The sequence below is a fragment of the Rutidosis leptorrhynchoides genome, chromosome 3, assembly GCF_046630445.1.
Source record: "Rutidosis leptorrhynchoides isolate AG116_Rl617_1_P2 chromosome 3, CSIRO_AGI_Rlap_v1, whole genome shotgun sequence".
NCBI classification, from domain to species: Eukaryota; Viridiplantae; Streptophyta; class Magnoliopsida; order Asterales; family Asteraceae; genus Rutidosis; species Rutidosis leptorrhynchoides.
In genome coordinates, this window is record NC_092335.1 from 90,521,938 (window position 1) to 90,666,116 (window position 144,179).

The 144,179-nt window shown below is 35.0% G+C and overlaps 2 protein-coding genes across 3 annotated transcripts; one reads left to right on the top strand and one right to left on the bottom strand.

Moving 5' to 3' along the window:
* Positions 1-7,592: 7,592 nt before the first annotated feature.
* Positions 7,593-31,295, bottom strand: LOC139900189 (uncharacterized). Its single transcript, XM_071882982.1, has 5 exons — positions 30,986-31,295; positions 30,113-30,478; positions 27,251-27,798; positions 8,301-8,606; positions 7,593-7,601 (listed from the first exon to the last, which is right to left on the bottom strand). Exons 1-5 carry the CDS (start codon positions 31,293-31,295, stop codon positions 7,593-7,595), a joined length of 1,539 nt encoding a protein of 512 aa, XP_071739083.1.
* Positions 31,296-51,642: 20,347 nt separating this feature from the next.
* On the top strand, positions 51,643-57,284 carry LOC139896464 (uncharacterized). 2 transcript variants are annotated; one of them, XM_071879107.1, is made up of 6 exons: positions 51,643-51,810; positions 54,560-54,813; positions 55,106-55,710; positions 55,806-55,951; positions 56,040-56,223; positions 56,569-57,284. In XM_071879107.1, exons 2-6 carry the CDS (start codon positions 54,589-54,591, stop codon positions 57,212-57,214), a joined length of 1,806 nt encoding a protein of 601 aa, XP_071735208.1. In that variant the 5' UTR covers positions 51,643-51,810; positions 54,560-54,588; the 3' UTR covers positions 57,215-57,284. The 2 variants fall into 2 exon arrangements, with proteins under 2 accessions (XP_071735208.1, XP_071735209.1); XM_071879108.1 differs by having other exon boundaries at positions 54,572-54,813.
* The last annotated feature ends 86,895 nt before the right edge of the window (positions 57,285-144,179 follow it).

Below are 144,179 nucleotides of genomic sequence, written 5' to 3' on the forward strand. Positions count from 1 at the left end.
GTTTGTACAAATGTTAATATCGTATTTAAATAATATAATGCTTCCGCCACGTATATATATATAAAAAAAATAATAGCGGTGTCACAACACTTTTATAATTGGGTACGAAATATATCAGAAATAAAATAGCTGATGGGTGGTTGAGCGTGTGTTCATTAAACGAGAGGTCTAGGGTTCGAGTCTCGTCATTGGCAATTCTTTTTAGAAAAGCTTTCAAAAGGGTATACGCTTTTATATTTTCATTTTTATTATTATTATTATTATTATTATTATTATTATTATTATTATTATTATTATTATTATTATTATTATTATTATTATTATGATTAGGATTATTATTATTATTATTATTATTATTATTATGATTAGGATTATTATATTGTTATTATAAAAATAATACAAGTTATTATTATTTTCACTAATATTAGTATTAATATCATTTTTGTAATTATTAGTATTACTATTATTATTATTAACATAAGTACCAATTTTAACAATATCATTATTATCATTATTATTATTGATATTAAGAAAGTTATTATTATTAGTAATTCATTATTATCAAAACTATCATTTTTGTTACAAATAAATATTTTGTACCTAAAATATACTTAATACATATACTACAATTATATTAGTAGTTTATATACCTATATATCAAACATAATAACATTATTTATATAAATACTTATATATAACAAACTAATGATTTTTTTATAATACTAACCATATATATATATATATATATATATATATATATATATATATATATATATATATATATATATATATATATATTAACATAACTAAATATATAGATATTAAACATTTTGAATATATACACAAACCAAATAAGTATAATATATAATTTAAGATATAATATATAAACTTGTTCGATTGCGATTATACATTTTAATATATATACAAATGATATAAGTTCGTGAATCCGAGGCCAACCTTGCATTTGTTCAATGTCGTCATATGTATTTTTACTACAAAATACAGTATAGTGAGTTCATTTGATTCCCTTTGACTCTTTTACAATATATTTTTGGGACTAAGAATACATGCGCAACTTTTATAAATGTTTGACGAAATAGACACAAGTACTTAAAAACATTCTACAAATGAGTTATTATGAGTACACCGGATATCACCCCTTTATAGTCTGGTAATCTAAGAATTAGGAAACCGAGCTTCTAATTGACGCGTATCCTAAAGATAGATCTATGGGCACTAACAAGCCCAGTCAAAGAATTTGAACTGCTTTAGTACTTCAAAATAGGTATACAACTGCCAGCTTTAAAAGATATGATCTGTTTGTAAGGTGTACACAACCATCATATTTAAAAGAGTGGCCTGATTGTATGTCTTTGCATGTCCGTGCGAAATGCCAGTATGCGGGGATATTCTATATGCATCTTGTTAAGGTCGATTACCCGGTGTTTGTAGTTCATATGAATGACTTTTATCTCTATGCCGTGCGAAATGCCTGATATGAGATTATGTTTATGAAAGATATTAAAAAAATCGCGAGGCAACCTACGGGGGAGAAAAGGATACAGACCTACTCTACTAACCATTATGAAATATGGTTTTGTACACGAGATATGTGTACTGTATTTAAATGTTGTGGTCTATTAAAATGATGAATTTTATTGTTTACGATAAACTAATGAACTCACCAACCTTTTGGTTGACACTTTAAAGCATGTTTATTCTCAGGTATTAAAGAAATCGTTCGCTGTGCATTAGCTCATTTTAAGGATATTATTTGGAGTCATTCATGGCATATTTCAAAAGACGTTGCATTCGAGTCGTTGAGTTCATTAAGATTATTATTAAGTCAATTATAGTTGGATGTATTACGAAATGGTATGCATACTGTCAACTTTCGATGAAAAGAAAGTTTGTCTTTTGAAAACGAATGCAATGTTAGTAAAATGTATCATATAGAGGTCAAATACCTCGCGATGTAATCAACTATTGTGAATCGTTTATAATCGATATGGACTTCGTCCGGATGGATTAGGACGGGTCATGAAAAAACCATCCCGAGGGGCAGGCGGACCGGATTTGAATCCTGAATGGATCCGGGAGAAAACCCCCTGGAGTCAATCTAGAAATCCATATTTCATGCAGATTAATTAATAGGAAGGATAGAGCGAGGCTCGAACCCATAACCTAACCCCCAGCCCCAACACTCAAGGTGAAGTAACTAAACTTTTATTGTAAAAAAACTCAAAATCGTTAAATCGAACCGCCACAAATCGGACCAAACCGTCTATCAGGACATTTTACTCGGTGTGGTATGATTTGATATATGTTGAAACCGTGAATTCCGGTTTGATTTGAGATTTAGTCAAAACCAGACCAAACCGGACGTTGAACACCCCTAAATATATTTTATATCTATACCATAGATGATACTTCCAACATCAAGTTTACTGGTTCCACCATGATTTTAAGTTTTTTTTTTCAAAATTTCCCTTGATAAATTATTATAAAAAGTTTTAAAAAATTTGTGTAAACTTTTTATTAAGGGTGATTTAGACTATTTAAGTGGAAAAAGTAAAAATCACTCCGCATAAGATAAAATTAGTTGAAAACTTGATTTTGCGAATTTAATAAGTTTAGGGACTGTTTTGTGATTACGATTACGCTTTAATTCATATGATTTTTAATCTATTTCGTTTGATTGGAAAAGGTACAAATCGGTTATACAATGATCTGTATACTCAATTTTTTTTATTACGATTCAGATGCAGCCAACTTATTCAATTAAATGTTTGATTCAATGTACTTTATTATATGTATATATACGATGATTTCTACTATTTCATTTGAATTTTGTATTTCAGATTAAATTTTTTGATGTTAATTGATGTAATGATGTTCCAGGCTTAGTTAAATTGATAAAAAAAGAAAAATTGAATGTCAATGCTTATGTACTCTATGAATGTTGTTTTTCGTATTATTCTGTGAATCTACAGTTCGAACTGGTGATAGGGGTCATGTTTTGCATATGAATTTAGGATATAGTATGTCCACTTATATTGTTTATCATATATTAGGGTTTTAATAATGGCTTTGATCAATAACTTATTACTGCATATTATCTTTCCTACGTTAGGGTAAATATGTGTGTTATGTTTACCATCTCTTTAGAATGGTTTTGTTTTTTCATAGTTTGTAAAGCATATACATTTGGGGAAAGTTTTGGAGAACGTTAAGATATTATCATAATTTGGAGTGCACGATGGTGCATTTGCAGGAGGTGTAATCATAATGCACGTTATTATTCAGCTCGTTTTAGCTAAAAAGAAGACAGGTCAGTTTTGTAACCCCTCTTTCGTGGTAGTATTTGTACCTGTAAATTAGAAAATACAACGTGCACCTTAATTTGTTGAATCCAATGTTCTTTGAGGTTTATCTATGATGCTTAGAAGCTGCCAACAATGTCAATCCATTTTATGTAAGCTTGGATGAAAGGTATAATTAGGTGATGTTGGGTCACCAAATCCATACCCATTTGATCCATTAACAACTCCCTGACCCATGTTTGTACCACTAAATTAATTTTTTAACTCTATTTTTGTTCGAATCTTAGTGAATAACAAAGTACTAACTTCCCTATGTATTCGTTTATTATGTAACGATTTAGAGTTTCTCATGTGGCCTACGTGTTGATATGGCATGATGATGTTTTTGCTGCACATGGATCGCATCCAAATCACAAGTTCAGTCTCATAATCTTTGCTATTAGTAGAATCAGGTGTTGCTTAGTTTGATTTTTAACTTTTATTACTCCATTCTAGGTTATATAATTATGTTTTTTTCAATTCAGCTTTTTTATTTCAAATGTATGATGCGTTTATTATTCCTCTTTTGCATTGTTTGATGGATTCAAATGGGTTGATCTTATTTGCATGTACTTGGTAGAGGTTTAAAATTAGGCCCAACAGTTAAGTGAATCAAGAAGATGGGATTAGTGATCGAACCTAAATCTAATTGAGGGGTTAAGGTTTAGGATCGAGTGCTTGATTGGGGGAAAAAGTGGACGATGAATTGTTTTAACTCCAATAACTGTGCAAACCCCGTTCGAAATTTGGATTCCGAGGGCGTAAGACAATAAATCTTATTAACCCGTTCGATTGGATTGAAGCAAGTTAATGTTGTGAGCGATTGAACTCCGGTGACATCCGGAATTCAATTTGATCGGAATATTGCAGAGTGATTTTAAAAGAGTAACGTTAAGGGTGATAACGTTATATGTAATGAATGAGTTAGAGGTGTATTTATAGGTGCTAAGAGAGAGAAAGGGAATGATGACGTGGCACATGTCCCTTTCATGGTCATAAGTTTGTTAAAGGAAATAATGACGTGTCACCTGTCCCTTTCATGATCGTAAAGATCGGATCTTAACAAACTTGTGTGCTGACATGGCTTGCATGCTCTAATTGTGTTATCTCGTGTGATTTTCCGTAAGCAGGCCACTGTGCATCTGTGATTTAGCCGAGGAAAACTTGTATAAAGTGTTAGTTTATTTCAACTGTTTTTTCTCGGCACGCCGTGTCCAAAAAATCTTCCGACGGTTTGATAATCCGGGAGAAGATTGTCGGTCCCTTTGATGTGTTTGTCAGACAGAATGGTCCGTGCAGCGATTATCCGGCGGGCTCCAATGTTTCTGTGTGGTTCGGATAGTCTTTGGTCGGTTCTCGGGTCCGATGCTCGTATCCGGATAGAAAGTCTTATAAAAATCTTCAAGGTTTTCTCCTGGTGAGTTATACCCGGACAATTTTTCCGTCTATGTATCTGGAGGTTGATTGTTGGGTAGGGAATGTGTTCAGCGGGTGGAGTTGAGTGCACATGTGATCCGAGACTTGGTTCCTTATTCTACTTTACTCCCGGATATCCCTTTGGTAGGTTTGTGTTATCCGGGAGTATTATTGTTGGATAAATATTGTTTTCTTCGGCCGGAGGTATACCCGGGTAACTTACCCTTTTAGCCTGTAACCCGGGGAGGGATTGCCGGTTGGTCGATAGATCGTTGGTCATTCCTCCTGCGTTTCTTCCGGGTTATAGTGCCGGCTCCGGCTGATTTATTTTTTCGTGAATAAATCATTTTGATAAATAGGATTTATTTGATACGGATTTATATGCGTATCATCAAGTCCCCCCAGTTTGGTGACGCCGATCGGTAAAGGTGCGTTGCCAAACTAAATGATATGATGTGCATTAAATGTCTGACATTTAATTTGACATCTTACTCTTCTTCCCATTCTGATGCCTGCCTTTGTTACTTTTTGGGATTTTGAATCATTGTTTCAAAATAGAGGTTTTTATCTCTCTTTATTCAGATTATGACACGTGTACATGATCTAGACCGTATATCTTGAATTCTTTTGACTATAAATACCCATCTTCTCTTCGAAAGGAAACTTTTTACGAACATTGCCAATCTTCCGTCAACCGCTACAAAATCTCTTCTTCTTCTTTTTTCAAAAGGTAATATTTTTTCCTTCATCTCTTCCTAATCAATTATGTCTACTGAAGTTCAATCATCACTGTCTGTTAGTGGTCGTGAACCTATTGTGGACCGTAGTTCTAGGTCTAGGGTAAATGTGGATAGGGTGCGTACCATAGTAGATAAACGATACTTGTTAGATTTGATAGATGAATTTCCTTTTGTTTCGGAGTACGGGCCTAAGATTCCGCTGCCTACCCATTCAGCCAATAATCCACCCCCCAATATGGTGGCCATTTATGGTTCTGCCATTTGTATTGGCAATTTCTGATTGCCAATGACTGACTTTCAATTTGAGTTCTTTGAGCATTATGGCATTGCGCCTGCTCAAGTCCACCCACATGGTTACCAAAAATTGGTCATGTGGGAGATGTATTTTAATTCCCAAAACATTCGACCCTCGCTTTGTTTGTTTCGCTATTCCCATTCTGTTGCTATTTCTGAAAATGGTTAGTTTACGATAAACCGGAGGAGATGGTTCCATTTTTCTGGCCACATGGAGACTTCGCTGAAGAAGTGGCGCGAATCTTTTTTCTTCATTGAAACTAAAAAGTTGCCTCCCAACTTTGTTGCTCTCTGTGAATGGGCCCCAAAGATAAAACGTGGGGACGGGACTGTTCCGTATTTGAACGACTGCGAAAAGCGTGTAATGGAGTTCATAAAGGATTTTGGGATCCCTCAACACCCATATTCAGAGCACATGCTGGTGATAGGTGGAATAAGTCATTCCTGGCTCTATCTGGATCGTAAACCAATCATTTTCTACAAAGGCAAAGGTGGGGATTACTCCTATCATGTCTTCTTTTCCTTGCGTTTACGCTTATATTTACCTTGTTTCTTTGTTTATGTTACAGCTATGGAATTCACCAACACCTTGGTTTTGACGATCTCTAAGACTTATATGTAAAGACTACCCCTGTTGTTGAGGGGCAAGAGGTGGTCGAACAAGTCGACCTGGAGAAGGAGGAGGGCGATGGGGGTGATTTGCACTTGAAGGCACCCGGAATCGAGACAGAAACCGAGCCCTCTGCCGGGAAGAAGAGGAGTAAGGGAGTTGTTTCCCTTAGAAACAAAAAATTGAAGTGTATATGCTGGTCTTAACTTTTATTGCAGTCGTATGTAGGTTTATGTTGATTGTATGTTAAATGTTTGTTTTCTGTTGACAACTGTGGCTGGCCAGAATCCAGAGCCAAGGTGATGATGATGATGATGTACAGGAGGTTATCCCGGAGCATGACATGGAGAAGCTCTTTGACTTCCCAACTGATAATCTGCTTAAAGCTTTTGCCCAGTTGGACATTGATTACGACGGCTGCAGGATCAAGCTGCAAAAGGGGAGCTCAAAAGTAGTTTATCAGTCCGTTGCATCCATGTCCCGGAAGGAGGCTAGGGCTGTCCGCCTTCGGGCCCGGATCGCTGAGAATTCAGCTTTCCTGGACGGCCTTATCCGGGAGGATGAGCAGGAGAAGGCACAAGAGGCTGCCCGACTCGAGCATGAGAACAAGCTGAGGGCTACGGAGGATGAGATGGTGGAGCTACGCCGGCAGCTGGATGCTGCCACTCAGGGCAGGGATGCTGCTGTGGCCGATCTTGGCCTGCTAAGAGCTGGACTACCTTCTATTGCCATGAAGGTGTTAAAGTCCGAATTGGTGATGAATCCTTTCGATGCTTATCTTCAGAGCTTTGGCTCCGTCAGTGCTCTGCAGGTCGTCCATCTGTACCGGAAGCACCACATTGGTGTCGAAACTCCCCTCCATCCGGATGTAGCTGGGAAAGTGAAGCCGGATGCCCCTCAGTAGATGAAGCTTGCCGAGCAGGCGTTAAAAGATATCAAATTTGCTGCTTTTGAAGAGGCTTGCTGGTTACTCGGTCGATGGTCTCTCACAGACACACTCGGCTGTGGGTTATACACACTCGGTCGATGGTCGAGTAGGTCGGTCGAGTGTCAGGAGACACTCAGCTGACTGTGTTTATCTGCAGAAGCTGAAGAACAAAGTGACGGGTTTCACCCAAAATCGACCAATTCTTGCTCTAGAGCTCGATTATGACCTCAAAACTGACCAAATCAAAGACGCTAAACATATAGAAACATAAACCCACAAGACTTAGACTCAAACAACATCCAATTTAACCATTTTGACCCAAAATACACACTTTATAAAAACTAACACAAAAACTCAATTTTCTCAAAGATTAAAGCATGAAATGTTATGATTCTTACCTTGTTAGAATCAGTAAACCGCAAGGAACAAGATAATGTAAAAGATTTGAGCTCAAGAACAAGGATTAGAATTTAGGGTTTGTTAGGTGAAGAAGATGAAGAACGAGTGGGTTTGGGAATAATCTGGAAAAATGAAGAAATGAGCAGCACTAGTCACTTAATTGTGGATAATTCCCACACTATGTAACACACGGGTATTTATCAGTTATTATCTGATATCTTTCGTATGTCATTTGGCAATCCAAACGAAGTCCAAATTAAATAAACAAACATGTTCTGTGACCTTGTCACAAACTGGTCCTAACCACATCATTATTTAATAGTAAATATTAAATAAAAATAAAAGCATATAATAACACAATACTAACTTAAGGGCAATTTAGTAATCTTACAACTAGGCCCGATTGAGGATGTTACAAATCTACCCCCTTAAGAAGATTCCGTCCTCAGAATCTGGTCAAGGTCAAACAACTGGGGATAGCGCGCCCTCATTAACTCCTCGGTTTACCACGTCAAGTTAGAACCTAAACTGTGTCGCCACTCCACTAATACCATAGGAATCTGTTTCTTTCTTAACTTTGTGACTTTCTCGTCTACTATTCTAATCGGTTCTTCAACTAACTTCTTGGTTAAATCAACTTTTAAATCTTTCAACGGAAGAATTTGACTTTCATCATCTACTTTACACTTTCTCAGATAACATACATTGAATGTGTTGTGAATTCCTCCTAACTCTGAAGGAAGATCTAAAATTACCGTCTGATCATTCAGAATTTCTTTGATTGAAAATGGCCCAATAAACCTCGGAGCTAGTTTACCACGTTTGCCAAATCTAATAACTCCTTTCCACGGTGACACCTTCAGGTATACACGATCACCTACATTAAAAATTATCGGACGTCTACGCGGATCAGCATACATCTTTTGTCGATCTCTGGCTGCTTTTAACTTCTCACGTGCAATTTCAACCTTTTCTGCGATTATCTGAACAATTTCGGGACCTGCAAATTGTTTCTCACCTGCTTCTAACCAACACGTAGGATTTCTGCATTTTCGACCATACAACATCTCATACGGCGGCATTCCGATACTTGAATGATACGAATTGTTGTAAGCAAACTCTATCAATGGAAGATGCGAATCCCAAGAACCACCATATTCTAAGACACACGCTCTCAACATGTCTTCTAACGTTTGAATCGTTCGTTCACTCCGACCGTCTATTTGTGGATGATATGCTGTACTTAAATTCACACGTGTACCCAGATTCTGTTGTAAACTGTTCCAAAAGTTAAATACAAACCTAGTATCCCTGTCGAAAACTATTGACAACGGTACACCATGTCGACTAACGATCTCTTTCAAGTACAAATCTGCCAAATCACTCAACGAAGTGGTTTCACGAGTAGGTACGAAGTGAGCACTCTTAGTCAGATGATCCACTATTACCCAAATCATGGGTGGTATGTCTGACATCTGAACAAGGAAAAATAACTTTTTCCATGTCAGTAATACATATAGCAAGCACGTAATAGGCAAAATAACTACAGCAGCTTAGATCATCTACAGCAGTACATAGCATGACATTAATAACAATATCATACGGAAGTAATATGAAATCAAAAGCAGATAGTAGCATGCAGTAGCGAGAATAAACAGTAGCATACATCATGTCCATATAGCAGTAAAAGTAAGCAGTAGTATGCAGCAAGTTCAGCAAAAGCAAGTAAACAAGCAAGCTGTAGATTAGTCCTATTAGCGAATCCTACTCGGATTGGTCAAGACTCACTAATGCAACCTAATTCCCTACAACCAATGCTCTGATACCAAATGTGATGCCCCGTACAAAATTAACTTGTACGGATCATCAACAACAAGTCCATTACACGGTTACAATACTATATGCTATTTTAAAACGAGTTTGCATTCATGAAAAGATAACGTTTTACAAAAGATAGCGTGCTTCTACAAATAAAAAGTATTAACATAAGTACGTGACACAAAGGTCATTACAAAGCCATTGTTCAAATATAACATAATTTATGAATGCAAAGTAAAAGTTTCGTAATTGAGACATCTCTAAGCAATGCAGCGAAAGTCTAACACCGAGAGTCTAATACAGCGGAAGCAACATACGGCTAAGCATCTGAGAAATAACATGCTTAAAAATTCAACACGAATGTTGGTGAGCTATAGTTTAATTGTAACAGTAATGTAATGTAGGCCACGAGATTTCGTATTCAAAACAGTATGAAAAGTATATGCTTAACCGTGGGCACTTGGTAACTAACTTAACGTAAATATCACCCCCTAAAAGTACACTTGGTGTAACATCCCGCCTTTTTCCTTTTACTTTCCATTTAACTATTTTAAAGTCCGTTATATATTTATAACATCTCTCGTTAATACGCGTTTTAAATTATCTCGATTAGGTAATTCACGCACCCGATTCAAACTTGAGGGACTAAAATTGACACGGGGCAAACTAGTTGACTAGGTCAACTAGTCCACCCCAATCACCACCATTCAATCATCTCCATCTCTCTCTCTTTCTCTCTAGCAAGAACACACACACAATTACCAAATCCATTCAATCATCATCTAAATTCGATCTAGGAGGCTTACAACAAAATAAATTACATAATCGTGATCCTCTCTTCATCCTCTTCATTTTGGTACCAACTTCATCTCATTTGGGTAACATTTCTAAAACTCTAGATTTCTCTAAATTCGTGTTTTTGACTTGAATTGGTGTTAGTTAGTGTCTATGGCTCATTGTGATGTCGTGTATGTAAATTGTATGCTCGATCTTGTTATTCGGTGTAACTAGCATGAACACTTGAAATGGGTTAGTTTAATCTTTGATTTTGATTGATTAAATGTTGTTAGATGTTAAACTCATTGTGTTAAAAGTGTTACTAGCATCGTTAGTTTCGTTTTGGTATGTTGGATGATATGAAAACCTTGCGTTAACATGATTATTGATTTTGTGGTTCTTAATTAGGGTTTGATGAACCTTAAAATGAACTTTTGATGAGCATTAAATGCGGTTTTGGTTGTTGTAAGTGTTGAATTGATAGACGAAATGTGTTTAGTCGTTTTCCTCGTCAAAATACCTTCCCAACGGTGTATGATACATGTTCTAGGTGTTTTCGGTTAGCAAATTGTATTTGTTTGAGTTTTGGTTCGTGCATTTCTTTGTTGCAGCAAAACAGGGCCTGGATACAGATCTGGACGCCGTCCAGATTCTTGGACGCCGTCCAGCCCTTCAGACTAGGACGCCGTCCAGTATTTTGGACGCCGTCCAGGCCTTCAAAGCTGGACGCCGTCCAGACAATCTGCACGCCGTCCAGATACCCTGGCAGGCTACTGTCTTCGTTGGTCATTTTAAGGAAAATGTTTGCTATGCTATGGACCTCCGATTCACATGTAACTTGTTCTAACATGCTCATATATGATTAAAAACTTCAGAGAAATAGTTCGGGACCCGACCCGAACGTGTTGACTTTTTCGTTGACTTTGACCCGACCAAGTTGACTTTTAATCAAACTTAACCAAATGTTTGTGCAAATCGTTCTAACATGCTTTTATACTCGTATCTTGCATGAAACATGACAATTTGACTCACATGTTGTAGTATTCGAGTCGTAACGAGCCATAGGACTAATTGAACATCTTTGACCTATCATGTTTACCGTTATTGATACAACCTATTGTTTAGGTCAAGACTAGCATTGTTCTTTGCACACGTTTACTTGTTGAAGTACTTTACTACTCGTGCACTCAAGGTGAGATCATAGTCCCACTTTTACTCTTTTGCACTTACATTTGGGATGAGAAAACATAAACGTTTCTTTTTACTAAGTGAACACAAGTACAGGAAAACAAACATTCTACATACGAGTTTGAACAAAAATCCTCAATTCGATTATCATTAGTTACACTTGCCGGGTGTAAGCGAGAACTTATGTTATATGGCCATATGGGTTTGACAAACCCTCATTCAAACGGTTCGCTACCGTTTACGAATGAAATGTATTTTCGAGAAACAGTGTATGTTCTAACACTATTGTGATGGGGTTCTATGGAAGGAATGTTAAGCATTGATAATTGGGTGCTCGTGAAACAAACTTTTGGAATGTATTACTATTATCTCATTGTTGCAAATCTTGTGGTTCACTTGTACTTACTTACTTAAACCTATGATTTCACCAACGTTTTCGTTGACAGATTTCTATGTTTTTCTCAGGTCCTTGAACGATATATGATACATGCTTCCGCTCTTTATTTTGATACTTGCATTGGATGTCGAGTATATATGCATACAAGGAGCGTCTTTTGGCTACTTTTAAATTGTGTCGCATAAGTTTCATTTGTACTTATAACTTTGTAACGTAACTTGTGGTGGAACTATTCTTGTAAACTTTGAACAATCTTTACATTTGAAATGAATGCGACATATTTTTGGTCAAACGTTGTTTTAAAGACTTATGACCACGTAACGGGACCTAGGTAGACGGCGCCGTCAAACATGATTTGGTCGGGTCGCTACAGATGGTATCAGAGCGTTGGTTGTAGGGATTTAGAGTTCATTGGTGTCAACCTCGAGTCATAGGGTACATTGGTGAGTCTAGACTACAACCGGCATATAGACTTGAAGTATGAATTACTTGACTACTTGTGCATTTATACTCGAACGCTTCTACTCATATCTACTCTTAGTTCATCTTAATCTCACGTTGTATAATTTGATTGACACGCCACCTTGACTATATGAAATGATGTTGAATGCACATATGAATCAGGGTAATATAATTTCTGGGATTATATTACGGTGACTCATATAAACGTTCCGACATTGTGGCATAAAGAATTTAAGGCGAGTCAAGGAAAATTTTCTCTCTATCTTTATTCTATATCACGGTTAGTATTATTGAGAATACTAATCAATGATATTCTTGTGTCTTGAAGGAACAATGGCTCCTCGTCGTGTACGCCGCAATGAAACTCCCGAACAAGCTCTCGAACGGATGATAGCTACCGCCATAGATGCGGCCATGGCCGGTCACTCATCCAACAACAACAACAATAATAACAACAACCACAACAACAACAACAATGGAGCCGGTAACTCAAACGAAGGGTGCTCCTACAAATCCTTCATGGGGTGCAAACCTCACACTTTTGATGGAACCGGGGGACCGGTCGTGCTCACCCGATGGTTTGAGCAAACAGAAGCCGTCTTTAGCATAAGCGGTTGTCGGGACCAAGACAAGGTCAAATACTCCACTCACACCTTCGCCGGTGTCGCTCTTACATGGTGGAATACTTATGTACAATCGGTGGGTATCGATGAAGCTCACGCCCTCTCTTGGGCCGACTTGAGGGAAAAGATGATTTTCGAATATTTCTCTCGTGAAGAAACCCGAAGGCTCGAACAAGAGCTAAGAACTTTAAAGGCGATCGGAAATGATCTCAAGGCTTATAATCAACGATTTTCTGAACTAGCCTTGATGTGCCCAAATCTTGTGAACCCCGAAGCTTTAAGGGTTGAACTTTACATGGATGGTCTTCCAAAGAGTATCAAACACGGAGTAATGTCATCCAAACCCACTAATCATCAAGAAGCTTTGAACATGGCCCGCAAATTGATAGAAACGGTTGACGAAATCGTAGTTCCGGCACCTAAAGTCGAGGACAAGTCGGGTAACAACAAAATAAAATGGGAAGCTCCCCAATCAAGCAACAACAACTTTGCCAAGAAATCTTTCACCTCCGACGGAAAGAAAGGTTATGTCGGAAATCTACCTCTTTGCAACAAATGCAACAAACATCACTTTGGCGAATGTAGTAAGCTAATTTGCCATCGGTGCAAAGGAATTGGTTATAAGGCCAACGATTGTAAAAGTGCCACTCCCGTCGCTCGAAAGTGGCCCAATTCACCAAAGACGGGCACTTGTTACGAATGTGGCCAAATGGGTCATTATAGAAATGCATGCCCAAAGAAGAAAGATAACCCCAACACGCGCGGCCGAGCTTTCAACATCAACACCGAGGAAGCCCGGGATGACACTGAACTAGTCACGGGTACGTTTCTTCTCAACAATTCTTATGTCTCTTGCTTATTCGATTCGGGTGCCGATAAATGCTTTGTATCCAAGACTTTGACTCATTCTTTTAGCACTCCACCTCTTCCATTAGATACCACTTATACCATTGAAGTGGCTAACGGGAAACTATTAAGTGCCGACACATATTACCAGGGGTGTACGTTAAACATTTTAGGTAAGGAATTTGAAATTGACTTGATACCCATGGAACTAGGAAGCTTTGATGTAATAATCGGTATGAATTGGTTAGTCAAAATGAAATCTAACATCCTTTGTGATCTTAACGCAATCCGAATTCCTATCGAGAATGGTGAACCTTTGATTGTTTATGGCGATAAGAGTTGCACCAGACTCAACCTCGTTTCGTGCCTTAAAGTTAGAAAACTACTCCGTAAGGGTTGTTTTGCGATCCTTGCCCACGTTAAGAAAGTCGAGTCCGATGAGAAGCATATCGATGATGTGCCAATTGTTAGTGAATTTTCCGATGTATTTCCCGACGAATTGCCGGGTCTTCCACCTCATCGACAGGTAGAATTCCAAATCGATCTTATTCCGAGAGCCGCACCTGTAGCACGTGCACCGTATAGACTTTCTCTATCCGAAATGCAAGAATTGCAAAGTCAAATTCAAGAACTACTTGATCGTGGTTTTATCCAACCTAGCCATTCACCTTGGGGCGCTCCGATTTTGTTTGTTAAAAAGAAAGACGGATCCCTACGAATGTGCATTGACTATCGTGAACTAAACAAATTGACGGTTAAGAACCGATATCCTCTTCCTCGCATCGATGACCTCTTTGATCAATTACAAGGGTCTTGTGTATATTCAAAAATCGATCTCCGCTCGGGTTATCATCAATTAAGGGTTAAGGGGGAAGATGTCTCCAAAACCGCCTTCCGAACTCGTTATGGTAGTTATGAATTCCTTGTCATGCCATTTGGTCTCACTAACGCACCGGCGGTGTTCATGGATCTTATGAACCGCGTGTGCAAACCGTATCTTGACAAATTCGTTATCGTGTTCATCGATGATATTTTAGTCTATTCAAAAAGCGAAGAAGAACACGAGGAACACCTCCGACTTGTGCTTGAACTTTTAAGACAAGAACAACTCTATGCCAAATTCTCCAAGTGTGAATTTTGGTTAAAGGAAGTTCAATTTCTTGGTCATGTTGTAAGTGACCAAAGTATTAAAGTCGATCCAACGAAAATCGAAGCCATTAGTAAATGGGAGACTCCTACTACTTCTACTCACATTCGTCAATTCTTGGGTCTCGCCGGATACTACCGTAGATTCATCAAGGATTTTTCTTTGGTTGCTCGTCCTCTAACCGCTTTAACTCACAAGGGAAAGAAATTCATTTGGGCTACCGAGCAAGAATCCGCGTTTCAAATCTTGAAGACAAAGCTAACCACCGCTCCTATCTTGTCACTTCTCGAAGGCAATGATGATTTTGTTGTATATTGCGATGCCTTGAAACATGGTTTTGGGTGTGTATTGATGCAACGGAAGAAAGTCATTGCTTATGCCTCTCGACAACTAAAAATTCATGAACGGAATTACACGACTCATGATCTCGAACTCGGAGCCGTTGTCTTTGCACTTAAAATGTGGAGACACTATCTTTATGGAACCAAGAGTACTATCTTTATCGACCATAAAAGTCTCCAACACATTTTCGATCAAAATCAACTAAACATGAGACAACGAAGGTGGATTGAAACCTTAAACGATTACGATTGCGAGCTTCGTTACCATCCCGGGAAGGCAAATGTAGTAGCCGATGCCTTAAGTTGAAAAGAAAGAGCGGTGCCTCTTCGTGTCCGAGCCTTAAACATCACCATCCACACAAACCTTAATAGCCAAATTCGAGTAGCCCAAAATGAGGCTCTCAAGGATGAAAACCTTTCACACGAGCTCTTGAACATTCTCGTCTCTCGATTCGAAATTAGGGAGACCGGACTCCGATATTACGCCGGAAGGATTTGGGTGCGTAGTTATGGGGACCTACGAAGCCTTATTTTAGATGAAGCCCATAAGTCACGATACTCGATTCACCCCGGTGCCAATAAGATGTACCACGACCTTAAACAACTATATTGGTGGCCGAACATCAAAAGGGACATAGCTATTTATGTTTCCAAGTGTTTGACATGTTCCAAAGTCAAAGCCGAACACCAAAGACCGTCCGGACTACTTCAACAACCCGAGATCCTGCAATGGAAGTGGGAAAGGATAACGATGGATTTTATCACCAAGCTACCAAAAACGACGGGCGGTTATGATACCATTTGGGTTATTGTTGACCGTCTCACCAAATCCGCACACTTCCTTGCCATGAAAGAAACGGACAAAATGGAGAAACTTGCACAACTTTACATTAAGGAGATCGTAGCCCGACACGGTGTACCTTTATCGATTATCTCCGACCGAGATGGCCATTTCGTTTCTAGATTTTGGCGTACATTGCAAGAAGCGTTGGGAAAGCGTTTAGACATGAGCACCGCATATCATCCTCAAACCGATGGACAAAGCGAACGTACAATTCAAACCTTAGAGGACATGTTACGAGCTTGCGTGGTTGATTTCGGAAAAGCTTGGGACAAGCACTTACCTCTCGCCGAGTTCTCTTACAACAATAGTTATCACGCGAGTATTAAAGTCGCACCTTTTGAAGCGCTATATGGCCGAAAATGTCGTTCACCTCTTTGTTGGGCCGAAGTAGGCGACGTACAAATCACCGGACCCGAACTCATTCACGAAACCACCGAGAAGATCGTTCAAATCCGAGATAGGCTTCGGACGGCCCGGAGTCGTCAAAAGTGCTATACCGACAAAAGACGCAACGACCTTGAATTTCAAGTCGGTGATCGCGTCATGTTAAAAGTCGCACCTTGGAAGGGTGTAATCCGTTTTGGGAAACGCGGGAAGCTAAATCCGCGGTATATTGGTCCTTTCGAAATCTTGGAGCGTATTGGAACCGTTGCTTATCGTTTAGATCTTCCGCCTCAATTGAACTCCGTTCATCCTACCTTCCATGTATCTAACTTGAAAAAGTGTCTTGCCGAACCCGATATCGTCATTCCTCTCGAGGAACTCACTATTGATGACAAACTTCATTTTGTGGAGGAACCGGTTGAAATTGTGGACACCTCCGTCAAGACATTGAAACAAAGCCGAATTCCGATTGTTAAAGTCCGTTGGAATGCCAAAAGGGGACCCGAGTTTACTTGGGAAAGGCAAGATCAAATGCAAAAGAAATACCCTCACTTATTCCCGATTCCGGAAACGCAAGATTTCGAGGAAGAAACAACGACTACTACGCCTACTTAAATTTCGGGACTAAATTTCTTTTAAGGAGTAGGTAATGTAACATCCCACCTTTTTCCTTTTACTTTCCATTTAACTATTTTAAATTCCGTTATATATTTATAACATCTCTCGTTAATACGCGTTTTAAATTATCTCGATTAGGTAATTCACGCACCCGATTCAAACTTGAGGGACTAAAATTGACACGGGGCAAACTAGTTGACTAGGTCAACTAGTCCACCCCAATCACCACCATTCAATCATCTCCATCTCTCTCTCTTTCTCTCTAGCAAGAACACACACATAATTACCAAATCCATTCAATCATCGTCTAAATTCAATCTAGGAGGCTTACAACAAAATAAATTACATAATCGTGATCCTCTCTTCATCCTCTTCATTTTGGTACCAACTTCATCTCGTTTGGGTAACATTTGTAAAACTCTAGATTTCTCTATATTCGTGTTTTTGACTTGAATTGGTGTTAGTTAGTGTCTATGGCTCATTGTGATGTCGTGTATGTAAATTGTATGCTCGATCTTGTTATTCGGTGTAACTAGCATGAACACTTGAAATGGGTTAGTTTAATCTTTGATTTTGATTGATTAAATGTTGTTAGATGTTAAACTCATTGTGTTAAAAGTGTTACTAGCATCGTTAGTTTCGTTTTGGTATGTTGGATGATATGAAAACCTTGCGTTAACATGATTATTGATTTTGTGATTCTTAATTAGGGTTTGATGAACCTTAAAATGAACTTTTGATGAGCATTAAATGCGGTTTTGGTTATTGTAAGTGTTGAATTGATAGACGAAATGTGTTTAGTCGTTTTCCTCGTCAAAATACCTTCCCAACGGTGTATGATACATGTTCTAGGTGTTTTCGGTTAGCAAATTGTATTTGTTTGAGTTTTGGTTCGTGCATTTCTTTGTTGCAGCAAAACAGGGCCTGGATACAGATCTGGACGCCGTCCAGATTCTTGGACGCCGTCCAGCCCTTCAGACTTGGACGCCGTCCAGTATTTTGGACACCGTCCAGGCCTTCAAAGCTGGAAGCCATCCAGACAATCTGCACGCCGTCCAGATACCCTGGCAGGCTACTGTCTTCGTTGGTCATTTTACGGAAAATGTTTGCTATGCTATGGACCTCCGATTCACATGTAACTTGTTCTAACATGCTCATATATGATTAAAAACCTCAGAGAAATAGTTCGGGACCCGACCCGAACGTGTTGACTTTTTCGTTGACTTTGACCCGACCAAGTTGACTTTTAATCAAACTTAACCAAATGTTTGTGCAAATCGTTCTAACATGCTTTTATACTCGTATCTTGCATGAAACATGACAATTTGACTCACATGTTGTAGTATTCGAGTCGTAACGAGCCATAGGACTAATTGAACATCTTTGACCTATCGTGTTTACCGTTATTGATACAACCTATTGTTTAGGTCAAGACTAGCATTGTTCTTTGCACACGTTTACTTGTTGAAGTACTTTACTACTCGTGCACTCAAGGTGAGATCATAGTCCCACTTTTACTCTTTTGCACTTACATTTGGGATGAGAAAACATAAACGTTTCTTTTTACTAAGTGAACACAAGTACAGGAAAACAAACATTCTACATACGAGTTTGAACAAAAATCCTCAATTCGATTATCATTAGTTACACTTGCCGGGTGTAAGCGAGAACTTATGTTATATGGCCATATGGGTTTGACAAACCCTCATTCAAATGGTTCGCTACCGTTTACGAATGAAATGTATTTTCGAGAAACAGTGTATGTTCTAACACTATTGTGATGGGGTTCTATGGAAGGAATGTTAAGCATTGATAATTGGGTGCTCGTGAAACAAACTTTTGGAATGTATTACTATTATCTCATTGTTGCAAATCTTGTGGTTCACTTGTACTTACTTACTTAAACCTATGATTTCACCAACGTTTTCGTTGACAGATTTCTATGTTTTTCTCAGGTCCTTGAACGATATATGATACATGCTTCCGCTCTTTATTTTGATACTTGCATTGGATGTCGAGTATATATGCATACAAGGAGCGTCTTTTGGCTACTTTTAAATTGTGTCGCATAAGTTTCATTTGTACTTATAACTTTGTAACGTAACTTGTGGTGGAACTATTCTTGTAAACTTTGAACAATCTTTACATTTGAAATGAATGCGACATATTTTTGGTCAAACGTTGTTTTAAAGAATTATGACCACGTAACGGGACCTAGGTAGACGGCGCCGTCAAACATGATTTGGTCGGGTCGCTACACTTGGAGAGTGCGTCGAGTGCGTAAGTTTATAAAGTATTAAACACCCGTTAAATGCTAGCGTGACTAGCCCGAGTGGGGATGTCAAACCCTATAGATCCATATCTAAGATTCGTGTTCACCGGTTCAAAAACCAATGACTAAACGTTACCAAGCTAAGGGGAAAGTTTATGCCGTTATATCACCCACACATATATAAAGTTTAAGTACTCGTGCCTAGTAAGTAAAACATAAAAATCGTATGTATTCCCAGTCCCAAAAATAGTTGAAGTAAAAAGGGAGCTATAACTCACAGTGAAAGTACGGTAAAAGTCGATACGAGATAAGTAAGCAAGTAAATCTGTCCGAAAAGTCCTCAACCTAGGTCAAAAGTTACTAAGTCAGTAAATCATCCCAAAAGGGTTTAAAAGTACGTAAGTTAAATCTTATGTGTCATCATCATCAACATCATAAGTAAAAAGTAAAGTGAGTTTTCAATCAAGAATAGAGATCGAAATAAAGGCTGACTTCGTTCAGCTGCTACGAGCTCTACACAAATCGAAAAGACGCGTAGTCAGTGGTCATGGCTCCGTATGTGATTCCTCTAACTGCTAACCAATTTTCAGAACCTAACTCATCTTCGTTTGATTGTAGCGGTGGTTTAAGTGCGAGTAGGTCAGAAATTTCAGCACAACATTACAAGGGTGTAGTGACTTTCGGAAGGCTATAAATCCTATACCGTATATCGGAGTTAGGTGAGACCTGAACGAAAAGTCATCTAATCGAAATGAAATAACTGAAAATCAACTTTACAGAAGCCCAGAGAGTCTGATCAGACCCTGAAAAACAGAAAGAAAGTGCTCTGGTGGGTTTCTTGGTGTTTGATGCTCATCACGGTTCTCATCCTTGATGCGTATAAGCCTCAAGTATACAACTCTTGATGTTTTAGCACCACTTTAACCAAGGTTTAACCATCAACACACAAAGTTAAGACTAATAAATAAAACACAACTCATGTGAGAGTTTGAGCAAGGTGATGAACCAAAGTTACATCAATTTCTTAGTTTCAACACAATTACAAGTTCTATTAAGCTATAAACTTAGAATCAAACTAAATAAGCAAGATCTTAAGTCATGGAACTTAGATCAACACAAAAATGAAACCCTAAGCTAAAGAGCTTGGATTCCTAATAATACTTATGAGATCTCAAGCTAGTAAGCTTGTATCTTTTGTTTCAAGAAAACACAAGTCACAAATCTAAAGTACAACAAACTAAAGAAGATCATAAGTTAGTAAACTTTGATCTTAACTAACTTTTTGTAGAAACATCAAGCTAGTAAGCTTGTATTTCAAAATTTCTTGAAGATCCATAAAGTAAAGTGTTGGATCTATAAGTTACGTGAAGATCATAAACATATGTTTTGATCTTTAAACATAAATAAAGAGATCTTGAGTTAGTAACTTAGATCTAACAAGATTATGAAGATTCAAAGCTAAAAAGCTTGAATCCTTCATGTTCTTGAAGATTCTTCAAAATAAGGTTGAATCTTACAGGAGTTATGAAGATTCAAGTTACAAAACTTGAAACTTTGTTCATGATGATGATGATGATTCATGATTTAAAGTAAAAAAAAAAAAATAAACCAAGAACTTACAAGTTCTTCAAAGTTGAGAGAAAAACTTTATAGTGAGAAAGTAGAGAGATGTGTGTGTGTTTGAAATGAAATGAAAATGAGAGAAATAAGCCATAAAAAAAATAAAGTGGTGGTGAGGGTGGGGTGGGGTGGCCGACGGTTTGGGCAAGGGGGACCATTTTGGCCTCATGTGGTGTGGCATGGTGTGGTCCATGGTAGTGGTACTAGGTGATGGTGACATGTTGGGTGGTTTGAGACATGATGCAAGCCTTGGTACATAAGCATGCATGATACTTGTCTCATTATTTACATGGACTTAATTAAGATTACATGGGCTAATTAACCCATTAAGTGGTCCACTAAGTTGAGTAGGTTGGGCCATGGAAGTCCATTAAGGTGTTAAGTCCATTAAGGTAACTAGTAAGCATTAGTAAATACTAAATACTAAGCATAATTAAGGAACCATAAAGCCATGTAATTGTCATAAATAAGTAAAAATTATGTTTACGTAGTCATAATATTCCAATTATGACAAAAGTTTAACATGCACCAAGTACGTAGCTCGTTTTAAACGATAAGTGACACTAACGGTCGTAAATGCATTCAAGGATCATGTTAGGTAACTAAGTACTTAAAAACACGTTGTAAGGCATTAACGAAAGTAATTAACATAATTAATGATCCCAGAATAAAATCTAAATTAGTACGCACAAATACACAGTTTTGTGAAAGTATTAAATATAATTAAAAGTCGAAAAAGTCGGGTCGTTACATTACCCACCTGTTAAAGAAAATTTCGCCCCGAAATGTAAGCTGAGGTAGATGGTGGAGTCGGGAAAAGGTGAGGATACTTCTGCATCATTTGATCCTCTCGTTCCCAAGTAAACTCAGGTCCTCATTTTGCATTCCATCAGACTCGGACGATCGGAATCTTGTTGCATTTCAAAGTCTTGACCTCACGGTCCATAATTTCGACAGGTTCTTCCATGAAGTGGAGTTTGTCATCAATCGTAAGCTCATCGAGAGGGATGATAAGTTTTGGTTCAGTAAGACATTTCTTCAGATTCGACACGTGAAAAGTAGGATGAACGGAGCTCAATTGCGTCGGGAGATCCAAACGGTAAGCAACAGGCCCAATACGCTCCAAGATTTCAAAAGGACCAATGTATCGCGGATTTAGCTTTCCATGCTTTCTGAAAATGCGACTTTCAACATCACGCAGTCACCCACTTGAAATTCGAAATCTTTATGTTTAAGGTCGGCATAGCTCTTTTGGCGGTCCCGGGCCGTCTTGAGTCTCGCTTGAATTTGGACAATCTTCTCGGTTGTTTCATGAATGAGTTCGAGTCCAGTTATTTGCTTTTCACCCACTTCGGCCCAACAAATAGGAGAACGGCACTTGCGGCCATACAACGCTTCGAAAGGTGCGGCATTAATACTCGCATAATAGCTGTTGTTGTAAGAAAATTCGGCTAGCGGTAAATGCTTCTCCCAAGCCTTTCCAAAATTAATAACACAAGCACGCAGCATGTCCTCTAATGTTTGAATCGTGCATTCGATTTGTCCGTCGGTCTGCGGGTGATATGCGGTACTCATGTCGAGACGTGTTCCCAAAGCTTCTTGCAAGGAACGCCAAAATCTAGAGGCAAAACGGGCATCTCGGTCTGAAATAATCGAAAAGGGCACACCATGACGAGATACAATTTCTTTTATGTATAGTTGAGCGAGCTTGTCCATCGTATCAGTTTCTTTCATGGCTAGGAAGTGAGCAGATTTGGTAAGACGGTCAATGATAACCCAGATGGTATCGTATCCGCCCACCGCCTTTGGTAGTTTCGTGATGAAGTCCATTGTTATCCTTTCCCACTTCCATTGCGGGATTTCTGGTTGCTGAAGACTAACCCAGATGGCCTTTGATGTTCGGCCTTAACCTTTGAACAAGTCAAATACTTCCCAACGTAAGTAGCAACATCCTTCTTAAGATTTTGCCACCAATACTGATCCTTGAGATCGTGGTACATCTTACCGGCTCCTGGATGAATTGAATATCTTGACTTGTGGGTTTCGTCTAGAATGAGGCTTCGTAAATCCCCATAGCTAGGCACCCAAATTCTTCCAGCGAAATATCGGAGTCCAGTCTCCTTGACTTCGAATTAAGAGACGAGAATGTTCAAGTGTTCATGAGAAATATTCTCCTCTTTGAGAGCCTCATCTTGGGCTACTCGGATTTGGCTATTGAGACTCGAATGGATGGTGATGTTTAAGGCTCGGACACGATGGGGTATCATTCTTTCCTTTCGGCTCAAAGCATCAGCTACAACATTCGCTTTGCCAGGATGGTAGCGAAGTTCGTAATCGTAATCGTTCAGTGTCTCGATCCACCGTCGCTGTCTCATGTTCAGTTGCTTCTGATCGAAAAAGTGTTGGAGGCTTTTTTGGTCGGTGAATATAGTACTTTTAATTCCATAAAGATAGTGTCTCCACAATTTAAGCGCAAAGACAACGGCTCCAAGTTCGAGATCATGTGTCATGTAATTTTACTCGTGAATCTTCAGTTGACGAGAGGCATAAGCAATAACCTTTGTTCGTTGCATCAATACACAACCAAAACCATGTTTCGAGGCGTTGCAGTACACAACGAAGTCGTCACTGCCTTCGGGAAGTGATAAGATAGGTGCAGAGGTTAACTTCCGCTTCAGGGTTTGGAATGCCGACTCTTGTTCGGCCGCCCAAATGAACTTCTTCCCTTTGTGAGTTAACGCGGTTAATGGTAGTGCAATCAGAGAGAAAACTTCAATGAATCTTTGGTAATAACCAGTGAGGCCTAAAAATTGGCGGATATGAGTAGGAGTAGTGGGGGTTTCCCACTTGCTGATGGCTTCGATCTTTGCGGGGTCGACTTTGATACCTTGATCGCTTACAACATGACCCAGAAATTGAACTTCCTTCAACCAAAATTCACACTTGGGGAATTTGGCGTAGAGTTGCTCTTTTCTCAAGAGCTCAATCACGAGTCGAAGATGTTGCTCATGTTCTTCTTTGCTCTTTGAATAGATTAGGATATCATCTATGAAGACGATAACGAACTTGTCTAGGTACGGCTTGCATACGCAATTCATGAGATCCATAAACATGGAAGGTGCGTTGGTTAAACCGAATGGCATCACCAGGAACTCATAGTGACCATAATGAGTTCGGAATGCAGTCTTAAGTATATCGCTCTCCTTCACCCTCAACTGGTGATAACCTGATGGCAAATCGATCTTAGAGTAAACGCTTGATCCTTGCAGCTGATCGAAAAGGTCGTCAATCCTGGGAAGGGGGTACCAGTTCTTGATTGTCAACTTGTTGAGTTCGCGGTAATCAATACACATGCGGAAAGATCCATCCTTCTTCTTTACAAATAAAACAGGTGCGCCCCAAGGCGAAGAGCTTGGTTGGATGAATCCACGGTCTAGCAGTTCTTGTAGTTGACTCTGCAACTCTTGCATTTTGGAAGGTGCGAGTCGATAAGGTGCGCGAGCTACAGGTGCAGCTCCTGGTACTAGATCGATCTGAAACTCTACTGATCTCGGTGGGGGTAATCCTGGCAATTCTTCTGGAAAGACGTCGGGAAATTCATTCACAATTCGTACATCATCTACGCTTTTCTCCTCGGTTTCTAGTTTCTTTACATGAGCTAAAATGGCAAAATGCCCTTTTCCCATGATTTTATGTGCCTTCATGCAACTAATATGGTTCATCTTTGGGCTACATCTTTCTCCGTAAATAATCAATGGCACACCGTCTTCGCGACGTATACGAATAATCTTCTCTCCACAGATAACTTCTGCTTTCACCTTGGACAACCAGTCCATACCGACAATTACATCAAAGCTTCCCAACTTAATGGGTATCAAATCAATCTTAAAATCTACGCCAGCTAAGTTTATAATACCTCCTCGGCCAATTTGGTCAACTTTCTAAAGTTTTTCATTGGATACCTCAACAAGGATACCCTCGTCTAACAGAACTAATGACCAGTCTATCTTAGAGCAAAAGTGTCTACATATGTAACTCCTATCGGCACCGGTATCAAATAAGACAGAAGCTAATAGTTTATTGATAGTGAATGTACCTGTGATCAAGTTAGGATCCTCACGGGCATCCCTGGCGTTCATGTTGAAGACTCTTCCACGTGTTGGCCCGCCATCCTTCTTATTGTTCGGGCATTCATTCTTAAAGTGACCCTGCTGGCCGCATTCAAAGCACTTCTTCAGCCCATTCAGAATTGTCCTCACAGCTGGGGTGGTGATCTTACAATCCTTGCCGATGTGTTCAGTCCTCTTACACTTTTCACAAACCACGTTGCAGTACCCAGTATGATGCTAATAGCATCTCTTGCACTGCGGAAGGCTACCTTTGTAGTTAGGGTTCGAGCTAGGGTTTGGGTTAGGGTTCTTCCAGTCGTCGTTTCCCTTGAAATTCTCATACCTCTTAGCTGGGTTCTGATCAAAACCTTTTCCCTTGTTTTCGTCCCACTTACATTTCCCATTACTAGCTCCCAATTCCGATTTCACCTTTTTTGGCTCTTCTTGGGTAATTTAGTTCATCAGAGTATGCGCCATACGCATAGCTTCTGGGACATCTGCTAGTTTCGAAGAGGTGACATTTCCCTGAATGGTCTTGGGAAGTCCCCACAAATACCGTTCCATTCGCTTAAATTCAGGAGTAACCATCGTGGGGCACATCAAAGCTAACTCCAAGTACCTTCGGTTATAGCCATCAAGATCAGTCCCTACAACTTTCAGTTCCCAAAACTCCGCTTCCATCTTCTGAATTTCGATTCTGGAGCAGTACTCCTCGATCATGGCACTCTTAAACTCTTCCCATGGTGTAGCATAAGCCTCGTCAATTCCTTTAGCCTGGGCGAGTGTGTTCCACCAGGTTAAAGAGCCATTCGACAACGTGCAGGACGCGTACTTAGTTTTGTTCACTTCGGAGCAATTACTCACATGGAATATAGATTCCAACTTCTCGAACCATCTCGTCAGCCCAACTGGCCCTTCAGTACCACAGAAATTGTGGGGCTTGCAGCTCTGGAATTCCTTATAAGTGCACCCGTTATGAATGTTTTGGTTAGCCGGTGGAGCATGGGGGTTGATATCTGCCATAGTTGCGGTTACTCGAGCAGCTATCATCTCCTCAATCGTGCCGCTGTGGGCGTTTCCCTTGGAACTCTTCCATTTGCCATTGATTTTCTAAACAAAATTTCGACTTAAGTCAAAATCTAGCATTCAATAATATTATAGATAAAGTAATCAATAGGGAAACAACACAATACATGTTAACTAAGCATGGCAAACAAGTCGCAGATAGCATAAAAACCATCATGTAATAGCTTAAATAGAACATCGTATAATAATTAAACAACAATAAGTTCCATTCGTTAATAAGAAAGTTGCATACATTTTCATAAGGTTCGTACAATACTTGAATAGAACATAAAACTACTAACGGGATTACATAATGAAATCTAATACAATAGCCCTATGGTGATGGTGGATAAATGATGTCCATTATGTGGGACATCTGGTCCTCGAGCTCAGTCACCCGAGCACGGAGGGTATGCACTTCCCTCGTCAGCTCCTCGACGGTGGGAAATGCTGGTGGGGCATGTGGTGCAGGTGGTGCAGGTGGCGCCGGTGGTGCAGACGGTCCAGCACCAGAAGTAGACAGTGCATAACGGCCGACCTTACGCACGAATGGGTCAGCAGGAAACAGCACGACCCGCTTGCGGGCGGTGACCCTAACCAACAGTCCATGTACGTTCACAAATGGCTTACCTCCATTAACCATGGAATAACAGTACCATCGTAGCGGTACCGCTTCTTCGGTGGGGTAGAGGGTGGCTGCACGGGCTCCTCCTCGGAGTCCTCCTCAGAATCCTCCTCGGGATCCTCCTCGATGGTGTCATCGGATGATGAATCGTCTGAATCATCTAAGGGTGGATGTGCCTGACCGGTAGTCATGAGTCGATATCTGAATGATGGAATCGGCACGACTCGTCCGTCAGCTGTGCGTCGAACCCAATGTCCACGCTCATTACGGAAAGGACCGTCCCCATTTCCCCCAGGGATCACAGTACCACCGGAATGGTGCTGTGGCCCCGGGAGTCTAGGGCTGGGTGGAGCTAGAATCTTCGCAGGATCCTCATCTCTGTCTGGGATGATCGTCAGGTCAGGTGCGTGGCTACTGTCCCCAGAGGACGAACCGCCAGAGTCCTCGGTCTCCCATGTCAGATTGGTGCCTAAACTATGTTTCCATTCCACACGCACCATGGGAATCTGCTTTTTACGTAACTTGGTCACTTTTCTGTCGACGATCCTCACTGGTTCTTCCACCAATTTCTTACTTGAATCTACTTTCAGATCTTGGAGTGGAAGAATTTGATTTTCATCGTCCACCTTACACTTACGAATATAGCAGATGTTGAACGTGTCATGAATACCAGCTAACTCTGGAGGAAGATCTAACACTACGATTTGATCATTTAGCACTTGACGGATTCTAAAAGGACCAATGTACCTTGGAGCTAGTTTTCCTCGTTTACTGAACCGAATTACACCCTTCCATAGTGAAACTTTTAAATACACATGTTCACCCCCGATAAATGTCACTGGTCGTCGAAGAGGATCTGCATACATCTTTTGTCGATCTCTAGCAGCTTTCAGCTTTTCATGTGCGATAGCCACTTTTTACGCAGTCTACTGCACAATTTCAGGACCTGCAAACTGTTTCTAACCTGCTTCCAACCAATACGATGGAGTTCGACACTTTCTACCATACAACATTTCATAAGGCGGCATGCCAATACTTGAATGATAGGAATTGTTGTAAGCAAATTCGATCAATGGTAGATGATAATCCCACGGTCCACCATACTCTAACACACAAGCCCTTAACATATCCTCTAAAGTCTGAATAGTTCGTTCACTTTGACCGTCAGTCTGAGGATGATAAGCCATACTAAGGTTGACACGAGTACCCAAATTCTCTTGTAGACTATTCCGGAAACTAGACACAAATCTCGAATCTCTATCTGACACAATAGACAACGGTATCCCATGTCGTGATACTATTTCATTTAGGTACAACTGAGCTAATTTGGTTAACGATGTTGTTTCACTGGTAGCTAAAAAATACGCACTTTTGGTTAAACGGTCCACTATTACCCAAATCATGTCATTTCCTTTCTGGGTTCTGGGTAGCTTTGTCACAAAATCCATGGTGATATGTTCCCATTTCCACTCTGGAATCTCTAATTGACGCAAAGACCCATACGGTTTCTGGTGTTCCGCTTTCACTTGGGCACAAATATGACACTTTCCAACGTATTGTGCGACGTCAACTTTCATAGTTGGCCACCAATATAACACTTTCACATCAAGGTACATTTTGTACTACCAGGATGCACAGATAATCTCGATTTATGTGCTTCATTTAAGATTAAATCTCGCAATCCACCAAGCAACGGCACCTAAACTCGTTCACGATAAGTCTTCAATCCTCGAGTGTCCGTAATCATGATGTTCGGCGTGTTGATTTTATTTTATTACCATGGGTTAATTGTCCTTTTGTCCTGGTTTATTCGATACGTCCATCTGGTTTTTGTCCATAATAGTCCATCAGTCATAAATATAAAGTGCGAGTGTCCTCGTCAATTTATCCTTATATCCGAAGTCAAATATTCCAACTAATTGGGGATTTAAACCGTAACAAGGTCTTAATACTTTGTTTAATGAATACACCAGGTTATCGACTGCGTGTAATCCAAAGTTTTAATACTTGGTTAACAATTACACCAATTACCCTTGTATGTAATCCATCCCTGTTTCAATGAGTCCAGTGACTATTAATCCATCCCCGTGTCCGGTCAAATGAATAATTATTAGTACTTATAAATATCCCGCCCATCGTGTCCGATCGAGTGTATGTGGTTATTTATAGGTACGTCCAATTGTAAATCTTTATATTAAATTAACGAACTATCATTCAGTTAAACAAATATAAAGCCCATTAATAGCCCATAGTCTAATTTCCACAAGTGTCGTTCTTTTGTCCAAACCCCAATTATGGTTCAAAGCCCAATTACCCAATCTTAATATTTAGCTCAACATCACGATTACTTCGGCTTAAATAAGCATAATAATAACTTAGCTACAAGACATTAATAAAAATAATTTAAACATAACTTACAATGATTTATTAATAGCGTAGCGTTACACGGACAGAGTTTTGATTTACAAAATCTTAAAACATTCGACTAACATAACCTTATTATTATCATTAACTTAATATTAGAATTATAAATTTAAAATATAAATATAAATATATATTGAGAGATAGAGAGTAGGATTAGAAAAAGGTGTTTTTATTTTGCAGAATTCGTCGCCTTTTATAGCACCTGACCCAACTTTTGGGGCCATGCGATTGCATGGACCGGGAGTGTTATTCCCATGCGATCGCATGGTGACTGGTACCAGCTCACATTGTGTTTTAAACGTGGGCGGCTCTCTTTAAAATAATATATAATATAATATATATAATTTTATATAATTATATATATATTATATTATATTCTTGTGCCTAGCTGACTCGTAATTTTATGTTCGTTGTCTCGCGCGTTGATGCTCTGTTTATGTCTCGGTCCCAGATTTTCGAACGTCTTTTCATACACTTTAATATCTTGTACTTTATGTTTCGCAATTTGTAATTTGCACAAAAAATTATTTTCCTTAACTCCCAAAATCCGCGCAAGTCTTTAACTCACTTTTAGTGGCACTTTTGAGTGCACTATGACTTTAGTGGCACTTTTCAAGCTTTAGTGGCACTTTTTCTTCAATTCTTTAATCTTCGTGCTTCGTCTTCATATTTATTTATTTAAACGATTACAACTTAAAAATAGAATAATTACAACTAAAAACTTTACATATTGGGATGATATTGCGACTAAATATATGTTCATTTGGAGCACTATCAGTCATGTGCTGGATAATTCTTCTCACTTGGTTTTAACTGTCGAGATGCATACGCAATTACAAAATCTCTTTGCATTAATACACAACCCAAACGGGATAAGGATGCATCGCAGTACGAAACGAAGTCGTCGAATCCCTTAGGTAATGCTAACACTGGTGCTTGATACAATAAAATTTTCAAAGTATGAAACGCAGTTTCCTGTTCATTACCCCACTGAAAAAACACATCCTTTCTAGTTAAATTTGTCAAAGAACTTTCAATCTTTGAAAAATCTTTAATAAATCGTCGGTAGTAACCGGACAATCCTAGAAAACTCTTGATTTCTGTCGGATTCTTTGGTGAATTCCAATTCATCACAGCATCAATTTTAGACGAATCCACTTTTATACCTTCTGCAGAGATAATATGACCCAAAAATTGAACTTCACGTAACCAGAACTCACACTTGGAAAATTTTGCATATAGTTGTTCACATTTCAAGAGTTCCAACACTTGTCTTAAATGCTCAGCATGCTCGAATTCGGTTTTGGAGTACACTAAGATGTCATCAATGAATACGATAACAAACTTATCCAAAAACGGTTTACACACTCTATTCATAAGATCCATAAAAATTGCTGGTGCGTTGGTTAACCCAGACGGCATCACTAAGAACTCATAATGACCATAACGAGTATGAAATGCAGTCTTCGGAATGTCAGATTCAGTAACACGAACCTGGTGATATCCCGAACGTAGATCTATTTTTGAAAAGAACGAAGCTCCTTGAAGCTGATCGAATAAGTCATCTATTATAGGAAGCGGATACTTATTCTTCACTGTTCTTTTATTTAGTTCACGATAATCTATACACATTCTGAGCATGCCATCTTTCTTTTTCACGAATAACACTGGTGCACCCCACGGCGAAGAACTCGGACGAATGAACCAACGGTCCAACAGTTCTTGAATTTGGGACATCATTTCTCGAATTTGTGAAGGAGCTAATCTATATGGAGCTTTGGCAACCGGTGTAGCCCCTGACACTAACTCGATCTTATATTCAACTTCCCTGATCGGCGGTAAACCTAGCAGTTCATCTGGGAACACTTCTGGATAATCAGACACCACAGGAATATCGGACACTACTTTCGTTTCCTTCTTTACATCGATCACATAAGCTAAGAAAGAATCACATCCCTTGGCCAAAGATTTATGAGCTTTCACCATCGACAAAAATGGACAACGGAACCCACCATGATCACCATGAGCCACTACCCGTTTTCCACCATCCACCGAAAAATAAATAACTTTCCTATCTCACTTAATACTGGCCTTGTGATCACTAAGCCAATTCGTGCCTAACACTACATCAAAGCTTGGTATAGGCATCACTAAACAAGTCAGAGGGAAAAGACTACCCTCTATGTCAATAGTAATTCCAGACACAAACTTTGTGACTGGAACAGTCCTACCGTCACCCACTTTTACACTTAAGGGTTCATTTATTACACTAACAGGCACATTTAACTTAACACAAAATGGAGTTGACACAAACGAGCAATTTGCTCCACAGTCAAATAGTACACGAGCCGGCACAATATTTACTAAGAACATACCGATGATTGCATCATCAGTAACAGTGACAGCGTCTACTGACATCTGAAAGGCTCTAGCTTCAGGTTGTGGAGGATTCTTGCGTTTCTACCCCACAAAGGAAGCAGATGATCCCCCAGCAGACACATCACGTACCCTGACCCGGACCCCACCCCGAAATAACTCTTTCTTGAAGATGGACACTCTGCAGATCTGTGACCCTCTTTATGACAGTTCCAACACATATTATTCTTAAATGAACAATCCCGAGGCTCATGTCCCACTATTCCACAACGCAAACACCGTTTCGTTAATGTTGAACATTGCCCACTATGTGAAGACTTACACATTATACACCATGTCTTCTGACCACTTGACACTGATCCCCCTGGCTAGATTGCCCTTTTGGCTTAAACCGACTTGATTTCTTTGATTGCTGGCTAGACTGACTTGACGCTGGTTTCACTTGAGACACACTTTCAGTTTTCACACTTTTGGCCGCCTTAATGTCACTTTCAGTTACCTTTGCTAACATATGCGCTTGTGACAAAGTAGTAGCAAGTCTTGCAACCGTGCGATACTCAGGTTGCAAAATTTCTACAAACCGTTGAACTCTAGATTGTTCGTCAGGTATCCATTGATGCACAAACCTTAACTTGTCCATAAACTACTCAAACGCTTCATCGACTGTCATTTCTTCAGTCATCGTCATTTGCATGAACTCTTGCTTCAATAGATTGATATCAAATGCGGTACAGTACTGCTCTTGGACCTTTGCAAAAAATTGTTCCCATGTGACCTGATTGAGTTACACTTCGGATAACGGAGCTGTAATTGTATCCCACCAAACCATAGCTTGATTCTTTAACAGTTGGCTAGCATAAGTTACCCATAATTCTGGTTCACATTGACAAGCTTTCAATGCCCGTTCCACTTCCCTTAACTAATTTATTGTCACAATCGGATCGCGATGACCCGAATACTCAGAGGGCTTGCAGTACATAAACTGCTTCAACGTACACTTCTTCTTCTCCTTCACCAATTGCTGAAACATAGGAGTTTGAAATGGATTCGTTGTCGCGTACTGATATTGAAGAGGGTACTGGTATTGTTGGGAAGTTTGATATGGCATTTGAGGTAGAACTTGAGGTTGAAACTGAGGTGGTTGGGAAGCACTACCCGACGGGCCGGATGTATACTGAGTACCAGTAAACCCTGGGGGTATCGGTGGATCACTTGCGTCAGACACCACAGTTGAATGCCTGATTTGGGCCTCTAGTTCCTTCACTTTTTCTCGAGTTTCATGTAGTTGGCTTTCTAACTGTAAAACATACTCATCTGGATCACGTTCCGGACTATGATCCACTGACGGTGCTCTAAATATTCCGGGTCCGGGGGTCAAAGGGGCATCGTTATTTCTGGTCTGGTCAGTCATACCTGTCTGCAAACACATCATCTCACAAAAGCTTAGTTGATAACCTGTTAGCACCTATCACTAAGCACAATCACCTAGGCACATATCTCTACATTCACTTATTCCCCACTCGGATGTTTGACACGACACATTCATAAGTTTGGGAGTAAGTCACGTACACAGTGCACATACTGCCAAACCTATGCTCTGATACCAACTTGTAACACCGTACTTTCTACATACATTTTTTTAAGACACTCACAGCGGAAGACTAATTAATTTACATATCATATATTATTTACATAAACATATGATTACGCAAAACACTGGTGTTACGTTATTACTACAAGCCATTTAACCATATAGTTTATTACAAAACACATCAGAGTGGCACTGTGTCAAACATCTTCAGTTGTCCTGCAAAACCCACCAAAAGCTGCTAATCTATACCTGCAAGGCAAAACACTGTGGGGGAATTAGCCTAACGCTAAGTGAATGACAATATCTAGGTATACATCACTACAAGCATTAAGCACAGCTTAAAGGCACTAGTCACTAATCATTTAAAGCCATACACAAGAGGACCGGTAACCCATAGCTGATCAAGCTGGAATATACCGATAGTCCACACTACTGAGTCACTGGTATAGTCTTCCAGACGTGACGCACTAGTCATTCACACTATACCACTAATCAGTAACACTTGGACCCAATACTATTACCCTAAATACACAAGGTAAATAGCATTGACCTCTTACGTCACACAAAACACCTCGACGTTCACTGGGTGCCCACCATAATCACATATAGTCACTGCACTGGTCACAGACTCATTACAAAGTCTAATTATAAGCATGGTACTAATCACTACACTCATCACTGTATAATCATGCCCATAAAGATAGTCCCATTCACCGATTACCAGCAAAACTCAGTGGTCTTATATTACTGAGTCTTCACATCCACTTTATCACCTGAGAATAAACACTGAACAAGTTAGTAAATCATATCATTTACTAACAATATCACAATATGTATATTCAATATACATACTTACACATATATGCATATATACACAATATTACCATCTAACAATATGCATATCACAGTAGATATATAAAACATCACATACATATACAATACAAGTATATATATATATATATATATATATATATATATATATATATATATATATATATATATATATACACTAACATCTCAATACATACATGTTTACATCAATCAAGTAAATATGCACACTTGAATAATCACTATGCATATATACATGTACCACTATGTATCTAATACATCATCATATATCTATACACATATATATAAGATTTAGGAACAAAGTACCAAAATCCCCAATTTATATAAATATGAACCCTAAAACTTTAATCACCATTTATACAAATTTAACACAAATCAAGCATACTCGAATCATGTAAATATCATAACCAAGTTATAATCACTATCAATTTAAGCATATAAACAACACATAACTAAATTTGATCACAACCCTATTAGTTATCATAACTAATAAAAACTTACAATTATATATATCAATCATATATATGCAAATACCTTGCTTCTACTGTTGGTGGCAAGAAACAAATAACTTTTCCTTCACTAATTAGGGTCACGAATCGGAGAGCATGGAAGACTAGGATGCGTTTGTATATGAATATTTTGTTCTATGTGTATGCGAGAAACAAAACCCAGGAACCATCATTTTCTTGTTTATAATCAATTAATTAGAAATATATAAAATAGATGAGTGATGTTTGGCATATGTGTGTGATTGAAATTAAATAAAGAAATGAAAGAAGATGTAAACACGTGTACACACGTGTACATTCACACAAAAAGGCATCACTTTATATTTCAATCATATTTAACTGATATTTTATCCGTAATCGGAAACACAATGTATTCATTAGGCAGTCCTAACGAAGTACAAATCACAAAAACATATATTTTTTGTGACCATCGTCACAAGCACATTCACAAGTTCACATAATAAATTATCAACACATAATTTATTATTTCACTCCTCATAATTAATTCATATTAATTACTCATAATTTAAATAACACATTTAAATTATAACAATAAAATAACACAATATACCTATTTCTTCTAGGCCCATAACTAGGCTGTCACAGAAAGTGTTAATTGGTGTGTATGAGTCTAAATTGATTAGTTAATTACTAGCACATCTGGTTATTAAGCAAATGGGTGTTAATGGGGTTAGTGGATGACCCGAAATGGGTGTGTTGACTTTAAAATGGTCAAATGGGTAATGATTGGCCTAGTTGGGAAAGATGGGTATGAAATAACCTAATTTTGTATTAGTTAGTGTTATTGGGCCTTAATCACTAGCTTTTAGTGATTAATGAGGGTCTTGACCTTAAATGGACGGTTTTGGTGTAAAGGGGTGATTTAATGCATTAAGTCACTAAATGCACATGAGTAGGTTGTTGGTGTTTAGTCCAACTAGTTTGTGTGTTAATCGAGTACTTATTGTGTTAGGTACATTGCTTTGAAGCTTGCGGAAGTATAAAACCGTCACCGAATCATTGAGGTGGGTGGAATAATTATACATGTGTGTATGTAATGTATTTACTTGTGCGAAGTGCGATGTTGGTTTTAAGTTCGAGTATGCGATACCACATCGTGTTGGCATGGGATGAGGGTTTAAAGTTCGGGTATGCGATACCTCATCATCATGTGTGTGTGCGGGCGTGAAGTGTGAGTTTTAAGTTCGGGTATGCGATACCACCCAAGGGACTAGTGATACATACTAGTGGCGTCTGCGTGGCTAACGGTTCATTCGCGAGAATCATTCCCTGTGTACGATTGGTTAACCATGGTTATGTGATGTAGTGTAGCATATTACATTGTTCGCGTTATATGTTATTGTTGTGCTAGCTTATGTTATCGGAGGTTTAGCCTGATACTTTGTGATGGTATGCTAATTTAAATGCTAGCGTGTATAAGGTAATTGTGTAAGTGATTGCAAGTAAGTAGGTAATATATATATATATATATATATATATATATATATATATATATATATATATATATATATATATATATATATATATATATATGTGTATAATTATTGCATTCACTAAGCATTTTGCTTACTCTCTCATTGTTTACCTTTTTATAGGCTCCGGCGTGGACAAGGGTAGAGCGTTCGTTTGGATTAGGGATCCCGCTTTGTTTTGATAGGGGACGCTTTTTGGACATATAGCTTTTGGAGTTGACCGAGATTTGGGTAGTTTAACCCCCAAACACCATGCTCATAGTGTCGTTTGGAATTTAAACTAATGTGGTCGATACTCATGTTTTGTATGAAACTCGTAATTCGGATCGATGTGGGCCCCGTTTCGTAAAAACTTATTTTATTATTGAATCGTGTGAGTTGTTCATATTATAACATGTTGTGAAAAGCGTTTTGCCTAAATATGTCGAGAAGTGGGAGATCTTTATTTGAAAATTGGCAAAACTGGACAGAAGCTGAAACAGCTTGTGCGCGCCGCGTACAAGGGGTGTTGCACGCCGCGCACCCCTTTGTAAAAAAAAAAATTTGTTTACTGTTTCGGTTGGATATTTGGGTTGGGTTGTTACAACTGGTATCAGAGCATGGTCTAAGGGATTTAGGCGACTTGAGATAGGTGCCTAGACTTAGACTTTATTATGTATGCGCTTTATGCGGGACTTGTAGGAGACGGGTCGAACCGGGGATTGGTTAGTTCCAAGATTTAGGTGAACTAACTATGCGCTAATTATTTTATGTTGTGTTGCAATCATCAAGCGAGATAGACGTTGTGCTAGCGAGTTAATACGACGTGCTCGCGTAACAATGATTAGCTACCGTTGTTAAGGGTTCAAATCGTATTAAACAAGCGATGTACGACAATTGTTAAGCAAGATGGGGCAGTGATTTGTATATGAATATGATGTTTTGCCCTTTCGTTTCATTGTTTAACCTATTCTCGTTTTATAGTATGAAGACGAGAAACGGACCTGAAAACCATGAAGGAGGTACGAGCGAGGACCTCGAGTTCACAGCCAAGGTTGAGGCCATCTTTAAAAAGCTAAAAGTGGAATTTCTCGACGATGTCCGAAAGGTTTTCCAAGAATCGGTTGATGGGCAAGTAACCGAGTTAATAAATGAGCGAATGAATGCCTCGATCGAAGAGGCATTAGAAGCTAGAAATATTTATCCTCGGGGTGAAGGGGGTGATGGTAACGGTGGACATGGAAGGCGAGACTTTCATTACAAAAACTTCAAGGATGCTCAACCTCCTATGTTTAATGGAGTAAAGGATCCGTTGAAAAGCACATGTTGGATTTCCGACATCGAGAGGGCTTTCCGTACCTCGGAGTGTCCTCCCGAGAAGAAGACGAGGTACGGTTCTAGTATGTTGCATGAAGAGGCCAAGTTGTAGTGGGACGATAAAATCCAATTATATGGGGAAGAGCAATACATGAGCTTGACGTTGGAAGAGTTTAAAAAGGAATTTTTCAAAGAATACCGAACTTCTTCCGACCTTGATAGAATTCTAGACGAGTTGCACAATTTGCGACAAGGTTCAGTGGACTTGGTTACTCTCAAGTCTTCTTGGTAAAGACTCGTTTTTGTCCGGAGTATGTTGGTGATGACCACAAGTTGATGCTAGATTTTTATCGTACACTAAGCGATGAGTTGAAGTGTAAGATTAGTCGGGGAATGGCTAAGTCTTTTAATGAATTGTTTAAGTTAGCCCGGGGTTTTGAGCCGGAGGTTCCGAAAAGAAGTGATTTCTCTTTTTCTAAGAGAAAATTCGAAGGTTCGAGTCAATCGAACTTTTCAAACAAGAAGAGCAAGAAGGGCTCCGAAAGTGTTAATAGTGTTAAGAAGAGTGGTTTCAGAAGTTTTCTCCCTAATTGCTATAATTGTGGGCAAAAGGGTCATATCTCGCGTGAATGCCCAAAGCCGGTTACGAACACGCTCACATGCTTTAATTGCCAAAAGCAAGGACATCGAAAGTCGGAGTGTCCCGATTTGTATGGTGACCAAGTGAAAAAGTTAGAGAAAGCGGCGGGTACGGCTAGGGGTCGCAACTACTTGATGACCAATGATGAGGCTAAACAATCCAATGAAGTTGTCTCAGGTACTTTCATGGTTAACTCTAATCCGGCAAGGATACTTTTTGATACTGGTGCTAATTTGTCGTTTGTGTCTCCGAGATTTATGCCTAAACTTGATAAACCGCTAGCTAAGTTAAGTCATCCGGTAGAAGTCGAGATAGCGTATGGCAAGACGGTGCTAGGGGTTGATGTTTGTAAAGATTGTAATGTTGTGTTTGGTGCCAAAATGTTTAAAATCGATCTTATCCCGATGACTTTGGGTGAGTTTGATATTGTCATTGGTATGGATTGGCTCGATCGTTATAGAGCCGATATTGTATGCCATGAAAATTCTATTCGTGTGAAGACCCCAAGTGAGGGAGAGTTAATTATTCATGGCGAGAAACGAAGAAGACTTGTGCCATTATGCACTTATGCACAGGCACGTCATTTTCTTGTTAGTGGTGGCATGGCTTTTCTTGCCCATGTGGTTAATACTCGTGAAGAGCCACCATCCATTTGTGAAATTCTGGTGGTTAGTGAATTCGAAGACATTTTTCCGGATGAATTACCGGGTGTTCCGGCGGAAAGACAAGTTGAGTTTCGCATTGAATTGGTTCCAGGGGCTACTCCCATTGCTAAAACTCCCTATCGTTTAGCACCAATGAAAATGCAAGAGTTGTTGAATCAAACCCAAGAGTTGCTTGAAAAGGGTTTTATCCGACCGAGTGCTTCGCCATGGGGCGCACCGGTTTTATTCGTGAAGAAGAAGGATGGTAGTATGTGGATGTGCATCGATTATCGGGAGTTGAACAAAGTGACGATTAAGAATCGTTATCCATTGCCTCGGATTGACGGTTTGTTTGACCAACTCCAAGGTGCGACGTATTTTTCTAAAATTGACTTACGGTCCGGCTATCACCAAATGCGGGTCCGGGAGGAAGATATTGAGAAAACGTCTTTTTGAACGCGTTACGGGCATTATGAGTTTGTAGTTATGCCTTTTAGTCTTACGAATGCACCAGCGGCATTCATCGACCTTATGAACCGAGTGTGCCAACCTATGTTGGACAAGTCGGTAATTATGTTCATTGACGACATACTTGTCTACTCGAAGAGTATGAAAGAACACGAACGTCATTTGCGTGAAGTATTGAAGACGTTACGAAAGGAGAAGTTGTTTGCTGAATTCTCCAAATGTGAATTTTAGCTAAGGGAGGTTCAATTCCTTGGTCATATTGTTAATAAAGAGGGGATTCAAGTAGATCCGGGAAATATTGAGACGGTGAAGAATTGGGGACGACCGACTACGCCTACGGAAATCCGAAGTTTCCTCGGATTGGCCGGTTATTATCGTCAGTTTATCCAAGACTTTTCCAAAATCGCTTCTCCATTGAAGAAGTTGACGAGGAAGAACGCTAAGTTTAATTGGGAAAACGAGCAAGAAATTGCTTTTCAATTGTTAAAAGAGAAGTTGTGTCAAGCTCTGGTGTTAGTGTTGCCAGAAGGGGTAGAAGACATGACGGTTTATTGTGATGCGTCCCTAAATGGGCTCGGGTGTGTTCTAATGCAAAGAGGTAAAGTCATCGCTTACGCCTCTCGACAATTAAAGGAACATGAAACGAGATATCCGACTCATGATCTTGAGTTGGCGGCGGTTGTTCATGCGTTGAAAATTTGGCGCCATTATTTGTACGGTGTCAAGTGTACGATATATTCGGATCACAAGAGCTTAAAACATATTTTTGATCAACGAGATTTGAATTATCGTCAACGTAGATGGATGGATGTGGTAAAAGATTATGATTGTGAGATACTTTACCATCCGGGAAAGGCGAACGTGGTCGCGGATGTGCTAAGTCGAAAGAGTCAACATCCGGTGATACGAGTAGGATCGTTATGCATGATTATTACTAACAATTTTCTTGTAAAGCTCGGTGAGATTCAAATTGAAGCTTTTTGTGATGATCCTTCCAAATCCCTTTGGACGAATACATCATTCATCGATTCCACAGTGAGGTACTGACCTCTACATGATACGTTTTGTAAACATTGCATTCTTTTGAAAAGGTACACCATAATTGAATATCAAATTCCAAGGTTTTTGACGTTTGATGATTTCTACATATAGACAATCACTGTAATTAGTTTACAATACTACATCCATTGATAATGTAGTCAAAATAAGATACATGGTGATGATTTTGTGAATGCAACGTTTTCTCAAATAAAGCATGTATGACTCCATGCACATAGCTTGTATCACATATAAGCAAACAGCTTGTATCACATATAAGTAAACAGCGGAAGACTTCTAGGAACCTGAGAATAAACATGCTTAAAAGTGTCAACACAAAGGTTGGTGAGTTCATAGTTTTAATGTTGCGCATAATCTGTATATAAAGGTGGATCATAAGATTTCAGTTGTTTTATCTAGAAACGTTTATCAAATTATTCTACAAGATTGAACACCCTGGTAACTAAACTTTAACGTTATAATAAGTACCCCTGTTTTAACATACATGCAACCAACATGTACAATACACGCCCAACGTGTACTAACTTCAAATAGCATACGTCTGTTTTATAGTTTAGGCTAGGGTTTCTATACCTGGAACAGACGGGGATGTCAAGCCCTATGGATCCATATACAACTACTCACGCCCACCAGTTCTTATAACCGGCAGTTACTAGTTACCAAAGCTAAGGGATTTTCGGTTCAAACTCAGTGTAGAATTAAGTGTGTACTTGTGTCAATTGTGTTTAAAATAAAGTACATGTATTCTCAGCCCGAAAATATAGATTGCAAAAGCAATGAAAAAGGGATCTATAAACTCACCTTAGCAGCACATAAGGTCATTCACCGAAATGTGACCGAAACTCGGAATGCAAAATAACCGTAGATCTCAACCTAGAGAACATATGTTGGTCAATACATGTCTAACAAGCTAGGTCAGGTCATAGTGTATCACAATCCTAATGCTCGAGACCGACATTCAGAAGTTAACAAAAGTCATCTCAAAAGTCACCCTGACCTAATTTGATCTTTAACTCTATACATGTTTGTTAACATAATATAAGTCTTGATAATTGAACGAATTTATAGTTTATCAAACTCAAAATATTATTTATTTCAGGAGCTATATTATATTTGAATTATCATGGCAATCGAACAAGATTTTCATATAGTTTTCCAATACTTGAAAAATCAAATTATAGTGTTTATAAAGCTTTAAAACATGATAAGACAGTCAACTTTGACAACTGTTCAACATGACGAGACGTGCCTTATATAGAAATTCATTTACTCGATTAGTAATATTTGAAAATCCAATTTATCAATCTTATAAACAAGTTGTTTAAATATTGCAGGTTCAAAAACAATTTCAATTAATGTTAATTATAATTCAGTTGACCATAACTTTTAATCCGTTCCTCGAAAACACACGATTTCTAAATGAAAAGTTATTAAATTTTCGACAGCTTTCCATCGACATGCATATCATATACCTTATATCAATAACATATGTATCAAATTCGTGATTTATCATAAACTATCTAACGACAAAATTAAAGCATACAAGCATGCATAAACATATATACTCAAGCATTAGACATGGATACACTATTAATATATAAAAGATAAGATATGAATGCTCACGTATCAATATTGTGATTTAATATTGTAGGAAAGTACGTAGACGCAACAGAGATGATAAACACTAGGTTTGACTTGCGAACAATACCCATGAACATTACCCATAACCTCCATAGCTACAATCCATAGTTTCCTTAGCTTTGACTCACTCGAAAACCATTTTTGAAATTGTTTGGACATAACCTCGTCGTAGTATAGTATGTATAATACTAATAATAATACAAATACTACTAATAATAATACGATTAATACTAATATTAATCTTTAATAATAATAATAATAATAATAATAATAATAATAATAATAATAATAATAATAATAATAATAATAATAATAATAATAATAATAATAATAATAATATAATTATATATATACAGAGGGAGATAGATAGATGATATATGTGTGAGACGAAACCAGAAATGATCGAGCTTTTATAGATGTGGCCTGTCCTTGGTGGCCATGCGATCGCATGGCTTTCCAGGCCATTTCCCATGCGATCGCATGGGATGGTCTGCCAGCTCACACATGTTTTGTTATTTTCCTTGTCGACATATTATTATAATTATATTTATATTATATATAATTTATATTAATTATATATATATTATATTATATTCTCGTGTATAGGTGACTTGTAATTTTAGTTCCGATAACTTGTATGTTGACGCTCGACTTATGTCCCGGTTCCGGTTTTTCGAACGTCCTTTCGTACGCTAAGAAAACTTGTATTTTACTTTTCGTGATTCGTACCTTTGTCAAAATATATTCTTAAAATATCAATAAACTATATTACTCAAAGTGTATCTTGAACTTTCGAGTGTTTTGGTCATTTGCTTCTTTAAATCATTTTCTCGTTATTTATCAAAGTATATTTAATAATATTGTTTTAAATCAAAACGTTTTATGAACAAGTTAATATTATATTTTATCACTTTGTAAAATATATATTCAAATTACGTTATTTAAACAAAAACATTTTAACAATTAATTTCTATTATATCTAAAAATGTTTTCGCACATTTGAAATTAAATCAATCAAATATTATAAAATTTGGTTCTCCATTAACTTTTGTCTAACTTCCATTAATTGACACTTTGTTCTTAATGGTAGATTACTTTACCAATTATTCTGAATACTGTTAAAAAGGAAAGGTTTCCTAATTCAAAGTGGTCCTCTCAACAGAGACACGTAAATCATATCATAAAGAATTTTGATAACTCAATCATTTGATATTATCTTATAATCCATCGATAAACATATTGAAACAAATACGTTTATGTAAAGTATTATACCTTTAATACTTTATTAGCGTTTTCAAGTTAATATATATATATATATATATATATATATATATATATATATATATATATATATATATATATATATACATATGTATATACATCTATATTCATATCCATTTATATATTGGTTCATGAATCGTTGGAATTTGGTCGAGGTTAAATGATTACATGAACACAGTTTAAAATGTTGGAGATTTAACTTAACAGACTTTGCTTTATCGTGTCGGAATAATATAAAGATAAAGTTTAAATTTGGTCTAAAATTTCCGGATTGTCACACTTTTGTTAACAATAAGCATGAGAAACGAATTGTGGGCCAAACGGAGTTTATTACCTTAGGCCCGCATGATTTGTTGTCTTTTCAAGGAAGAGTGTGGGTGCCGAGAATGGGAGATTATCGACAAGTGCTACTTGACGAAGCACATAAGTCAAAGTATTCCATTCATCCGGGCATGACGAAAATGTATCTTGATTTGAAGAAAGAGTATTGGTGGCCAGACATGAAGCGTGATGTTGTAAAGTATGTTGAACAATGTGTCACGTGTTTGCAAGTTAAGGCCGAACACCAAAAGCCGTATGGTAAGTTACAACCGTTGGAAGTTCTGAAATGGAAATGAGAGCACATTACCATGGATTTCATTACAGAGTTACCAAAGACAGCGAGAACCCAATTCGATTCAATTTGGGTGATAGTTGATCGGTTGACGAAAAGTGCTTTGTTTCTTCCCATTCGAGAAACAATATCGTCGGAGGCTTTATCAAAGTTGTTTATCAAGGAGGTGATATCGAGACATGGGGTTCCTATATCAATTATTTCGGATCGGGATACTCGTTTCACATTTCGATTTTGGAATAAGTTTCATGAAGATATGGGTACACAATTGAGAATGAGCACGGCGTACCATCCTCAAACGGACGGTCAAACCGAACGTACAAACCAAACATTGGAGGATATGTTACGGACGTGTATTATCAATTTCGGTGGTAGTTGGGATGAGCACTTACCATTGGTGGAATTCTCATACAATAATAGTTATCATACTAGTATCGGGATGCCACCTTATGAGATGCTTTATGGGCGGAAGTGTCGAACTCCGATTTGTTGGGGTGAAGTGGGTCAAAGAGAAATCGGGAATACCGATTTGGTGTTAGAGACGAATAGTAAGATTGAGATGATTCGGACTCATTTGAAAGCGGCTCAAGATAGAAAAAAGTCGTATGCCGACAAACATAGGCGATTGATTGAGTTCCAAGAAGGTGACATGGTGATGCTTAAGGTTTCGCCATGGAAGGGTATTATTCGGTTTCAAAAACGGGGAAAGTTAGCTCCTCAGTTTATTGGGCCATTTAAAATTTTAGCTCGTGTTGGTGAAGTTGAGTATCGTTTGGAATTACCCGAAGAGCTTGCGGGGATCCATAATACATTACATGTTTCCCATCTCCGTAAGTGTCTTGCGGATGATTCCTCATGGATGCCACTAGACGAAATTGAATTAAACAACAAGTTAGAGTATGTTGAGGAGCCGATTGCGATACTCGACGAAAAGGTGAAAAGGTTGAGGAATAAAGAAGTGAGAACTTATAAAGTTCAATGGCGTCGTAGTAAAGGTTTCGAGTTTACATGGGAACCCGAAGAATTTGTGTTGGTTTATCTTGCCTCTTGTCATGCGGCTTGGATCACGAGGACGCGCTCCGATTCAAGTGGGGGAGAGTTGTAACACCCAAATATTTATTGTACAAAGTGTAAATAAGGTGCATGAAGGGTGGGAAGCTGTGTATAATTAAAATGTGATCAGAGACAATTCTGAGCATCGTGTGCGCCACACACATGCATGGGAGCGCGCCGCACACCCTTTTCAGCTGGCAGTTCCTATTTCTTTTAAGTGGATATTTTAGAAGGGCTTTTTAGTCAATTCACTTGGGGATGAGTTTAAGGCCACTAGATCAGATCTTGGGGTGTCATTACTCCCCTTCCAACTACTTCATCTCTTCCACATCAATTTTAGAGAGAGAGGGATTTCTAGTGTGAGAAAGCTCAAGAAAAGGAAGAAGAAGCTAGTTTTGGGTCTTAGCTCGAGTTATAAAGTTGTTCATCTCATCACTAGCTACGTTGTGGTTGTGGTGGTAAGCTCTAATCTTGATTTCCTTGTTTTAATTTGTTTAATGGTTAGGGTTTGGGTTAATGATGAACATAAAACCCATATTTGGTGATTCTAGGTGTTCTTGGGTAAGATTGAGTCATGAGGGCTCAATAATAACTAACCTAGCTCGCTCTTATGCATGTGTAGGGAAAACCTACACATGAACAACAATGTGAAAGGGTTTTTTTAGGCGTCAACGTCGTTGAACTCCGGTCCGATTACCGTGATAACCCGTACCCGAGATGATGATCTCGGGAGGGTGGCCAACGAATTGCTCGTCGGTCGATAGTCGGAACCTATCGACGGCAAAGGGAGAAAAAACCCTACAAGACCCGTAGGAAAAAAACCTAGTGTTGCGATCGTGGAGAAGATCCGGCGATGACTGTCGCGTGCGTTGCGAACTTGAGGTGGAGGAGGAGTTGACGCGAGATTAAATGACCGTATGAGGTGTCTTTGATGTAGGGAGATAACCCTATATTTATAGGGGAAAGACTAGGGTTAAGGGATAATTAGGGTTTATAGCTTATGGGCCAAGCGTAAATACAACCCTAATGGACCACACCCGATCAAGTCCCCCCAGTTCGGTATGATATCTTTTGTTAAGTACCGTATCGAATTCTCCATTGCAATATAGTAAAACCAAAACAAGTGTGCGCAATAGTTATGCGGTAGATACGCGGACAGCCTGCGGAAAACCAATTCCGCGTGAAGCTACGCAAAAGTTGTGCGGGTAGTTGCGCGGATAGCTGTGCGGAAAACCAATTCCTTTTGAAGCTACGCGAGGTCGCTGCACGAAAGCTACGCGGAAAACCAATTCTGCATATGTGTGCGTGAAAGATCGTAATGATAGCTGCGCATATTGTTTTCTTAAAACCGCATACAAATAAACAATTCAACAAAATAAAAAACAAACTTTCTCAAACCGAATGCGTAAGTAGGAGTACGAGATATTATCTAGAGACCCGTTCTCAAAGTTATGTCGTTGAGATGTACCCAAAAGTTGAGATCTATTTGGAAATTCATTCCCACAAAACTTTTGAGGTTTGTGAAATAACTTGACGATACCATAGCCACAATATAACAATATATGGAGGTCAATAGATTTTATGTGAAAATCAATCAACTGTAATTGTAAATATTAATTAAATAGTGATCAACAAATCACGTATTCATGGTATTGTATCATGCATCCAAGTGGTGTATTCCCATCTAATATCAGATCAAGATAATTGATAAAAACATTAACAGAAACTTACTAGCAGATCGGTAGGATAAAAACTTTGAGATTTTTTGCTTCGGGCGCCATGGTGGGCGCCACTTGTTTATGCATATTTTTTCCAAGGGAAAACCTATACACGAATAACAATGCGAAAGGGTTTTTTTAGGCGTCAACGTCGTTGAACTTCGGTCCGGTTACCGTGATAACCCGTACCCGAGATGATGATCTCGGGAGGGTGGCCAACGAATTGCCCGCCGGTCGATAGTCGGAACCTATCGACGGCAAAGGGAGAAAAAACCCTACAAGGCCCATAGGTAAAAACCCTAGTGTTGCGATCGTGAAGACGATCGTGGAGAAGATCTGGCGAGAACTACCGTATGCGTTGCGGACTTGCGGTGGAGGAGGAGTTGAGGCGAGATTGAATGACCGTATGAGGTGTCTTTGATGTAGGGAGAGAACCCTATATTTATAGGGGAAAGACTAGGTTTAAGGGATAATTAGGGTTTATAGCTTATGGGCCAAGCGTAAATACAACCCTAATGGACCACACCCGATCAGGTTTCAAAGTATTAATTGGTGTTTATGAGTCTAAATTGGTTAGTTAATTACTAGCACATCTAGTTATTAAGCAAATGGGTGTTAATGGGGTTAGTGGATGACTCGAAATGGGTGTGTTGACTTTAAAATGGTTAAATGGGTAATGATTGGCCTAGTTGGGAAAGATGGGTATGAAATACCCTAATTGTGTATTAGTTAGTGTTGTTGGGCCTTAATCACTAGCTTTTAGTGATTAATGAGGGTCTTGACCTTAATTGGACGGTTTTGGTGTAAATGGGTGATTTAATGCATTAAGTCACTAAATGCACATGAGTAGGTTGTTGGTGTTTAGTCCAACTAGTTTGTGTGTTGATCGAGTACTTATTATGTTAGGTACTTTGCTTTGAAGCTTGCGGAAGTATAAAACCGTCACCGAATCGTTGAGGTGAGTGGAATAATTATACATGTGTGTATGTAATGTATTTACTTGTGCGAAGTGCGATGTTGGTTTTAAGTTCGGGTATGCGATACTACATTGTGTTGGCATGGGATGAGGGTTTAAAGTTCGGGTATGCGATACCTCATCATCATGTGTGTGTGTGTGTGTGCGGGCGTGAAGTGTGGGTTTTAAGTTCGGGTATGTGATACCACATTTCACGTGACGGGTGGGTTTTAAGTTCGGGTATGCGATACCACCCAAGGGACTAGTGATGCATACTAGTGGCGTCTGCATGGCTAGCAGTTCATTCGCGAGAATCGTTCCCTTTGTACGCTTGGTTAACCGTGGTTATGTGATGTAGTGTAGCATATTACATTGTTCGCGTTATATGTTATTGTTGTGCTAGCTTGTGTTATCGGAGGTTTAGCGTTATACTTTGTGATGGTATGCTAATTTAAATGCTAGCGTGTATGAGGTAATTGTGTAAGTGATTGCAAGTAAGTAGATTATATATGTATGTGTATAATTATTGCATTCACTAAGCGTTTTGCTTACTATCTCGTTGTTTACCTTTTTATAGGCTCCAGCGTGGACAAGGGTAAGGGCGTTCGTTTGGATTAGAGATCCTGCTTTGTTTTGATAGGGGACGCTTTTTGGACATATAGCTTTTGGAGTTGACCGAGATTTGGGTAGTTTAACCCCCAAACACCATGCTCATAGTGTCTTTTGAAATTTAAACTAATGTGGTCGAAACTCATGTTTTGTATGAAACTCGTAATTCGGGTCGATGTGGGCCTCGTTTCGTAAAAACTTATTTTATTATTGAATCGTGTGAGTTTTTCATATTATAACATGTTGTGAAAAGCGTTTCGCCTAAATATGTCGGAAAATGGGAGATCTTTATTTGAAAATTGGCAAAACCGGGCAGAAGCTGAAACAGCTTGTGCGCGCCGCGCACAAGGGGTGTTGCGCTACGCGCACCCCTTTGTAAATTTTTTTTTTTACTGTTTCGGTTGGATATTTGGGTTGGGTTGTTACAAATTTATTATCCAATAACTTGCATTTGCCAAACTTATTCTTATATTTAAATCCTGATTGCCAACTATCTACTTGTGCCAGGGTTTTGCTTTGGTTGGTGATCAACTTGATTACAATGATAATATATGTGGCATTGTGTTAAGCATTCACTTTTATGAAGATATATTGAGCGTATGGAACCGCAATGCATCTGATAATCAGGTAAGTTTATCGAATATCCCATGCTATCTGGTAAGATCAAATTTGTAATATGATGCAAAAAAAATTATTTTTTAGCTAATATGATACAGGTCTTAGTCGATAGCTACAACAAACCACTTCCAGCTATTTTAGAGATTCTTTCAAAGGACCATGAGAGGTATGTGTTTGGTGTACGTTCAATAATATTCACGATCATAATCATACTTAACTGGGTACTAACTAATAAGATTAAAGGTTTCTTGGTTCGTTAACTTGAATATGGAGACTTATCCGCAAATGTAGAGTATGTGCTTAACCTACCCGAGGTATCTTATATATACTTCATTCATATTTTTTAAAACTACATTAGTAAATCTTAGTTAGTAGTATTTTTAAATTTATGTTTATTTGTTACCGTTTCACGAGGAGATTTTTGATTTCTAAGTTGATACAAAGGGTCTCACCAAATAGTTATCATCATGCTGTTTAGAAGTGTTTGTTAAGTGTGTAGATAAATCTGTAGGAACAAAGAGGTACATCAAAGTTAGCAAAAATATGTAATGTTAGTTGTGGGCCACATGGCAAGATTTTAGAACAACTTAGTGATGCCATACAATGGGTTAGATGGGGCAAAATTTTATTCACAAATACTTTTTTATTCAGTTCCAAATGCTTGACACGTAGGAGATAAAACATGAGCCAAATAAACTCAGCGACATATCTTATGGGTCGGAATTGCCACCTCTACGTAGTACTTATTTGCCATTTGATCTTATAGTGGATTCGTGAAATCTACTACCAACTTTCATTCATTTGAGCAAGGAATAATAGTTACATATTAAATTTCTGAATAGTAGTTTAACAACCTGAAGATTGCTTCCGTTTATGCTGGAGATGGCAATATGGTCATATTGGGTAAAGGGTCAGAGAATGGTTTTGTGTTAGGCCACACGAACTTTTTGCCTTCAATTTTTAGGATGTAGTTACATGAATGTTAGTAATCGATCATAATATTTTTTGAATTCTTTTTGTTTCAACTGTTTGATATAACCTTAATTATTTTCCGATCATCACCATCACACATCTGGGCATCTAAAATTCGTCAATAACCGCGTACATATTTGTTACTTTTTTCTGTAAGACATAAGACTAACATTTTGTTTTTATTGTAGTTACATGGAGAAATGTGCAAGACGCTCGCTCTGATTTATGTCAAAGTCTTGAGCGTTTTTTCGGATCTAGAAAATGCTCGTCCACGTAGCACTTCAGGGATTCAAGCATTATGTTCGTTGCATATAGCGTTAGAGAAAGCAAAGATGGTTCCTCAACATTGTGCTGAATGTAGCAAAATTTACTTGGTACCGTAAGATTTAACATTTTGATGCTCAAGTTTTAACGAGGGACTCGGTTGTATTGAAATTTGAGAAGGCGAGATCAGCTCTTGAAGATGGTCTTGGAAGGGTTGAAGATATAGTTCCACAAACTATAGGATGTTAGGTACATGTAAGCAAGTTTTCTGCATAAGGTTATTATTGGAGGTTGCAAATTGGGAGGCTCGCACGGGCTGGTTTGTGTATGGAATGTGTTTTTTTACACACGGGTCCAGACAGGCTAGTCATGCTGGTTGAAACACTTCCGTCAAAAATGATACCGGTAAGAAACAATGAATATCAACTTTTTCAATCACTTTAAATTCGTTATACATTCAAATAGTTGATATATGTTTTGACTAAAGATGTAATTTGTCATTGCCATTCGATACGTTATTCAATTTGTTTGTTACTTCCTACGATCTCTCAGCTAATCGTATATTTGACTTTCGATTTTAATGTTATTACAGCTGTTTTTTAAAGAGTGTCATTATGGCATTTGATATTATTCTTGAAGTGATCTAATATTTTATGCAGGCAAGCCAAGGCTCATCGGATCTGCAGCAACCCACTGCTACCTAAACCCAGTCCGAATTTCATGCCTCAATCAACACGTAAGTATATATTACCAACGATAAAAAAAACCTCTATTATTAATGTGGGTGATATGGAGATTTAAAAAAGATTACTTTGAGTATGGAGCGAATCTACTTGATACAGATAAGTAGATCTTTATCTTAGAAATGGTTACTTTATAGTTTGCTACTACTCATTCATAATTTGAACATGTCAAATGATGATGCTCTTTTTTAACCCAAAAAAAAAAAAAAAAAGAAGTGATTTATCAGGGTACATTCAATTCTTTTCTTATTACTAATTTTCTATATTTTTTTGATGAGGTCAGCAAACTTAGTAGCGAGCTATGCAACAATTTTACTAACTTACATTTGATGTCAATTTATATTATTTACTTTCTTACAGGAACGATACAACTTATTAAAAGCTTATAAGGCTGCTCTGTTTTAATGATGTGTAATCAATATATGCATGAACAAAATTAATCAAAGTATTAATGATGTGTGTTGTGTACAAATACATAATTTACTAATTCATATGATATCATTATTGCATATATAAGTTTAAAAATCAATAATATTTGCGTATGAGTCCACGTGCAACGTACGACTCATAAATAAATTTAATTAAAATCATATCTTAAAAAATATAATGGGACACCTGTCAATAAAATAGGACCACTTAATGACATCATCCATAATTTATTTTAATTAATTAATCTTAATTAATATATTAAATAAAAGGATTTTTCTATTTGTTAACCCTTAGACTATACTTAAGAAAAAATTTCAAGCTTTAATGATTGTTCATTATAAGTAGTGGGGTAATTATTTGAGGTGATTTTAAGTTATGTACAAAACAATTATGCATGTATTAGTTTCTTAAGCATAGCCATAAGTGGTATCTTTAGAAAAATCCTATCCTACATATAAAATAAAACAATACTGAGTTCAATTAATTTATAAAAAAAAAAAAAAAAACCGTCCCTCTCTCTTCACCCATCCGTCACTCACTTTCAACTCTTTCAAAGAAAAACCCTAAATCCAATCAACCCTAAAGTAATTGACAGAGAAATCAAACAATCGCTTGTACACGAGCGCCATTACGAAGCTTTCCTTCATCCAATCGGCCGTTGCCCTAATTTTTTCCTTCAGGTTCGTCTTGACCTCACTCTTCAATTATATTTGTTAATTGTTAGATTTTTTTAATTCTATTTTATTATCTGTTGAAAAATCATGATTTTAGATCATAGAAAGCATTAAGGTAGGAGTTAACTGATGTACAATTTATGTGGAGATTTAGAAGTTGCGATCTTTATGTGATTGTGATTTTGCTCTTTTTCATTTTTTTGGTAATTCGTTTGATTTTAGTTTCTCCTCAAACACAATTGTAGATGAAATAAGGAATTAGGAAGTTATATCTTGTGAAGCATTATCATGAAGTTAATTTGTATCGAGTTAGTTGATGGATATTGATGGGCATTGGGTTATGTATATATTATTATCTGCAATGAGTTGTGTAACTTTATCTATGTAAGGATATTGTTATGCGTTTCTATGTTAATATACATGTCTGATTGATGATTTTTACATCTTTTAATTTTTGGGTTGCTCTTAGGAACTCGATGAATGAAAACCGCAGTAGTAAAATTACTGATTTTTGAAAGCGTATAAAAAATTTGTTATTCTACTTTTTATTTGGATTATATGCTGGAACGAAAAAGATAGGGTTAAATGGTGAACACCTGAGTGCAGTAATGGTGTTTGATGAAATATTCAAATATCCGAGACAAAAAGAGTAATATGGTATAGTTTTTGATGTACCTATTTCAGTTCGAGATTATGGATATGGTCTTTAAATTAAGTTTGATCGTTTAGGTGCATGTGAAAGATGCTACAATTGTTTCTTATGTATATATACTTAACAAGACTTATTTTGTGCATGGCGTATAGTTATTATAGTGATATTGATTGATGTTGCCTATAATTCAGTAAATAAGTTTTACTCTTTTTTTGCTTACTATTAATTTTTTTTTTTTTTTTTTTTTTTTTTTTTTTTTGGAGAAAGATAGCTACTTAATGGGTTAAAAAGTGACATTTGAGCATCCTATCTTGCTGTGCAATTCCTGCTGACTACTAAAAAAAATTGGAATTAAGCTGTTATATATCAGACAGTGTGTGGTTTAAGAAGTTTCCAATTGTTATGCTTCCCGATGGCAGTCTTATTATTTTTCTTTTATGGTTGTTTTGCTTAAACATAAAGGAGGATGTTGAGAAGTAATTGTCTCAAAGTTGTTACCTTTCATGTGTTCAAGCAATTTTGTTCATGTTATTTAGTTATTAAGCAACAACAACAACAACAACAACAATACCCAATCCCGCGCCTGCGAGGTTATTTAGTTATTAAGCTTGATCGTAATAAATAGTGACCTTAATAAAAGTTGTTAGGTTGAGACCATAAGTACACGTCTATTGTATTCATTCAATAAGTATATTCAACTGACTCTTTCTCTAGGTCGTGACAAATTTCGTATATACTTTCTGTTGAAACTATATTGGTATGATGTACTGTGATAATCATGACCCATTTACTATGGTCACCTTTATACGTTTTGATTTAAATGCTATTATTATTGACTTTTGTTTTTTAATTTAGTCTTTTGTCAATCATGTCACACATTGTAAGTAGATTGCCAAAATTATAGTTCTTAAACGGGGAAACAATGTATGTTGTTAGTTGGCCAACTACAGGTTGCACACACTTTGAAGTGTATATACTTTCTGTTGAAACTATATTGGTATGATGTACTGTGATAATCATGACCCATTTACTATGGTCACCTTTATATGTTTTGATTTAAATGCTATTATTGACTTTTGTTTTTTAATTTAGTCTTTTGTCAATCATGTCACACATTGCAAGTAGATTGCCAAAATTATAGTTCTTTAACGGGGAAACAATGTATGTTGTTAGTTGGCCAACTACAGGTTGCACACACTTTGAAGTGTATATACTTTCTGTTGAAACTATATTGGTATGATGTACTGTGATAATCATGACCCATTTACTATGGTCACCTTTATATGTTTTGATTTAAATGCTATTATTGACTTTTGTTTTTTAATTTAGTCTTTTGTCAATCATGTCACACATTGTAAGTAGATTGCCAAAATTATAGTTCTTAAACGGGGAAACAATGTATGTTGTTAGTTGGTCAACTACAGGTTGCACACACTTTGAAGTGGTCAAGCCGACCTTCTAAAAAGGGAGGACTTTACCTGGTTTGAGTCTGGATTTGAGTCTGTGTGATGTTTTGATATTGGATGCTGGATTTTCTTTTGACGCATGTTAAATGATATATGTTATATTTTTTCATGGGAGAATAGAAAGATATGAATTCATCTATAGCAGTACATTAGGTATCTATAAATAAACATTTTATTATTACTATATGTAACTTCATTTAAGATTTAAGATTAATAATAACCACCAAGTCCGATCTATACCTATGTAATATGTGTGTGTGTCTGTTTAATAATATTTGTCAATTATGACATATCATTCAACAATTTTTCTGTAACAATCATGTGATTTCACGGGTCCTTCAACTAGTTATATGATATTTGTTTAGGGTTTAGTGTACCAGAATAATTTTTTTGGAATAAAACGCAAAGAAGAGTGCTACAGCATTGTTTCAGTGAATTTTGATTGAATAAAATTAAAGTGAAGTCATCGAATTTGCAAACCTTAGTTTAGATATGTGAGCATGTGAGGCGTGTAACTCATTGGAAGCAATGCATTTGTCTATTTGTTATTTTACGGTTATGTTATGTTGCAAAGTTTTTTAGTTTTATTTATTTATTATATTTTTTTTTATTTTTTTTTTGCACTGTGTCATCTCAGATTCCATTTCAGATTCCCACTGATCGACAATGGTCTCCCCTACCCCATCTGAAAAAATTTTACTTGTTGATCATTGGGGAAATTGTTCACTTGTGAATCCCAAAAATGGCATTGTGGATTGGACATTTGAGAGCTCGAAAAGTCAAGGAATTGAAATTTACACCAACAGAAAGGGAGGAGTGGAAGATATCTTAGAGTTAAAATATGGACGTCGATATGGTAGAAGCATCTATCTTTATGTTAAAGGCTCCAAGGTATATCAGCTTTACTATTGTTTTATTAAATTTATTCATACTTATATCATAATGTATAAGTCATGTGAAATTCGTTTGCTTAGTAACACAATGTTTAATTAATAGACTTTTTGAAATAACAGGATTAAGAAAAATAACACAATTCATCAAGATATTAGAAGTAGTAATTACTTTAGGTGGCCAATGTGGGTGACAGGCTTTAATATCACCCCCTTTTCCTTAACTCTGTTAGCACATCATATTTATTTGTATCTAGCTGCAATAGTATTATTAACAACCATTTATCCATCAGTGTCAGGTTAAAAAGATCAATGAAGCTTCTATCAATAAATTTCTGAAAGGAAAACTTAGTCACACTCAGGTTGACATTCATGTTCCGGGAAAGGATTTCACCATCATAAAGGATGTGTATGAGTTTCGAAAACGTGGCTGGATTTATATATTCCCCATCTACACAGGTGTTTACAATAATGGAGATGATTGTATAGTTGCACAAGCTCTTGACTTGAAGTCCTTAAGAAGGATATGTGCCATGTATAATGTTGTTGAGTTTGAAAATCAAACTCTCAAAGACATTGCCTTACACGAAGATATTGTGTACCACAACCGTCTCAACATAGATCCATCACCTGCTGTGGGTTCAGGCACGCTTAATGGCCAAGAGGTGGCTGTGGGCTTGATCAAAAAACGGAAATATTTTTATTTACAAAACGAAAAGTTGATGAAAATTACTAGATTATGTGAGAATGTGGTTCCCTTTCTCGGGGCCTCTTTCATTGAAGATGAAGAAGGTTCCAAATGTTACATTCTAGGATTTCCAGCATATAATGTGGATTTGGAGGACTTTATAGCAGTGAATGAACCAGGATGGGATAAAAAATGGCGAGTGTATGTAAAGTAAGTCGTACATTTAACAATTCAACAAGAATTATTGTTTTTTTCTTAATAAGAATACAAGTCCTTAAATATTGTTTTCTTTAATTAATTTGTAGAAACATGATAGTTGGATTGAGAAGCTTAGAGAAAATAGATCTAGCTCATTGCAATTTGCATTCAACATACATAAAGGTGCTCCGAAATCAGAGAGTTGCAATTGGTGAACTTATTGGCACACGAAAACTTACCTCACGGTCTAGAGGTAACTAGTACTGCCCTTGTTATTAATAGTTGTAAGAAATCATAATAATTCTAATGTACTTTTTTTCTTTCTTTCTTTCTTTATTAAGGCTTGCAGGCGTACCTATTTGGGAGAGTCTTGCTACGTTGTATGTCCAAACTAAAACATCAGTTTGCTACAGGGGATAATACGGTTAATTCTGCTCATCTCACTGATGTTTCAATGATAGATGATTCATTAGTAGAAGCTAAGTCTATAATTACACGTTTGTTAGATCCAGTAGCAGGTAACAGGTATGTATCTGATGTGACGTTACTTATATCCTATGATATGTATCTATATATAGGGAAAAGGATGCATAGGGAAATGGGGGAGAACAAATAAAAAGTAAAATTTTATGAATGTTAAATCTAAACTATAATTAACATGCAACCCCTTCCTTTGAGTAATCCTTTTTTGGGTTATAACACTAATATTACATTTGAATCCAAAATCACTGCTTTTGATTTTTCGGATTCTTGAATGTTATATTGCTGCAAATGTATTTTTTAAAATGATGTTTTAATTGATTAATTCTTTTATGGGGTTATTACACTCATTTGTTGGTTATAACACCAATTAATCATATATAAATGTAGGCCAAGTCTTTCAACGCTTGAGAAGCACATTTTTATATGGCCGGATAAAGATATCATGATTTACCTTCAGAAGATTAGCGACATTTTTGAAGCGAAAGCAAAGGCTGTTCGAAAACAATATAAAACGCTAATTGAGAATGCTGAAACGCAACATACCATGAAGGTTGCTGCTGCTGCTAATTCACAGTATAAAGTTATTGGTCTTACGAATGCACATAAAGCCCATGTTGCTTCTCTTCGTAACACACGTGCCGTTCTTGTTAGAAATGAACAGGTTGCACTTGATAACTGCTATGATTTTCTCACAAAAAGTAAGGCAAAGCGTAAAAGGTGGGATAATGGCATCTGGGGAGCTCTACGGTCAGCCATGTCGAATCCAACATGGTACACTGCACATTTACTGAGTGGTTTATTGCGACTATTGCGAAATTTTTTACATCACAAGGAGAAAACCCTTGCCAATCTAAAACCTACCAACCTAATCAGCCAAGCCGATATAAAGTTTTACTGTTCATTGAGTGATGAGGAGTGGGTTAAACAACTCCAGGTCGACTTTCCAGGTCTTCCATTTGATGTTTATGAAGGTATAGAGGTGGAGGTGATGGCCAAACGTATACAAGATCCATACTTGATAATGTGCTACTAAATTTTTAATTGTCTGTGTTACTGATATACTACTCTACTTTTGTAATCGTAACTTTGGTTGACATGTTTCACTACTATGTTAATTGAATTTGAATGGGTATGGGAGTGAGTTTTATGATGCACAAAATTGAATATTAGTCATTCAACACAGAATGATATATGACCATAGAAAAATAAATAAATAAAAAAGCATTCATATGAAACGACAATATGAAAAACAACTCTATGATTCTATGATGAATCATGTACTATTCATTTGTTATACTATTCATTCGTTTATTGCCAATCGATTGAATGTATTTTTGTCAATCAATTGGTATATGAGATAATTATGAACTCAATCAATTGAATGTATTTTTGTAAATTTTATGTAAAGTGATGGTTAGTTATGTAAGTATACACAACATGAATGAGGTATAAGAGTGCTCTCAACGGAGACACTCCTCCATCTTAGTCCTCAGTGTCATATCAGCACTTCCTTCCTACTTCCTTCTCAGGACTAAATCCATGACTAAACATTCCCAACCATGACACTCCTTCCCTTTTTTTTTTAATTTTTAATTTTTAATTTTTTTTTATTTTTTCAAAAATAATATTAACTAGTTGTGGAGCCATCGCTTAGCGCTGGAGGCTCCGTTTTGAATGCGAGTTTATAAAAAAGTCTTGATCTATTTTGTAAAAAAGAATTTTTTTCGACCTCTAACATTGAAGGGTTGTTCCTTTTGTGAAAGTTGCTTCTTTTAACCTTTTTTTTTTTAAGTTAGTTGATTTATTTTGTAAAATAGAATATTTTTTGACATCTTTTGGTAGCATTGAAGGGTTGTTCATTTTATGAAAGTTGACTCTTTTATAGTTGAGGAAGAAAAGAGAGAGAAACAAAAAAGTTAGTTGATTTTTTTGTAAAAAATATTTTTTTTGGTAACATTGAAGGATTGCTTCTTTTACGAAAGTTGCTTATTTTATCGTTGGGGACAAAAAAAAGTCAAATGACGAAAATATCCCTGGTAACATATTACGGAGTATAACTAGTATGGTTCAGACCATATTATGGAGTATAACAAGTAATTTTTAACGTAATAATATTTATAAAAATAAAAATTATAAAAATGATGCGAGGCTATATGCTTAAAAAATACCGAGCATTATTGAAGAAATATTGGGTATGTTTGGCGAAACTAGCTAATAGCTGTTAGTTTTTTAGATATATTTTTTCATTTGGCAGAGGAGCTGAATCTATTAAATAATGAGTAAAATTACAAAAAGTTAGAAGTTAAACGCTACTTCAAATACTTTTTAGCTTTTTCTCTATGTCTAAAGCTTTAAGCTCCTTTAACCAAACAGAGCTTTTTACTAAATATGAGTTTTTTTCATAAAAGCTAAAAGCTCCTAAAAACATCTAAAAGCTCCGTGCCAAACATGCCCATTGAGTTATAAATAAACGTTCTTATGATAAACTCCATCCTTTATAATTGAAATATTTCTAACAATTTTTTGTCCCCGTCGAAAAATAGTTCCGCCACTACATAACAATGATGACTTTGAAGGGAAATAAGCGAAAGTTATGTATTCTTTATTAGTAGTTGGGCAATGAATCATTTTTCAAATATTGTCCCTTTACCAAACTTTCTCCTTACACAAGTTACCTTCTTATTTATTGATTTATTTATAATGCATGATAACTTCATTTTGGTATATCATTTTTAATGTCAGTTCAATAACAAGTCTTTCTAGTAAAATCAATAATTAAAACATTTATTAATAATTATGAAACCTTTACTTATGATATAAGGTTATAAATCGACATTAATTAAATATTGTTGTTTTTATATGAATCTATTCTATAGTTTCTATTATAATGCTAAAATTATGATATCATCTTTTAAGTTAATTCTCCCTTAATTTTCTCTTAATAAAGACACGTGTTGGGTTAACAAATTTTAAGTGATGTCAGCATCTATATTAAACGATTTAAAAAAAAAAAAATACAAAACAATAGTAAACAAAGGCTATACGGGAAAATATATCAATTCCCAAATTTATAGGAAATTTATACGGATAATAACAATTCCCATATTTAGATGCAAGGCTTGACTTTATCTATTAATTAAACAATTTTTAAAAAAATAAATAACTAAATAGACGATATTTAACAAAGGATATACGGGAAAATAAAAAATTACCAAATTTATAGTTATGCTTAAGGTGTCATTATTGACCCTTCAACTATTTAGTTGCGAGTGTCTAATCTTCGTTGTGCCTTCTGGTAACTTATGGTGATGGTAATGAATCTATCGATTACCATAAACGTTTTCTTTGAGGCCAACCTAGACTTTAGTTACATTTTTATTAAGATTATTCAACAAAATCGTGGTTCCACGGATCACGGGTCATTAAATTAAATGACATTAACATTACATTCACTTAATACCTAAAACATATAATACTTTAAACAAACTCGTGATCTCACGGGTCATTTCACTAGTTATAAAGATTTTTTTAATGATAACTCTAAAAAATAATACTCCGTATGTTTTACAAGGCGGTAAATATTAACTTTTAAGTTACAATTATTAACATGTATAAGTGTGTTTGCAATTTTAACGAAAGTTTTTTTTTTTTTTTTTTTTGAAAAATAAATAACGATAGTTTTAAAGAATTGCGTTGAAAAAAATGTTAATATAATGTAGGAGGCAGACAAGTTAAAATAAAAACACGACTTCGAGAAACCAAACATGACCACTTTGACCATAATCTTAAACATGATTGAATTGAACAAGGGTTTGGCTAACAGCGTGCTGCCGCGGTTTTTTTTATTGCTATAGATAGGGTTGTAGTTTACAAAAGATTACAGTGGCTACAGCTACGATCATTTACATTGATTATTAGGAAAGTAGATTAGTACGAAAGTTGTCGCATATCTTGTTACAAAAGGTTGCAGCGGCTATAGTTGTGATTATTTACATTGATTAGTAGGTAGGTAGGTAGGTAGGTAGGTAGATAAGTACATAAGTTGTTACATATTTTGCTACAAAAGATGGTTAACTTTGTTTCTTGCATCATTCCTTTTTTTTCTTCTGTTATAGACGGTGATTTTCTTCTTCTGTTAAATTGAACCGAAAGAGATGCTGGTATAATATGGGGTCGCCCCCTCCAGCGGGATCAGAAAAGGTTGTATTAAAGTTTCGATCGGTTAATAACATGGTAATTGCCCCTGCAAATACCGGAAGTGATAATAAAAGTGAGAATGCTGTCACTAGAACGGACCACACAAATAGGGGTGTTAAATGTAAAACTAAAAAAGTTAACTAAAGGGTTTTCTCGCTTTCAAAGGGGAAAAAGGAAAATATAAAACTAAAAACCTCATATGACAAATATTAACACACAATAAATGTAAGCTTGATAAGTCGTAGAAACACCAATAAAACTTTAGAAAAAAAAAAAGAACCATACCTGAGAAGCAAAGAAACGTTGACTTCAAAATAAAAAAAGCGATACGAAGAGACCAAAAGACGTTAACTACGGACCGGAAAAAATTACATTGGTAGAACAAAAAAAGGAAAATCACATGATAACCAAAGCAGATAGCTTACTTGAAGGATACGAAATAGCGAAGTAATAGGATAACCTGCATCACCAAAAAAAGCAAAAGGTTAACCTAATGGTGGAAACCCCAACGTCAAAAGGGTTTATGCGTGAAAAAAGCTACGAACAATGAAAATCAAAATCAGATTTAAACATGCAAATGAGCGCGGATAAATTAAAAAAGAGAAGTGAGATCAGGGGCGGAGCCAGGATTGGTGGTCAGTGGTGTCACTGGTTAAAAGTCAAAAAAAATTCTACTAGATGTCTTATTTCAGTGTTGTCACTCAAAAAAATTTACACTATCCGCTAGTGTCACTAGCTAAAAATCTAAAAAAAGTTCCACTACATCGCGTATTTCAGTGATGTTCAGTGCCCACACTGACTTCTACATAGCTCCGCCTCTGAGTGAGATAGCGCGGATAAATTAAAAAAGAGAAGTTAAAAGAACCTGAAAAAAGCTGCGATGAACTTTTAAAAGGGGAAGAAAGGAAAATAGGAAGGGAATTAGTGACAACTTTAGGTGAAGACACGCGGGGTCCCGTGACACCACTAGTTTCTCGAAATTTATCACAAAATTTTTATTTTTGACATATAGGACACCACTAAATATAATAATGGGATCCCATAAATTTTTAGAGATTATAGTTTAATAGTTTGGACTACTAAAGCGTTTGAAATTAACCCACTTATGATATGATTTTTATCGTATGAGTCATTGAATATATTAGATATAAAAATAAAGGTTAAAGTCAAAAATAGGCTACAAACTTACACAAATGTACCGATGTCGCCTACAAACTCATTTTCGTCCTACTGTCGCCTACAAACTTATAAAGAATGTGCCAATATAAACAAAATACTTTTTTTAACCTTCAACCAAAATGGTTGATTAAGTGACTTCTAAGTAGTCATGACACATCGGTGATACATTGAAAAAGAACTGAAAGTATATGGGCGACATCGGGACACAACTGAAAGTATATGAGCGACATCGGGACATATAAAATGAATAAAAAAAGTTAAATAATTAACTTTACCTGTTCAGCAGGTAACCGGTAACGAAATGTTAATATCAGCACATTTTTTATAAGTTTGTAGGCAACAGTAGGACGAAAAGGGGTTTGTGGGCGACATCGGTACATTTGTGTAAGTTTATAGTCTATTTTTTGCTTTAACCCTAAAAATAAACAAACCCTTGTCCAATTCCAATTCTAATTCTAATTCTTTTGACTTCCTTCAACATCACATTTTTTACGGTTCTATCTTAAATCCTTCATCCTAGAGATGTCAATGGGTCGGATATGGATCGGGTGAGGGCGTAAAGCCATATCCATATCCATTTAAATTTAGTTCATCAATCTATATCCATATCTAGTGGATTAAGCGAGTTAATGGATATCAATTGGATATTTAAGAAATCTTACAATATTTTCAAATCTATAATGAAAATAAAAGCGTAATATAACGTGACATAATTTACAAGTCTTCCACCAGATTGTGTAATGTTTGTCTAACAATGAACAAAAGTTATTAAATTTACTATCAAACATATATTATGACAAGTTACGTGTAATTTTTATATTGAGATTGATATTGCTCAATAACATTATATATATCTATCGCAATATCGTATAAAATACTCTCGAATCAAGGTTAATGAAAGCATTTCTGCAAGTGATACGCCAAGATATGCAAATTTGTATCGGAGAGTGATTTATAAAGAGTTTTGATGATTTATGACCATAGTTGATCCCGATATAAGTTAAGGTCTAATTAGTGCTCTAAAATGGTAAAACAAAGCTCCAAATGTGTTAGGCTTCGTCCAAATGAAAGGAAATCACAAAGAAAAAGAGACAGTAACTTTCAGTACAATGGGACGCCGTCCTGATCTTTGGGACGCCGTCCCGTATTTTAAACTGGGACGCCGTCCGGATTAATGGGACGCCGTCCAACCCTTTATAATGGGACGCCGTCCAGCCTTTTAGGACGCCGTCCAGAAGTAGGTTTCAGCGAACTTTTGACTTTCTGACCTACATTCTCCACTTTATAACTCATGATTGAAGGCCAGTTTTAGAGAGTACGAACCAGAGAATACAGAGACGAATTTTGGGAGCAATATTGGAGAACTCCAAGCTCTTGGAAGAGGCTCAACATCAAGGCATCAAAGATCAAAACCTTCTTCATCCAAGAACTCATTGTTCTTGTAGGTTATTTCTTGTTCTAAAGCAATGATTTCCATTGATAATCTGATTTGTATGTTGTCTATTACAATGATTGTTGGCTAGTTTCTATAATGTTTGTCTAGATTAATAACCGAGGTATTGGATGTAATCCTATTGATTGTATGTATTATGTGTGAAAGATTGAAGCTTGAATTAAAGAACCATGCTTATTGATGTTTAATCATTTGTATCTAGTTAATTGATATGTTGTTGATAAACAGAACTCTTGTTGAAGTATCATATTGATTTACAATCAACTTGTCTTAGATTGATTGTTTACTAAACCGGACCAAGGGGTAAATTAGATCAATACGATTAAACGATATAGGAGTGAATTGTGTAGAGCGAGCACAAAGACAATTGTTATTTAAGTCTTTGATCTTGCTAATCAACTACTCACAAACGAAAAGGTCTAGGTAATAGGGAACCCTCACTTAGTACTTCTAGTTTGAGTACTCACTAAAGAGAACTCTTGGCGGGTCGATTTAGGTGATTAGAATATTTCATAGTTATTTGATTACAAACACGAGAACTATAGAGAAAAGGGAACCCTTGATCTTGTAATTGTGTTTGCGTGTTTATTTAAGAGAACTCTTAGTAAACCTATTAGATAACTTACACACATAATCATTCAATCAGGACTTAATAGCAAAACTTGAAATGTCCCGTTCTTATTGATTAAAAACGTTCCATATTAATTGATTTCGTTGCGAGGTTTTGACCTCTATATGAGACGTTTTTCAAAGACTGCATTCATTTTTAAAACAAACCATAACCTTTATTTCATAAATAAAGGTTTAAAAAGCTTTACGTAGATTATCAAATAATGATAATCTAAAATATCCTGTTTACACACGACCATTACATAATAGTTTACAATACAAATATGTTACATCGAAATCAGTTTCTTGAATGCAGTTTTTACACAATATCATACAAACATGGACTCCAAATCTTGTCCTTATTTTAGTATGCAACAGCGAAAGCTCTTAGTATTCACCTGAGAATAAACATGCTTTAAACGTTAACAAAAATGTTGGTGAGTTATAGGTTTAACCTATATATATATCAAATCGTAACAATAGACCATAAGATTTCATATTTCAATATACATCCCATACATAGAGATAAAAATCATTCATATGGTGAACACCTGGTAACCGACATTAACAAGATGCATATATAAGAATATCCCCATCATTCCGGGACACCCTTCGGATATGATATAAATTTCGAAGTACTAAAGCATCCAGTACTTTGGATGGGGTTTGTTAGGCCCAATAGATCTATCTTTAGGATTCGCGTCAATTAGGGTGTCTGTTCCCTAATTCTTAGATTACCAGACTTAATAAAAAGGGGCATATTCGATTTCGATAATTCAACCATAGAATGTAGTTTCACGTACTTGTGTCTATTTTGTAAATCATTTATAAAACCTGCATGTATTCTCATCCCAAAAATATTAGATTTTAAAAGTGGGACTATAACTCACTTTCACAGATTTTTACTTCGTCGGGAAGTAAGACTTAGCCACTGGTCGATTCACGAACCTATAACAAATATGTACATATATATCAAAGTATGTTCAAAATATATTTACAACACTTTTAATACATTTTGATGTTTTAAGTTTATTAAGTCAGCTGTCCTCGTTAGTAACCTACAACTAGTTGTCCACAGTTAGATGTAAAGAAATAAATCGATAAATATTATCTTGAATCAATCCACGACCCAGTGTATACGTATCTCAGTATTGATCACAACTCAAACTATATATATATTTTGGAATCAACCTCAACCATGTATAGCTAACTCCAACATTTACATATAAAGTGTCTATGGTTGTTCCGCAATATATATATAGATGGGTCGACATGATAGGTTGAAACATTGTATACGTGTCTATGGTATCTCAAGATTACATAATATACAATATAAGTTGATTAGGTTATGGTTGGAATAGATTTATTACTAAATTTCACGTAGGTAAAATGAGTAGTTTTTATCAATCTTGTTTTACTCGCCATTTCTTCGTTTCTAATCCGTTTTGAGTGATTCCAGTGGCCAAGGTTTTGTATTGAACTTAACTTTATGAATCTAAACAGAAAAAGTATAAATTTATAGTCAAAACTACAAGTTACAAGTCGTTTTTGAAAGAGGTAGTCATTTCCGTCGAAAGAACGACATCTTGATGACTATTTTGAAAAACATACTTTCACTTTGAGTTTAACCATGATTTTTGGATATAGTTTCATGTTCATAATAAAAATCATTTTTCCAGAAGTATAGCTTTTAAATCAAAGTTCTTCTTAGCTTTTAATTATCCCAACCAAAACAGCCCCCGGTTTTACTACGACGGCGTATATCCAGTTTTGTGGTGTTTATCGTGTTTCCGGGTTTTAAATCATTAAGTTAGCATATCATATAGATATAGAGCATGTTTTTAGTTTATTTTAAAAGTCTAGTTAGAAGTATTAACTTTATTTGCGAACAAGTTTAGAATTAACTAAACTATGTTCTAGTAATTACAAGTTTATAACGTTGAATAAGACAGCTTTTTATGTATGAATCGAATGATGTTATGAACATCATTACTACCTCAAGTTCCTTGGATAAACCTACTGGAAATGAGAAAAATAGATCTAGCTTCAAAGGATCCTTGGATGGCTTGAAAGTTCTTGAAGCAGAATCATGACACGAAAACAATTTCAAGTAAGATTTTCACTCGAAATAAGATTGTTATAGTTATAGAAATTGAATTAAAGTTTGAATATGATTATTACCTTGTATTAGAAAGATAACCTACTGTAAGTAACAAAAGTTTCTTGATCTTGGATGATTACTTGGAATGGATTTAGAAAACTTGGAAGTAAACTTGCAATCTTGGAAGTATTCTTGATTTTATGAAACTAGAACTTTTGGAATTTATGAAGAATACTTAGAACTTGAAGATAGAGCTTGAGAGAGATCAATTAGATGAAGAAAATTGAAGAATGAAAGTGTTTGTAGGTGTTTTTGGTCGTTGGTGTATGGATTAGATATAAAGGATATGTAATTTTGTTTTCATGTAAATAAGTCATGAATGATTACTCATATTTTTGTAATTTTATGAGATATTTTATTCTAGTTGCCAAATGATGGTTCTCACATGTATTAGGTGACTCACATGGGCTGCTAAGAGCTGATCATTGGAGTGTATATACCAATAGTACATACATCTAAAAGCTGTGTATTGTACGAGTACGAATACGGGTGCATACGAGTAGAATTGTTGATGAAACTGAACGAGGATGTAATTGTAAGCATTTTTGTTAAGTAGAAGTATTTTGATAAGTGTCTTGAAGTCTTTCAAAAGTGTATGAATACATATTAAAACACTACATGTATATACATTTTAACTGAGTCGTTAAGTCATCGTTAGTCGTTACATGTAAGTGTTGTTTTGAAACCTTTAGGTTAACGATCTTGTTAAATGTTGTTAACCCAATGTTTATAATATCAAATGAGATTTTAAATTATTATATTATCATGATATTATGATGTATTAATATATCTTAATATGATATATATACAGTTAAATGTCGTTACAACGATAATCGTTACATATATGTCTCGTTTCGAAATCATTAAGTTAGTAGTCTTATTTTTACATATGTAGTTCATTGTTAATATACTTAATGATATGTTTACTTATCATAATATCATGTTAACTATATATATATATATATCCATATATATGTCATCATATAGTTTTTACAAGTTTTAACGTTCGTGAATCACCGGTCAACTTGGGTGGTCAATTGTCTATATGAAACCTATTTTAATTAATCAAGTCTTAAAAAGTTTGATTGCTTAACATGTTGGAAACACTTAATCATGTAAATAAAAATTTCATTTAATATATATATAAACATGGAAAAGTTCGGGTCACTACAGTATCTACCCGTTAAATAAATTTCGTCCCGAAATTTTAAGCAGTTGGAGGTGTTGATGTATCTTCTGGAAATAAATGCGGGTATTTCTTCTTCATCTGATCTTCTCGTTCCCAGGTGAACTCGGGTCCTCTACGAGCATTCCATCGAACCTTAACAATTGGTATCTTGTTTTGCTTAAGTCTTTTAACCTCACGATCCATTATTTCGACGGGTTCTTCGATGAATTGAAGTTTTTCGTTGATTTGGATTTCATCTAAAGGAATAGTGAGATCTTCTTTAGCAAAACATTTCTTCAAATTTGAGACGTGGAAAGTGTTATGTATAGCCGCGAGTTGTTGAGGTAACTCAAGTCGGTAAGCTACTGGTCCGACACGATCAATAATCTTGAATGGTCCAATATACCTTGGATTTAATTTCCCTCGTTTACCAAATCGAACAACGCCTTTCCAAGGTGCAACTTTAAGCATGACCATCTCTCCAATTTCAAATTCTATATCTTTTCTTTTAATGTCAGCGTAGCTCTTTTGTCAACTTTGGGCGGTTTTCAACCGTTGTTGAATTTGGATGATCTTCTCGGTAGTTTCTTGTATTATCTCCGGACCCGTAATCTGTCTATCCCCCACTTCACTCCAACAAATCGGAGACCTGCACTTTCTACCATAAAGTGCTTCAAACGGCGCCATCTCAATGCTTGAATGGTAGCTGTTGTTGTAGGAAAATTCTGCTAACGGTAGATGTCAATCCCAACTGTTTCTGAAATCAATAACACATGCTCGTAGCATGTCTTCAAGCGTTTGTATCGTCCTTTCGCTCTGCCCATCAGTTTGTGGATGATAGGCAGTACTCATGTCTAGACGAGTTCCTAATGCTTACTGCAATGTCTGCCAGAATCTTGAAATAAATCTGCCATCCCTATCAGAGATAATAGAGATTGGTATTCCATGTCTGGAGACGACTTCCTTCAAATACAGTCGTGCTAACTTCTCCATCTTGTCATCTTCTCTTATTGGTAGAAAGTGTGCTGATTTGGTGAGACGATCAACTATTACCCAAATAGTATCAAAACCACTTGCAGTCCTTGGCAATTTAGTGATGAAATCCATGGTAATATTTTCCCATTTCCATTCTGGGATTTCGGGTTGTTGAAGTAGACCTGATGGTTTCTGATGCTCAGCTTTGATCTTAGAACACGTCAAACATTCTCCTACATATTTAGCAACATCGGCTTTCATACCCGGCCACCAAAAATGTTTCTTGAGATCCTTGTACATCTTCCCCGTTCCAGGATGTATTGAGTATTTGGTTTTATGAGCTTCTCTAAGTACCATTTCTCTCATATCTCCAAATTTTGGTACCCAAATCCTTTCAGCCCTATGGGTTCCGTCTTCTTGAATATTAAGATGCTTCTTCGATCCTTTGGGTATTTCATCCTTTAAATTTCTCTCTTTTAAAACTCCTTGTTGTGCCTCCTTTATTTGAGTAGTAAGGTTATTGTGAATCATTATATTCATAGATTTTACTCGAATGGTAACGAATTTCAAAGTCGTAATCATTCAACAATTCAATCCACCTACGCTGCCTCATATTCAGTTGTTTCTGATTAAATATGTGTTGAAGACTTTTGTGGTCGGTATATATAATACTTTTGACCCCATATAAGTAGTGCCTCCAAGTCTTTAATGCAAAAACAACCGCGCCTAACAAATCATGCGTCGTGTAATTTTGTTCGTGAATCTTCAATTGTCTAGACGCATAAGCAATCACCTTCGTTCGTTGCATTAATACACAACCGAGACCTTGCTTTGATGCGTCACAATAAATCACAAAATCATCATTCCCTTCAGGCAATGACAATATAGGTGCCGTAGTTAGCTTTTTCTTCAATAACTGAAACGCTTTCTCTTGTTCATCCTTCCATTCAAATTTCTTCCCTTTATGCGTTAATGCAGTCAAGGGTTTTGCTATTCTGGAAAAGTCTTGGATGAACCTTCTGTAGTAACCAGCTAGTCCTAAAAACTGGCGTATGTGTTTCGGAGTTTTCGGGGTTTTCCACTTTTCAACAGTTTCTATCTTTGCCGGATCCACCTTAATACCTTCTTTGTTCACTATGTGACCGAGGAATTGAACTTCTTCCAACCAAAATGCACACTTTGAAAACTTAGCGTACAATTCTTCCTTCCTCAATACTTCTAACACCTTTCTCAAATGTTCACCATGTTCTTGGTCATTCTTTGAGTAAATAAGTATGTCATCAATGAAAACAATGACAAACTTGTCAAGGTATGGTCCACACACTCGGTTCATAAGGTCCATGAACACAGCTGGTGCATTAGTTAAACCAAACGGCATGACCATAAACTCGTAATGACCGTAACGTGTTCTGAAAGCAGTCTTTGAAATATCATCTTCTTTCACCCGCATTTGATGATACCCGGAACGTAAGTCAATCTTTGAATAAATAGATGAGCCTTGTAGTTGATCAAATAAGTCGTCGATTCTCGGTAGTGGGTAGCGGTTCTTGATGGTAAGTTTGTTCAACTCTCGATAGTCGATACACAACCTGAATGTCCCATATTTCTTCTTGACAAACAAAACAGGAGCTCCCCACGGTGATGTGCTTGGTCGAATGAAACCATGCTCTAAAAGTTCTTGTAATTGGCTTTGCAGTTCTTTCATCTCGTTGGGTGCGAGTCTGTAAGGAGCACGAGCTATTGGTGTAGCTCCTGGTACAAGATCTATTTGAAATTCAACGGATCGATGTGGGGGTAATCCCGGTAATTCTTTCGGAAATACATCGGAAAATTCTTTTGCGACGGGAACATCATTAATGCTCTTTTCTTCAGTTTGTACTTTCTCGACATGTGCTAGAACAGCATAGCAACCTTTTCTTATTAGTTTTTGTGCCTTCAAATTACTAATAAGATGTAGCTTCGTGTTGCCCTTTTCTCCGTACACCATTAAGGGTTTTCCTTTTTCTCGTATAATGCGAATTGCATTTTTGTAACAAACGATCTCTGCTTTCACTTCTTTCAACCAGTCCATACCGATTATCACATCAAAACTCCCTAACTCTACTGGTATCAAGTCAATCTTAAATGTTTCGCTAAACAGTTTAATTTCTCGATTCCGACATATATTATCTGCTGAAATTAATTTACCATTTGCTAATTCGAGTAAAAAATTACTATCCAAAGGCGTCAATGGACAACTTAATTTAGCACAAAAATCTCTACTCATATAGCTTCTATCCGCACCCGAATCAAATAAAACGTAAGCAGATTTATTGTCAATAAGAAATGTACCCGTAACAAGCTCTGGGTCTTCCTGTGCCTCTGCCGCATTAATATTGAAAACTCTTTCACGGCCTTGTCCATTTGTGTTCTCCTGGTTCGGGTAATTTCTAATAATGTGGCCCGGTTTTCCACATTTATAACAAACTACACTGGCATAACTTGCTCCGACACTACTTGCTCCGCCATTACTCGTTCCGACACCATTTGTTCCTTTCGTTCTATTAACCCCTGGTCCGTAGACCTCACACTTCACCGCGCTATGATCATTTCTTTTACACTTGTTGCAAAATTTGGTGCAGAACCCCGAGTGATACTTTTCACACCTTTGGCATAGCTGCTTCTGATTGTTATTGTTGTTGCGGTTATTATTGTTGTTGGGATGATTGTTGTAGTTGCTGTTGTTGTTGTTGTTGTTGTTGTTGTTGTTGTTGTTGTTGTTGTTGTTGTTGTTGTTGTTGTTGTTGTTGTTGTTGTTGTTGTTGTTGTTGTTATTGGGCCGTTTGTTGTAGTTGCGATTGATGTTGCGATTGTTGGGATAGTTGTTGCGATTATTGTTGTAATTGCTGTTGTTGTTGTATTGGTGATTCTTATCACCGTTTTCCTCCCACTTTCTTTTGACTTGCTTCACATTGGCCTCTTCAGCAGTCTATTCTTTAATTCTTTCTTCAATCTGGTTCACTAGTTTGTGAGCCATTCTACATGCCTGTTGTATGGAGGCGGGCTCGTGTGAACTTATATCTTCTTGGATTCTTTCCGGTAATCCTTTCACAAACGCGTCGATCTTCTCTTCCTCATCTTCGAACGCTCCTGGACACAATAGGCATAATTCTGTGAATAGTCTTTCGTACGTGGTAATATCAAATCCTTGGGTTCGTAACCCTCTAAGTTCTGTCTTGAGCTTATTGACCTCGGTTCTGGGACGGTATTTCTCGTTCATCAAGTGCTTGAATGCTGACCACGGTAGTGTGTAAGCATCATCTTGTCCCACTTGCTCTAGATAGGTATTCCACCATGTTAACGCAGAACCTTTGAAGGTATGCGTAGCGTACTTCACTTTGTCCTCTTCAGTACACTTACTTATGGCAAACATCGATTCGACCTTCTCGGTCCACCGTTTCAATCCGATCGGTCCTTCGGTTCCATCAAATTCCAAAGGTTTGCAGGCAGTGAATTCTTTGTAGGTGCATCCTACACGATTTCCTGTACTGCTAGATCCAAGGTTATTGTTGGTATGTAGCGCAGCCTGTACTGCGGCTATGTTTGAAGCAAAAAATGCACGAAATTCCTCTTCGCTCATATTCAAGGTGTGTCGAGTAGTCGGTGCCATTTCCTTCAAAATAGTCAAATGAAACGAGTTAATCATATAGAATATCAAGAGTAGTCAATAGTATTTCGTAGCGTAATATGAACTTATTTATAAAAGCTCTTTCTTCATATTAGCGTTTTATACTCTTTAATTCGGGTAGTACCTACCCGTTAAGTTCATACTTAGTAGCTAACATACCATTTCAACTACTACAATTCTATATGAAAAACTAATCAAAAAAACAAAACAAAAAAAAATATCATATTCAAGCCTTTATACAATAACTTGCAAACTTACAATACCGCTATTTTACATATAGCATGAAATATAGCACATAAAACTTTGATACAAAGTAGTTGCGAAGATAATTCTAGTTAATAAATAAGGCGTTCAGCAAAGGCAACAAAGACACGTAATTCATACGTCCAGAAACAAGTCATGCATTCTGGTTTTACTAATACCACTTCCCATCCTTGGTTTTGTGAAACATAACCATTGTGACCGATAGTAAGACAATGTGTTGTAACGTCGTCAAAAGGATGAAGGTTACGTAATGTCCAACAGTCTCGTAATAACCTAAAAACCTCATTTCTTACCCCAATTACCGACTCCGTCACTTGTGGGAACGTTTTGTTTAATAGTTGTAGCCCGATGTTCTTTTTCTCACTTTGGTGAGAAGCGAACATTACTAACCCGTAAGCATAACATGCTTCTTTATGTTGCATGTTAGCCGCTTTTTCTAAATCATGAAGTCCTATATTCGGATACATCGAGTCAAAATAATTTCTTAACCCGTTGCGTAAAATAACATTTGGGTTCTCCGCAATATATGCGTCAAAGTAAACACATCGTAACTTATGGGTTTCCCAATGTGATATCCCCCATCTTTCAAACGAAAGCCTTTTATAAACCAAGGCATTCTTGGAACGTTCTTCGAATGTCTTACAAACTGATCTCGCCTTAAATAGTTGTGCCGAGGAATTCTGACCGACTCTAGACAAGATTTCATCAATCATGTCTCCGGGTAGGTCTCTTAAAATATTGGGTTGTCTATCCATTTTGTGTTTTTATACTGTAAAATAGACAAGAGTTAGATTCATAAAAAAAATACTTATTAATACAAGCAATTTTTACATATATCATAAAGCATAAGCACACTATATTACATATATTACACCACACGAATACAACTATCTTATTCCGACTCGCTCGTTTCTTCTTCTTCTTCGGTTTTGGTTCGTTTTGCCAAGTTTCTAGGGATATATGATGTTCCCCTAATACGAGCTGTCGTTTTCCACATTGGTTTAGAAAAACCTGGTGGTTTAGAGGTTCCCGGGTTATTGTCACAACTTAAGAAATACGGGTGTTGACGATACATATAAAGTTCATCGGGTTTGGAATCAAATTTCTCTATTTTTATGCCCTTTCCCTTATTATTTTCTTTTGCCTTTTTAAATTCAGTTGGGGTAATTTCTATAACATCATCGGAATTCTCGTCGGAATCCGATTCATCGGAGAATTGGTAATCCTCCCAATATTTTGCTTCCTTGGTGGAAACACCATTGACCATAATTAACCTTGGTCGGTTGGTTGAGGATTTTCTTTTACTTAACCGTTTTATTATTTCCCCCACCGGTTCTATTTCCTCCTCCGGTTCCTCCTCTTCCGGTTCTGATTCTTCTTCCGGTTCCTCTTCGGGAACTTGTGAATCAGTTCAATATATATTCGACTGTTCGTTATTATTAGGTGAGTCAATGGGATTTATGCTAGAGGTAGACATCTATCACACAATATCAAACATGTTAAGAGATTAATATATCACATAATATATACATGTTAATAATATATAGTTTCCAACAAAAATGTTAAGCAATCATTTTTAAAGAAAACACGGTCGAAGTCCAGACTCACTAATGCATCCTAACAAACTCGATAAGACACACTAATGAAAATTTTCTGGTTCTCTAAGACCAACGCTCGGATACCAACTGAAATGTCCCGTTCTTATTGATTAAAAATGTTCCATATTAATTGATTTCGTTGCGAGGTTTTGACCTCTATATGAGACGTTTTTCAAAGACTGCATTCATTTTTAAAACAAACCATAACCTTTATTTTATAAATAACGGTTTAAAAAGCTTTACGTAGATTATCAAATAATGATAATCTAAAATATCCTGTTTACACACGACCATTACATAATGGTTTACAATACAAATATGTTACATCGAAATCAGTTTCTTGAATGCAGTTTTTACACAATATCATACAAACATGGACTCCAAATCTTATCCTTATTTTAGTATGCAACAACAGAAGCTCTTAGTATTCACCTGAGAATAAACATGCTTTAAACGTTAACAAAAATGTTGGTGAGTTATAGGTTTAACCTATATATATATATATATATATTAAATTGTAACAATAGACCACAAGATTTTATATTTCAATATACATCGCATACATAGAGATAAAAATCATTCATATGGTGAACACTTGGTAACCGACATTAACAAGATGCATATATAAGAATATCCCCATCATTCCGGGACACCCTTCGGACATGATATAAATTTCGAAGTACTAAAGCATCCGGTACTTTGGATGGGGTTTGTTAGGCCCAATAGATCTATCTTTAGGATTCGCGTCAATTAGGGTGTCTGTTCCCTAATTCTTAGATTACCAAACTTAATAAAAAGGGGCATATTCGATTTCGATAATTCAACCATAGAATGTAGTTTCACGTACTTGTGTCTATTTTGTAAATCATTTATAAAACCTGCATGTATTCTCATCCCAAAAATATTAGATTTTAAAAGTGGGATTATAACTCACTTTCACAGATTTTTACTTCGTCGGGAAGTAAGACTTGGCCACTGGTCGATTCACGAACCTATAACAAATATGTACATATATATCAAACTATGTTCAAAATATATTTACAACACTTTTAATACATTTTGATGTTTTAAGTTTATTAAGTCAGCTGTCCTCGTTAGTAACCTACAACTAGTTGTCCACAGTTAGATGTACAGAAATAAATCGATAAATATTATCTTGAATCAATCCATGACCCAGTGTATACGTATCTCAGTATTGATCACAACTCAAACTATATATATATTTTGGAATCAACCTCAACCCTGTATAGCTAACTCCAACATTCACATATAGAGTGTCTATGGTTGTTCCGCAATATATATATAGATGGGTCGACATGATAGGTCGAAACATTGTATACATGTCTATGGTATCTCAAGATTACATAATATACAATATAAGTTGATTAGGTTATGGTTGGAATAGATTTATTACTAAATTTCACGTAGGTAAAATGAGTAGTTTTTATCAATCTTGTTTTACTCGCCATTTCTTCGTTTCTAATCCGTTTTGAGTGATTCCAGTGGCCACGGTTTTGTATTGAACTTAAATTTATGAATATAAACAGAAAAAGTATAATTTTATAGTAAGAAATACAAGTTACAAGTCATTTTTGAAAGAGGTAGTCATTTCCGTCGAAAGAACGACATCTTGGTGACCATTTTGAAAAACATACTTTCACTTTGAGTTTAACCATGATTTTTGGATATAGTTTCATGTTCATAATAATAATAATTTTTCCAGAAGTATAGCTTTTAAATCAAAGTTCTTCTTAGCTTTTAATTATCCCAACCAAAACAGCCCCCGGTTTTACTACGACGGCGTATATCCAGTTTTATGGTGTTTATCGTGTTTTCGGGTTTTAAATCATTAAGTTAGCATATCATATAGATATAGAGTATGTGTTTAGTTGATTTTAAAAGTCTAGTTAGAAGGATTAACTTTATTTGCGAACAAGTTTAGAATTAACTAAACTATGTTCTAGTAATTACAAGTTTATAACGTTGAATAAGACAGCTTTTTATGTATGAATCGAATGATGTTATGAACATCATTACTACCTCAAGTTCCTTGGATAAACCTACTGGAAATGAGAAAAATGGATCTAGCTTCAAAGGATCCTTGGATGGCTTGAAAGTTCTTGAAGCAGAATCATGACACGAAAACAATTTCAAGTAAGATTTCCACTCGAAATAAGATTGTTATAGTTATAGAAATTGAATTAAAGTTTTAATATGATTATTACCTTGTATTAGAAAGATAACCTACTGTAAGTAACAAAGGTTTCTTGATCTTGGATGATTACTTGGAATGGATTTAGAAAACTTGGAAGTAAACTTGCAATCTTGGAAGTATTCTTGATTTTATGAAACTAGAACTTTTGGAATTTATGAAGAACACTTAGAACTTGAAGATAGAAATTGAGAGAGATCAATTAGATGAAGAAAATTGAAGAATAAAAGTGTTTTTAGGTGTTTTTGGTCGTTGGTGTATGGATTAGATATAAAGGATATGTAATTTTGTTTTCATGTAAAAAAGTCATGAATGATTACTCATATTTTTGTAATTTTATGATATATTTCATGCTAGTTTCCAAATGATGGTTCCCAAATGTATTAGGTGACTCATATGGGCTGCTAAGAGCTGATCATTGGAGTGTATATACCAATAGTACATACATCTAAAAGCTGTGTATTGTACGAGTACGAATACGGGTGCATACGAGTAGAATTGTTGATGAAACTGAACGAGGATGTAATTGTAAGCATTTTTGTTAAGTATAAGTATTTTGATAAGTGTCTTGAAGTCTTTCAAAAGTGTATGAATACATATTAAAACACTACATGTATATACATTTTAACTGAGTCGTTAAGTCATCGTTAGTCGTTACATGTAAGTGTTGTTTTGAAACCTTTAGGTTAACGATCTTGTTAAATGTTGTTAACCCAATGTTTATAATATCAAATGAGATTTTAAATTATTATATTATCATGATATTATGATGTATTAATATATCTTAATATGATATATATACAGTTAAATGTCGTTACAACGATAATCGCTACATATATGTCTCGTTTCGAAATCATTAAGTTAGTAGTCTTATTTTTACATATGTAGTTCATTGTTAATATACTTAATGATATGTTTACTTATCATAATATCATGTTAACTATATATATATATATATATATATATATATATATATATATATATATATATATATATGTCATCATATAGTTTTTACAAGTTTTAACGTTCATGAATCACTGGTCAACTTGGGTGGTCAATTGTCTATATGAAACCTATTTTAATTAATCAAGTCTTAACAAGTTTGATTGCTTAACATGTTGAAAACACTTAATCATGTAAATAACAATTTTATTTAATATATATATATATATAAACATGGAAAAGTTCGGGTCACTACAAAACTTACATCCAATACCGAGGGTAAAATATCTAGATGAACATTTCATCTCTTTGATTCAAATCAAACTATCTTACTTGTTTTCTTTGCACTTGTTTTCATTATAAACTTAAAAGACCAAAAATATTGTTTTTACTTTTTAACCTTCTCTGATTTGGCTAAATCGTTAAATAGCTACAAAAACATAATATCTTGTACTTTTAAGTTTCACTTACTTAGTTAATCATAATATAGTTTCTAATTCTAGTTTGGCTAATATAACTGTCCTTGGAACGACACACGGAACTAAACCATTATTTATACTACTACACGACCGGGTACACTGACCGTTAGTGTGTAACAGTCTTTTTAACCGGTATTTTTCCATACAATAATTTATATACCTAATTTCGCACATCAAGTTTTTGGCGCCGCTGCCGGGGACAGTTTTGTGTCAAAATAGAATTATTGACTAATTTGTGATTAAGTAGTTTCTTAATTATTTTAAATTATTAATAATCTTTGAATTTTAGACTTATAGAATCGATGCATTTAATAGTTTTATTAGTTGTGTGATTGACAGATTTTAGGTTGCATATGCCACATACCCGAAGTTCAGATTCTTCATTACTTACACCGCTTACGGAACCTGATAGAAAGCTTGGTAGGATCCCGAAAGAAGTACTTGAACTTTTTGAATCTTCATCAAAACAGGAAACTTTTGATACAGAATCAAGTACAACCAAGCCGAGATATTCTGAATTTGGTGAGCCCGTTCCTCCTCTAAAATTTGAAATGGAAGGAGAAAGACCGTTGATACCAAGACAATCAATGGCAGCAAAGATGAAAGCAACCCGAACCGGACAAGGTAGTGCCATTACTCCGCCCACTGGTGAGGTAAATTTTGAAATAAAAGGACCTATTCTTCAAATGATGAATAACAGGTGTCAATTTGGTGGTGGTCCGAATGAAGATGTAAACGAACATATTCGTCTCTTTCAAGAGATATTTCTTCTTTTTAAACTTAAACCAGAAACTGACCAGGCCATATTTTTAAGACTTTTGCCATGGACACTCCACGGGGAAGCACGAAGTTGGTTGGATTCATTGGCCGAGGCTACGATAGAAACATGGGATGGTATGTTGGAAAAATTTCTTAAGAAATATTTTCCAGCTTCTAAGTCCGCGAGACTCCAACACGAAATTACCCAATTCTGTCAAAAGCCGATGGAAACCTTGTACGAAGTATGGAATCGATTTTCCAAAATGCTAAGAGGTTATCCAAACCATGGTTTGGATACCTTTCAAAAAGTCCAAATCTTTTACAAGGGTTGTGATGTTGCAACCCGAATTTCCATTGATCAAGCATCCGGAGGTTCACTCATGGACAAAACCGAGCAAGAGGCTTATGAGATAATCAAGAAGCTAGCCGATTATTCTCATGAGTGGCATCAAGAACGACCAATTACTCGTAATGCTCAAGTTCAAAGCGCCGGTGCTTATGATGACCTTAGTTCCCTAAGTGTAAAAATAGACGGTGTTGCTCGAAACATGGACAAAATCACCAAGGAAATTCATGGTATGAAAGTAGGTTGTGAATACTGTGGTGGACTCCACTTAGGAAAAGATTGTGATGCCGGTTTAACTATGGCTCAAAAAGAAGAAGTGGCTTTCGTAAGCCAAAGAAATAATAATCAATTTCAAGGGAGAGTCCAGTTTAACCGGAACTTCAACAACCCCTACAACCCTCAAGGTCAAAATTCCAATTACCAACAAGGGTCAAGTAGTGGGTACCAACAACAAACTCCGGGTTTTTATCAAAAACCCCAACAGGAAGAGAAAAAGTCAAATTTGGAGAGTATGTTGGAAAAGTTAATTGCATCACAAACTCAGCTTGTCACAAACATAAACCAAACCAACGAGAAAAACGAACACCAGTTTAGAAATCAACAAGCCTCAATACAGAACTTGGAGAAGCAAATGAGTGGTTTAGCTAGTTTACTTAGTGAGAGAAAACCAAGAAGTTTACTGGGCGATACCAATAAGAACCCCAGAAATGAGCACGCCAATGTTATTACCACACGGAGTGGTTTAGCATACGATGCTCCAAGAATTCCCGAAAACTCTGATTTTAGTGTTCCGTTGAACCGAAATGATGAACCGGTTAAGGAGCCGGAATAAGTGGTTGAAAAGGAAGAACGGGAGAAACCCGTAGTGAACCATATCAACCACCGCTCCCATACCTAAGAAAGCAACAACAAGAAAGGCTAGAGGCTGAAAGGTCAAAATTCCTAAAACAAATTAACATAAATATGCCTTTCATTGATGTAATCTCAGGTATGCCCAAGTATGCTAAGTTCTTAAAAGACTTACTTACTAATCGGAAGAAAATGGAGGAACTTTCATCCGTCACCATGAATGCTAATTGTTCCGCAATTTTGATGAACAAAATACCAAAGAAGTTAGCAGATCCGGGAAGTTTTACCATACCATGTCTCCTAGGAGATTTGGAATGCATTAAAGCATTAGCGAATTTAGGGGCTAGCATTAATTTGATGCCTTATTCATTATATGTTAAGCTAGACCCCGGGGTACTAAAACCAACCCGAATGGCAATTCAACTAGCGAACCGCTCTGTTAAATTCCCTCGTGGAATTTTAGAGAATATGTTAGTAAAAGTGGGTACCCTAGTATTTCCGGCCGATTTTGTTATTTTGGACATGGAGGAGGACACACATGTGCCTCTTATATTGGGTCGACCTTTCCTCAATACCACTAGAGCTATGATAGATGTTCATGGGCAGAAATTGACCCTTAGCATTGAGGATATTAAGGTCACCTTTTCCGTTGACCATGCCCTGCAATACCCCGAGTCTACTGATGATCAATGTTATTATTTGCAAACCGTAGACACATATTCAGAGTTGTTGCAGGAATTTCCAGAATTGCAAGGTTCAGGAGAATGCATTTTTGTAGAAGGTGATGAAGAGAACATGGTGGAAGAAGTGGAGATGTTGACCGCTTTGATGGCTAACGGTTATGAGCCAAATGATGAAGAATACAGAAAGTTGGATTTAAAAAATGAGTACCGATGTAAAACGTCGATTGAAGAACCTCCCGTTTTGGAACTGAAGCCACTTCCAAGTCACTTGGAATATGCTTACCTTCAAGAGGATTCTACTCTCTCGGTTATCATTTCATCGAACTCTCTGTAAGTGAGAAGTCTAAACTAGTTTCCATGTTAAAAGCCCATAAACCAGCTGTAGCGTGAAAAATTCATGACATCAAGGGTATAAGTCCCTCTTATTGTACGCATAAGATTTTAATGGAAGATAACTATAAACCATGTGTACAAAGACAAAGGCGATTGAACCCTAATATGTAAGAAGTTGTTAAAAAGGAGATTGTCAAACTCCTAGATGCGGGTCTTATTTATCCAATTTCGGATAGTCCTTGGGTGAGTCTGGTCCAATGTGTACCCAAAAAGGGTGGCATGACCGTTATCACCAATGAAGACGACCAATTAATTTCCACCAGGATTATCACGGGTTGGAGGGTATGCATTGATTACAGAAAATTAAATGATGCTACCCGAAACGACCATTTTCCTCTTCCTTACATTGATCAAATGTTGGAAAGGTTGGCAGGAAAGAACTTTTATTGTTTTCTTGACGGTTTCTCGGGATATTTCCAAATCCCTATAGCACCCGAGGACCAAGAGAAAACCACCTTTACATGCCCTTATGGTACTTTCTCCTATCGGCGTATGCCCTTTAGCTTATATAATGCTCCTGCCACCTTCCAAAGGTGTATGGTAGCTATTTTTCATGATATGATTGAAGACTTTATGGAAGTATTCATGGATGACTTTTCAGTCTTCGGTGATTCTTTTGATTCATGTCTTCATAATCTTGAGCGTATGTTGATTCGGTGTGAAGAATCTAATCTTGTTCTTAACTGGGAAAAATGTCATTTTATGGTAAGAGAGGGCATTGTTTTAGGTCATAAAATTTCCTATGCGGGACTGGAGGTGGACAGAGCTAAAGTGGAAGTCATAGCTAAATTACCACCACCGTCGAATGTGAAAGGTGTAAGAAGTTTTCTAGGGCACGCCGGTTTCTACCGTCGGTTCATTAAAGATTTTTCTAAAATTGCAACCCCAATGAACAAACTTCTTGAAAAAGACGCTCCATTTGTCTTTACGGACGAGTGTCTTAACGCCTTTAACCTCCTTAAAGCAAAACTCACGTAATCACCCATTCTCATATCGCCGAATTGGTCAATTCCATTTGAACTTATGTGTGACGCTAGTGACTTTGCTATTGGTGCCGTCTTGGAGCAGAGAATTGAAAAACATTTTCAGCCCATTTATTATGCTAGTAAGACATTACAAGAAGCCCAACTTAATTACACTACCACCGAGAAGGAACTCCTGGCAATTGTCTTTTCGTTTGATAAATTCCGATCTTATTTGGTACTAGCAAAGACGGTTGTCTATACAGACCATTCAGCATTAAAGTACTTGCTCACTAAGCAAGATGCTAAACCCCGGTTAATACGTTGGGTCTTGCTTCTGCAAGAATTCGACATTGATATTAAAGATAAAAAGGGGGCTGAAAACTTAGCTGCCGATCACCTTTCTCGACTTGAGAACCCGAATCTTGAGGTTCTCCATGAGACTGTTATCCAAGATAACTTTCCGGACGAAAATCTCATGAAAATTGAGAAAATCGATGATCCTTGGTTTGTTGACATAGCCAACTATCTTGTAGGAGGATACTTAGAAACCGGTTGGTCACATCAGAAAAGAAAAAACTTCTTTAGTGACCTGAAATACTACTTCTGGGAAGACCCGTGTCTTTTTAGGCGTTGCGCAGATGGTATGATTCGGAGGTGCGTTTCGGGAAAGGAATGCACTCAAATTCTTCTTGATTGTCACCGTGGTCCAACGGGTGGGCACTTTGGTCCCCAAATTACGGGGAGAAAAGTCTACGAGGCCGGTTTTTATTGGTCTACAATATTCAAAGATGCCTACACCATTTTTAAGGCTTGTGACGCGTGCCAACGGGCCGGTTAAATAACTAAACGGGATGAAATGCCTCAACAGAGCATCCAAGTATGCGAGGTGTTCGACGTTTGGGGAATTGACTTTATGGGGCCCTTTCCAAAGTCTCATTCTTACCTCTATATACTCGTTGCCATAGACTATGTGTCCAAATGGGCGGAGGCAAAACCTCTACCAACAAATGATGGCAGAGTTGTAGTTACATTTTTGATGGAACTTTTCTCTAGGTTTGGCACACCAAAAGCTCTTATCAGTGACCGCGGCACCCACTTTTGTAATAAGCAGTTAGAGAAAGTGTTGAAAAGATATGGGGTGACCCATAAAATTTCAACATCTTATCATCCCCAAACAAGTGGGCAGGTGGAGAATATAAATCGATCTTTAAAACGCATACTTGAAAAGACCGTTGGTACGAATCCAAAAGAGTGGTCTGTTAAGTTAAATGATGCATTGTGGGCCTTTCGCACGGCCTACAAAACACCAATTGGAACCACTCCTTTCCGTATGGTATACGAAAAAGCATGCCATCTCCCTTTGGAGATTGAACACAAAGCGCATTGGGCGCTAAAGGCATGTAATTTGTATTACCAAGAGGCAGGTCGGTTACGTTTGACCCAGTTAAATGAATTAGACGAGTTAAGGCTTGAAGCCTATGACAACTCTCTAATTTACAAAGAAAAAACCAAACAATGGCATGACAAGAGATTGAAAAATCCAAAGGATTTCATGGAAGGAGATCATGTCCTTGTTTACAATTCTCGTTTCAAGTTATCACTAGGAAAGCTTAAGTCCCGATGGTCGGGACCATTTGTTGTTAGAAGGGTGTACCCTTATGTAACAATTTAAATGGTAAACTGGAAGGGCGATACTTTTAAAGTGAATGGCCACCGGGTCAAGCACTATGTTGATGGTCCCCTGGAAATCGAAGATGAGGTTAGCCTCAACTTCGAGAACAAAGCTTAAATCAAAATGGGGACGAGTTGGGTGAACTACTCGTTAAAAAAATGGTTCACAAATGTAAATATTTTGAATTGTGTGTACGATTGTTTTTAGTTTTGTGCAAAATGATTTACATTTGGACTTAAAACTGGCGAGTGTTGAAAAAATCAGGTCAGTAATCTGTAGTTCATTAGGATGTCGTCCCATTTCTCTGGACGCCGTCCTACTTTGAAAACCTGGACGCCGTCCCAAAAGCCAGACGCCGTCCTACTTTGAATACTTGGACGCCGTCCCAGGTTCTGGAAGCCGTCCCAACACTCTGACTCAGAAAAAAATATGCATTTTAAACCCTATCCACCCCATTTTTCAACCACAAAACACATATTTATCAAGTTTTCTCTGCCAAACACAAACCCACTCCCAAAAACCCTAATTTCTCACTTCAAATTCGTGATTTCTTCTATCAAATCCAAGCTCCAATCATGTTTTCTAGGGTATGGTTACTTCATTTTCACATTTTTCTTTCTCAATTACTTGAATTGTATGTTTATATGTATAAATTGGTGAATGATAAGTGTGGGGTGTTTGATTTTCATGATTCATGTTTAGATTAACATGCTTTAGTTGTTTAATTACCCATATTGTGTTGATTTTACAAAGATTACATGTTTTTAAGGGTATGCTCATGATTCTAGGGTTTGTAGTAATTGAATCTGAATTTAGGGTAATTAAGTCAAGATTATTGAGTTTGTTTGTGATGTTTATGAAGCTTGTGAAATGTTTAATTGTTGTTGATGATGAAGATGTTAATTTGGCCGGGTAATAAATTGAATTGTGGTGAATTTCTAGCATGCTTTGAATTGTTATGTTCTTATGAAAGATGTATACTAGTTTCTCACATGTTTAAGCCTTTTAAAGTGGATTGATGGTATGGAATGCTATAATGTAGTGGTCCTTTTAAAGTGGCTTTATAATGGTCCTTTTGAGCTAAAATTGTGAAAATTTGTGTTATGATTTGTAATGAATATCATTAGAATGCAAGTTTAAATATTATGTCCTATGAACGTAACATGCTTGAGTCCTAAGTTGATGCTAAATTGTGAAGTTGTGATTTTCATTTTTGAAAGTGTATTAGCGGGTTTATGTTAAACTTTGGTTGACTTTGGTTAAAAATGGTGAACATACGCTTTTGTTTAAATGAATCATAATACTTATGAACTTTGAATGGAATGATTAGGTTCTCATGCTACTCGGTTATGTTTTTAGCTAACATTAACACAACGGTTTCTATGTTCTTTTATTTTGGTGTTATTATATTTTGCAGGGACAAACTAGCAGAAGAGGATAACCAAAAAGAGGGAGGACCTCAGGTTTGGTTCCACCACCACCACCACCACCGCAACAACATTCATCTTCATCATCTGGTGACGAAGAAGGGGAGGATCTAAATGATCCTCGAGTTTGGTTGACACAGGTTTAAAACGACAACTATTACACAGAAACATTTGAGAGGATAAACAGTAGGCCCATAAATGCAACGTGGTACTTTATTTGGGGCCCATTGGATGAGGCAAATATGCACCAACATGTTTCCCGTTTGCTAGCCATTCCCTATGATAGGATCGTTACCTACGCATGGGAGCACGTTTTTAGCATCCGCGAACCAATTTTTCCGGTGTTGTTAAAAGAATTTTACTCAACTGTACGGTTTAATAATGTTCGGGATTATTTGTCGAATGATTTTCTTCGGTTTTGGTTCAGGGGCGAAAATAGAGGGATGAGCAGATTTGAGTTGTGCAGAGTGTTGGGGATTTTTGAGGAACTTACCGACAACCAATTGGGTGATTACTTGCGGGGTTCCGATTACGTTGGTCGAGAGCCCTTTAATGAGATTGCTTATTGGCGAAGAATTTGTGGGCCAAATGCATCTACACCATTCAAATCGAGCAGACACAGGTATAATGAGATTGCATCCAGGGATGATAGACTTCGTCATCGACTCATTGCATGCACTTTCAATGCGAGAGTCGAAGGCAACGAAAAGGTTAAAACGTTGGATCTGTGGATCATGGATCAGATAAAAAGAGGTTGCTATACTGATATTCCTGGATTGATAGGAAACTATTTTCCGGCCATCGCTACCGAGACTCGGAGAGAAAAGCCACTTCTTGGAGGCCACTACATCACGAGGATTGCTCGTCGCTTCGACATAGATTTCAGCCGATTGATGGAGTGTACTAACATCATGAAACCATTAAAGAAAATTTCTTATATCAACGCTGAAATTCTTATGAAGGATGGAAATGGGCATTTGGTGCCTTTTGTGGCAGGTGGCACAGGTGGCGCGAGTGGTAGTGGCGTCCAGCAAGAACAGCAGGTAGAGGAGGAAGCAGAAATGGAGGCGCAAACGAACGTTGGTGATCAGGGTCCTTGGCATCCGTCCCAATCTAGTTGGGATGATTTGGTTAGTAGTGTTAATAATATGAGGTTGAGTCCGAGTGAGCAAAGGACACACAACGACCGAATGTAGGATAGTCAGCAGCAAATGGAGCAACGACAGATTGCTCAAGTGCACGATCAGGGATGGATGAGTTATGGTATTGATTGGAATAACCATAACTCAGAGTTGTTTTATTCCAACCCTGAGCAGTACTATGGGACGACACGTCTGACACCCCAATATTACATGGATCCTCAACACCTACCTCGAACTCACCCGATTTATGATACTAACGCTGCGATGCAGGATGCTAGGAACCGATTTGATTAGGAATACCCGCAAGGACGCCCGTACAGAGATGGTTTGGGAAGCTACTTTTGGCCATTTGGTAACTAATCCAGTTAAGGCCTGCGTGCCTTTGATCATTTTGTACACTGTTTTCAGACTATTTAATTCATGTGGTGTGTTTTTAGACAATATTTGGTTTGTAATAATTGACTAATTGTGTGGTTTGATGATTGGTGTGGTTGAAAAAACACCATTATTTTTATTATTATGTGTGGTTTGTTAATTTGTGCAGCGTGATTGAACTTCAAAGACTGGCATTAAGTTCAGCAACATTTGATATTATGATGTGTATATGATGATAATCACGGAATGGAAGATGCTTTTATGCTGGCAGTAAGTTCAGCGGCATCCGTCTACATGTTCCACGATTTACAGGTTAAAAAAATTGAAAATTTCTACAATCACCCTATCACTTTGCCCTCTAAATTTAATCGTTTTTCTGATTTCATGCAATGAGGGCCTTGCATGATCTAAAGTGTGGGGTGGGGAATAGAAATTTATCGGAAAGTTTTACAAAAAAAAAAAAAAAAAAAAAAAAAAAATTAAGGCGTGTATGATTTAAATTTTTATAAATTTTCAGGTAGCCTTAAAAACAATATTATCCAAAAACCATGTTACACACATTGTGGTCTTAAAATCTAGAAAATAAATGTTGATTTATGTTTTAAATTATTAATAGTTTTTGAAGTTGCACTATCATTCAATTATTTGGATGAAAATCCTACTAGTTAGTAAAGCTAACTTGTAGGTCACTTGTACCAAAACGAGTGTAAACCGTGAGAGAGCGGTGATTCTATAGCGTGGTCGGAAACCGGATCTCGCGCCAGATCGAAAACCCTAAGGACGATCCTCATTGTTTCTCCTAACAAGGACAATGTTGCGTTCGACCACTTATTATGACCAATAGGATGTATCTATTCCATCCTTAAGGAAGTAAAGTGAAAGGACCCGTACTAATCCATCTGGACGAAGTCCATATCGATTATAAACGATTCACAATAGTTGATTACATTGCGAGGTACTTGACCTCTATATGATACATTTTACAATCATTGTATTCGTTTTTGAAAAGACAATCTTTCATTACATCGAAATTTGACGGCATGCATACCATTTTATAATATATCTAACTATAATTGATTTAATAATAATCTTGATAAACTCAACGACTCGAATGCAACGTCTTTTGAAATATGTCATGAATGACTCCAAGTAATATCTTTAAAATGAGCAATTGCATAGCGGAAGACTTCTTTCATACCTGAGAATATCATACTTTAAAGTGTCAACCAAAAGGTTGGTGAGTTCATTAGTTTAACATAAATAATCATTTCTATCAATTTTAATAGACCACAAGATTTTCATTTCCGGTTCTCATAAATAAACGTCCCATGCATAGAGACAAAAATATCATTCATATGGATTGAACACCTGGTAACCGACATTCACAATATGCATATAAGAATATCCCCATCATTCCGGGATCCTCCTTCGGACATGATATAAATTTCGAAGTACTAAAGCATCCGGTACTTTGGATGGGGCTTGTTGGGCCCGATAGATCTATCTTTAGAGTTCGCGTCAATTAGGGTGTCTGTTCCCTAATTCTTAGATTACCAGACTAAAAAGGGACATATTCGATTTTGATTTTTCAACCATATAATGTAGTTTCGATTACTTGTGTCTATTTCATAAAACATTTATAAAAATTTCGCATGTATTCTCAGCCTAAAAATATAAAGGGTAAAAAGGTAAATGAAACTCACCTAATGTATTTTGTAGTAAAAATACATAGAACGACAATGAACAAGTATAGGGTTGGCCTCGAATTCACAAACCTATATCAATTGTATATTTATTAATATTCATATCGTAATCGAATAAGTTTGTATATATATATATATATATATATATATATATATATATATATATATATATATATATATATATATATATATATATAATTTACTAATTATGTCATTTTTATATTAATAATATATATACGTCTCATATATTCATTTTGTATATAAAAATATTAATTTTTGTTATGTTATAAATATTAAATATATCTTTATATATATATATATATATATATATATATATATATATATATATATATATATATATATATTAATATATATATCATTTGTTTAATAAGATAATTATTATAATAATATTCAATTAATATTTGTAATAATGAATATGATAATCATTTTAATACTAATAATGATAATATTCATAATAATACTTGATACTTAATAATAACATTAATATTAATATAAATAATAATAATATTCGTAATTGTAACCCTAATCATAATAATAATAATAAATAGTACTTAATACTTGTATAAATAATAATAGTTATGATACTTAATACTAATAATAATAACAATAACAATAACAATAACAATAACAATAACAATAACTATAACAATAACTATAACAATAACAATAACAATAACAATAACAATAACAATAACAATAACAATAATAATAATAATAATAATAATAATAATAATAATAATAATAATAATAATAATAATAATAACAATATTAAGTTATACCTTTGTAGCCTTAAAAAGAATTAAACTGCCCGAGACGGGACTCGAACCCACGACCCCTCGAATACTCAAACATTCTCCTAACCGTCTCTGTGTGTCTCTTTTCTGTTTTCAATACCTCGAAATAAAATATATAACCTTTTCTTTTCGGCCCGGCTATATTTTGCAACCCAACTATATTTACATTCCAACAGACACTCTAATCTCGGCCCACAAGGAAAACCGTAGCCCAATCATTGACAAGTCCAAGATACAAGCCCATTCTGTTTAATTAAAAATAAAAGTGCTATGGCATGGTTTCGAACCCTTGACCTCTTGTTCCCCGACCAAACACCCAACCACTTGCTCCGCTGATTCTTTCTGTATTAAATAGGATTTAAATCTTTTTAACTTATATTCGTAATCCATGAGTCCAAGAAGCAAAATAGCCCATATAAGCAGTCCATTAAACATCCTAAATGGCCTAACATATTAATTATATTGAGCCCGCGGTTTAATAAACCCCAACAAATATTCATGGCCTGTTAGCGATTTAGAAAGCCCAACAATATAATCATATGAACCTCGACCGAGAAAAATGCAGTAGTTAGTTGACATCATTATCGTGTCATCGTTTTTCATCATAACACCCATCATCGTTATCCTCACATCATCAATAAATCATTGTCATCATTGTATCATCCTCTACTTCGGTTTGCATAGAACCCAAATGCGAGTAACAGTAAGTTGTAACAGGAAACCGATGCAGCTGCAGTCTCACGTGAACGAATAGCAGAAGCTAGCAGGTAACTTCAATGGTTTCAATGATGGTTTAAGATAGCCGAAGAAACAGAAAAAAAACAGTAAACGTGTAGCAGCTGCAACAAAGATTATTTTTTTTTAAATGGTGGTTTGTTCTTGGTTCCAAGACAAAAATAAGACAGAAAAGAAAATAGATGTAGGTGTTTGGGTGTTCTTCGAAGATGGTCACATGGAGGTGGTGACGTGTTCAAAAAAAGTAGTAACAATAAGATCATTCGGGCGACAGTTTGGTGTCGACTTGGTGATGAAATGGAATGGTTGATCGAGTAATAGAAGTGAAACAAGTTGGTAGTGAAATATGGTTAGTGTATGTGTTATATCTATATGTAATAGATATATATACTAAAAAGTGGTGGTGATTTTTATGGAGTTTTTGTTGGTGATCCTTGGACCGAAAACAGTAAGCGGGTTTGTGAGTGGTGATGGTGATTAGTTTCGGTGGTGGTGGCTTGTTTCTTCAACCGAAATATATATAGCCAGTGGTGGTGACTGGCGGATCATGGTGGCGCGGCTGGTTATGACTAGGTTGAAGGTGCCGGTGGTTGAGTTTGTACGAAGGAGAAAGAAAAAGAAGAACTCCACATGGTGTGGTTTTGTTCTTGCATATAGTGGTACATATACATTTATATATATCATAATAAATATGTAATAATATAATATATAATATAATAATAAATATCCTAATCCTAATAATTGTACTAGTAAGAGTTGAAATGGAATCACAATACAGTAAGAGAATTGGATTGTATTACCGACACTTATATAAATTATTATATATATTATAAATTATTATTTAATCTATATAATTATTTATATATTATATTATATTTATATTTATGATAAAACTGTAATTTTTACTCAAATGACATGGACGCTGTCACTCGACTCATGTCTCGGTTCCGGTTTCTCGAACGACCTTTCGTACGCTTAGAAAACTAGCCTTTTACGTTTAGTGACTCGTACCTTTATCAAAATTATACTTAAATAAATGAAAAACTAACCCAATCAAAGTGTAACTAAATCATTTGAGCGTTTTGGTCATTTACTTCTATAAATCAAAGTCTCGTTGTTTGTCAAAGTATAGTTTTTAAATTCGAAACGTTTTATGACTAATTTGATATTGTAATTCACCAATTTGTAAAAGGTAAATACCTTTTTTTATTTTATTTAAAAATATAAACCTGTACATATCGTATATAATGGAAATATTAGTGTAATAATATTTAGCTAATAATAGTTCAAAGTTTATTTTAAATTCGTTTAGAAAATCCTATAACACGTAACCTTTATACTTTAAACCTAATTTGATATAATTCATTTACGCGTCAATGTCTAGTTTAATTTCCTTAAACTTTCTAAATAATATATTTAGTAACCAATTTTCCAACTTACTTTATTTAAACAAAGACATTTTAAATAACAAATTCTATTATATCAGAAAGGTTTCCGCACGTTTGAAAATAGCTCAATCAAGTTTTATGAAATTCAAATCTCCACTAACTTCTGTCTATTCCTCAATAATAACACTTTTGTTATTTTATGTAAATCACTTTACTAAATTTCCGAATACCGTTAAAAAATAATAATTTCTCAAATCAACGTGGACCTCATAACAGAGACTCGTAATCATAATTCAATGTAACAGATAAATCAATCATTTGATATCTTCTTTTAATCTTGTCGATAAACTTACATAGAACAAATACGTTTATGTAACATATTATTCATTCAATACCTTAATAGCATTTCCAAGTTCATAAAATAGATCTCATAGCTTATATTCATATCAACTAATCCGTTCAATGTTTTATTAATATATCTAAATTTAATAATCACACATATGTATATGTATATATATTTATTTACACATAATTGTTCGTGAATTATTAGGCATGGTCAAAGGGTAATCGATTACATGAATCTAGTTTTCAAACTTTTCGAGACTCAACATTACAGATTTTGCTTATCGTGTCGAAAACATATAAAGATTAAAGTTTAAATTTGATCGAAAATTTCCGGGTCATCACAGTACCTACCCGTTAAAGAAATTTCGTCCCGAAATTTAAGTGTGGTCGTCATGGCTAACAATAAAGATGTTTTTCATGACGAAAAATAAGTTGGTAAATAGAGTTTTATTACCATAGAATAATACGGATAAGATAATTCGATTACTCGGAGAGTACGAGTGAAGCTATCACTAAATAGTGAAATGAGAAAGACATGTTTCATCATAACCTTTGACTATTCATGGTTGAATTCCGGTATTCAAGAAATTTAAAGAAAATCTTCGAAATCTAAAAGATTTGATTCTTCGACGAGTAAGGAAATTAAGACCTCTATAATTAAATACGGTGATCTGCCTTGATTACTCCATCTGATATTCCCATTATAAATTAAACTTTTTCCGTTCCATTATTTTCATCATTCCTATACTTTCTTTCCTGGTTCTTACATCCACAAGATTGTGGAAATGCTTAATTCGGTTCTGATCCTTCTCCTTATCCTGACTATTGTAACAATCATTTTTCTTTTCCAACTTCCACCGGAGGAATCTATTTTCTTTTACTTCGCCCTTGGGGTTATAGTGTTTTTAATTCTCCCGTGTCTTTATGTTGCGATAAACATTGATATACACGGTCTGTAATTTCCGTGTTGTTATTGGGATTTATATCTCCCCTTATATTTCATTGTGCCTATTTCTGTTTCCTATAATCATTGTTATCCACAGTTAATACTACCTCCTATTTGCTGCAATTTATACTCCACTTTCTATTTCGGAGCTTTGTCCCTTCGTTTCTTCTTCTTGCGATTGGGCGTCTCTTGTAATGGTCCAGAATTCGCGGATATAAGTTTCAGAATGAACATTGTTAATGTTCTAAGAAAGGAATGGTAATGGCACGAATCTTGATTTGTTAAATTACCAGAATACCCTGGAAAAGATCGAATCATCAAGGAATATTTTCTTGATATTTTAGAGGTTTAAATAGAATACAAGAGTCGTGTAACATGGCACATGATGATGTTAGAGTCCGTGAATCATTACGTTTCATTAGAAACTCAGCATGACTTACTGTAATATAATCACGTTGATCAAGTGTCATTATATTACACTAACTTATGCTTCAGTTCCCAACATTACTTCCATAACATTCATATCTTAAGCTCGAAAGTTTACAGAATATAGGAACTAACAGTTTCTATATGATGTAACACTGATAACACTAAGAGATTAATGATCTCAGATAAGAATAATTATGAAAATATCTTCAGAAATATGGAGGATATTTATAATGAAAGATACGATAATATCTTGGAATTTCTAATATCGAAGGATGGTGAAGAAAATTTGTCCGCAAGAGTTTGGAGTCAAAAGCAAGGTATTCGCTAAAGATTTCATCAGAAACAAAATCATCAGGATTCTTAATGTACAAGCTTAGTTCTTGTGATTTGTTCAAAGACTCCTTCGTAATTTGCTCAATCAGTTTTCCAGTTCTAACTTTTCTGAGCTTTTCCAACATACTATTCTTTATCATCAAACTTCTGATGATTAAGGGCGTTTATGGTTGTCTATGGTTTCTGCTGCTTCATTCAGCTTTTTCAACATTCAGGGTATTGATTTGTGACTGAGTGCTTTTCAGAATTTCAGAATGAGAGATCATAATTCTAAGAGATAAATGTCATACATATAACTGTTGATGTAGATATGCTGTGAGTTTTCAAAGTACTGATTGCTGATTCCCGGTAATTGGTATGGCAGTTCTCGTTACAAGATGCGGATGAGTATATTATAAGGTTTCAATGAATAAATATAATGATTTGTCAGAGAGATTTAAGCCAAGAAGCAACGAGGTTGTTGGTACGTCTGCTGGTAATATGGTGGAATATAAAAGAATTCTCCAGTATCAAAAGGGTAATCGTATATATCAGGATTATAGTAAGACTACTTCGAATGAAAAGTCGAAGTTGACTTGCTGGAGCTGTGACAAAATTGGCTACTTTGAAAAGGGATCACAAAGTTATTTTTTTTGCTAATAAATGCCAAAGGATCTGATGCGACTATGTGTTATACTTTTACTCAGTTGCTGAGAGTTTCTCAGGTGCATAACTATATGCGTAAATCTTTTCTTCCGTAGATGAAGTGCGGTTGATTCATCTTATCGATTGAGGTGTTTTCAAGAATCATGAAAGGTTTGAACGCGGATTGTAATCGTCAAGATACAATGAGGTTTAAGATGAAATCAAGTGGCAAACTTGAAGAATTGTTTAGTTTCATATGTTATAATCAATATTTTAATTCATTTTAATTTGTCCAATAATATTAGTCCATAGTCGATAGTCCACAGTTAACAGTCCAATAATTCATATATAGTTTAATATATAATATTCGAATTAATTAATACGTGTCGTGACCCGTATACGTCTCAGACTCGATCACAACTCAAAGTATATATATTATTATAGAATCAACCTCAACCCTGTATAGAGAACTCGATCATTACTGCATATAGAGTGTCTATGGTTATTCCAAATAATATATATAGATGCGTCGATATGATATGTCAAAACCTTGTATACGTGTCCCGATATTTAAAGTGCGTAAAATAAATATAGAAATTAGATGACGATAAATAAAATGCGTAAAGTAAATAATAGAAATTAAATGACGATAAATAAAATTGCGAGAATGTAAATTGCGATAAATAAAGTGTAATTAGTTAGCTGGGAACAATTAGCTCGGAACAGTTAGCGTGGATTCTTAACAAAATTTCTCATAGTTAATTTGTTTGTTTCTAACAAATTTTATTTTGTCAAATGTTTCCTTCATTATGCCACTTGATTTTTGATAAATCAAAATCCAAATATGAAATTGGATGAATATGGTTATTCTGTGGTGAATCAAATTCGTATATCTGTGGATGTAAGTAGGATGGTAATTGACCGTTGAATCAGGTTCGAAGAATGTACAGTGTAACTTATTAACGTGAAATCTAAATATTCCTCGGGTATTACCTACCCGTTAAAATATTTTCATCATTAACAGTTTGTACGAAAGAATTTTTTTAATTACAATCTTAATGAAAATATATATACATATATATTTTCTTCAGATGTAACCATGGATTTAATGAGTCAATATGATATTAAACTCATTTAATTTACCGTTAGAACAAGAATATATAATCTCTAAAACATTAGAGATTACATAATCGTCATGTCGAACGAAGATAAATGATGAAGAACGATTCGTAGAACGATGATTATACTCGAGGTATAGAATGAGATGTTGAGTCATGGATTTTTGAAACTTGGGTTGTTGGTGGTACTGGTGCCCTTGGTGCTGAGGCTGGTGATATTACCGGTGTTGGTGATACTGCTGGTGCTTGTAAATTGTATATCGTGCTCTCTAAAGTTAATACTCGAGCTCGGAGTTCTCTAATTTCTTCTACTAACCCTGGTTGATTATCAGTGTGAGGTAGAGGTCGGATATCTTCTCTAGTTCAGTTAATGGTAGCTTCAAGACAAAAAATTCTTGCAAATAGGGTATAAACGGTGTTGCGAACGGGTTCGCCGGTGAGCGGGTCAAGTACTCCAAGGTTAGGTGGTAGATTCGATTCATGATATGGAGTACCTTCTTCCCTTCTCCATAGGGTGAGTATGTCATGAACCCACCCCCATTTTCTCCAGTAATCACTGTAGTTGATTGGTTGGTGTGATCCTGTCACGCTGTCTTCGGAGTCAGAGGAACTTGGTCGATTCGTAGAGGCCATCTCACGCGATCTCAGGAAAGGTTTTTGGTATGAAGAGTTTAGTGACAGCAATTGATGGTTGGATGGTATTCTCAATGCATAAATTGCATAGATATATATAGTACCAGGATCCCTTAAATTAAGGAGAAATTTACGAGAGATATCAGGTAAGGTCTACAGTAACAGATACACTAAGATATGAATTGTCAGATACGCTAAGATATGAATTGTCAGATACGCTAAGATATGAATTTATCTATACACTATTCATGCAATCAATGCAGTAATATGTGTCTAGACTAGGAATGATAAGCAGGTAATTTTCTAAGGATGATAAGTAGATGATTTTCGACACGAAATGATAAGCAAAACTTTTGACATGCAGACACGGCCGAAGTCCAGACTCACTAATGCATCCTAACGACTTATCAGTTAGACACACTAATGCAGACCTGGTTCACTAAGACCACCACTCTGATACCAACTGAAAGGACCCGTACTAATCCATCTGGACGAAGTCCATATCGATTATAAACGATTCACAATAGTTGATTACATCGCGAGGTACTTGACCTCTATATGATACATTTTACAATCATTGTATTCGTTTTTGAAAAGACAATCTTTCATTACATCGAAAGTTGACGGCATGCATACCATTTTATAATATATCTAACTATAATTGATTTAATAATAATCTTGATAAACTCAACGACTCGAATGCAACGTCTTTTGAAATATGTCATGAATGACTCCAAGTAATATCTTTAAAATGAGCAATTGCACAGCGGAAGACTTCTTTCATACCTGAGAATATCATGCTTTAAAGTGTCAACCAAAAGGTTGGTGAGTTCATTAGTTTAACATAAATAATCATTTCTATCAATTTTAATAGACCACAAGATTTTCATTTCCGGTTCTCATAAATAAACGTCCCATGCATAGAGACAAAAATATCATTCATATGGATTGAAGACCTGGTAACCGACATTCACAATATGCATATAAGAATATCCCCATCATTCCGGGATCCTCCTTCGGACATGATATAAATTTCGAAGTACTAAAGCATCCGGTACTTTGGATGGGGCTTGTTGGGCCCGATAGATCTATCTTTAGAGTTCGCGTCAATTAGGGTGTCTGTTCCCTAATTCTTAGATTACCAGTCTAAAAAGGGGCATATTCGATTTCGATCATTCAACCATATAATGTAGTTTCGATTACTTGTGTGTATTTCGTAAAACATTTATAAAAATTTCGCATGTATTCTCAGTCCAAAAATATAAAGGGTAAAAAGGTAAATGAAACTCACCTAATGTATTTTGTAGTAAAAAAACATAGAACGACAATGAACAAGTATAGGGTTGGCCTCGAATTCACGAACCTATATCAATTGTATATTTATTAATATTCATATCGTAATCGAATAAGTTTGTATATATATATATATATATATATATATATATATATATATATATATATATATATAATTTACTAATTATGTCATTTTTATATTAATAATATATATACGTCTCATATATTCATTTTGTATATAAAAATATTAATTTTTGTTATGTTATAAATATTAAATATATCTTATATATATATATATATATATATATATATATATATATATATATATATATATATATATATATATATATATATATATATATATATCATTTGTTTATTAAGATAATTATTATAATAATATTCAATTAATATTTGTAATAATGAATATGATAATCATTTTAATACTAATAATGATAATATTCATAATAATACTTGATACTTAATAATAACATTAATATTAATATAAATAATAATAATATTCGTAATTGTAACCCTAATCATAATAATAATAATAAATAGTACTTAATACTTGTATAAATAATAATAGTTATGATACTTAATACTAATAATAATAACAATAACAATAACAATAACAATAACAATAACAATAACAATAACAATAACAATAACAATAACAATAACAATAACAATAACAATAACAATAACAATAATAATAATAATAATAGGAATAATAACAATATTAAGTTATACCTTTGTAGCCTTAAAAAGAATTAAACTGTCCGAGACGGGACTCGAACCCACGACCCCTCGAATACTCAAACATTCTCCTAACCGTCTCTCTGTGTCTCTTTTCTGTTTTCAATACCTCGAAATAAAATATATAACCTTTTCTTTTCGGCCCGGCTATATTTTGCAACCCAACTATATTTACATTCCAACAGACACTCTAATCTCGGCCCACAAGGAAAACCGTAGCCCAATCATTGACAAGTCCAAGATACAAGCCCATTCTGTTTAATTAAAAATAAAAGTGCTATGGCATGGTTTCGAACCCTTGACCTCTTGTTCCCCGACCAAACACCCAACCACTTGCTCCGCTGATTCTTTCTGTATTAAATAGGATTTAAATCTTTTTAACTTATATTCGTAATCCATGAGTCCAAGAAGAAAAATAGCCCATATAAGCAGTCCATTAAACATCCTAAATGGCCCAACATATTAATTATATTGAGCCCGCGGTTTAATAAACCCCAACAAATATTCATGGCCTGTTAGCGATTTAGAAAGCCCAACAATATAATCATATGAACCTCGACCGAGAAAAATGCAGTAGTTAGTTGACATCATTATCGTGTCATCGTTTTTCATCATAACACCCATCATCGTTATCCTCACATAATCAATAAATCATTGTCGTCATTATATCATCCTCTACTTCGGTTTGCATAGAACCCAAATGCGAGTAACAGTAAGTTGTAACAGGAAACCATGCAGCTGCAGTCTCACGTGAACGAATAGCAGAAGCTAGCAGTTAACTTCAATGGTTTCAATGATGGTTTAAGATAGCAGAAGAAACAGAAAAAAAACAGTAAACGTGTAGCAGCTGCAACAAAGATTTATTTTTTTTTAAATGGTGGTTTGTTCTTGGTTCCAAGACAAAAATAAGACAGAAAATAAAATAGATGTAGGTGTTTGGGTGTTCTTCGAAGATGGTCACATGGAGGTGGTGACGTGTTCAAAAAAAGTAGTAACAATAAGATCATTCGGGCGACAGTTTGGTGTCGACTTGGTGATGCAATGGAATGGTTGATCGAGTAATAGAAGTGAAACAAGTTGGTAGTGAAATATGGTTAGTGTATGTGTTATATCTATATGTAATAGATATATATACTAAAAAGTGGTGGTGATTTTTATGGAGTTTTTGTTGGTGATCCTTGGACCGAAAACAGTAAGCGGGTTTGTGAGTGGTGATGGTGATTAGTTTCGGTGGTGGTGGCTTGTTTCTTCAACCGAAATATATATAGCCAGTGGTGGTGACTGGCGGATCATGGTGGCGCGGCTGGTTGTGACTAGGTTGAAGGTGCCGGTGGTTGAGTTTGTACGAAGGAGAAAGAAAAAGAAGAACTCCACATGGTGTGGTTTTGTTCTTGCATATAGTGGTACATATACATTTATATATATCATAATAAATATGTAATAATATAATATATAATATAATAATAAATATCCTAATCCTAATAATTGTACTAGTAAGAGTTGAAATGGAATCACAATACAGTAAGAGAATTGGATTGTATTACCGACACTTATATAAATTATTATATATATTATAAATTATTATTTAATCTATATAATTATTTATATATTATATTATATTTATATTTATGATAAAACTGTAATTTTTACTCAAATGACACGGACGCTGTCACTCGACTCATGTCTCGGTTCCGGTTTCTTGAACGACCTTTCGTACGCCTAGAAAACTAGCCTTTTACGTTTAGTGACTCGTACCTTTATCAAAATTATACTTAAATAAATGAAAAACTAACCCACTCAAAGTGTAACTAAATCATTTGAGCGTTTTGGTCATTTACTTCTATAAATCAAAGTCTCGTTGTTTGTCAAAGTATAGTTTTTAAATTCGAAACGTTTTATGACTAATTTGATATTGTAATTCATCAATTTGTAAAAGGTAAATATCTTTTTTTATTTTATTTAAAAATATAAACCTGTACATATCGTATATAATGGAAATATTAGTGTAATAATATTTAGCTAATAATAGTTCAAAGTTTATTTTAAATTCGTTTAGAAAATCCTATAACACGTAACCTTTATACTTTAAACCTAATTTGATATTATTCATTTACGCGTCAATGTCTAGTTTAATTTCCTTAAACTTTCTAAATAATATATTTAGTAACCAATTTTTCAACTTACGTTATTTAAACAAAGACATTTTAAATAACAAATTCTATTATATCAGAAAGGTTTCCGCACGTTTGAAAATAGCTCAATCAAGTTTTATGAAATTCAAATCTTCACTAACTTCTGTCTATTCCTCAATAATAACACTTTTGTTATTTTATGTAAATCACTTTACTAAATTTCCGAATACCGTTAAAAAATAATAATTTCTCAAATCAACGTGGACCTCATAACAGAGACTCGTAATCATAATTCAATGTAACAGATAAATCAATCATTTGATATCTTCTTTTAATCTCGTTGATAAACTTACATAGAACAAATACGTTTATGTAACATATTATTCATTCAATACCTTAATAGCATTTCCAAGTTCATAAAATAGATCTCATAGCTTATATTCATATCAACTAATCCGTTCAATGTTTTATTAATATATCTAAATTTAATAATCACACATATGTATATGTATATATATTTATTTACACATAATTGTTCGTGAATTATTAGGCATGGTCAAAGGGTAATCGATTACATGAATCTAGTTTTCAAACTTTTCGAGACTCAACATTACAGATTTTGCTTATCGTGTCGGAAACATATAAAGATTAAAGTTTAAATTTGATCGAAAATTTCCGGGTCATCACATAAAGGCTTCCGAATGACACACTTACTGATTCAATTCAGAAGATGTAGTCCAGACCAGTTGTAGGGTGACAAAAAATCTTGTAAAGTCATTGCTAAAATAGACTGGAAATCTACCAGGCCTCAACATCAAACAGGGAAACTGGTAGTCAAAGCTTTTCTCAGTGAGGGAGAATTGCTGGCCAAATGGGAAATGCACCATGATACACAAAATGTCAGTGAATTGATCAGATTCCCAGTGGATAACCTCCGGAAAGGTAAGATATCAGCTTTTAAGACTGATGAACCTCAATCTTCATGATTGATTTAACGGATTAGATAATTACCTCATAATTGTCAATGATATCCGGACGTAATGTGTATCCTCCTAAGTATATTATTTTCTTACCGACATCTCGTGATGTTAGGTACCGTGGAAGGGATTGGCTTGACCAATAGCGGGAAACCCGCACTCATTTTTCAAAATTCAGAAAATCCGACAAAATCGAAAAACGTGCCTAGTATTAAAACTAGCATGATATTTTCAAAACCATAAAACATTTTCATCAAGGTCCTGATTTCCGTAGGATCAAATTTTTTGGATACTTGACTCTAATCTCCCAAAAATGTGTGTGTGTGTTTCCATTGTGTATATAGCGTGAGTGTGATTACAATAAAGGTGTGTTATACTTAAAGCGTGTGTTTCATATAGCGTGAGTTGCGTTTCATATCAACGTGTGTGTTTCGTGTGCTTCGAGTGATTTATGTAATGATTGTAATCTATATTGTGTAATTGTGTTTGATATTGTTCTTCTTTGTAAAGAAAGAATTGCTTGAGGACAAGCAAGGATTAAGTGTGGGGTGTTTTGATATTGCTCAATAACATTATATATATCTATCTATCGCAATATCGTATAAAATACTCTCGAATCAAGGTTAATGAAAGCATTTCTGCAAGTGATACGCCAAGATATGCAAATTTGTATCGGAGAGTGATTTATAAAGAGTTTTGATGATTTATGACCATAGTTGATCCCGATACAAGTTAAGGTCTAATTAGTGCTCTAAAATGGTAAAACAAAGCTCCAAATGTGTTAGGCTTCTTCCAAATGAAAGGAAATCACAAAGAAAAAGAGACAGTAACTTTCAGTACAATGGGACGCCGTCCTGATCTTTGGGACGCCGTCCCGTATTTTAAACTGGGACGCCGTCCGGATTAATGGGACGCCGTCCAACCCTTTATAACGGGACGCCGTCCAGCCTTTTAGGACGCCGTCCAGAAGTAGGTTTCAGCGAACTTTTGACTTTCTGACCTACTTTCTCCACTTTATAACTCATGATTGAAGGCCAGTTTTAGAGAGTACGAACCAGAGAATACAGAGACGAATTTTGGGAGCAATATTGGAGAACTCCAAGCTCTTGGAAGAGGCTCAACATCAAGGCATCAAAGATCAAAACCTTCTTCATCCAAGAACTCATTGTTCTTGTAGGTTATTTCTTGTTCTAAAGCAATGATTTTCATTGATAATCTGATTTGTATGTTGTCTGTTACAATGATTGTTGGCTAGTTTCTATAATGTTTGTCTAGATTAATAACCGAGGTATTGGATGTAATCCTATTGATTGTATGTATTATGTGTGAAAGATTGAAGCTTGAATTAAAGAACCATGCTTATTGATGTTTAATCATTTGTATCTAGTTAATTGATATGTTGTTGATAAAGAGAACTCTTGTTGATGTATCATATTGATTTACAATCAACTTGTCTTAGATTGATTGTTTACTAAACCGGACCAAGGGGGTAAATTAGATCAATACGATTAAACGATATAGGAATGAATTGTGTAGAGCGAGCGTAAAGACAATTGTTATTTAAGTCTTTGATCTTGCTAATCAACTACTCATAAACGAAAAGGTCTAGGTAATAGGGAACCCTCACTTAGTACTTCTAGTTCGAGTACTCACTAAAGAGAACTCTTGGCGGGTCGATTTAGGTGATTAGAATATTTCATAGTTATTTGATTACAAACACGAGAACTATAGAGAAAAGGGAACCCTTGATCTTGTAATTGTGTTTGCGTGTTTATTTAAGAGAACTCTTAGTAAACCTATTAGATAACTTACACACATAATCATTCAATCAGGACTTAATAGCAAAACTTACATCCAATACCGAGGGTAAAATATCTAGATGAACATTTCATCTCTTTGATTCAAATCAAACTATCTTACTTGTTTTCTTTGCACTTGTTTTCATTATAAACTTAAAAGACCAAAAATATTATTTTTACTTTTTAACCTTCTCTGATTTGGCTAAATCGTTAAATAGCCACAAAAACATAATATCTTGTACTTTTAAGTTTCACTTACTTAGTTAATCATAATATAGTTTTTAATTCTAGTTTGGCTAATATAACTGTCCTTGGAACGACACACGGAACTAAACCATTATTTATACTACTACACGACCGGGTACACTGCCCGTTAGTGTGTAACAGTCTTTTTAACCGGTATTTTTCCATACAATAATTTATATACCTGATTTCGCACATCAGAGATATACATGTTTTATTGTGAATACTCATGGTGAATGCATTATATCGTTGCAAGTAAGATGTATGTGTAATGGTAAATATATTTGTAATAGTTATTGTATATGAATTCCTAATCTCATCACTCATAACTACATAACTTATTCTTTTTAAAAAGCAAGGAGAAACTGCAATTTTCCAACTAATGTTAATGTTATGCGATTCATATTGATAATAGGTTATAAAATTGTAATTTAAAATTGCTACTATAAAATTGATACTGTATAGGTCATTGGTTAAAATAATATTTTAAAATTGCTACTGTATAGGTCATTGCTACTTAAAAATTGCTACTGTATGTGCCATTAATTGCTACTCCATATGAACAATCTTATATTTTGCGACTATTAGAATTTTATGCTTGTGTTTTGGGCACGACCCGACCCGACCCGATTTGACCCGACACATTCAATATTTTGTGCAAGAAAATTGTCAAATAAAATTTTGGGACTCCATTGAGTTTTGATCCTAGAATTGCGACTTATGGGAATGAGGGTTGGAGAATAAATCCTCAAACAAAAAAAGAAGAAAAAGAAAAAAAGAAAAAAGAAAGAGAAGGGGAAACAACAAAACATGGCAAGCCCAGAAGTGTTTAGAAGGTATGGGGTGGCTCCCACTAAAAAAAACAAAACAGTAAACACCAATACCAACCAACCACGCTAGGTAACATATTTGATTTATTAGTGTAAACGTACTATTTATCAAGTTAAAAAAAGCGTGATTTAACAAATAAAAAAAATGCTATTAACAGTAAAAGTAAGTCTCTATATATATATATATATCTGTTGTAATTTAGTAGTTTATAACTACTTTTGACCTAAGCTTATACAATGCTTAAATATAAAAGAGTGGTAATGGAGAGGAAGATATATATATATATATATATATATATATATATATATATATATATATATATATATATATATATATATATATATATATATATATATATATATATATATATATATATATATATATATATAAGAATGGTGCATCTCATATGGTTACATTTACTCGATATATATACTATTAAAATATCTGTACATTTATGATTTTTCAATTATGAAGCAGGTGAAATAGTGATATGTAAAAGTTGTCATCCACTTTTGACTTTTGGGATAACATCTTTTCACAACACTCTCCCTTGGATGACAATTTTATTGGAAAAAATAATAATTAGTACTGTCTCGTTAAAAACCTTGCTAAAAAAAACTCAGTGGGATAAAAACTTTAGCCAATGGAAAAAGAGTGCAGCATAAAGTTGACTCCCCCTCAAGTAGATATCATTAAGTCATTACATCTTTTGAACTTGCCTCATGCCAATGTTGTGAACGTGTGTTCTGGAGACAGCAGTTGACAGTGCTTTGGTTTAAAGATCAGCAAAATTGTTGATTGAACGTATCTCATTTTAATCTGGTTGTCTTTTATGAGATCTTGAGTATATGAAAAGAATCGGAGGTTTTCATCTGAAACTATATCATCTAAAAATTTTATGTACAAGTTTAGCCCCTGTGATTTGTCTACAGTCTCCTTCATAGTTTGCTCAAACCGTTGTTTCAATTCATATTCCCTTTCAGTCCTTTTCTGAGCCTTACCAACATACCATTCTTTTCCATCAAACTTGTGACCTTTAAGACCGACTATGATTTTAGCGCCTCGTCAGCATTTATGTTTTAATCTGTCACTTTTGATACTCTTCTTTCATTTGTACTATGCAAGCTGAATTATCTTCATAGATAGTTGTTGGGCTTTTATAGCGTTCTAGTCCACAAGAACCAATAATGATTTGTGTCATTGATCTCAACCAAAACACATTATTTGGTAGCTTCATGTAATACAATGACTTTGGCATGATTTAAGGATGTAGCAATAAGTGTTTGTTTTTGAGAACGTCATGATATTGCAGTACCTCCATTTAGGAATACATATCCATTTTGAGATTTAGCTTTATGTGGATCAGATAAATAACCTGCATCTGCATAACCCACCAAATCTTGTTTTGATTCGTTAGAATAAAATAATCCTAAATCAGTAGTTCCTCGAAGATATCGAAATATGTGTTTGATCCCATTCCAGTGTCTTTTGATAGGGTTGTGAGCTGAACTTTGCCAACAAATTAACTGCAAAATAAATGTCAGTTCTTGTACAATTTGTAAGATATATAAGAGCCCCAATTTCACTAAGATATGGAACTTCTAATCCAAGAAGATCTTCACAGGGACGAAATTGATCTGTGTTAATATTTAGTGATCTAACAACCATATGAGTACTTAATGATTTTGTCTTGTCCATATTAAAATGTTTTAAAATCTTTTCGGTATAAGTTGTTTGATATACAAGTAGGTCATTAGACATATGCTCAATTTTGCAAACCAACGTAATACTTGGCTTTTCCAAGATTTTTCATTTCAAACTCTTTCTTTAAAAGTTGAATGGATTCATAGATTTCTTTATTTAAGGTAATTGACATAAATAACTACCATCACATATCCGAACATTTTTTTCTTAATAAAAAAATGTGCAAATAAGATTATTTGTATACCCTTTTCTTATCAAGTAATTAATGAATCAGTTATACCATTGTATCAACCCATATCAAAATCTTTGTAATTTAATGGAATACATTTCCTTGGGTTTTGCATTAGATGCTTCTGATACCTTAAACCCTTCATGTATATATCACTATCAAGTGATTCATATAGATAAGCAGTAACAACATCCATGAGATGCATTTCTAAATTTTAAAAACTGTCAAGCTGATTAAGGATCTAAAAGTAATTTCATCCATTACAGGAGGATAAGTTTTCCTCATAATCCATTCCTGGTTTTTTAAGTCTAGCCTTTCCATGTAACTTCATTTTTCTCATTTCTTTTTTTCAGATAAAAACTCATTTGTACCCCATACGTTTCACATCTTTAAAAGTGAATAACGATTGATCCGAAAACTTTTCCTTTATTGAGCAATTCTAATTCAGCTCGTATTGCTCATTTTCATTGAGCTTAGTCATGTCTTATATTGACATTCAATGACAGATTTTGGTTCCAGATCATCATCTTTATTCATGATGTCATTGTAACATTATTTGAAAAATTCTCATCAATGTTTGTCATTTCGTTTCGGTTCTATAATATTGCATATTTTATTGCAATTTCTATATTTTCATCATCAATATCCTCTGCAGAAGGAGTATTGATTTGTGGTTCCTTTTTGAACACTTTCTTTTACCTCATTATCAGCTGATTTTCCTTTTCGAGAATTTTTATCTTTGAAACCAATTGGTCTACCACGTTTCAGACGTGGCAAAGACTCATGAGTGACATTATTGTCAGCTTCTGGAATTTCAATTCTAGCTGAAGCATTTACTGTTGGTATATATGATTTAGTTACTCCTTTTTATATCTGTAAATGCATCGGGCAATTTATTCGCAAGTTCTTGCATATGCATTATTTTTTTGAATTTTAGTTTCGCATTCTTTTGTGCGAGTATCAAGATATCTTAATTAACGTTCACATCATGAAACATCATTTTATTTATTTTTTCATTTCTCCCCCTAATCTAGGGAACAATTGTTTCATTAAAATGACAATCAGCAAAATCGTGCTGTAAAAACATCATCTGTCATGGATTCAATATTTCTTATGATTGAAGATGTTTCATATTCAACATATATTTCAATCCTTCTTTGAGGAACCATTTGTTGTGGTGGTGCAATTAAAAATACACTGCACAACCAAATATTCTAATATGAAAAATATTTGGCTCTCGACCAAAATTAAGTTGGTAATGGAGAATATTTATGACTTGCACTTGGTTTAATGCGAATTAATGTCGCATCATATAAATTTACATGTTCCCATATAAATATTGAGAGTTTTGTACTCATTTCCAATTGTCTAGTTATTAGCTGTAAGCGTTTATCTATTGATTCAGCTAAACCAATTTTGTGTATGCACATGAGCAACTGGATGTTCAACAACAATCCCTGTAGACATATAATAATCATTAAATGCTTGAGATGTTAACTCACCAGCATTATCAAGTCTCATCCTTTTAATGGTGTAATCAGAATAATGTGTTCTCAATTTAATAATTTGTACAAGAAACTTTGCAAATGCCATATTACGACTTGATAACACACAAACATGAGACCATCCGCTAGATGCGTCTATTAGAACCATGAAATATCAAAATGGTTCACATGATGGATAAATTGGTCCATATATATAACACTGAATTCTTTCAAGAAACATTGGTGATTCTTTCTCAATATTCTTTTCATTAATCAGCATATGTGCTTTTCATTAATCACCATATGTGCTTTTTCATTAATCACCATATGCGCTTTTCATCATTTATCCTTTTCACCATATGCGCTTTTAATCATATGTGCTGCGCTTTTCATCATATGCACTTTTCATTATATGCGCTTTTCATCATATGCGCTTTTTATCATAGGCGCTTTTCATCATATGCGCTTTTTATCATATGCGTTTTTCATCATATGCGCTTTTCATCATATGCGCGTTTAATCATATGCGCTGTGCTTTTCATCATATGCGCTTTTCGGTGCTACATAGGTATTTCTCATTTCCGGTTATCATTGACCGATAATCATATCCATTATGATATATATCAGAGAAACTTAACAAATTTCTCTTTGATTTGGGAGAAAACAAAGCATTGTTTATTAGAAAATTCGTACCATTTGGTAATATGAATTTTTTTCTTTTCCGTTCCTTATATTAAGTTCGCAAGACCTGATATAGTATTTATAATTCCTTCATTTGATTTAAATCAATGAAATATTTCTTAGATTTGATCATAGTGTGTGTGTATGTTACCACTATCTGCAATACATAGGTCTTTACCATTTAATTGATGTTGTATTTCAGCGGGATTCATACTAAAACTTAAATAAGATAAGCAAATAATGAGTTATATTTCAGCAAGATAATCAAATTATATTACCTGCAAACAAGTTACAATCTGAAGTACATAAAAGATAACACTTAATAAACATATGCGTTATGGTCTAAAACCATTTATTTATGAGTGATACATAACAAGCTAGGCATCTTAGAAAATTCAAACCATTCAAGTCTCAAGGTAGCTCAGGGTTTATTTAATCAAGATTTTTCAACAGATTCACTCTCGTTTTCTTTTCTTTTGGGACTTATTTGTAGAGATAAACAAGATGTTCATGTATTCAAGAAATACTAGACTGATGATCCACGTTACCAGATCATTAATAAGAATCTCTGGGATTCTTATAAGAGCGTCTACTAACATCTTCAATTTTATTCTTTCATGGATCACCGTTATTTCTTGATAATTAATTTCGTATCTATCTTTGAGTATTTTCCATAATACACTTGGATCTTCGATCATATAATATGTAGATTTTAAGGACTCGTCAATATGTTTGCTAAAAAAATACTTGCTATTGCTTTCTCTTGTTCGGAACAATTGTTATTTTCATTCAGGGTTTCTAAAATACCGATTGATTCGAGATGTTTTTCTACATTCATAATCCATGTTAAGTAGTTATTCCCACTTGATTCTAAAGGAGCAAATTTAAGCTTTTCAAATTCGACATTTTCTATTATCAAAAAGATGAACAACATAAATCATAATCATAATCAACTTGTATTCATAGACAGAAAATAAAATGAAATTAGAATCATTTTAAATTCATAAGTAGCAAACAACAGAATAATGACATGATTACAAATGATAAAACCACAAGAGCAGAATAGAATATAGGTTCACCCGGTGGTATATTAGCAACAATGATGATAGTTAGTATGACCAATACAATAGGAAAAATCATCCTTGTGTGAATCATTTTTACAAAAAAACTTTTTTTTGAGAGTGGTAATCTGAGAAAATGAAGATTGATTTGTGAAAATGTGAAAACGGAGATGTTTATTTTATATTTGGAAAATATAGTCGTTGTAACGTCGTCAGTTGACGTTAACAACCGTTATGTATATATGACCGTTGTAACGTTGTTAGTTGACGTTAACGACTGTTATGTACTCGTTGTATTAATAATAATTTTAATAAAAGAATTTTATTAGTACAAATAAGATTACTATAAATACATTTAGTATAAATACGTTTAGTATAAATACGAAGATTAAGAGAATAAACATATTATGCATAAATAATAAATTTTAAGAATATACATTAGTATGCATGAAATAAATAATGATTAACTGCATAAGTAATCATAAATGTTAGATAACATAAATATAAATGTTAGTGAAGTTAATAAGAGTTAGATTACAGAAATATAATTCAGGCGGTATAACCGACCATATATAACTTAAATAACATAAATATAAATGTTAGTGAAGTTAATAAAAGTTAGATTACAGAAATATAATTCAGGCGGTATAACCGACCATATATAACTTAAATAACATAAATATAAATGTTAGTGAAGTTAATAAAAGTTAGATTACATAAATATAATTTAGGCGGTATAACCGACCATATATAACTTAAATAACATAAATATAAATTTTACTTATGATGATAATAATTTTTACCTTACTAATAAATAATAGAAGATATCGTTAAATAATTTCTTACATTGATTAGTAACTTGTGCTTGCTTAGATAAACCTTGATTATACGGAGCACTTCGTGCTGATAACGTGTTGTAATTTGTAGTTTATAACTACTTTTGACCTAAGCTTATACAATGCTTAAATATGAAAGAGTGGTAATGGATAGGAAGAGAAATATATATATATATATATATATATATATATATATATATATATATATATATATATATATATATATATATATATATATATCATATATATTTAAGAATGGTGCACCTCATATGATTACATTTACTCGATATATATACTACTAAAATATCTGTATATTTATGATTCTTCAATTATGAAGCAGGTGAAATAGTGATATGTAAAAGTTTTCATCCACTTTTGACTTTTGGAATAACATCTTTTCACAACAATGTCACTGATATATATATAATAAAAGTATTTAAATAGTGATCTTTAACCTCATATTCTCCGCATACACCTTTGGATTTTTTTTTATTTTATTTTATTACTCCTTATTTTATTATTATTATTTATTATTCTAAAGAAATATGACTTTAATAATTTACCATTAAAAACACTACATCTAATGATCAATGTCAATATCAAAAAATACTTTTCACCATAGATTTGATTATTATTATTATTATTATTTTGGTAAAATAATGGAAATGATAATTTGAGTTTGCTATTTCAGTATTTTAACACTAGGCCGGCAAAACAAGGCAAACCTATCACTAAACAATTTTAAAGGACTTAGGTTACCAAATATGTTAATATATACTTTTACATTAATAGAAATATTAATTATTAAAAACTCAACTTTGCTTTTTATATATATATATATATATATATATATATATATATATATATATATATATATATATATATATATATATATATATATATATATACGAAACACATAAAGCAGAGGGGAAATATTGATAATTTTTAAACCGGTCGATCGAATACTTATTTCAGAAGTGCTTGTATCGTCACATGTTTGCAGGACTAGTTGTGTTGGCGACTATCACATTACAATTATGATTGATAACACTTGCTTAACATCCAAACATAATCTGAAATATTGAAAACTATGAATCAATTTGTGAGACGTGCAAGTTCAAGCACCAAAATATAGTACCATTTCTCATCCAAAGATAAGATTAAGGACAAAGTCGCGCGTAAATATACTTTTGTTTCAAGTTATCTTCGTGAATGTTCGACTAAAACTGATGTCCTTGAAGTTCAAGGATTAGATTTATGTTTATCGATTGAAGGCTATATGGAAACTCACTTGAAGGCGTATGTGACCAGTGGCGGATCCAGAACTATTTTTTGACGGGGGCAAAAATTTGTTAAAAATATTTCAATTATAAAGGGTGGGGTTTATCGCAAGAACGTTTATTTATAACTTAATGGGCATGTTTGGCGCAGAGCTTTTAAATGATTTTAGAAGCTTTTAGCTTTTATGAAAAAACTCATATTTAGTAAAAAGCTCTGTTTGATTAAAGGAGCTTAAAGCTTTTAGACATAGAGAAAAAGCTAAAAAGCTAAAAGGTATTTGTAGTAGCGTTTAGCTTCTAGCCTTTTGTAATTTTTACTCATTATTTAATAGATTTAGCTACTCTGTCAAACGAAAAAATATATCTAAAAAACTAACAGCTATTAGCTAGTTTCGTCAAACATACCCAATATCTCTTCAATAATGCTCGGTATTTTTTAAGCATACCTCGCATCATTTTTATAATTTTTGTTTTTAAAAATATTATTAAGTTAAAAATTACTTGTTGTACTCCGTAATATGGTCTGAACCATACTAGTTACACTCCGTAATATGTTAACAGTATAAATGAATATATTAAAATTTAATTAATCAATAGTGTCCAACTTATATAAAGAGCATCATTTAAAAAATAGTGACAGATAAGTGGTTCGAACCTGCGACCTTATATTAATAATTGTTATCCAACATACGGAGTACCAACTGAGCCAAAGCATCTCTTGGTTAACTTTTGTTATATATAATATATAACTGTATACTCCCGCAGTATATTTTATTTAAAATAAATATAAAAAATCCGTTAAAAATTTTCGGTCGTCGGGAGCGGGTGACCCGGTTTCACCATGCTAGATCCGCCCCTGTTGTTATGTGTTTTCACACCTTTTGTTGTTGATATATCTTCTTTACAATTCATCATTCAATGTATTTACTAGAAGACAATGAAGAAGCTATTCATAAACATACTCATATTCAAATAACACTTGATACAAAAGAAAAATATTCTTAGTTCTACCATACCCACTTAACTAGTATAACTAGATTGATAAAAAAAACATAAGTGGCCAGGTGAATTGGATTTTATTTTGCAACTGCACTTCTATTTTATTTAGCTCTTTTGATGTTATTTTGGCGTGTCAATATATTAGTCCAATGGTTCGCTCCTAGTGATCTCTATTGTAATACTTGATTTTGGGCTTTTGGCTATTATAAATCTAATAGCTTTTCAAGAAGAAAACGAAAAAAAGATTGATAAAAAACATCAACATAAATTAATGCTCCGTAATAATTCAAGGTTAAAAAAAAAAAAAAAAAAAAAAAAAAAAAAAAAGTAAACGGAGACTTGAGCTCAATATTTTAAGCTGTGAATCTAACACTAACCTTTAGATAACACATAGTTTGGTTAATTTTACTCATACCTCATTACCCCACACAAGTGAGATTGAATTTTTTTGTTGTTGATAGTTTGATTAATTTTAGAAATGAACACTTTACAACGGTCACATTATTTATTTTTATTATGTACAATATAATATAATTGATATTAGATAAGTGTGCTCATTTTATATAATCATCTATTAGATAAGTGTGCCCATTTTATATAATCATCCTAGTAAATGTTATGTTTAGATGGGGTTGCAGTTGTGGTTGAGTGATAGTGGCCTGCCTCTAATACACTTGAGGTCAGGAGTTCGAATCCACCCGGCTACAACAATTACTTAAATGTAAATGCAACTCTATCCTGCCCGTCCGGAATCACCCGGGGCACCCCTAAGTGGGGTAAAGCGATGAGGGGTTTTACTTGGCCGTGCCCTTGGATCGGTTTCAAGGTTTCCTCCCGGGCATCGATGGGGGCGGGGTTATTAACGCTGCATCGGCATAGTCGAAACGAGAGATGATCGCAACGGGTGGTTTAGTCCCCCTCGGGTGATCCCAATTTCGCTGTCATAAAAAAAATGTTATGTTTAGATAAATTAGTATATCCATTTATCCAACAAAGCTAACATAGGTTCTAGAAATGTCCTGAATTTGGTGCGACTATTAATGTGTTATATGAAATTTACCATTCATCTTTTTTCTAGTGGGGCTTAATCATACTTTTACCTTTTTGACTTTTATGCAATGATAAGAGAATAAGCTATACCAGAAATGTTAAGGAATATGTGTAGTAAACTTTGCAGTTCACGTTTATTGGAAAATGCTTACCAATTACACATGTTAATATACGGTAATGAATCTGCGAATGTATTTTATGCAGTACACTGATAGCATAAGTATACACATACTACTATTCATATTCATATATATGTAAAAGCATATATAAATATCTACATCTTATTCTTATCTTCTTTATATATTTTTTAAGTAACTAAAATTGGTCGATGACAACAACAAATGTACGTTTTTCAAATATTATACATGCAGAATTTTAAGTTAAAATTAGCACACATAATCTGAAGAATAATGAAGTATAACATGTTCTCTTTTCATAAAAACGAATGTCATCCTCAATCAGTTCTTTCATGATATTTGTAAATATCTGTTAAAAGCGTGATATCATGTATGACAGTTGATGTAGTAAGAACGTTACTTTTAAAGAAGTCATGATAAATCCAGCAACACCACGTGTGTAAGTTCATTGCGAAAAGCATGTAAAATTATCAGATATAGGGTTTCACCCTTTAGGATGCTTCCATCAGCCCGAAAAGCCAACCTACTGAACTGCTGCTAAATCAGCTGATGGAGTGCAACGTTACCAGGAGGTTGGACATGTTAAGAGATTCTACCGACCTTCCACAATTTTATGGAAAAAAAATGTCTGACTTATTTAGAAGTGACACTTGAAATACTCGGCAAATGTATTTCACTTTTTCACATAGTAACCGCTCATTAACTGTTCACGGACTTTTTAACAAACCTCAGGACTATCCGTGTCATTTTTGTCTTAAAATTAACACAGCCACACTTCGATTTGTATGGGATTGACCCAATTAGAAAAAATTAGACCTAATCTTTATTCAAAATGGCTCCAGCTCCCAAAGATCTTATATCACTTTTGGTTCTAGACTTGACTTGACTAGATGGTGAGTTCCATTATGATTGGGCTTATAAAATTATAACTTGGGCCTATTTTACAACATAATTGGGTACTCACCGAATTATCTAAACAGAATTGGGTTCTTCGATCAACGGGTGTTACCCAAAAGACTTTCAACATGTGTTATTGACAGAAGAGAAAGGTATGATAATTCTTTCTGGCCTTAACTGAAAGCGGGAGAGGCCCAGGTTTACATATGTGTCTTGGATCAATAGAATCCTCCAATTGCTAGGGAAAGAATATCGGGATTAGTCTCCTTGCCATTGCTACTTTTTTTTTTTTTTTTGCAAAATTGTTAATATATATATATATATATATATATATATATATATATATATATATATATATATATATATATATATATATATATATAGATCGTAAAGATCCGGTGGATCGTACAAATAACAATGATTGAAATTGAAAGAGCTCGCTCTTATCGTCCTACACACAGGACGAGTACAATGATTGAAAGATAACGAGCATATTGAAAATAAAATGACTACACAATGAAAACCACCAAACCTAAATCTAAATATATCATAAAACCGAGCCCGTATTCAATCCTGCAAACACTACAATTCAACAGCCGCACACAAATATGAACGCCGGACACTCCAGCAGCACCAAAATCGAGACCTATTTTTCGAGGTAAACTAAATCAACACACACCAACAACTACTCCGAGTCCCCCCTAAACGGACTCGGCTACGGGAAAAGTATAAACACACCAAAGTAGCGACAACCAAACAGTACCAGTTGCACAGTCAAACCAATAAAAGCCAACCCATCTTCGCCGATTTTTGAAGGATTTACAAATCCGTGGACCCAGAAACCGGTTCTCGCCGGCAACCGTAAAAGGGTCACCAACAAAAACCAACTCGTGAAAACCGGCACTTGCCGGCCACCGAGATCCACCTAAAGCCGCCAATGACCAGAAAATTACCAGAAAAGCAACTTTCTGTCACCGGCAACCTCAGTAGACAACGGCAGCATGCATTCACCGAAAATCTCCGAATTCCGCCGGAAACTGCCGGAGTCCACCGGAGTCCGCCGGAAACCACTGGAAACCACTGGAAACCACCGGAATCCACCTCTCTCTTGAAATTTTTCTCCCGTTTAACTTTCTCACCCACCACTACTTCACCTCCGTTTGTACTTTTAACTGGTTTGAAGGCACCAGGTACGGTGTAGATGCCGGTGGTAGGAAGCTATACCGTACCTGGCGCCTTCAAACCGGGAAGAAGGAGCAAGAAGATGAAGAAATCAGTTGGCCGAAAAAGTTGAAATGTCTCGTTCATATCGATTATAAACGTTTCATATTAATTGGTTTCTTTGCGAGGTTTTGACCTTTATATGAGACGTTTTTCAAAGACTACATTCTATTTTAAAACAAACCATAACCTTTATCTTATTGATAAAGGTTTAATAACATTACGTAGATTATCAAATAATGATAATCTAAAATATATCGTTTACACATGACCATTACATAATGGTTTACAATAATAATATGTTACATCAAATAAGTTCTTGAATGCAGTTTTTAGACAATATCATACAAATATGGACTCCAAATCTTGTCCTTAATTTATTATGCAACAGCAGAAGCTCTTAACAATCACCTGAGAATAAACATGCTTAAAACGTCAACAAAATTGTTGGTGAGTTATAGGTTTAACCTATATATTTATCAATAATAATAATAGACCACAAGATTTCATTTTTCATAAGTAACATACAGGCTTATAGCAATCTGTATAAAAATCATTCATATGATGAACACCTGGTAACCGACATTTGTGACGACCCGGAGATTTTCAACCAAATTTAAACTTCATCTTTATATAGTTTCAACATGTTAAGCAAAGTCTGTAATGTTGAGTCTTAAAATTTTTGAACTTTTTCATATATTCAATAGACCTTCGACTGCTCTCGGCGATTCACGAACAATTAAGTATAAATAGATATGTGTATATGTATATATAAATAATAATTTGAAATATAATTTGAAGTATTATATGTTGTTGTTATTAAAAAATTAATAAAATAAAAATAGGATATTATAATAATTATTATTTAAAATATATCTCTATATATAAATAAAATATATTAAAAATAAATATTAAATGATCGTAATACTCGTTTGATGTTTCGATTGATATTAAGCAAGTTAAATTCAAACTTATGTAATTTTAAAATAAACGGTGATACGAAAATGAGTTATATAAGTTATAGGCTTATTAAAAGTATATTTAGGATCTAATTATTTAATTTTAACATTTTTATATTTTACCCATATATGAGAGGGACAGTGGATGTAATTTTTATTTAATAAATTAATGATAAGATTTTATACTATAATGACCAAAATAAATAAATATAGCTAATTTAAAAATATGAGATTTTTCTGAACACTTTTATCCGCCACTAATGAACAACAGACCACGAAATAATATCCATTCTAAACTGTCTGCAGTCTAATAGTGGATTACACCCATGAACTAAATTATTCATGTAATGTTTCTGTTCGTTATTCCTTTATCTATCAAATCCTCTATCTATCTAATATATATTCTTAATACATATGCATTGAAAACATAACCAAAACATCACCGATCACATTCTTCTCTATCATCAACCACCACTAATCATCACCTCTATCAAACTCATTATCACCATCGAATCCCATCATCTTCGAGTGTATTTTTTGTTTCATGTTGCAACACCATAGATCAATACATTCAACAAATCACAAAAACTCCCACACACCTTCAGTTCTTATTGTAAATGAATCACCATCACTCTAACAACCACCTTGTTTAATCTCCACACCAAGAACCACCACCTATAAACGCCACCTACCATCTGTTACTTCTGCTGCTGTCGCTGTTATTCTGCCCAAAACATCATCACATAAACCATCAACAATTTCCACTACAATCCCATAACAACCATCATTATGAGCTTGCTGTTGTAGTCATAAAACACCACCAACATTTTGTTACAAAACTTCTGTTGCTGCAGCTATTTTGCTGCAATGTACTCACTAACCAAACAGACCAAAAAATGATGTGTTGCAGTTATATTTACACCTGATAATTCATTACTTACCTACTATTGTCTCATTCGAACAAACACAACCTTCAATTTTCGATCAGGACTACTAAAAATAATGAACAAACCGTTACCTGCCATTTGATTTATTTGTACTACAACTTGATCAATTATTTATTATTACAACTTGAAAGTGGTCTTTACGTGGTGCTGTTTTGTTTCCTTTTAAATTTTGGCCGACAACTCTAATTCCACTTGATCAATGATTTCAAACACCTAAACCCACTTGTGAATATAAAAGTAAAGAATGACTTTTAAATTATATTAAGTTGACGTTAATTGTTTTATCACTATTGGTATTTTTGCATGTAACGAAGAAAGAAGATATTGATACCATACGTTGGGCTGCTGCAGCTGCGTATACGTTTCCTGGTTAAAAACCGAAACCCACAATCCACCTGCATTTGTTTTGATGTATACCGCCACCATATATACCTATCAAAACCCTACTATAATTTTTACAACCGCTAACCGAAGACACCACCTGCAATCCCATCGAAAACTGCTGCACAGGTTGTGTATTATTTCCTGTCGATATACAATCCCATCAGGAAGACAGGAACGGCCACTTTTAAATTTTTGCTAATGTTACTGGACTTGTCTTTTTACACCAATAGCCATGAATATTACTTGGTCTTATCTTGTTAGTTGGGCTTCAATTCAATAGTGGGACACAAGAACATGTTGGGCCGTATTTTCTGTTTGTTGGGCTAGGAAATTTCCTATGGGCCGAAGGAGATGCAGGCCAGTTGAGCTGATAATAAATGTTGAGGAATGAAAACTGTTTTATATATAATAAATAAATAAAAACGCGAGATAATATGAGAAAGTGATAAGCCAAGCAGTGGTTGAGTATGGTGTTGGGCAAACGGGGGGGGGGGGGGGGGGTCTTGTGTTCGAGCCTAAGCAGAGGCATATATTTTTAGATGAGCTTTTAAGGTAGTTCTAATTATTATTACTATTATTATTATTATTATTATTATTATTATTATTACTACTACTACTAATTATTGTTATTATGATGATAATTGTTATTATTTCCTAACATTAGAAGTATAATTATTATTATCATTAGAAGTATAATTATTATTATCTTTAATCTAATTAATAGTATTATCATTATTGCTATTACTAATATTATCATTATGTAATTATTATTGTTATTATAGTTACTACTATTATCAGTAGTATTATTATTATGATCATTATTACTAAAAGTATTTTTTTATTTATCATTTTTACTAGTATTATTATTGAAATTAACATTTTTTTTAAAACTATCATTCTTATTATTTAAAAGTATGTCTTTTATTATTCTTAGAATTATCATAATTTTTATCATAATTAGTATTATTTTATTATTATTATTATTATTATTATTATTATTATTATTATTATTATTATTATTATTATTATTATTATTATTATTATTATTATTATTATTATTATTATTATAAATATATCAAATAAAGATTTTCTATATAAAAAAAAAATATTTATGACATAAAATCTAACCATATTAACACTTTAGTAATAAATGTTAATTATCTATATAAAAATAAATATATCTAATTAAGTTATTAATAAAACACATGATCACTAATAATATATATATTTGTTCGATTACCATTACATGTGTTAATATACATAATCGAATATAGGTTCGTGAATCCGAGACCAACCCTACACTTGTTCAATGACATCATATGTATTTTTACTACAATATACAGCATGGTGAGTTTCATTTGCTCCCTTTTTAAATGCTTTTGCTATATATATTTTTGGGACTCAGAATACATGCGCTGCTTTTATAAATGTTTTACGAAATAGACACAAATAATCAAAACTACATTCTATGGTTGGATTATCAAATCGATTTTAGCTTGGTAGCTTAAGAATTAGGGAAATGGTCCCTAATTGAAGCGAATCCTAAAGATAGATCTATGGACCTCGACAAGTCCCATTCGGGTTACGAATGCTTTAGTACTTCGATATCATATCTGATGAGAGTCCCAGAATGATGGGGATATTCTATATGCATCATGTTAGTTCGGTTATCAAGCGTTCATCATATGAATGAATTTTTATCTCTATGCCGTGCGAAATGCCTGCTATGAGATTATGTTTATGAGAAAAAGGAAATAAAAATATTGTGGTCAATTAAAATATGGAAATGATTGATTACGATATACCTATGAACTCACCAACCTTTTGGTTGACACTTTAGAGCATGTTTATTCTCAGGTATTAAAGAAATCTTCGCATTTGCTCATATTAGAAATATTACTTGGAGTCAATCATGACATATTTCAAAAGACGTTGCATTCGAGTCGTCGAGTTCATCAAGATTATTACTAAGTCAATTATAGTTGGATATATTATGCAATGGTATGCATGCCGTCAACTTTCGATGTAATAAAAGTTTGTATTTTAAAAACGAATGCAATGTTTGTAAAATGTATCATATAGAGGTCAAGTATCTCGTGATGTAACTAAATGTAATGTATTCGTCCAGAAGGATTAGGACGGGTCATGAAAGTATTAACAAAAATGCATCTAGCATATCCCCATACAGGTACCTCATCTGTATATATATATAAACCTCGAAGTACTAAAGCAGTTCAAATTCTCTGACTGGGGCTTGTCAAAGCCAATAGATCTATCTTTAGGATTCGCGTCAATTAGTGGCGTTCACTAATTCTTAGGTTACCTGTAAGACCCGAATAATTATTGTACAGTGGTGTATATAGGGTGTGTATAGTGTGGGGTGCTGTATATAATTAAACAGAGGTCACAGGCTGCTCAGGCCTTGTGCACGCCGCGCCAGGGTAAGGTTGCGCACCGCGCACTAACACTGTTGGTAGATTTCTGTTTTTAAATTAAAAGGAATGTGGGGCATTTTGGTCTTTTTACTTGGGGCCGGATTTAAAGCTACAAAAAGTCTGGTTGGAGCATTGAGTTCACATCCACCAACCTTATCTTCTCTCCCATTCAATCTTAGAGTGAGAAACCCATTAAGAGAGAGAAAGCTTGAATTAAGGAAGAAGAAGTTGATTTCGGGCCAAAGCGCGTGTATTAAAGTTGTTCATCTATCCACTAGCTACGTTTTGGTTGTAGTGGTATGTCCTAAATTTGATTTCCTTACTTTAATTTATATAAGGGTTAGGGTTTGAGTAAAGGGTGAACATAAAACCCATATTTGGTGATTTTGGGTGTTCTTGGGTAAGATTGAGTCATGAAGACCCAATAGTAACTAACCTAGGGTTTCAAAGTGCTAATTGATGTTTATGGGTCTTAATTGGTTAGTTAATTACTAGCATACCTAGTTATTAAGCAAATGGGTGTTAATGGGGTTAGTGAATGACCCGAAATGGGTGTGTTGACTTCAAAATGATTAAATGGGTAATTGTTGACCTAGTTGGGCAAGATGAATATGAAATGCCCTAAGTTTGTGTTAGTCGGTGTTGTTAGACCTTAATCACTAGCTTTTGGTGATTTATGATAGGTCTTGACCTTAAATGGACGGTTTGGTATAAATTGATCAACTAATGCATCTAAGTCATTAAATGCACAAGAGTGCATTGTTGGTGTGTAGTCCAACAAATTGTATATTAATTATATACCTAATGTACTAGGTACGTTGCATTGAAGGGTTGCGAGCTTGATTCTAATTCACCAAAAGCGTTGAGGTGAGTGGAATAATTATATATGTATGTATATGATTTATTTGCTTGTGGGATATGGGGTTTAAGTTCGACGTTGACGATACCATATCCTAGAGTATGTTGTTGTTTTGATGAGGTCTTAAAGTTCGATGTTGACGATACCTCATATATGGATTTAAAATTCGATGTTGACGATGCCATATGACTATTGTAGTGATGTTTGATGAGGGTTTAAAGTTCGATGTTGACGATACCTCATATGTGGGTTTGAAGTTCGATGTTGACGATACCACATTAATTGGGACGGATGGGGTTTAAGTTCGATGTTGACGATACCATTCGTAGGGCCAGCCTTGGGATTTGAATATTAATGAATGTTGTGAACATCAATGTTTGTGTTTTTGTTGTAGCATATTGTATTGGTTACGTTATATGCTATTGTTATACTAGCTTATGTTATTGGGGATTTAGCGTTATACGTTATGAAGGTATGCTAATTATATTGCTAGTATGTATGCGGAAATGTTGTAGGTGATTACAAGTAAGTAAGTTATATATGTATATGTATAATTATTGCATTCACTAAGCGTTTTGCTTACCCTCTCGTTGTTTACCTTTTTATAGGCTTCGGTGTGGACAAGGGTAAGGGCGTTCGTTTGGATTAGTGATCCCGCTTGTTTTGATAAGGGACGCTTTTTGGAAGTTTAGCTTTTTGGAAGTTTTTCCAAGTTATGGGTAGTTTAATCCCAAACACCATGCTCGTAGTGTCGTTTGAAAATTAAACTTTTGTGGTCGAAACTTGCATTTTGTATGAAACACGTGATTTGGGTCGATGTGGGCCCCGTTTTGTAAAACTTGATTTATTATTAAAACGTGTTAGTTTTACATATAAGAATGTGTTGTGAAAAGTGTTTCATCTAAATATGTCGGGAAGTGGTAGTTCTTTATTTGAAATTTTGCAAAACCGAACAGAAGCTGATGGGCGCTGTGCGCGCCGCACACCCTTGCTGTGTAATTTTTTTTTTATGAACTGTTTTCGGTTGGATTTTGGGTTGAGTTGTTACAAGTGGTATCAGAGCATGGTCTAAGGGATTTAGGCGACTTGAGATAGGTGCTAAGACTTAGACTTTATTGTGTATGCGCGTTATGCGGGACTTGTAGGAGACGGGTCGGACCGGGGATTGGTTGGTGCCTAGGTTTAGGTGAACTAACTATGCGCTAATTAATTTGTATTGTGTTTTGCAATCATCAAGCGAGATAGACGTTGTACTAGCGAGTTAATGCGATGTGCTCGCGTAACAATGATTAGCTACCATTGTTATGGGTTTTAATCGTGTCAAACAAGCAATGTACAACGATTGTTGAGCAATGTGGGGCGGTGAATTGTATATGAATGTGATGTCTTGTCCTTTCATTTCATTGTTTAATCTATTTCCATTTTATAGTATGAAGACGAGAAACGGACCCGAGAATAATGACGGAGGTACGAGTGAGGATGTTGAGTTCAAGGCCAAAGTTGAGGCTATCTTTAATAGGCTAAAAGCGGAATTTCTTGCGGATGTCCGAAAGGTCTTCCAAGAATTGGTTGATGGGCAAGTAACCGAATTAATCAATGAGCGAATGAATGCCGCGATCGAAGAGGCATTAGAAGCTAGAAATATTTATCCTCGTGGTGAAGGAGGTGATGGTAATGGTGGAAATGGAAGGCAGGACTTCCATTACAAAAACTTCAAGGATGCTCAACCTCCTATGTTTAATGGGGTGAGGGATCCTTTGAAGAGCACATGTTGGATTTCTGACATTAAGGGGGCTTTCCGTACCGCGGAATGTCCTCCCGAGAAGAAGACTAGATACGGGTCTAGCATGTTGCGGGAGGTGGCAAAGTTGTGGTGGGATGATAAAATCCAATTATATGGTGAAGAGCAATGCATGAGCTTGACGTGGGAGGAGTTTAAGAAGGAATTTTTCAAAGAATACCGAACTTCTTCCGACCTTGATATAATCCGGGACGATTTGCACAATTTGCGACAAGGTTCAATGGACTTGGTTACTCTCAAGTCTACCTTCTTGGCAAAGACTCGTTTTTGTCCAGAGTATGTTGGTGATGATCACAAGTTGATGAAAGATTTCTACCGTACCATGAATGATGAGTTGAAGGGTAAGATTAGTCGGGGAATGGCTAAGTCTTTTGAAGAGTTATTTGAATTGGCTCGGGGTTTCGAGCCGGAGGTTCCAAAAAGAATCGATTTCTCTTTTTCTAAGAGAAAATTTGAAGGTTCGAGTCATTCAAACTTTTCCAACAAGAAAAACAAGAAGGGTTCCGAAAGTGTGAATAGTGTGAAGAATGGTGGTTTCAGGAGTTTTGTCCCTACTAGGTACAATTGTGGGGTACAGGGTCATTTGTCTCGAGATTGTACAAAGCCTTCCTCGACAAACAAGCTCACTTGTTTTAATTGCAACAAAGAAGGGCACCGGAAGTCGGAGTGTCCCGACTTGAACACCGACCATGTTAAAAGGCTAGAGAAGGTGGCGGGTACAGCTCGGGGATGAAACTATTTGATGACTAATGATGAGGCCAAGCAATCAAACGAAGTTATCTCAGGTACTTTCATGGTTAATTCTAATCCGGCAACGATACTTTTTGATAGCGGTGCTAATTTATCGTTTGTGTCTCCGCTTTTTGTGTCTAAGTTTGATAAATCACTAGCTAAGTTAAGTCGTCCGGTAAAAGTTGAAATAGCGGATGGTAAGAAGGTGCTAGGGGTTGATGTGTGTAATGATTGTGATATTGTGTTTGGTTCCGAAACGTTTAAAATCGATCTTATCCCGATGACCTTGGGTGAATTTGATATTGTTGTGGGTATGGATTGGATCGATCGTTATAGAGCCGATATTTCATGCCGTGAAAAGTCTATTCGTGTAAAGACCCCAAGTTGGGGAGAGTTAATTAATCATGGCGAGAGACGGAGAAGACTTGTGCCATTAACGGGCACGTCGTTTTCTTGTTAGTGGTGGCATGGCTTTTCTTGCTCATGTAGTAGATACTCGCAAAGAGCCACCATCCATTCGAGAAATTCCGGTGGTTATTGAATTCCTGGTGGTTAGTAAATTCGAAGACGTTTTTCCGGATGAATTACCGGGTGTTCCGGCGGAAAGACAAGTCGAATTTCGCATTGAGTTGCTTCCGGGGGCTACTCCCATTGCTAAAACTCCTTATCGTTTAGCACCAACGAAAATGCAAGAGTTGCTAAATCAAACCCAAGAGTTGCTCGAAAAGGGTTTTATTCGACCGAGTGCTTCACCATGGGGCGCTCCGGTTTTATTCGTGAAGAAGAAGGATGGTAGTATGTGGATGTGCATCGATTATCGGGAGTTGAATAAAGTGAAGATAAATAATCACTATCCATTGCCTCGGATTGACGATTTGCTTGATCAACTCCAAGGCGTGACTTATTTTTCTAAAATTGACCTACGGTCCGGCTATCACCAAATGCGGGTCCGTGAGGAAGATATTGAGAAAACGGCATTTCGAACACGTTATGGGCATTTTGAGTTTGTAGTTATGCCTTTTGGTCTTACGAATGCACCGGCGGCATTCATGGATATTATGAATCGAGTGTGCCAACCTATGTTGGACAAGTCGGTGATTGTGTTCATTAACGACATACTTGTCTATTCGAAGAGTATGAAGGAACATGAACATCATTTGCGTGAAGTGTTGAAGACGTTGCGGAAGGAGAAGTTATATGCAAAGTTCTCCAAATGCGAATTTTGGCTAAGGGAAGTTCAATTCCTTGGCCATATTGTGAACAAGGATGGTATTCAAGTAGATCCGGGGAAGATTGAGACGATGAAGAGTTGGGGACGACCGACTACACCTACAGAAATCCGAAGTTTTCTCGGATTGGCCGGTTATTATCGTTGGTTTATCCAAGACTTTTCAAAAATCGCTTCACCATTGACGAAGTTGACAAGAAAGAAAGCGAGATTTAATTGGGAAAACGAGCAAGAAATTGCTTTCCAATTGTTAAAAGAGAAGTTGTGTCAAGCTCCGGTGTTAGTGTTGCCGGAAGGTGTAGAAGACATGACGGTTTATTGTGATGCTTCTTTAAACGGGATCGGGTGTGTTCTAATGCAAAGAGGTAAGGTCATCGCTTATGCCTCTCGGCAATTAAAGGAACACGAAACAAGATATCTAACTCATGATCTTGAGTTGGTGGCGGTGGTGCATGCATTGAAAATTTGGCGCCATTACTTGTACGGTGTCAAATGTACAATTTATTCGGATCACAAAAGCTTAAAACATCTTTTTGATCAACGGGATTTGAATTATCGTCAACGTAGATGGATGGATGTGGTGAAAGATTACTATTGTGAAATACTTTATCATCCGGGTAAGGCGAATGTGGTCGCGGATGCATTGAGTCGAAAGAGTTAACATCCGGTGATGCGAGTAGGATCATTACGCATGATTATTACTAAGATTTTCTTGTAAAACTCGGCGAGATTCAAATTGAAGCTTTTGTTAACAATAAGCATGAGGAACGAATTGTGGGCTAAATGGAGTTTATTACCCTAGGTCCGCATGGTTTGTTATCCTTTCAAGGACGAGTGTGGGTGCCTAGAATGGGAGATTTCTGACGAGTGCTATTTGATGAGGCACATAAGTCAAAGTATTCCATTCATCCGGGTGCGACGAAGATGTATTTTGATTTGAAGAAAGAGTATTGGTGGCCGGGCATGAAACGTGATGTTGTAAAGTATGTTGAACAATGTGTCACGTGTTTGCAAGTTAAGGCCGAGCACCAAAATCCGTATGGTAAATTACAACCGTTGGAAGTCCCGAAATGTAAATAGGAGCACATTACCATGGATTTCATCACAAAGTTACCGAAGACGGCGAGAACCCAATTTGATACGATTTGGGTGATAGTTGATCGGTTGATGAAAAGTGCTTTGTTTCTTCCCATTCGGGAAATGATATCGTCAGAGGCTTTGTCGAAGTTGTTTATCAAAGAGGTGATATCGAGACATGGGGTTCCTATATCTATTATTTCGGATCGGGATACTCGTTTCACATCTCGGTTTTGGAGTAAGTTTCATGAAGATATGGGTACACAATTGAGAATGAGCACGGCGTACCATCATCAAATGGACGGTCAAACCGAACGTACGAATCAAACATTGGAGGATATGTTACGGGCGTGTATTATTGATTTCGGTGGCAGTTGGGATGAGCACTTGCCATTGGTGGAATTCTCGTATAATAATAGTTATCATGCTAGTATTGGGATGCCACCCTATGAGATGCTTTATGGGCGTAGGTGTCGAACTCCGATTTGTTGGGGTGAATGGGTCAAAGAGAAATCGGGAGTACCGATTTGGTTTTAAAAACGAATAGTAAGATTGAGATGATTCGGACTCATTTGAAAGCGGCTCAAGATAGATAAAAGTCGTATGCCGACAAACATAGGCGATTGATTGAGTTCCAAGAAGGTGACATGGTGATGCTTAAGGTTTCGCCATAGAAGGGTATTATTCGGTTTCGAAAAAGGGAAAATTAGCTCCTCGGTTTATTGGGCCATTTAAGATTTTAGCTCGTGTTGGTGAAGTTGCGTATCGTTTGGAATTACCCAAAGAGCTTGCGGGGATCCATAATACATTTCATGTTTCCCATCTCCATAAGTGTCTTGCGGATGATTCTTCATGGATGCCATTAAATGAAATTGAGCTAAACAACAAGTTAGAGTATGTGGAGGAGCTGATTGCTATACTCGATGAAAGAGTGAAAAGGTTGAGGAATAAAGAAGTGAGAACTTATAAAGTTCAATGGCATCGTAGTAAAGGTTCCGAGTTTACTTAGGAGCCCGAAGAGTTTGTGTTAGTTTATCTTCCCTCTTGTCATGTGGCTTGGATCGCGAGGACGTGCTCCGATTCAAGTGGGGGAGAGTTGTAAGACCCGAATAATTATTGTACAGTGGTATATATAAAGTGTGTATAGTGTAGGGTGCTGTATATAATTAAACAGAGGTTACAGGCTGCTCAGGCCCTTGTGCGCACCGCGTAAGGGTAAGGGTGCGCGCCGCGCACTAACACTGTTGGCAGATTTCTGTTTTTAAATTAAAAGGAATGTGGGGCATTTTGGTCTTTTTACTTGAGGCCGGATTTAAAGCCACAAAAAGGCTAGTTGGAGCATTGAGTTCACATCCACCAACCTTATTTTCTCTCCCATTCAATCTTAGAGTGATAAACACATTAAGAGAGAGAAAGCTTGAATCAAGGAAGAAGAAGTTGATTTCGGGCCAAAGCTCGTGTATTAAAGTTGTTCATCTATCCACTAGCTACGTTTTGGTTGTAGTGGTATGTCCTAACTTTGATTTCCTTACTTTAATTTATATAAGGGTTAGGGTTTGAGTAAAGGGTGAAAATAAAACCCATATTTGGTGATTTTAGGTGTTCTTGGGTAAGATTGAGTCATGAAGACTCAATAGTAACTAACCTAGGGTTTCAAAGTGCTAATTGATGTTTATGGATCTTAATTGGTTAGTTAATTACTAGATACCTAGTTATTAAGCAAATGGCTGTTAATGGGGTTAGTGAATGACCCGAAATGGGTGTGTTGACTTTAAAATGATTAAATGGGTAATTTTTGACCTAGTTGGGCAAGATGAATATGAAATGCCCTAAGTTTGTGTTAGTCGGTGTTGTTAGACCTTAATCACTAGCTTTTGGTGATTTATGATGGGTCTTGACCTTAAATGAACGGTTTAGTATAAATTAGTCAACTAATGCATTTAAGTCATTAGATGCACAAGAGTGCATTATTGGTGTGTAGTCTAGCAAATTGTATATTAATTATATACCTAATGTACTAGGTACATTGCATTGAAGGGTTGCGAGCTTGATTCTAATTCACCAAAAGCGTTGAGGTGAGTTAAATAATTATATATGTATGTATATGATTTATTTGCTTGTGGGATATGGGGTTTAAGTTCGACGTTGACGATACCATATCCTAGAGTATGTTGTTGTTTTGATGAGGGCTTAAAGTTCGATGTTGACGATACCTCATATATGGATTTAAAGTTCGATGTTGACGATGCCATATGACTATTGTAGTGATGTTTGATGTTGACGATACCTCATATGTGGGTTTGAAGTTCGATGTTGACGATACCACATTAATTGGGACGGATGGGTTTTAAGTTCAATGTTGAAGATACCATTCGTAGGGCTAGCCTTGGGATTTGAATATTAATGGATGTTGTGAACATCAATGTTTTTACGTTTGTGTTGTAGCATATTGTATTGGTTGCATTATATGCTATTGTTATACTAGCTTATGTTATTGGGGATTTAGCGTTATACGTTATGAAGGTATGCTAATTATATTGCTAGTATGTATGCGAAAATGTTGTAGGTGATTGCAAGTAAGTAAGTTATATATGTATATGTATAATTATTGCATTCACTAAGCGTTTTGCTTACGCTCTCGTTGTTTACCTTTTTATAGGCTCCGGTGTGGACAAGGGTAAGGGCGTTCATTTGGATTAGTGATCCCCGCTTGTTTTGATAAGGGACGCTTTTTGGAAGTTTAGCTTTTTGGAAGTTCGGCCAAGTTATGGGTAGTTTAATCCCAAACACCATGCTCGTAGTGTCGTTTGGAAATTAAACTTTTGTGGTCGAAACTTGCATTTTGTATGAAACGCGTGATTTGGGTCGATGTGGGCCCCGTTGTAGTGACCCGGAAATTTCCGATCAAATTTAAACTTTAATCTTTATATGTTTCCGACACGATAAGCAAAAATCTGAAATGTCGAGTCTCGAAAGTTTTGAAATCTATGTTTATGTATTCAATTACCCTTTGACTGTGCCCGACGATTCACGAACAACTATTTGTAAATAGATACATACATATTTAAATATGTATATATATATATATATATATATATATATATATATATATATATATATATATATATATATATATATATATATATATATATATATATATATATATATATATATATATATATATATATATTTTTAATTGGAATATAATATAAAATAAAATACAATTTAACTGCTGGAAATAAATAGATAAATAAAATAATATACGATGTAATGAGAAATATTATTATATATAAATATATATATATGGATATAAAATTTAATACATTTGAGTTGTTATTATTTATTATTACTTGTACCATTATCATTAAAAATCATTTTTATATAGTTATCCTCATTATTATTATTATTATTATTAGTATTAGTATTATCATGACTACTAAAAATCATTAAAATTATTATAAATACAACTTGTTATTATTATCATTATTAATATTGAGAGTATTATTATTATCATTAATATATTTATTATTAATATTAATTATAAAATAAATAATTACATGAAATCCATCATGTTAGATATATCAATCAATTGGTTAAGATCCGTGAATCTAAAAGACGTACATTTACGTTGACAATAATTCAATTGAGATTTCTTTTCAATTCTATTTACCTTTTTCTGTTTTCAGTCATTATCATTTCCAAATTTAAACTGTGCCAAATTAGATTATACACGTTTCAATTGATTACTTGTGATCTATTTTTATGTGTCACTGTTTTTGTTTGTTATTCCCCACAATCATAAGAACTTTTCATATAGATACATATATACAATACAATTGATATTCACTCCCACAGCTATCTCCATATCTATCTCTAAACTCTCTAAATTATATAGATACATATACATAAGATGATTAATCAAACCTCATCTCTTCACCACTCTCCATCACCCCAACCTTCTTCAATCGTCAAACCATTTATATCTTCTCTCCTTCGACAAGTATCACTCGCCACCTTGAACCATTACAACCATCTACAACCGCCACCTTCTTTAATGAAATCCATCAACTTTTCACGCAACCACCCTTACTCCTACATCGGTTATAACCACTTTCCATCACCACCACTATCATCTCTTTAGTTGCATATACAAACCATCCCAAAGTCTCCACCTTCGAACACCCCTTGGTTACATGCTACTGTTCATTGTGCAACACCAACACCCTACAATATCTATTATTTCTATTAGATAAAACCCTAAACCTATCACTGTTATATATGGTGCTACCATTACCTATTTAGACACCATCACCAATCAAACCCATTTTTTCTACTTTGAACCGAAAAACCTACCACCAATATACTATTGCTACTACACCTGTCGACTACTATAATATTTTTTTTTCTGTTTCAATCGATTACCAAACCCAATTAACATGGTAGTATTACGTTCCTGTTATTTTCCGAGCACACCACTAAACGGGTCATCACCTGTTAGACATTTCAATTCGACAAACCACCACAAAACCCTAAATAGAAAAACAGATACATTAAGTAATTTCAATCTGTTTAGAACCGTCTGTTTTTGTATAAAGGAAAATATAATATGAGGAATTACCTGCTTGGGCAGCTACACCGCTATCTGCTGATCTTATTCTGTGTTATCGTGAAAACAAAGACCTTTTGATGATAAACTCAAATCGTCACAAATCTATTCATGAGTTTCATAAAACCCTACGAGTAATGTAAGGTCGCTGCACTCTCCAATTTTTCTGTTTCTATTACGAATCAAAAGCCATACTTTAATAATGATAGACAGTGATATTAAATAATGAAGATAAGATGAGCTGTAAAGAGGAAACAAAGATTTTTTTTTATTTCGTATCCGATGGTGGCTGCTTTCCTTTTATTCGATTAGGCTGAAGTATCATCCACTAATTTAATTTGGGCAAAACAAATGACTATTGGGCTGTGGTTGTTTATTCAGTTGGGCCGAAGACCATCTTATATGGTTGGTCCGTAGAACTTGAATAAATGTTGATGATGAATGACGACAACCAAGGCTAGATACAAAGAATTATCATGATGAGGTTAAATGATAGTGTAAGGTTGTATGATGATGATGCTATAGCTCCATTTGTATTTCTGTTTCGGTTTCTAATTAATACAAGATAATAACGATAGTATGATATTGGCGATGATGATTATGAGATGATGATTATGAGATGATGATTAGATTATGATTATGATTAAGTAATGATGATGATGTATATGTTATGATGATGATACGTATGATAAAGATGATGTTGTGATTGTAAGGATCATGATGATTATAACATAGGGATAATAGGGGTGATTATGGTTATGTTATGATCTTGGTTAAATAAAATTAATATGGGAGTTAATTCGGAAATATATCAGTAGAGCATTGGTTAGGGTGTGGGAGTTTAAGTGAAGGGTCACGGGTTCGAGCCCTGCAAGGGGCATTTTAAATTTTTTTAAGGAGAAGAAATAGAAACAGAAAGAATAAGCTACATATATATTTTAGAGGGTGAATTAATTACAGAAAAACGTGAATGGCAGAATGATTAATGGGCATGATGGGTTAGCGTGAGGTCGTGGGTTCGAGCCTGGGAGCAAGCATTTTATTTTTAGGCCTTACTTAGAGGTATTATTATTATTATTATTATTATTATTATTATCATTATCATTATCATCATCATCATTATTTTTATTATTATTATTATTATTATTATTATTATTATTATTATTATTATTATTATTATTATTATTATTATTATTATTATTATTATTATTATTATTATTATTATTATTATTATTATTATTATTATTATTATTATTTGTATTATCACTTAGGTTATTATCAGTAGTATCATTATGATTAAAAACCATTATCATTGGTATTAAAAATTTTTATAGTTATTATTATCATCGACACGATTTTTTTTATAAACATCGATATATTATCATTATTACTACAAATAAAGTGACAAGTGTTATTACCCAAAATTATTATTTTCAACATCATTACTAAATTTGATTATTTATTATCATTATTTTGGTATTATCATTAATCTAACAAGTAAATAATATTTATATAAAAATATATTGAATACACAAAATTTAACTATATTAATAGTTTTATTTAGTAGATATATATATAATGAATATAAATATAAAAATGAGATAATTAACAAGTTTGTATATATACAATCTTGTTCGATTACAATTATACGTTTTAATAAATATATGAATAATATAGGTTCGTGAATCCGAAGCCAACCCTATACTTGTTCAATGTCGTTCTATGTATTTTTACTACAAAATACATTAGGTGAGTTTCATTTGCCCTTTTTACTCATTACATTTTTGGGCTGAGAATACATGCAAATGCTTTATTAACTGTTTTACAATATTTATATGCGTGAGTTTCATTTGCCTTTTTACCCTTTATATATTTTTGGGCTGAGAATACATGCGAAACTTTTATAAATGACTTACAAAATAGACACAAGTACGTGAAACTACATTCTATGGTTGAATTATCAAAAATCGAATATGCCCCTTTTATTTAAATCTGGTAATCTAAGAATTAGGGAACAGACACCCTAATTGATGCGAATCCTAAAGATAGATCTATCGGGCCCAACAAGCCCCAACCAAAGTACCGGATGCTTTAGTACTTTGAAATTTATATCATGTCCGAAGGAGGATCCCGGAATGATGGGAATATTCTTATATGCATATTGTGAATGTCGGTTACCAGGTGTTCAATCCATATGAATGATATTTTTGTCTCTATGCATGAGACGTATGTTTATGAGAAATGAAAATATGAAATCTTGTGGTCTATTAAAATTATGAAATGATTATTTATGTTAAACTAATGAACTCACCAACCTTTTGGTTGACACTTGAAAGCATGTTTATTCTCAGGTACGAAAGAAATCTTCTGCTGTGCATTTGCTCATTTTAGAAACATTACTTGGAGTCATTCATGGCATATTTCAAAAGACGTTGCATTCGAGTCGTCGAGTTTATCAAGATTATTATTAAGTCAATTATAGTTGGATATATTCTGAAATGGTATGCATGCCGTCAATTTTCGTTGTAAAGAAAGATTGTCTTTTAAAATTGAATGCAATATTTGTAAAATGTATCATATAGAGGTCAAATACCTCGCGATGAAATCAACTGTTGTGAATCGTTTATAATTGATATGGACTCCGTTCGGATGGATTAGGACGGGTCTCTACAGTTGGTATTAAAGCGGTGGTCTTAGCGAACCGGGTCTTGCATTAGTGTGTCTAACTGATAGTCGTTAGAATGCATTAGTGAGTCTGGACTTCGACCGTGTCTGCATGTCAAAAGTTTTGCTTATCATTTCGTGTCAAAAATTACTTGCTTATCATTCTTAGAGAATCACTTGCATATCATCCTTAGTCTAGACACATCTTATTGCATTGAGTGCATGATTAATGTATAGACAAAATTCATATCTTAGCATATCTGCTAATTCATATCTTAGCGTATCTGTTATTGTTACCTTTGCCTGACAGCTTCCGTAGATTCCTCCGTAACTTGTGGGATTTTAGTATTATATATACATATGTAAATTATGTATTGCAGAGTACTAATCTACATCCTATAATCTATTTCTTATCGAAAAATCCTTCATCTGATCGTACGAGATGAATCCCTCAACTAATTCGAGTCCCTTAGATTCCGATAACTATTCCGATAGTTATTCCGGCAGCTATTCCGACATAGAGTTTCACTCGAGCTCTTAAAGCAGTGTCTCCGGAATGAATCAACCAACCAGCCATCCCCAATTCATCTGATGGTTTCGTAGTCGACTAAATCAATGGAGACGAGAAGAAAGCGACCCTTTCCTTTCCACCAACCGAATTTACCTCTGGGCGATGAACCTGAAACACTTACCGGCAAACCTGTTTGTAATACTATTTTCTCTCTCATTTCCCGAATATCTCGTTAAGATTATATTCTATCTAAAATTCTAAACTTTATTTATCCGCTCGTTCCGACCGACAATCATCCTGAGATAATATAAGAAATCAATGAACTTCGCTCTCGAATAATCAATTTGGAGAATATGGTGCAAAATTTACCAGATTCAGCAACACCTCCGGCACCAACAGTACCATCAGTAACAGCACCAGTACCATCAACAATCCATGCTTCAACATCTCATTCGGTACCTCGAATATAATCATCGTTCTACGAATCATTCTACATAAACTATCTTCGTCCTTCATGGCAATTATGTAATCTTTAATGTTTTAGAGATTATGTACTCTAGTTTTAGCCGTAAACCTGATGAGTTTTGTAGTGACCCGAACTTTTCCATGTTTATATATATATTAAATGAAATTGTTATTTACATGATTAAGTGTTTCTAACATGTTAAGCAATCAAACTTGTTAAGACTTGATTAATTGAAATAGGTTTCATATAGACAATTGACCACCCAAGTTGACCGGTGATTCACGAACGTTAAAACTTGTAAAAACTATACGATGACATATATATGGTTATATATATAGTTAACATGATTTTATTATAAGTATGTATCTCATTAGTTATTTTAACAATGAGTTATATACATAAAAATGAGACTATTAAATTAAGAAACTCGAAAACGATATATATAACAATTATCGTTATAACAACGTCTTACTAGGTACATATGAATCATATTAAGATATTGATACACTTGGTTAATTATGTTAAATGATAAGTAAATATATTATTAAGTGTATTAACAATGAAATATATATGTAAAAATAAGACTACTAACTTAATGATTTCGAAACGAGACATATATGTAACGATTATCGTTGTAACGACATTTAACTGTATATATATCATACTAAGATATATTATATATCATAATATTATGATAATATAACAATTTAACATCTCATTTGTTATAATAAACAATGGGTTAACAACATTTAACAAGATCGTTAACCTAAAGTTTTCAAAACAACATTTACATGTAACGACTAACGATGACTTAACGACTCAGTTAAAATGTATATACATGTAGTGTTTTAATATGTATTCATACACTTTTGAAAGACTTCAAGACACTTATCAAAATACTTCTACTTAACAAAAATGCTTACAATTACATCCTCGTTCAGTTTCATCAACAATTCTACTCGTATGCACCCGTATTCGTACTCGTACAATACACAGCTTTTAGATGTATATACTATTGGTATATACACTCCAATGATCAGCTCTTAGCAGCCCATGTGAGTCATCTGACACATGTGGGAACCATCATTTGGCAACTAGCATGAAATATCTCATAAAATTACAAAAATATGAGTAATCATTCATGACTTATTTACATGAAAACAAAATTACGTATCCTTTATATCTAATCCATACACCAACAACCAAAAACACCTACAAACACTTTCATTCTTCAATTTTCTTCATCTAATTGATCTCTCTCAAGTTCTATCTTCAAGTTCTAAGTGTTCTTCATAAATTCCAAAAGTTCTAGTTTCATAAAATAAAGAATACTTCCAAGATTGCAAGTTTACTTCCAAGTTTTCTAAATCCATTCCAAGTAATCATCCAAGATCAAGATGTGACAACCCGGAAATTTCCAACCAAATTTAAACTTTAATCTTTATATGTTTCCGACACGATAAACAATATTTGTTAAGTTAAATTTCAAGAATTTTAAACTATGTTCATACATTCATTCAACCTCGACCAAGTTCCAACGATTCACGAACCATTAAACGAATATGATTATATATGTATATGTGTATATATATTATAACTTGAAACGTAAACAAAATATTAGATTAAATACTTTATATGATTGTATCTGTTTCAAAATGTTTATCAATGGAATTAGAAGATAAGATCAAATGATTGAATTATTAGATATATTGAATTATGATTACAAGTCTCTGTTGAAAGGCCCACGTTGATTTGAGAAATCTTTCCATTTTAACAATATTCGAAAAATGGTAAAGTGATTTATAAATAAGAACAAATTGTCAATCATTGAGAACTAGACAAAGGATAGTGGAAGATTGAATCTCATAAAGACTCGATTGATCTATTTAGTTTCAAATGTACAAAAACGTTTTCAGTTTAAAAAGAACTTTATTATTAAATTGTATATAACTTTTATAAATATCTAGAACCACTTTTGACAACTCATTACTTAACTAGTATGATAAAGATAACGATATTTATATTTTATTTTATTAAATATATATAATGATTTAAATTAATATTATATATATTTATGCGCGTATTATACGTACATAGTTTTATACTTTTACTATACTTAAACTTTACCTTTACTTTATTTTTACTTTACTTTAACTTTAATAATTCACTTTAATAATTCATACTTTAATAATTCACTTTAATAATTCATACTTTAATAATTCACTTTAATAATTCATACTTTAATAATTTACTTTAATAATTCATACTTTAATAATTCACTTTAATAATTCATACTTTAATAATTCACTTTAATAATTCAAAAATCTATTATAAATAGAATTCAATAGGTTTCATTATTTCATAGAAACTTGAAAATATTTTTCTCTAAACTCTCTCAATCGATTTACATATATATATTTACTCCGTATTATTTCAAGATATTATTAGTATACATAAAATATTACGACGGAGTGCTGTCCGAGTGGTTTCGAAATTGTTTTTCGAGTAGGATAGGATTAAGGAAATTATGGGTTATAGCTATGGAGGTGATTGAGTATGGTTCATGGGTATGCTCGTGAGGTCAATATAGTGTTTATCATTTCTGTTGCTTCTACGTACCTTTCCTGCAATATTGAATCTCAATATTGATACGTGAGTACTCATAATTTAACTTTTACATACTAATAGTGTATCCCTGGCTAGTGCTCGAGTATTTAGGATTATTCATGCTTGTACTTTTGATATTGCCCTTAGACAGGTTAGGTTGAATCTTGAATTAGTTACACTTGCGGTTGAGATAAGGTATAAGATATGCATGTCCTTGAAAAGCTAGTGAAAAATTAAGAACTTTTCCTTTAGATATCGAATGGTTTCGAAGAACGGATTAGAAGTTATAATCAATTGAATTTTCGATATTTTTATTAAAAATGATTATTATTATCGTCGTTCTAGTTTTATCTTATTATTATGATTATTATTATCTTTATCAATAAAAGGGATTTATCATTAAAAATTGTTATTTTTTTTATTATTACTATCGTTATTATCGTTAAAGTTATAATTAGTATTATTATTATTATCCAATTATTATTATTATTATTATTATTATTATTATTATTATTATTATTATTATTATTATTATTATTATTATTATTATTATTATTAGTATTATTATTATTATTTTCATTATTAATATATATATCATTATTTAAAAATGGTTATTGTTATTGTTATTATTATTATTACTATATTATCATTAAGATAATTATTAGTATTATCGTTAATAATGTTATAGTAACTATCATTATTAATATTAGTGTAATTAAAACAAATATTTGTAACACCTAATTATTTTGATTACTATTATTATCATTATTATGAACACGATATAAAAGACGATTAAAAGCTATTAAACGAAACGATTAGGAAATAATGAGTAAGAGTATGATGATGAAATTAAAATATTATAAGATATTGATTTAGATAAAATTATCGTTCTTATTATTTTTATCATTACTATTATTATTAAAAGTATCGTTAGTATTAAAGCTATCATTTTAACAAAAATTATCATTTTAATAGAAATGTCATTGTTACTATAAAATATCATTATTATTATTATTTTAAAGATAATATTAAAAATTATCGTAAATATTAAAGTTATCATAATTAGAATTATCGTTTTATCATAATGTCATCTTAGTAATTATAAATATTGATATTTTTATAATAATAATTATTATTACAAAATAATACAACTTTTACTTACTATCATTATAGATATTATTTTATCAAATAAATATGTGATACAAACATATTTTACTACGTGTAATAACTTACTTTAATAATACCTATCATATTATCTTTATGATATTAAATGAACCCTATAAATTTTAGTACTTAATATATATAAAAGTATATTTTATTATATAAATTTAATATAAAATTTTATTTATTAATAAATAAATTATATTATTTACTCTAATAAATCTTTTAAAAAATATTTAAAAATATAAAACGACGATATTTAAAGTATATATTAATCATGTATAAATTTTTGGAAATTATTTTGAGTCAAATTTACTTTTGTTGACTTTTGCATATTAGTCTCGAGCATTAGGATTGTGGTACACTATGACTTGACCTAATTTGTTAGACAAATATTGACCAACATATAAATATATATAATTAATTTAGGTTCGTGAATCCGAGGCCAACCTTGCACTTGTTCAATGACGTTATATGTATTTTTACTACGAAATACAGTATGGTGAGTTTCATTTGCCTTTTTACCCTTTATATTTTTGGGCTGAGAATACATGCGCAATTTTTATAAATGTTTTACGAAATAGACACAAGTAATCGAAACTACATTATATGGTTGAATTATCGAAATCGAATATGCCCCTTTTTATTAAGTCTGGTAATCTAAGAATTAGGGAACAGACACCCTAATTGACGCGAATTCTAAAGATAGATCTATTGGGCCTAACAAACCCCATCCAAAGTACCGGATGCTTTAGTACTTCAAAATTTATATCATGTCCGAAGGAGGATCCTGGAATGATAGGGGATATTCTTATATGTATCTAGTTAATGTCGGTTACCAGGTGTTCACCATATGAATGATTATTTTTGTCTCTATTCATGGGACGTATATTTATGAGAACTGGAAATAAAATTCTTGTGGTCTATTAAAATGATGGAAACAAATGATTATGATAAACTAATGAACTCACCAACCTTTTGGTTGACACTTTAAAGCATGTTTATTCTCAGGTATTAAAGAAATCTTCCGCTGTGCATTTGCTCATTTTAAAGATATTACTTGGAGTCTTTCATAGCATATTTCGAAGAACGTTGCATTCGAGTCATTGAGTTCATCAAAGATTATTATTAAATCAATTTATAGTTGGATAGTAGATATTATGAAATGGTATGCATGCCTGTTAATTTTCGATGTAAAGAAAGTTTGTCTTTTAAAAACGAATGCAATGTTTGTAAAATGTATCATATAGAGGTCAAATACCTCGCAATGTAATCAACTATTGTGCATCGTTTATAATGTATATGAACGGATCCTTTCACAAGAAACCTTTGTTACTTACAGTAGGTTATCTTTCTAATACAAGGTAATAATCATATTCAAACTTTAATTCAATTTCTATAACTATAACAATCTTATTTCGAGTGGAAATCTTACTTGAAATTGTTTTCATGTCATGATTCTGCTTCAAGAACTTTCAAGCCATCCAAGGATCCTTTGAAGCTAGATCCATTTTTTTCATTTCCAGTAGGTTTATCCAAGGAACTTGAGGTAGTAATGATGTTCATAACATCATTCGATTCATACATATAAAGCTATCTTATTCGAAGGTTTAAACTTGTAATCACTAGAACATAGTTTAGTTAATTCTAAACTTGTTCGCAAATAAAAGTTAATCCTTCTAACTTGACTTTTAAAATCAACTAAACACATGTTCTATATCTATATGATATGCTAACTTAATGATTTAAAACCTAGAAACACGAAAAACACCGTAAAACCGGATTTACGCCGTCGTAGTAACACCGCGGGCTGTTTTGGGTTTGTTAATTAAAAACTATGATAAACTTTGATTTAAAAGTTGTTATTCTGGGAAAATGATTTTTCTTATGAACATGAAACTATATCCAAAAATCATGGTTAAACTCAAAGTGGAAGTATGTTTTCTAAAATGGTCATCTAGACGTCGTTCTTTCGACTGAAATGACTACCTTTACAAAAACGACTTGTAACTTATATTTCTGACTATAAACCTATACTTTTTCTGTTTAGATTCATAAAATAGAGTTCAATATGAAACCATAGCAATTTGATTCACTCAAAACGGATTTAAAATGAAGAAGTTATCTGTAAAACAAGATTGGATAATTTTTCTCATTTTAGCTACGTGAAAATTGGTAACAAATCTATTCCAACCATAACTTAATCAACTTGTATTGTATATTATGTAATCTTGAGATACCATAGACACGTATACAATGTTTCGACCTATCATGTTGACACATCTATATATATTTCGGAACAACCATAGACACTCTATATGTGAATGTTGGAGTTAGCTATACAGGGTTGAGGTTGATTCCAAAATATATATAGTTTGAGTTGTGATCAATACTGAGATATGTATACACTGGGTCGTGGATTGATTCAAGATAATATATATCGATTTATTTCTGTACATCTAACTGTGGACAACTAGTTGTAGGTTACTAACGAGGACAGCTGACTTAATAAACTTAAAACATCAAAATGTATTAAAAGTGTTGTAAATATATTTTGAACATACTTTGATATATATGTACATATTTGTTATAGGTTCGTGAATCGACCAGTGGCCAAGTCTTACTTCCCGACGAAGTAAAAATTTGTGAAAGTAAGTTATAGTCCCACTTTTAAAATCTAATATTTTTGGGATGAGAATACATGCAGGTTTTATAAATAATTTACAAAATAGACACAAGTACGTGAAACTACATTCTATGGTTGAATTATCGAAATCGAATATGCCCCTTTTTATTAAGTCTGGTAATCTAAGAATTAGGGAACAGACACCCTAATTGACGCGAATCCTAAAGATAGATCTATTGGGCCTAAAAAACCCCATCCAAAGTACCGGATACTTTAGTACTTCGAAATTTATATCATATCCGAAGGGTGTCCCGGAATGATGGGGATATTCTAATATATGCATCTTGTTAATGTCGGTTACCAGGTGTTCACCATATGAATGATTTTTATCTCTATGTATGGGATGTGTATTGAAATATGAAATCTTGTGGTCTATTGTTACGATTTGATATATATAGGTTAAACCTATAACTCACCAACATTTTTGTTGACGTTTAAAGCATGTTTATTCTCAGGTGAATAATAAGAGCTTCCACTGTTGCATACTAAAATAAGGACAAGATTTGGAGTCCATGTTTGTATGATATTGTGTAAAAACTGAATTCAAGAAACTGATTTCGATGTAACATATTTGTATTGTAAACCATTATGTAATGGTCGTGTGTAAACAGGATATTTTAGATTATCATTATTTGATAATCTACGTAAAGCTTTTTAAACCTTTATTTATGAAATTAAGGTTATGGTTTGTTTTAAAAATGAATGCAGTCTTTGAAAAACGTCTCATATAGAGGTCAAAACCTCGCAACAAAATCAATTAATATGGAACGTTTTTAATCAATAAGAACGGGACATTTCAGTTGGTATCCGAGCGTTGGTCTTAGAGAACCAGAAAATTTGTATTAGTGTGTCTTATCGAGTTTGTTAGGATGCATTAGTGAGTCTGAACTTCGACCGTGTTTTCTTTAAAAATGATTGCTTAACATTTTTGTTGAAAACTATATATTTTTAACATGTGAATATTATGTGATATATTAATCTCTTAACATGTTTGATATTATGTGATAGATGTATACCTCTAGAACAAGTTCCATTGACTCACCTAATAATAACGAAGGGTCGAATATATATTGGACTGATTCACAAGTTCCCGAAGAGGAACCGGAAGAAGAATCAGAACTGAAAGAAGAATCAGAACGGAAGAGGAGAAACCGGAGGAGGAGGAACCGGAAGAAGAAATAGAACCGGTGGAGGAAATAATAAAACGGTTAAGTAAAAGAAAATCCTCAACCAACTGACCAAGGTTAATTATGGACAATGGTGTTTCCGCCAAGGAAGCAAAATATTGGGCGGATTACCAATTCTCCGATGAATCGGATTCCGACGAGAATTTCGATGATGTTATAGAAATTACCCCAACTGAATTTAAAAAGGCAAAAGAAAATAATAAGGGAAAGGGCACAAAAATAGAGAAATCTAATTCCAACCCCGATGAACTTTATATGTATCGTCAACCCCCGAAGTCCTTAAGTTGTAACAATGACCCGGGAACCTCTAAACCACCAGGTTTTTCTAAACCAATGTGGAAAACGACGACTCGTATTAGGGGAACATCATATATCCCTAGAAACTTGGCAAAACGAACCAAAACCGAAGAAGAAGAAACGAACGAGTCGGAATAATATAGTTGTATTCGTGTGGTGTAATATATGTAATATAGTGTGCTTATGCTTTATGTTATATGTAAAAAAAAATTGCTTGTATTAATAAGTATTTTTTTTTATGAATCTAACTCTTCGTCTATTTTACAGTATAAAAACACAAAATGGATACACAATCCAATATTTTAAGAGACCTACCCGGAGACATGATTGATGAAATCTTGTCTAGAGTTGGTCAAAATTCTTCGGCACAATTATTTACGGCGAAATCAGTTTGTAAGACATTCGAAGAACATTCCAAGAATGCCTTGGTTTATAAGAGACTTTCATTTGAAAGATGGGGGATATCACATTGGGAAACCCATAAGTTACGATGTGTTTACTTTGACGCATATATTGCGGGGAACCCAAATGCTATTTTACGCAACGGGTTAAGAAATTATTTTGACTCAATGTATCCGAATATAGGACTTCAAGATTTAGAAAAAGCGGCTAACATGCAACATAAAGAAGCATGCTATGCTTACGGGTTAGTATTGTTCGCTTCTCACCAAAGTGAGAAAAAGAACATCGGGCTACAACTATTAAACAAAACGTTACCACAAGTGACGGAGTCGGTAATTAGGTTATTACGAGACTGTTGGTCATTACATAACCCTCGTCCCTTTGACGACGTTATAACACGCTGTCTTATCAACGGCCATAACGGTTATGTTCCACAAGACCAAGGATGGGAAGTAGTCCTAGTAAAACCAGAATGCATGACTTGTTTCTGGACGTATGAATTGCGTGTCTTTATTGCCTTTGCTGAACGACTTATGTACTAGCTAGAATTATCTTCACAACTATCTTGTATAAAAGTTATTGTGTGCTATAATTTCATGCTATACGTAAAATAATCAGTATTGTAAGTTTGTAAAATATTGTATAAAAGTTTGAACGCGAAATATTATTATAATCAGTTTTTCATATAGAATTGTAGTAGTTGAATTGTATATTAGCTACTAAGTATGAACTTAACGGGTAGGTACTACCCGAATTTAAACTTATAAAACGCTAATATGAAGAAAAAGCTTTTATAAATGAGTTCATATTATGCTACGAAATACTATTAACTACTCTTAATATTCTGTATGATTAACTTGTTCCATTTGACTATTTTGAAGGAAATGGCACCGACTACTCGACACACCGTGAATATGAATGAAGAGGAATTCCGTACTTTTCTAGCTTCAAACATAGCCGTAGTACAGGCTGCGCTACCTACCAACAATAACCTTGGATCTAGCAGTACAGGAAATCGTGTAGGATGCACCTACAAAGAATTAACTGCCTGCAAACCTTTGGAATTTGATGGAACCGAAGGACCGATCAGATTGAAATGGTGGAACGAGAAGGTCGAATCGGTGTTTGCCATAAGTAAGTGTACTGAAGAGGATAAAGTGAAGTACGCTACGCATACCGTCACAGGTTCTGCGTTAACATGGTGGAATACCTATCTAGAGCAAGTGGGACAAGATGATGCTTATGCACTACCGTAGTCAGCATTCAAGCACTTGATGAACGAGAAGTACCGTCCCAGAACCGAGGTCAATAAGCTCAAGACAGAACTTAGAGGGTTACGAACCCAAGGATTTGATATTACCACGTACGAAAGACGATTCACAGAATTGTGTCTATTGTGTCCGGGAGCGTTTGAAGATGAGGAAGAGAAGATCGACGCGTTTGTGAAAGGATTACCGGAAAGAATCCAAGAAGATATAAGTTCACACGAGCCCGCCTCCATACAACAGGCATGTAGAATGGCTCACAAACTAGTGAACCAGATTGAGGAAAGAATTAAAGAACAGACGGCTGAAGAGGCCAATGTGAAGCAAGTCAAAAGAAAGTGGGAGGAAAACGGTGATAAGAATCACCAATACAACAACAACAGCAATTATGACAATAATCGCAACAATTATCCCAACAATCGCAACATCAATCGCAACTACAACAAACGGCCCAACAACAACAACAACAACAAGAACAACAGCAACTATAACAATCATCCCAACAACAATAACAACTGCAACAACAACAACAATCAGAAGCAGCTATGCCAAAGGTGTGAAAAGTATCACTCGGGGTTCTGCACCAAATTTTGCAACAAGTGTAAAAGAAATAGTCATAGCGCGGCAAATTGTGAGGTCTACGGACCAGGGGTTAACAGAACGAAAGGAACAAATGGTGTCGGAACGAGTAATGGCGGAGCAAGTAGTGTCGGAGCAAGTAATGCCAATGTAGTTTGTTATAAATGTGGAAAACCGGGCCACATTATTAGAAATTGCCCGAACCAGGAGAACACGAATGGACAAGGCCGCGGAAAAGTTTTCAATATTAATGCGACAGAGGCACAGGAATACCCGGAGCTTGTTACGGGTACGTTTCTTATTGACCATAAATATGCTTACGTTTTATTTGATTCGGGTGCGGATAGAAGCTATATGAGTAGAGATTTTTGTGCTAAATTAAGTTGTCCATTGACGCCGTTGGATAGTAAATTTTTACTCGAATTAGCAAACAGTAAATTAATTTCAGCAGATAATATATGCCGGAATCGAGAAATTAAACTGGGTAGCGAAATATTTAAGAATGATTTGATACCAGTAGAGTTAGGGAGTTTTGATGTAATAGTTGGCATGGACTGGCTGAAGAAGATGAAAGCAGAGATTGTATGTTACGAAAATGCAATTCGCATTGTACGAGAAGAAGGAGAACCCTTAATGGTGTACGGAGAAAAGGGCAACACGAAGCTACATCTTATTAGTAATTTGAAGGCATAAAAATTAATAAGAAAAGGTTGCTATGCTGTTCCAGCACATGTCGAGAAAGTACAAACTGAAGAAAAGAGCATCAATGATGTTTTTGTCGCAAAAGAATTTCCCGATGTATTTCCGAAAGAATTACCGGGACTACCTCCACATCGATCTGTTGAATTTCAAATAGATCTTGTACCAGGAGCTGCACCAATAGCTCATGCTCCTTATAGACTCGCACCCAGCGAGATGAAAGAACAGCAAAGCCAACTGCAAGAACTATTA

Bases quoted from the DNA above. Each gene is read 5' to 3' on its own strand.
- LOC139900189 (XM_071882982.1), bottom strand. From the start codon at position 31,295: ATGGTGAAAGCTCATAAATCTTTGGCCAAGGGATGTGATTCTTTCTTA. The intron at 30,479-30,985 runs GTGCACCAGTGT...TTATCTCTGCAG, and splicing joins TCCGAGTTCTTCGCCGTGGG to AAGGTATAAAAGTGGATTCG. The intron at 8,607-27,250 runs GCGAAGATTCTA...GTATACCTGAAG, and splicing joins CAGACAGAGATGAGGATCCT to GTGTCACCGTGGAAAGGAGT.
- LOC139896464 (XM_071879107.1), top strand. From the start codon at position 54,589: ATGGTCTCCCCTACCCCATCTGAAAAAATTTTACTTGTTGATCATTGG. The intron at 54,814-55,105 runs GTATATCAGCTT...TTTATCCATCAG, and splicing joins TTTATGTTAAAGGCTCCAAG to TGTCAGGTTAAAAAGATCAA. The intron at 55,711-55,805 runs GTAAGTCGTACA...ATTAATTTGTAG, and splicing joins AAATGGCGAGTGTATGTAAA to AAACATGATAGTTGGATTGA.